Genomic DNA, 122,113 nt, shown 5'->3' on the forward strand with positions numbered 1-122,113 from the left:
GCAGCTGGAGGAGCAAGTTGAGATGGGATATTGGGAAAGAATTCCTCCCTCTGAGGGTGGGCAGGCCCTGGCACAGGGTGCCCAGAGCAGCTGTGGCTGCCCCGGATCCCTGGCAGTGTCCAAGGCCAGGTTGGACAGGGCTTGGAGCAGCCTGGGATAGGGGAAGGTGTCCCTGCCTGTGGGATCCTGTGGGGATCAGAGCCCTGCCCCTGCCCAGCCCCACAAATCCCGGTGATCTTCTCCAAGCAGGAGGGTCACAGCTGCTGTAAAAGCAGGGCCCAGGAGCTGAGCAGCTTTTTCCTGGGCTGCCGTTGAAGCTGCCTCAATCTGGGTGCTGAAATTGCTCCTGCTGCTCTGACACCAGATGCAGGGCAGAGAGGCACCCACTTGTGGTGGTCAGGGGGTCCTGGCACCTCGAGGAGGGTCTGAGCTGTGTCCTCACCTGCCTCCCCCCTTCTTGATTCCCTCAGAAGGTGATGCCACAGCAGCTCCCGAGGATGCTCTAACAGGGGCTGAACAGCCCCCAGCCCTCCGTGGCACCGCGTTTTGGGTCCCCAAGGTGGTGCCAGGGGTCCCCAGGGGCCAGAGCCAAGCCCAGCACCTCGGCTGCGAGCTGGGTGAGAAATTTTGCAAGAGGAAGTGGCCGGGGCTGCGGGGCGAGGGCAGGAAGGGGAGGCGATGCTGCTGCGCCGGCACCCCCGGGAGCGGCGAGCGGAGCGGGAGCGAACTGGGAGCGAACTGGGAGAGAACTGGGAGCTCTGCCCCTTCCATGCTGCCCCAGCGCCGCTGCGCAGGGAGGCGGGAGCAGGAGGCGAGGGAAGGGAAGGGTTACCCGGCACGGCTGCCTGTTAAGGAGGAATAGCTCGGCAGGATGAGCAGAAGGAGCTGCCGCAGATAAGCGGCGAGCCGGGGATGTGAGCGCGGGGCTCGCCGGAGCCGCAGCGGGGACCCCGATGGTCGCCGGCCCCCCGAGCCCCCCGGCTCGCCCGCAGCCCCTCGCCTCTGCCCGGCTCCCATGACCATCGGCAGCAGCATGAGCAGCGGCTACTGCAGCTTGGATGAAGACCTCGAGGATTGCTTTTTCACGGCCAAAACCTCGTTCTTCCGCAGCGCGCAGAGCAAGGTCCCCGCCAAGGTAACGCAACTCGCGCGCAGGGCTGGCGGATGCCGGGGCTCCCGCACGTTCGGCTGCGGGTGCTGCCAAAAATGAGCTTGTGCGGGAGCCAGGGCAGAGCTGCCGGCGGGGAGGGGGCTCTGCCCTCTCCTCTGCGGGGTCTGCACCGCTGCGGGTTTTTCTCAGCCCTGGCCACGCCGGGTTTCCCCGTTCCCCGGGGATTCACGCCGGAGGAGCCGGCTCTCGGTGCGTTTTTTCAGCATGAGGTGAAATCCTTTAGCAGCCTTTAGCCAGCTGTCAGCCACGGGTCAGGCTCCCCGGCGGGGACCTGTGGTTTGGCCTTGCAGAATCTGCACCATGAGTGAAAATTGCACCTGTGGGGTGGATGGGAAAGTTCAGGGCAGAATTAATCTGTGAACTGATTAACGCGATGATGAACGTGGTCCTTTTTGGGGAGCCTGGGGCTGTGTGTGCCTGCCTTGGAGAAGGACGGAGGTTTGGCTGGGCAGTGTTTCACCCAGCATGAGATTTGTGTCTCAGCAACATTGCCAAGGCTGCTTCACAGTTTTTAAATGTCTATTTAAAAAAAATAATAATAAAATAAAAATCGCTCTCATGAACTTTGGAGCCCCAACCAGAGCTGAGCATAAAAGGAGAAGGCGCTGCTGCAGAAGTGGGAGTTTCACACGGGAACGAGAGCCCTGCAGCACCCAGAGATCAAACCTGGCCCGGGGAGCAGCTTTTTCACTGAAAATCCTCCCATAAACCACCAGCACCGACGTGCTCCTGCTCAGCCTCTGCTGTGTTTGCACCTGAGGCTGCAGAGCCGCAATCCTCAGCAGGTGCTTTGGGGTTCAGCTCCCTGCAGCAGGTCCAAGGGCTCCCCTTGGCTAAGGGGGGGCTGTTTTGGAGAGAGAGCTTCAGTCAGCTGGGAATTTTATTGAATTTCTCTGAAGAAAATGTTTAAGATGGGATCTTCCCCGCTAGCCAGCAGCTCCCTCTCGTTATGATTAACCGACACGTACTGCTGGTTTTTAAATGTCATTTGATGATTCATTTGTGTAGGAAATGGAGGAGATTGGGGTGCTGGTGCAGCCAGAGCTGCTCTGCTTGAGCCAGGGCACTGCAGATCCTCGGGGACCTCTGGAAATCAGCCTGGTGCTGTCGCTGTTTGGGATTTCTCCCTCACAGGGGGGTCAGGAGCTGCCGCAGCCCCTTTTTCTCCAGCTCCTCACCTGGACATGACCGGCGTGGGTGGCAGAGCTCAGGCTGCCAGAGAAGATGGAGCCTTTCAGGGGGTTGGTGTTGTGGGGAGGAAATGGTTCCTGTGCATGAAAAACACCCCCCCCCTCCCCCCGCTAAACTGAACCCAACTGGTGTTGTGTAATGGGTCTGTGTGTGGAGGTGGATTCTCACAGAGCAACCATGCTCAGGCCTTGGTGGAAGAAGGTTTTTGGGGGGTTCATGGCTTGTTTGGGGTTGGTGGTGGTGGTGCAGGTCCTGCAGGAGCAAAGGCAGGGAGGAAGAGGAGGTGGTGGACACTGAGGAGGTGGTGGACATCTCCCTTGGGTTTTGATCCACTCCCTGTCCTCTCTTTTTACCTACAAGGGCTGTGTGTGACAACGACTCTGTTTTTCACCACCTGCTCCTAGCCATGGGCAGAAAACATCAGCTCAGACCCCCGAGTGAGCTGACCTGGTGGATGTGTTTGGGAATGGTGGGGGTTGTCCATCCTGGGATGCCCAGGAGTGATTCCTGAGCCCAGGACAGTGGGCAGGGCCTGCTCTGGGCAGGAGGAAGCTCAGTACAGAAAACTTAGGGATGCATGTCCTGAAAGACACAGGAAACATCTCTGTGGAGGAAGTGTGTTGTGGGTGGGTGGGAGGGGACACACAGGCCACTGCACAGCACTTAACAGAGTGGGATTTGATCTGTAGGATTACAGGAACAATTTTTCTGATTGAAACAACTGTATTAGTCTGAAGAGCCTCTTTCTAGGAATGCTGTAATTCCTTTTTATTCTCAGAACCATCAGCAAAATCAGTCTTCATTAGCAAAGAGCTGGTTGAGATCTCAGATGTGACCTCGTCCCTGGAGATCCATTTCTTTGCATTTTCGGGCCTCTCCAGCTGAATGGCTTCAGTGGCTTCTGCCTGAAGCCTGATTGCTCAAAACTCTGCAAAATTGCTCTTGGAGTCCTACATCAGTGGCTGATGGGAGAGCTGCCTCAGAGAGGGAAGGGGGAAAGGGAATGTCCAGGGATGGGAAGCACAGGAGGGGCAGAACCCAGACAGGGGCTGGATGAGGGGATCTCCAAGATCCTGTCCGGCCTTGCCCCATAATCCCAGGGCTGGCTGGTGCTCAGGGCAGGTTTGTGGGGTGCAGGGAAGCAGCTGGGGCTGGGGGGGCAATGTGGGCATGGCCAGCCTGGTGCAATGCAGAGGAGCTCCAGCCTGGACACCCCTGAGATGCAGCTCCCTGTGAGGACCTTGTCAGCTCTCACTGCTGAGCTGAGCTGTGGCAGGAAAATCGGTTTCTAAGTGAAATCTCCATGGCAATCAAAACACTGAGCCCGTCTTCACTTGCTCTAACCTCTCTGAGATACAGCAGCCATCCCTCTCCCCTGCTCTGGAGAGGCACAGCTCTCCTGTCTTCTGCCTTTTCCTCTGAGCCCCAAAGGAAACCACAGCATCTCATCTGAATTTCTCAAAGGGAGGGAACTGTTGGGGGTATTTAAGGTTTTTTGGGGATTTTTTTGGTCCAGATCTCTTGTGTGATTCTCGCCTTGCCTGTCTGTGCTGGAGCAGTGGATCCTTTCCCAATATAGTGCTGTGAACCCTGGCAGTGGGTGTTGAAGGGGAAGTGTTGGGGAAGTGCAGGGATGGAGAGCTCTGTGAGAGCAGAGATGTCCCAGCTCTGGTGACAGCCCTGTCCCCAATGTCCCTGAGCTGCCACCACTCCCTGCTGCAGCAGGATTTACAGATCTGAGCTGTTGGTTCTCGTGTTTCTGAATCCAATTTGAAGCACTCACATTTCCTCCCAGTCCTTTGTGCCGGACTGTGTTTGTGGTCCCAGGCGATGCCGCTCTGAACTGCGGCTCCACAGCCAGGGCCACTCGGATGTGCTTCTCCAGGCTTTGTTTTCTGGTGCTTTAAGACAAATCTTTCCTTAATAAGCGGGAAAAATGAGGATTGATGCCCCAGGCCATAAAATCCCTTCAGAGGAGATCTCTGAAGTGCTCCTGCAGTCTGAACAAGGAGCCAAAGGGAGAGCTTGGGCCGCAGGTTTGGGAATGCGAGTTGTCACAGCCTGGCTGATGGAAATGGTGATGGAGCTGTGCCCGAGCACACCAGGGAGGACTTGGCCACTCCTGCCTCGAGATAAGACTGCCAAGAATGTGGTGATGCTGGGCCAGATCCATCCCCACTGCTCTGCTCTTCAGATTCATTAACGAAATAGCTGGTGAGGAAAGCTGGCTGGGAGCGAGGGGCAGGGACGGTGTCCCTGTGGGGGCAGGGATGGTGTCCCTGGGGCTGCAGGGAGGTGGCCCTGGCTCCAAGGAGTGGCCACACTCAGACCTTCTGCCTCTGCTGCTTTTCCGTGTCTGCTTTGAACCACAGTTCCTGAGCTGCTGCTCTTCCAGCCTGTGAGCTGAGCATCCAGGCTGTGACCACACACCAGCTCCTGTGGTGGGACAGCTCCTGGGTCCCACCTGGAGCTGTTATTCCCCAAAACAGGGGCCCAGCATGGTGCAGAGCTGCTGCCTTGGGTGCTTTTAAAAGGTTTTTAAGTTGGGGCTTGACTTGAGAAGGTGAGAGGCTGTAGGGACGGTGCTCTTTGAATGTGGGGTTGTGTTTCTCCTGGCATCCTTGCAAACTGATAAATGGAAATATCTGTCACTTAGAACTCTTTTGAGAGCTGTCACCATCATCTCGATGGCCCCTGCGTTGTCCATAAAAGCCTGGCAGGAGTTTACAGCTCATTAGCTGAGTGCTGGCTTGCACAGAGGGGGCCGGGGGCGGTGAACTCTGCCCAGCCCCGGGCCATGGGCTTTGTGTGCCACGGTCCTGCCCCTTCCCAGAGCTCATCCCGGGCAGCCTTTGTCCCGTGGAGCATTAGCCCAAGTGCCAGCTGAGGCTCCAGCCACTCCTTACAATCGGTATTTCTTACAGCTGAGCAATAATGTGGGTTGTGGAGGCAGGGGCAGGGCACGGGCGGGTCCTGCGCTGCTCTGGATGTCCCAAATCACCGTCTCCAGACTCTGTCCTGGCAGCCCGTGGGTCCCTGCGCCACTGCGGCCACCACTGCCTGTGAGCTGTTTTATGGCAGTGCCACAGGGCTGGCAAAGCCCTCAGCTGCCCAGTCTGAGCGATTCCAGCGCGCTGCCAGCATGTTTAACCATGGCCATGCGATGCTGTGCAGCAGGTTTTCCATGGAGCAGGCGTGGAGCCCTCCTGGCAGCTCCAGGCTTCCCGTGGTTTTCCTGCCGGTGGCCCAGGAGGGTGGCACGGTGGCCCAGGAGGGTGGCACGGGGCAATGTGCCGGTTCCTCTGCTGCCACACTGATGTCGTGTTCCGGGGCCACGAGGCCAGGTGATGGCCAAGGATGGCTGAGCTGGCTCTTCCCTGTTTTCCATGCGGGAAAGCTGCAGGCCCAGCAGTGCCCGCGAGGGTGTAGGTGCAGATCAGAGACGTGGTTTTGTTCACAGCTCGTCTCATCCTGTCCCGGTACAACAGGAAATGTGGCAACGGTTTATGGTTAAAGCTTCTGTTTTTCTCCCTTTAGCCAGAATTGCAGATTCTGCACCAGAAACTTTGCACAACCGGAGGTTGGGGTTGATTTGTGAGGAGCAAGAAGTGGCTGATCTGATCAGGCACTGAGGGGGAGCAGCACTTCTCTTCCCAGGCTGTGGCTGCTCCTCCGGGGGCTCCTGCACCATGGGGCTGGTGCTGCTGGGCTGGTTTGGGTCTGGAAGACAGAAAAGCAGAATATTTAGGTGTGCAGGCTTGGGATGGGTGGGTGGTCCTTGCTTGGGGGGCTCGTGGTGCAGCCGGGCCTGAGCATCACTTGAATGGCGAGAAGAGCTGAAGGGCTGAGCCCTTGGATCCCCAGTGCCCTTATGGGCTCCCCCAGCCCTAAATAGCTCATGCAGCTGGGGTGGCCCCACTCTGGATCCTCTGGCACAGCTGGCTGGAGTTCGCCTTAATTTTTCTCCCGTGACCTTATTGTGTGTCCCCAGGTTTCATCCAGACACTGTCCTGTCACCGAGCCCGTGGTGGGATGGATGCAGGCAAAGAGATTATGAAAACTTTCTTTCCCTGCAGCGGGAGGGTGTGGGAGGAAGGCTGGCAGGGGGCTGAGCAGGCTGCAGGTGCCCCTGACCTGCCCGCTGTGGGGAAGGGAGGATGCCGCAGCCGGGCAGCGCTGCGGTGACATCGGTGACATCGTGTGACAGCGGTGACGTGCTCCTGAGCCAGGCCCCTCCTGCCGCGAGTGGTTTGGGTTTCTTGGAACCCGAAGCCATCCTTGTCTGCCGTGTGCCTGCTGCGAGGCGCTGGGGCACCGCTCCAGGCTCCTGCGGCCCTGCTGTGCCGTGTTCCTCCATGGAAACCGAGCCGCTCCACGGCTCTTAATTGCTGGCACGAGCTGTGGCCCAGGGCTGGGAACATCGCAGGAGGGAGGGACCTGCCCTGCTGGGGACAGGCAAACTGCAGGGACAGGGACAGGGACAGGCAGAGCTGCCGTGTTTGCTTTTGCCATGCGTATCTGGGTGCCTGGGTGGATGGATGTGTGGATGCTGTCTCTGCTGGGCTGTGTTTGTGCCATGGATGATGTGTGGTGCCCTCAGCTCTGCAGCTCCAACTCTCTGCTTGCAGGAGGGGATGGTCCTGGGGGTCCCCTGCCCTCCCTTGCTTGTGGTTGGTGAGGGGCAGCCCAGCTGTGGCTGTGTCAGTGCAGTGACATGGGTGATGTGAGGAAGTGCAGGGTTTCTGAGAGTTCATCTTCTGTTAACTTATAGGGAAGGGTTTTTTTGTTTGTTTTTCCTTTTTTTTCTTTTCCTTTGTGCTACTTTCAAAATCTCAGCCCTCGGCATGACTTCTAAAGATGATTTTTAAAGACTCCCCTGCCACGCACGGCCTTGGCCTGCGTGTGGCCAAGGCTTTGTGCAGTGGATAGATTGAGGTGCAGCATGAGCCAAAGGACTCTGACAGATTGGGGAGTTCTGATAAATGGATATTTATGTGCAATTCTCAAATAACCCAGGAAAGCTTTGCTTTTATTGTCATAGAGTGCTTTGGGTTGGAAGGGACCTTGAAGATCATCCAGTGCCACCCCTGCCATGGGCAGGGACACCTTCCACTGTCCCAGGGTGCTCCAACCTGGCCTTGAACATTTCCATGGATGGGGCAGCCACAGCTTCTCTGGGCACCCTGTGCCAGGGCCTCCCCACCCTCACAGGGAAGGATTTCTGACCAGTATTCCATCTAAATCTCCTCTCTTTTTGTTTAAGCCATCACCCCCTTCCTGTCACTCCAGGCCCTGGTCTAAAGCCCCTCTCCCTCTCTTGGAGCCCCAAGGAAGGCAGTGACCAAGGAGGCTGAAGTTGTCCCCTGGGTGCCTGCTCCACGTGGGTGTCTCGAGCTGTCTGCTGCTCTGGGGCAGAAATTGTGAAATGGTGAACTGTCACTGGGGAATCACTGCCGTGAGTCCCAGCACTGCAGCTGCCTTGCCAGATTGCAGCCAGGGTTTCAGTTTGTCCTCTGCTTGATTCTCCTCCTGAAAGAAATACCATGGGTAGCCTTGGGCAGTATTGGCTTATTTACAGCTTGCTGTGTCCTTGTTGTGTGTGCTCTGGGGCTGTCTGGGAAGGGACAAGCTTTGCTCCCCAAGCTGCCTTTTTTCCCTTTTTTTCCCTTCTCAGAGGTTACAGTTTTCATTCTGAGCCTTCCCAGCCTTGATGGCACATCCCTTCATGCTTTCTGCTCCCTGCTAATGCCAACTTCTGAGCAAGCCCACATAAAATGTGAGAGCGCTGCGCACAGTTCCAGGCAGAGCTGGCAAAATGCGTTCCCAGGCTGTCTCCAGGGAAGGTGGTGAGTTATGGGAAGGCAGCAGAGCTCTAAGCTGGGGGATCCAGCCCGCTGAGCATTGCCCAGACACACAGAGGCTTGTTTGCTGCAGATCCAGCAGATAGAGCAGGCAGTGCTGTGGAGACCTGCCCTCCTGGCTGGAGGGGAGCCAGGGGAGGTTTAGATTGGATGGTAGGGAAAAATTCTTCATGAAAGAGTGGTCAAGCATTGGAACAGGCTGCCCAGGGAAGCGGTGGAATCACCATCCCTGGAATTGTTCAAAAGGCCCATGGATGTGACCCTTGGGGACGTGGTTTAGTGGTGCTGTATTGACAGCTGGACTCAAGCTCAGAGATCTTTTCCGACCTTAATGATTCTGTGGTTATTCATTAGTGACATTTCCATGGGTGGCCTTCAGGTAGAGCCCACCTACAGGTCAAATCTGCTGGTTTTGGAGGAAATTCCCCCAAAGCTGGGCGAGCAGCAGCCTCTGTCCCCCTGTGGGTGAGCCCACGCAGGCACTGAGCAGTTTTTGACACAGGCTGGGATGCCTGGACTGGCCCTGCAGTGCCTGATTTATTATTAGTCACACAGCCAGCCTGCTGCTCGTGTGCTTTTATTGCTCTGAGCTATAATTTCCCAAGCTTTGGACAAGAGCAGCAAGAGATTTAACTCCAGGTTCTGCCTGGGTGAACCCACTGGAAGCTGCTCGAGTTTTGGGGAGTCAGAGCTATGAATAATAGGATGGGGTTTTTTTTCTTGCATTGCCAGAAGTAAATAAATGCTCACAGGTGCAGGTGGCTTTGCTTTCAAAGTGGGTTTTAAGGGCTGGATATGTTGTCCTGGTTTGCACTGGGATGTTTAACTGCTCCGTGCCACCAACTGGTGCATTTTGTGTTGCCCTGCACTGCCTGTCAGCGGTGTCAGAGGTGGTTTGGGGTTGGGATGTGGCATCCTGCACATTCAGCCTCCTGGCTGCAGGGACCGTCCCCGCCTGCATCATCACTGCTCGGGATCTGCACAGGATCCGCTCCTGCCTTCCCAAGAAAACGTGGAGCGGAACAGATGGAGCCTTACCCAACACACAAAGCAGCTAAAGCCCGGCTCTTCTGATTCCAGAATGTAACACAAACGGTAGAAGAAGAAAAACCCGAGCCTCCGACCGTCCAGGAGATCAAACAGAAGATTGAAAAGTACAATGCAAAGGTCACCAACTGCCTGTTGATGAAACTGGTGCGTACTGGGCTGGTTTTCCCTCACACACAGACACTGCTGCTGGTTTCTGTGGGCTCTGAACGGGGCCAGCCTGTGGGGAAGGTGTCATGTGGTGAGAGGGCTGGTGGCTGTCACGCTGCTTCTCCTCCTGCTTGGCTTTCCAGTGTCACTGACACTCCAGGTAACCCTTCCCTGCCTCCATCCCTCCCTCCTGGCACTGATCTCTGGCAACGAGTTGCCACAAAGACTTGCCCCAAATGGATGAGCCCCCGTTGTTGCAGTGGGGATGAGTCACGGTGGAACTGGGGCAGTTCAGCAGCTGTTGGAAGTGGATTTAGAAACCCAAAACCTTTCTAGAGATGCTCTGCCCTCACTGCTGCCAGGCTTCCTGGGTGGGCTGTGCAGAACCAGGCTTTTCTCCTGATTCCTGTATTTTTGCAGAGCTCAGGGTGGGGTAAGAGACCTGTGGTGGGATCAGCTGATCGCCAGTGATGATTTGTTACATGGAGATGTGAGAATCCCTTAAATGGGGAGTAAAACTTAAGGAATAAGGTTGGGAGGTCCTGCTGAACCAGGGGTTTCAAATCCAAATTAAGTGCAACTACAAATTCCATGTAATGGAATTTCCATAACTGCCTTTGTAGCAGGCCTGGCTTGAAATAAAACAAGATCCCACAGATGAGAGGAAGGGATGAGTCACTGCCAAGAGAAAATCAGTAGTGACTGTCCCGGAATTATGGGGTATTTTTGACATGATTAATAAGAAACCCTGGAACTCCCAGAGCGGGGGCAGGTCCTGCTGTCACCCCACGCTGCAGACCAGCCTCTTGTGGTGGAAAAGGGACTGGAAAAGCTCCCTGGAGCCTGATCCCTGTGTGCTTTGCTGCAGAACGACGATGGGACGTACACAGGGTTCATCAAGGTGCACCTGAAGCTGCGCCGCCCCGTGACGGTGCCGGCCGGCATCCGGCCCCAGTCCATCTACGATGCCCTCAAGGAGGTGAACCTGGCTGAGATGACGGACAAGAGGACTTCCTTCTACCTGCCCCTGGATGCCATCAAGCAGCTCCACATCAGCAGCACGACCACGGTGAGCGAGGTGATCCAGGGGCTCCTGAAGAAGTTCATGGTGGTGGATAACCCCCAGAAGTTTGCACTTTTCAAGGAGATGCGGAAAGATGGGCAAGGTGAGTTAGTTCAGGGCCTGGCACCCGCCAGCTCTCCCTGGAGTGGTGAATTTGGCTTCTGTTCGGTGTGCTGTGGGACTCACTGGGGTGTCAGGTGGGCAAAGTCTAAATCCAGGTGATTTAGACCACCACAGGAGGTGATGCTGCTTAAGTTAGTGGGGAATTACGGTTTCAGAAGGGGCTGAAACCCCCTGAGAGCTTAAAGAGATTGTTATGAATCTGTGCTAGAGACTCAGCCCCCTCCCCTGTGATCCTGAGCATCCTTTCCCATGCTGCAGCTGACCTCCTGAGCTTCCCTCTGCCCCAGCAGCCCCGATCTCACTGTGGCTGTTTGCTGTCCCCTTGCAGTGCTCTTCCAGAAGCTCCCTCTCACCGAGTACCCCCTGTACCTGCGGCTGCTGGCGGGCCCTGACACGGATGTGCTGAGCTTTGTGCTGAAGGAGAACGAAACTGGGGAAGTTGAGGTACCTTGGTGACTCTTTTCCTCGTTTTTCACATGAATGTGGAGCACGTGGCAGGGCTGGGAGATGTGTGGCAGAGGTGGCACAAAAAGGGCTGTTTCCCTCTGATGGGGCTGGGTTGGTCTTTTATTGCTCCTGAATGCTCTGGGTTTTTAAAACAATTCAAACTTGAGCTGTGAAAATGCTGAGGCCAGTTTTGATGGCCACTCCGTAATCTGTTTATGGAACCCAGCAGTGCCACCCCAGGGTTAATCGTCGCTAATTAGATTAGCTGAACAGTGTTAGAAGTAATCCACTAATTGAAGTAAAAGCCAGGGACACTCAGGTAATAAATTCACAGCCAGATTTTGGTTGAAATCGTGCTCCCCACCACAATGAAGCAAATGCTGGGAGCTGCTGCATCCTGCAGGATTCTGCTTCCTGTGCTGTGCGGGGGGAGGATTGGGATGGTCCTTCACGCTGTAGCCCCTTACCCCTTCTCCCTCACAACATGAGATTAAAATCCCTGGAGATCAGATACGTTTAGATGTATTTTATTGCTCCTTCTCACAGATTCAGAGGTAAGAACCCACAAACCCCGTCAGGTGTGTGCTCACTTCCCCTGTGTTTCTGCTGGTGTTGCAGTGGGACGCCTTCTCCATCCCAGAGCTGCAGAACTTCCTGATGATCCTGGACAAAGAAGAGAAGGACAAAATCCAGCAAGTGCACAGGAAGTATGAGAGGTTCAAACAGAGACTGCAACAGACCTTGAAAGAAGCCAGAGGCAAACCTGGATAACCTTCAGGAGGCCTTGGGCATCAGACTAAGCTAGAGACTGTTTTTAAATGAAAAGACTTCTCAGGACACCTTAGTCGTCATTCTCCCTCTTCGACCTTCCATGAGGACTGGCTCCCAGCACCCCTAAAATGATCCTACTGCATTTTCTTCTTCTGAAACCTCTTCTCCCAGGACCAGAGCCAGTCCAAGAACGGGAAGCCTGTTTCTGAAACAGCTTCAACAAAGCAAACACAGCTGCTGGTTGGCTTTCCAGCCGTGCCATCCGCTGGAGAGGCTCCGTGGAAGACTCTCGGTGTGACACCCAACAGGACCCATCTGCTGGCTGAAGTTTCGAGCAGGGCAACTCTTGCTGCTCCTGCTCCTCCCAGCGAGTTGCTTGTTCCTGTTTGGAGGTGCTGTGGCCCACAGTGCCCTCGTGGCCCAGTTCTGGTTTCGTAAGGAGAGCACAGGAAGCAGCAGCAGAAGGGGAGGAGGTTGTTGCACCGAACCACGTGGGTGTTGCAGCTGTAACCAGCGCTGGATGGACTTGTTCAGGGCTAAGGCAGCCAGGGAAATGTCAGGTTATGACACCAAGGCAGCTGCAACACCCCAACAGTCTCTTAGTAAATATTATTGCAACTTGGTAATAGTAACTCCCAGGGAAATCATTCATTTTGATTCTATTTGACTTCTGATTTTGAAAAGAGCTGAATTACAGTAAATACCCCTGATGCTAAGTTAGCCAGTGTTCCACCAGTTCTCTACTCTGTAGGAATTGGGACCTAGTTTCCAGAAATTCTGTTTGAAAAGTGTGAAGGTGATGGTTGGGGCATGGGCTGAGGGCTCAGTGTTGAAGATTTAGCAATACGTGTCTGTCAGAAGAACCCAGGAAAGCTCAAAGCCCCTTCACAAATCAGATTTTCAGCTGTGAATGTGTCTGGCCCTGAGGGAGAGAAGCCCCAACCAGGGCTGGGGTGTGGAGGTGGCACCAGGTAAGGGAATTATTGTCCTTGGATGCTTTCTGCTCACCCCCCCTGTGCTTCCTCCTGCTCCCCCTCCTCGCAGTGCTGTCCCAGCCCTGCTGTCCCTGTCACACCCTCCCTGTGCCCTGTTCTCCTTCCCCACTCTCAACTGGTGCTCTCCTGCACGTCCAGGAAGCTTCCCAGGATTTGCTCTCTCCATGGAGTTAGGAGAGGACAGCAAGTCCCTCTCTGCCTGTCTCAGGGCTCCCACCACGCCGAGCATCCCTCAGAAAAGTGCTCGAGCTGCAGGCTCGGTCCCTGCCCTTGCTCCATGGTGCTGATGCCATGCAGGGATCACTGCCGGGCTGGGAATGCTCCAGGGATCCCGGTGGGGGAGGATGGGCCCCGTGTTTACCCTCAGTGCTTCGTCCCGAGCACGCTGCACACAGCCAGGGCCAGCCCTCCCTCTGTTTACACCACAGCAGGGCGCAGAGAGCAGGGAACGTCAATGCTGGGTTGGGATGGGGCAGGGAAAGGGGATTGTGTGGGCTCAATGAACAGCTGCCCCTTGGAGCTCGCTGTGGCTGCTGGGATCCCACCTGCACCCAGTGCGAGCGGAGGCGACAGGGTTTTGGGGAACGTGGAGGAGTCTAAAATTTACCTCAGTGCCTTTTTCTTCCCTTAAGTGTGAAAACTTTGCATTTGGACTAAGGAGGAAGCTGTGCAGAGGCCTCGTCCCTCCTGTCCCCCCGTGTCCCCCGCACCGTTGTGGGATGAGGAGGGATGAGGAACTGGTTTGCTTCTTTCTGCAAGGTGACTGCTTGGGATTTTTTTTTCCAGATTTTGAGTATGTTTGTTTCTAAACCACATGAGAGTAACTGCATCACTCCGAGCCCTCGGTTTGTGTGAAAGCCACTTTCTGCCAAGCTCAGTTGCAGCTCCTGTTCTGGTCAGCAGTGAGGGTTTGCTCACAGGGCTCTGGTGCAGAAGAGCCTCCAGCTGTACTGTACTCTACACCCAATGACCTTTAACAACTGCTGGCAGCCACAGAGCAGCACTTTCCATGCTCTGGGGCTGTTTGTCCAGCTACAAGCAGACTTAGTACTTCACTAGTCACTTGTGAAGTCATTTAAATACCATTTATCTGGTGCTTTGAGCCTTGACAGCACCGTATAAATACTTCAGTTCCACCGGGGAAGAACGCTGTAAAAACTGCCAGTGGTTCTGAGAGGGAAGAGCCACACGCTTGGTTTGAAATCCCTTTTCTTTCTGGCTAAAAGTTGTGCAGGTTTCCTTTTTTTTCTCTTTTGGTGAGTTTTGGTGAGTGTCCCCTCTCCCCTCCTGGCCCCAGCATGTCTTTGACAGTTTGTAGAAGGCATGGCTTCGTATGCAATCACTGTGGATGCTGCTGAAAACCTCCTGCCCCTAGAGGGCTCTTTCTTTTGGTTTTTTCAAGACGAGGGGCATCTGAAGAGCTGGTGGGTGTTGAAACTCAAATTCTCATGGGTCAGTTGAGCTGTTTTTAGAAGTATTTGCCCCTTCTTTAAGCGCAAAATCCTGTTGGCAGTGCCTTTGGTTAGCAATTGTCTTGCCTAGGTCGTGTGAGTTTATTTTCCATGGCTACTGTAAAACCTGTAAAATAATGTGTATAGGATGGAATAGTAGAGCTTCTATGGCAAAGTGAAATGCATTTTTGCAATGCTGTAATTTATTTTTACTACTCCCTAGCGATTCTATGGCATTTTTACAAAATGTCTCACTCTCAGCTTTTTCTGAAGGTTCTGGAACTTTGTTCATATGCAGACAGTGTAAGAGACAATGATAATAAAACTGTCAGTAATTAAAGAAATCTCTTGGCCTTCTTTTTCTGGTGCCCTGCTATGGAACTTCCATGGATTAAGTCTAAAGGGAAATACAGGAATCCTGCCTAGAGGTGAATTTAAATTTCCTAACCTACTGTTAAAGAGCTAAAGAACATCCACCCCTGTAAGACCTGACCAAAGTGTTCCATTAATCTTCTAGCTGGGGCTGACAGAGCTGTTACCTGTAATAAATTACAGCTCATGACACACATTAAAACGTATTTTTATATGTACAAATAACATAAACTACAAAAGCCCAGCTAATTCTCAGTGCTGAAGTGTCTGATTTCAATACCTGGAAATGTTTAAGAGGATAAAATCTAAACCCAAGTGGGTTTTACTTCTGACAATCTGTGGCACAACACACTGGACTGTCCCAGGATTGTGCTGGAATGTATTTTTCTCGTATTTCAGTGGAGGTTTATTCCACACCCTTCATCAAAGATGCAAAGCAAGAATGTTAAAGTACCCAAAAGCCACTGTAGCATCCAGTGCTTCAATACCAACTTCCAGAAACCACCACAACAGGATAATGCCAGGGGGTTTATTCAGCTTTTTATTTTTATGAAAAATGAACACCTGGAGCAGTATTATTATTTGGGTGAATTCCAGACCTTGTAAACATCCAGGACTCATTTTGGAATGAGCAGGGCCTGTACATGATCCTTGATGTGCTGGCAGAGAACACTTCTATAAATAATGAGGTCTGAGCAATCCTCAGAGTAGATTCTTCTCCTACTTCTTCCGGCCAAGCTTTGGAGCCTTCTCCAGGCCTTGGATGTATTTCCGAGGTAGCTGGTATTCTTCTGCAACACAACCAAGAGCTCACTTCAGGAAAGGAAGTAAATAAGAATTAAAATCTCAGTTTTGCTGTAAAGAGCTCCAGAATCTTCTTACCGAGCAGCATCTTGGCCAGATGATGGATTTGGTTGCCTTGGATCTGGACCTGGACTCTGTCCTTTGCTCCTGGTGCTGGGGTGATGGTGGCACTGGCTTGGACCTTCTGTTGGAGAGTGTTGGCCACACACTGGGGGTCCAGACCATACAGCTCAAGGTTCTTGATAATTGTCACCTGTGGGGTTTAACAGAGATTGGGAACATCACTGCTGAGGGTTTAACAGTGACTGCCAAAGCTGCCCTCAGGATCTGGGCATCTCATCTGCTCACCCCTCCTCATTGTAGCTGTCGTGTTTTACCTTCTTGTTTGATGATCTCTGTGCTATGCTGATGTCGATGGGCTCAATGTTTCCTTTCCTCACCACGGGTTCTTGTCCAAAAAATGTCACCTGGTGTAAGGGCTGCAGTCGTTCAAGGCACCTGAACAGTGCAATGAATCTGTGTCATTCTGAGAGAACAAGCACCTGCTCAGCCCATTTATGGTGTGAGATCTCATCTTGTTCCCATTTATCTCCAGAAAATCACAGATCAGGCAGCTCCCACCACGGGGCTTTGAGTTGCAGGCAAGAAATCTGTGCAGTTCTGGGAAGGGATACTGAGAGAACAATCACCTGCTCAAGAGTTCATCCCATTTAAGGTGCGAGATCTCATCCTGCTCTGACTTATCCAACAGGCAGTCACACAGAATGGCATTCACCTTTACAAAGCTACAAAACAAAAGCACACACAAGGAGCAAACCAGGTCACTCTTTTTTCTCTAATTTCAGCCTCTCCTGTGGAAGCAGGGCAGGAAAACTCCCACCTGAACCTACTTTTTGTTTGTTTCATCAACCAACTCGTTACTCTTCACGTAGTTAATGATGATGTTTCTCACCTCACTGCTTGAGAGGATGCTGCCTTTTCTGAAGAGAAAGAGAATTTTTAACTCAAGTATTTGGGTGTGGGGTTCTGGCACTAAGAGGGAAACAGCATCTGCAGTTTTGTTGGTCTCTCTCTTCCTTTTTTTTTTTTTGCTTACCTGTGTCCAGATTCCTGGAAGAGTGGGATCATTTTTGTGGACACCCCGTAAAGGGGAATGATTTCAGGAGCATGGTACACTTGTTCTCTGTCTTCACTCTTGCTGTCTTGGGCAGCAGAGGCTGAGGAAAATCCTTCAGGCACTGCAAATGCTTTAATGCTGCAACAAGAATGGTTTGGTGTGAGTAAAAGGGATGGAAACAGCTGGAAATAGCAGATTCCACTCCCTTCTTTCACAGACTCCCAACTCTTTTAAAGATGGCTGTGATATTCTACGTACTCTGGGTGTTTCCAGTCCACTTCCACGATGCTCTCCACACCTTTGCTCAGCTCCTTCACTTGTAAGATCTTCTGGTGCTGCATGCACTGCAGGAATTTTGAGAACTGAAGGAAGCAACAATCAGAAATGTGGAGTCAAGCATTTTAAACAGCTGCTCTTGTGTTTCAAACCTTTTCTCTCCTTCTGGTTCTTATTAAAATGAATCCAAAAAATAGCCCCCCAAAACCAACAGAAAAATCTCACCTTCTTATAGCTTGATTTCTTTATGTCCAGTTGTTTTCCAGCAGGGCTATAAATGGATTTTTTAAAAGTTCTTTAGTTATAAGTCACCCTTCATTTCTTCTTAAATCTTGCTACTTATGCTAGAAGTTTCTTAACAGTGGGAATATAAATCACACAGAAAAAGAATTACTTCAAAGAAGCTGATAAATAGAATGTGATGAGTGAAATTAGTGCTGATGTTCTTGTGGGCAGGCAAGTAACCACTCAGATGACTAAACCATGCTGAAACCAATGTCAGCCAAGTCAAGCTGGCTCCCAAGTGCAAATCCAAGTCTGGACAATCCTTACACGCAAGTATTTGAGGTTAGGATTGTATTTGATCAAAGTATTTGATGGCAGAAGTGAGCATAACTTCGATAACAACTGGGTTTTATTTTTTAGTCAAAACCATCTTCCTAAATATCCCACTCCATCTCCACGTTTTAAAGACCAAATCCCAGCATGCAAATCCCAACTCCATCTCCTTCCCACGTACCAGCAGGAGAACATGTGGCTGCCTAGAAATGTGCTGGTGAGCAGAGGGAGATCTGACTTCTTTACTTTGCATTTTAAGGCATGGAAAAAGCACTGATTAAATAATGCATCCATTTGCTCTGCAGGGGAAGAAAAGGACAGGTAGGCAGTGAGTTGTCTGTGGGCTTCAGCAACCCAAAGGGAAATGCTTTGGTTTCACTGGGATCCAAAAATACCTTGTGGGGTCCTGCTGTCCTCAGCCTCCTGCTGATCCTCTGTGCTGGCATCCTCAGCTGGTTCTGCAGCTCTGTTCTCACGGAGCTCCTCCTGTCCCAGCAGCTCTGCAAAAGGCTCTCTGTCCCTCAGGCTCAAATCCCTGATGTCCACGTGCTGCTCTGGCTCAGGGGAGCAGCTGCTGACAGGCTCCTTCCCCTGCAGCTCTTCCTCATCTCCAGCGCTCTCCTTTGCAGCAGATTCTGTTACCAAGGGAGCTAAGGTAGGAGGAGAAGATTTGTCACCATATTCCCTACAAAAGGAAGAAAAAGCAGAATACAGCTTTCCTTTTGCTGCTTTGAAACCACAGGACAAGGAACAGATGTCACCCTGAAAAAAGGCACTGGCAGCTGCACTGGTGTTTTTCTGTAATCTCTAAACGATAAAATTTACTTTGAACTCATCTTCCTCCATAAATTCTGAATAAAGGTCCTATCTAAGCTGTACCCAAATAACTCAGTAAGTTGGCCTGACAGGCTAAACTTACTGGGGCACAGATTTGGATTTCAGTAAACACATGAGAGCTGTTGCACATTTTACCCAAGGCCTGGCAGTTACCCACCAGAGGTGATCCAGGTGAGTGTGCAGCACAGCAAAGCCCTTCCCTTTCATTCCAGTAGCCAGCATCTCCTCCGTGGACATGGTGGCAACTCCAACTGCCACGGGAGCTCTGGGAAAAGAAGGGAATGTTGGAGCAGGACAACACAAACACGCTGTGCTACTGCACACAGGCTGTGCCACTGGGATAGACTGAACTGCTTCTACAACGTCCTTGTTCTCTACAAGCTGGTTTTTGTTTAAAGCAGCTACATATTTCCTGGTTATCCTTCTGGGATGTGAAGTTTTCCAAAGAATCCCAAGGATAAGTGGAGCTGGGATGAAGTGAAGGTTGTGCAGTGACACATTCTTGCTTTTAATAAATTACCAGAAGCACGTGCACTGCCAGAAGAGACCAGCAGTGAGAGAAAACCAACAGCTCTAGCACTCCCTCACTCAGAACTTCCACATAGACACAAAAACAATTGTGCAGAATAGAATTTTTTACTAAAAATATTGGTCCACACAGATCCAAAAAAAAAACCCCAATTTACAAAGCTTCCCACCTCAGCTCAAACATACCCTAACCCAGAAAATTAAGTGGACTTTTTTCCTGCTGTATTTTCCACTGCTTAGCTCCACAGTGCATCAAATGCACGACAACACTTCTGCTCTGCTTTCCTCAAACCCCTTCATTTCATTTTTAATTTCTGGACAGGTTCTGAATTGGAGAATCCTCTGTACCTGTTTCCCAGGAGGGTGACAGCGCAGAGCGTGCCCCGCTGCACTTGAGGGAGGCCAGAAGATGGCACCACAACTCCTGGCAGCATCAGGTCTGCGGAAAGAATGAAGCGCATCCATTTCTCAATGAAACGCTGGGGCACCGCCTCCTCCGCCCCCCTCCCTCCCGTTACTCAGCAAAAACACGAGCTGAGCACACGCCGGAGAGAACAGGATTCTCTATTTCTCCTCCTAAGGCAGCGCTTTTTCCTCGTGGAGTGCGGGATCCAATTCATAAGGGTGCTGGGCACATCCCAAAAAACTGTCAGACCTCAGGGACTGTTTTTAACGAGCTCCCAGCACCACTCTTCATTAATGGCGTGGAAAGGGAAAGGAACAAGGGGAAGTGTCAGGAATTACCCTTTTAGCCTCCCCTGTCCCAAGGGAAGGTGATCCCAGCAGGTTCTAGCCCCCCATTCATTGTCACAACTGTTTTTATAAGGTCTAGAATGAACTCTGCAACTGCCACCAAAGCTCCACATGGCTGGGGACAGAAATCACATAAAGGCCTTAATGTGACCAGGTAAGCAGCATTAAATTATGTAAATTACCAGGGCAGACAGCAGGTATTTGAATTCATGGAAGAGATATCCCAAAACACTGCTGCTCTTTGGAACGGAATGCTTCCTAAATCTCCTCCAGCCTGCAGCACTGGAGAGCCTGAAGCCTTTCCTCTCCTTTCTGAGAAGTGGCTCTACCTCTCCCCCTGCCTTTGTGGCCATTGTCTCCTGGCCAGCTCCTTATCTTTGGATCCTGCACAGAGGTAGCCTGGTTGCCAGGGGCGATGAATGACCTGCAGGCCTCTTTCATCAATGTCCTTCCCCATTAGCAAGTCTTTTTCCCCAGAAACTGGGTCATTACAAGTCAGCAGCGAGGCTTGCTCAGATGCCTATCACAGCTACACACTCGAGCACTTTATTTTCCCCAAAAGCAAACAAAGCACAGAGACCCGAGCTCCACTTTAGATACTGTGTCATGGAAAAAGACATCCCTTCCTACGTGAGCACTTCCAGGTACAGACCAAGGCTGCAGCAGCTGCAATTTAATCTTTTTCTGCTTCAGCAGCTCAGCAATTTAAAGTTCATAATGCCCCGATTCTCCTGAGTCTGAACTGCATCCAAAGCAGGTTCCAGAAAACAGACTCCTTTCCTGTTAGTCCTGATCCATAATGAGGTGGTAGAGCCAGTAACCCAGGAATTCAGCTCCAACCTCACCTGCACAATCCACAATTTAGCTGACAGTGACTGCACTCTAGGTTCCAAAATAAATTCCCTTCTTATCCACAGGATAAACTTGTTCACCTGGGGGCTGACAGGAAGCAGGGTGGCAGCAAAGGAACTTTCAAAAGGGACAGATCAATGGCACAGGCCCTTCTGTGTCCCAGTTCAGCTGCTCATCACCCTGAGAAAGTATTTCAAACTCTGAGCCTCCCACATGGAACAGGTAACTGCATTTAAACAGCTTCACCTACTTTGTTTCCTTCACAGATTCTTTCTACAGCTGATTTATTTCCTTTCTAGGACACCACCACGAATTATTTTTGAGTACTCGTTCTTTCTACTTGGTTCAGGTACATTTTTGCCACTGCTGAAAGCAAACACCTAAAAAGCCCTGAAGGCAACTCCTTTTTGCAGTGTGAAGTGACAAAGTTCTGGTGCTCTTACCTGCTCCTCCTGCAAGTTTCTGTAGCACTGGGGGCCATGTTGCAAAGGCAGGGAGAAGGTCTGGGTAGACCCACAGAGTGTACACTGTCCCAAAAGAGAAGTACATTTTAAAATGCATCATAAAGAACATTTCTAGCAGTTGTTTCTTCCCATCTTTAAGACTAAACACTCCTTGGATAATCAAGGAGATTAAACTTAATTGGATAACAAAAATCCTAATTGGGTAATAAAGAAACGTGAAATCGAAACAGTGCCACAATAATTAACTGGGAAGGAAAGCAAAGAGGGGGGATTATTCCAGTCCCTTCTCCCTACCTGTTGGATACAGAACTTTCTCAGCTTCAAAGAGTATTGGGTTCCTGTGGTTCATGTAAACAGTGATGGCCTCCCCTTTGTGAGAGTATATTTTGATGACATTGAGTTCTTCCTTGTTTGGAATCAACTCAGCCAGTTGTTCAGTGCTCAGGGTGGGAAAAGCTGCTGCAACATCACTTCGTAGCTTCCTCCTGCAATGGTAAAATCCCATATGTGTTACAAAGCTGTCTAGGCCGTCCCTCAAAATAATTCCTACATCTGCTGTTACTGTTTTGTTGGCTGTTCCTGAAATTCCCACCTTTTCACAGGAAATAACTTGAAGCATTTGTGTCTGGGTTTACAAATGGTGTAAGAGGAATACCGGGAAAAGGCCAAATATACTTGCCCTGCTCATATCTTCCTTAAACATCTGCTTTCAGCTTCTGTTTGCTGCCCGTGCCTCTGTTTTGTGCTGTGATTTCAACCTGGGAGTGTCACACTCGCTCAGCCCAGCCTGTCACCCACAGCTGGATGGGGAGCAGGGCACAGCCAGATTTCCCTGTCCCCCAGTTTTAATTGAAGTTTAAGCCCCAGTGACCAGCACAGGGGGGGCTTTGTGGTCATTCACAGCAGTGTCCAGTGAACCTGAACCATCAGGAGGTCAGCCCAGCATCACTGCTCAGGAACATAAAGAACGAGAGAAGTACAGATGGTTTGGGTTAAAAGGGACTTTAAATCCGATCCAGTGCCACCCCCTGCCATGGGCAGGGACACCTTCCACTGTCCCAGGTTGCTCCAAGCCCCAATGTCCAGCCTGGCCTGGGACACTGCCAGGGATCCAGGGGCAATCACAGCTGCTCTGGGCACTCTGTGCCAGGGCCTGCCCACCCTCACAGGGAAGAATTTCTTCCCAATATCCAATATAAACCTATCCTCCAGTTTAAAGCCATTCCCCCTCGTCCTGTCACTCTACGTGCTTATCCAAAGCCCCTCTCCAGCTCACTCACAGCCGCATTAGGCACTGAAAGCTGCTATAAATAAAGCACGCAAGGCTCATCCAGGCCTCGGCATAACATTTCAATTAAACCTGGTTTAATTACGGCAGCACCTTCCAGCGAAACGCACATTCCGTGCTCAGGCCGGGGGCGTGCCACAAGCAGGCGGTGAAAGCAGCCCGCGACCGCGTCCCCCCGGCCCGGCGGGGGTCCCCGCGGGGTCCCGGCGCGGCACTCACCGGTCCGAGCCCTTGATGTTGGTGTTGGCCCTCACACGGAACGCCCTGGCGAACATGCTGGGCCCGCGCCGTCCCCTCAGCCCGCGGCGGCCGCCATGGCGCCGTCCGCGCCCATAAAGCGTCCGGCTGGAAACGGCGCCCGGCCCCGCCGATCCCCCGCGACCCCCGGCCCCGCCGCGCCCCGCGACCCCCGGCCCCGCCGCCCTCAGCAGCCCCCGCCCCGCCGATCCCCCGCGACCCCCGGCCCCGCCGAGCCCCGCGACCCCCGGCCCCGCCGCCCTCAGCAGCCCCCGCCCCGCCGATCCCCCGCGACCCCCGGCCCCGCCGAGCCCCGCGACCCCCGGCCCCGCCGCCCTCAGGGGTCCCGGTCCCCCTCGCCCGCGGTGGGGACCCTCGCCCCAGCTCCTTGAGGGGGTCCCAGTCCCCCCGCCCCGGCTCCCTGCCGGGCTCCCGCTCCTCCCCGCTCAGGTCCGGGGTCTCCCCCCCGGCGCCCCCCGGGCTCCTCCATACGAGGGGTTCTCAGAAATTTTGTTTGGTGCTGAAACTTCCGAGCTGTTTGCTGGTTAACGTGCCCTGGCAGTTAGGCATTCTTTCATTTGTTTGAGTGCTCCTGATCGAGTTTGCGGATCCATCTCGAGATTGAGGAGTTTGGAGCGGGTTGGAGCATTATTACAGGAGTGCTGTAGTAATGCAGCCTTCGCAGGATGGCAGAGTTATTGAGGTTGGAAAAGACCTCCCAGACCATCGATTCCAAGCTGTGCCCGATCCCCACCTTGTCCCTAGCCCAGAGCACCGAGTGCCACGTCCATCCTCCCTTGGACACCGCCAGGGATGGGGACTCCAAACCTCCCTGGGCAGCCCCTGCCAAGGCCTGACCACCCTTTCCCTGAGGAAATTCCTCAGGGAACTTCCACCCTGAGCCTCCCCTGGCCCAGCCTGAGGCCGTTCCCTCTCCTCCTGTCCCTGTTCCCTGCGATAAGATCCCAAATCCCACCCCCCCCCGGCTGCCCCCTCCTGTCAGGGACCTGTGCAGAGCCACAGGGGCACAGACACCACTTGATTTTTATTTTTCTATTAATTCAATGAAGGGAATAAATACACCTCCTCCATGCCACCAGAGAGCCCTCGTGTTCTGAAATGCCACCGATGCCGCTCAGCTTTGTAACTGCCCCTGTACCAGGTGAAATCCAAGGCTCCTTGTGAAGAGCTGAACGTTGTCCTGGACGTTTTATTCCAAACCAGCAGAGGGGCTGGCAGGCTCAGGCAGCCCCCACACAGCACTCAGGCTTTTATCTGCCTCGCTGCAACCACGCTACCACTGAGGGCTCCTTACACGCCTCAGCGTGCCGAGCCTCCTCCCCTGCAGGCCGAGCGCTCCGCGGTGCGCGGGGGTCCCACGGAGCGCCTTTGGAGCGAGAAGCCCCCGCAGCTCCGGGCGGGCTCGGAACCCGCCCCGGCGGCGCTGCGCAGGCGCGGGCGGGCGGGCGGCGGGCGGGGGCCGTTCCCGGGGCAACGGCCGGGCCGGGCCGGGGCCGAGCGGCCGCGCTGGGCAGCGGCACCGCCGGGCATGGGGCCCGCGCCGGGGCCCCCCCGACACGATGCTGCTGGGCAGGAAGCCGGACGGGCCCCTCGCAGCGGGTGAGGAGGAGGAGGAGGAGGAGGAGGAGGAGGAGGCGGCCGGGGGTCCCGCGGGGCTGGGGGGGAAGGGGGAGATGCGGTTTGGGTCAGGGGCCGCCGAGCCCCCCGCGTGGTCCCAGCCGTTCGTCGGCTCTGTCGCGATAGGCGTTGCGATTTTAAGTTCTTGAGCGTGGCCGACAGCGAGAGACGCCGCCTTTTTTTTTTTTTTTTTTCTTCTTCTTCCCCCGTTTTTGCAGCCAGTTGTAATTCCCACATCTCATTTTTAAGGGATAACCTGCTTTAAAGGATAGTCCTATCAAGTGTTTAAGTGTTTGCTCGTTTTCAGCTCATTTGGGATTATCCCGATTAAGGGGGAGGCGGGGAGAATGGTGGTTAATGTTTCTTAGGGATGTGTTTTTTGCAGTGCAGAAGTTGATTAACAAAAAAGAACCTCTAAATTAAAAGTATCTCGAATTAAGATTCCCCAGAAGCATCGCACTCTTGTGGTATGAAAATATAGTTAAGTACTGAAGATCATTTAATGATTGAAGGAGAATCAATGATTTCACAGGTTAAAATGTGCTAAGGGTGCTGCATTTTAGCATTTGGCTCTCTCTGTCAATGTGAGTTGTTGTGAATAACTGGTTTGTATGTGGGACCTTTCCAGCCAGGATTGGAGATGGATTATATGACTCCTATATGAGGATAGATGAGTGTAGATACCCAGAGCCTACAAATGAAGAACAGAGCCCTTCAGGACTTCCTTGCCTTTCAAGACCTCATGTGAGTATTTTGAAGTCTTCTGTGTCTTAACGCTGTGTTGTGTGGCAGTGAGAACTATCCAGGGGTCTCACACCTCCCTACAGAGAATAAATTTTAAAAGAGGGATTTTGCAGCTTTGTAGTGGCTTCTTAACGTTATTGTTTTTCCTGAACATGAAAATGATGTGCTGTGTTCACAGCAGAACTTGCTGGCAGCCTCGGGAATCCCATCTTACTGCCCTCAGCTCATGTTTTAATCAAAAAAAGTTGCTTTACAAAGGGCTGAAGCGTTCTACCGTGTCACCTTGTACTCTGATAAGTAAATCCGCACACGCTTTGCTCTGCCTCCTCCTGCACGTTTCCATTTTGGTTTCCCTCATGAAAATTCTGACGGATAAGTGCATAGGAGCAGCAGAAGGAGCAGTGTGAGTCTGTGTGGCTGCCAAACGTCTCACAAAAGTATCTTTCTGCTCTGAAAACTTGGGCATTATCTGTCACTTCTTTTGCTACCAAAATAGCTCCTTATGAGAGGAAGGTGTTGCCAGGCTTTTTCACCAGGACTCTCTTCCCTCAGCAGATGTGGAGCTGGGAGATTTTTTTTCCTTTAATTGGTTCCGTAGTGGTCATGTTCAGCTGTACTTTCTTCGTACCCTGCTCTGTCCTTTAGATGGGTTTGAAATGTGTTCTGGCTCTTGTTGAGTTCTGGCAGAAGGGAAGGAGCTTAAGCTTAAAAAAAACCCTCTCACTCTCTAAAAAGTGAAAATAGACATTGCCCTGAGTAAGATGCATTTGAAAGTCACCACCTTGTGGGATTTTGTTGTAACAGATTTGGTCTGTGCAAACTCAGGGGTGTAAGTCTGTTTTATTTTCCGTTTTTGGCAATGTTGACGGGGAGCAGAAGGAATTTGAAGAGTAGTGGGCTGGGGTTATTTTGTTTGCAGGAATATGGGAACATTTCAGCTGCAGCGTTTTAAGCTGTAGTGTGACAAGTCAGTAGAGTGGAACTATCCAGTGAAATACAAATATAAATCCGTGAATATTTTGTTTGACTTGTCTGTTTTATCCCTGAAGCCTTAAGTTAACTTCTTAGGGCAAGATTAAGGATTGCCCAGTTTACATGGTGATGTATCAATAAAATCCAGCCTCAGTGGTATCAGGCAAGCAGGAGCTGAGGCTGAAAATGATGCTGCTCACTTTTAATGGGAAAATACCTGGATTTTCAGTTTCCTTCTTGCAATGTTTTTTATTACGATGTAATACACTTACAATGAGAATTGAGGAGTCCTGGTGACTGCAGCTGCCCATTCCTTCATCTGAGCCTGCAAGAGAACAGAAAGTCTCCCTCCTTTGGAATACAGGGGTGGAATTCAGTCTGTTTCATTCAGCGTTCAGAAAACCTCTGAAAAACAGTTGTGTAGGAATTGCATTAACTGTTTCCTTGTCAATGAAAATGAAGTTTTGTAAGTGAGAGTTTTCAGCAGGGTGCCACTGGTGTTGTCAGCCTCATTTCTTGCCTGCTGGTAGCACTTCAGCAATAAAACCCAAGACCTGGGGAGCCTGTGATTTGTAAAATAAAGCTGTTGAAAGAAAGCTGGTGTTACCCAGGAGTCATCTGACTTTGAGTGCAGCTCTTCTGAGTTCAAGTGAAGATGGAGCTATATTTGTGTCTCACCATCATGTGGCAACTGATTTTGGGAGTCCTCTAAGAATGAAAATTGAGACCTTACTACCGTTGAGTCAGGTTTGAAATCCAAAGCCATAATTCCTTCATTAAGAAATCGTTCCAGGATAAATGGAATCATGAATTCCTTGTTTATTTAGGGATTCAAAGGTACAAAATGTTTGGTATGAACTGCAGCACGAGCAGAGCTGCTACTGCTCTTGCGTAGAGAGTATTTAAACAAGTGTGACCCTAGTTCTGTGTTTACATCCTCTGTTTGTTTGTAAACTTTCTGTTTGAGTCTGCTGGACTGAAGAGTCTTTGAGCCAGCTCTGAAGAAATGTCATTCTTATCTCGGGGGTTCAGCCAGGCTCCAAGAAAAAGGCGTTTATTCTGAGTTCCCAGGGCTGGGCTCTGTTGTTTTTATTTAAGACTCTGGCAAGGCGTGTCCCTCCCAGTACACTGCATTTTGGGGTTGATAGGAGGAGTGGGACTTGGTAGGATCTATCCATGTTGATAAGGACTGACTTCTGTAGGAAATGCCCGTTTCTTGGGGCTTGGGAGCAAGAATAGCGTTTCAGGGCAGCACCAACAAACAGCCTCTTTTATGAGCTGTGTGTAGTTGGCTTTGGCGAGAACATTCACTTCCCTGATTTGCTGACCGTGCCGAGATGTTGGACTGGATGTAACTAAAAAGGAATTTGGTTTTATTGCTGTGGGGCTGCAGGTTTATTTATATTTTTTGTTTGATTCCTGTGTAGTTATTTTGGTTTTCAGGGATTCGGTTTGGCATGTGTCTGAGATCTTTATTTTTAGATTAAAGGATAAAATGGAAAACAGATGTTTCTCCTTCAGTCAGGGCTTCTTCAGTTCTGCTTGGGCTGGGACAACACCTCTGCTGCCTCTCAGCAAGGAGTGCCAGCAAGCAGAAAAGGGACTAACTGCTGTGCTAGTGGGGAGCTGACCTCTAGGGAGTTCAGCATTTCCTAAATTGTAAAATTGACAAGCTTGGAAAATTTCACAGTGTTTTTCTCACCTTGTATGGCTTTGTTTCAGATGTAAATATTTCAGCACATGGTGGTAAGAGGGAGTGCTTGCAGACTGCTCTCAGCTGAGTTGGAGTGGGAGGTGTTCTTGATTATTCAAAGCTTCCAGGTCTGTGTTCAGGGAGTTGTGCAGCTCTCTCTTCCCTCTGTGGCCAGTGACAGGACCCAAGAGAATGGCTGGAGCTGTGTCAGCGAGGTTTAGGTTGGACAAAAGTTCTTCTTCCTCCAGAGGTTGGTGGGGGCACTGCCCAGGCTCCCCAGGGAATAGGCACAGTCCCAAGGCTGCCAGAGCTCCAGGACACCACTCTCAGGCACAGGGTGGGATTTTGGGGTGTCCTGTGCAGGGCCAGGAGCTGGACTGGATGGCTTTTGTGGGTCCCTTCCAGCCCACAGTATTCTATAATTCCACCATGATTTCAGAGGGAGTTTTGGATATAATGATGTTTTCCTCTTGAAATTAAAACCCCACAATTATTTTTTTTTTAAAGGATGGTTTACCTTGCCTTGCCCTGCCATCCTTCTGCTCCTGGTGCAGCTGGCTCACACCAGCCATATGTCACCTGCTGGTGCTGCTTTGTCTTCCTTTGGCAGCCTGGCTGTGCAATATTCCTGCCCCTTCTCTGCACGTCCACGTTCCATTCCATGCTCCAGACAGGTGCAGGTTGCATCTGTCGATGGTTGTGCTGCTGCACCCACGTTTGAAGCTAAACATAGCTGTTCCCTGGCTCTTTGCAGACTAGAGATAGGTATTTTGTGGTGGTTTGAGTCTTTGTCTAAGGTTTCCCCTTCTGGATTTAAAAGCACAAGTGCTGTTTCAGTGAGTTGCTTTCTCTTTGTGTACCCTTCTATAATTGTGCTTGTAATTGAATTTAGTCCAGCACTTTATATGTGTTCCTAATAAATGCCAAACTCATTGGTGTTACTCATTTTGCGCTGGTAGTGATTTTATTTTTAATCTGTGCTTTAAAAGATAAACTAAACTCCTTCTTTTTTCTCTCTAGGTTTCTATCAGCAAACTCATGATGAAGGATCACTCTCTGACTGGAAATCAGGTCAAAGTGGAGCAGCTATTTGAGGACTCTGGCAACAGAAGAAGCAGCACTCTTCAGTCTGCAGGCCTTACTCCAGAAAGAGCTCTCCCTTCCTTGACAAAAGAGAAAACCCTAGAGACCCTGGGTCCTAGAGGCAATGGAAACTCCTTGAAAGCACATAAAGCCGTTTCCCAAGCTCCAGAGCAAGCTGTCAAACAGTTCAAACATCAGCTGTCAGCCTATGAGCAGCAGGAGATCTTTAATTTCTCCGAGATTTACTTTGTGGGGCCATCTGCCAAAAAGAGGCAGGGGGTCATCGGCGGCCCCAACAACAGCGGCTACGACGATGACCAAGGCAGCTACATCCACGTGCCCCACGACCACCTGGCTTACAGGTATGAAGTGCTCAAAATCATTGGCAAGGGCAGTTTTGGACAGGTTGCCAAAGTCTATGATCACAAACTCCACCAACACCTGGCCTTAAAGATGGTTCGCAATGAGAAGAGGTTCCATCGCCAAGCCGCCGAAGAGATCAGGATCCTGGAGCACCTGAAGAAGCAGGATAAAACAGGCAGCATGAATGTGATCCACATGCTGGAGAGCTTCACCTTCCGGAACCACATCTGCATGACCTTTGAACTGTTGAGTATGAACCTGTATGAGCTGATCAAAAGGAATAAGTTTCAGGGCTTCAGCCTCCAGCTGGTTCGGAAGTTCGCTCACTCCATCCTGCAGTGTTTGGATGCCCTTTACAGAAACAAAATCATCCACTGTGACTTGAAGCCAGAAAATATCCTCCTCAAACAGCAAGGGAGGAGTGGAATCAAGGTTATTGATTTTGGGTCCAGCTGTTTTGAGCACCAAAGAGTCTACACATACATCCAGTCCCGGTTTTATCGGGCGCCAGAGGTGATCCTGGGAAGCCGCTATGGGATGCCCATAGACATGTGGAGTTTTGGCTGTATTCTGGTGGAGCTTTTGACTGGCTACCCTCTTTTCCCTGGAGAGGACGAGGCAGACCAGCTGGCCTGTATGATGGAACTTCTCGGAATGCCACCTCAGAAGCTTTTGGATCAATCCAAGCGAGCCAAGAACTTCATCAACTCCAAGGGTCACCCCCGTTACTGCACGGTGCTGACGCAGCCGGACGGGAAGGTGACCCTGGGCGGGAGCCGCTCGCGCCGGGGCAAGGTCCGGGGTGCCCCGGGGAACAAGGACTGGGTGACAGCTCTGAAGGGCTGTGACGATCCCTTGTTCATTGGCTTCCTGAAGGAATGCCTCAGCTGGGATCCTTCTGCACGCATGATTCCCAGCCAGGCCCTGCGGCACCCCTGGATCTGCAAACGGGTGCCCAAAGCAGCCGGCTTGGAGAAAAGCTCCAGCAGACGGATTTCGAGCTATTCAGGTTCCTTCCAAGGAATTGCCAACAAGCTGCCTCCTGTGGCTGGGATCCCCAACAAGCTGAGGGCCAATCTGGCCAGTGATGCCAGTGGCAACATCCCCCTGTGTACTGTGCTCCCCAAACTGGTCAGCTAGTGGGGAGTGATGGGTTCCCAGGATATACCCCTCGTGTGTTAACTGTCTGTTCATGCTGTGGGAGGAAATTAAATGCAGAGGGTTTTAATGGATTTACTTTTTGTTAGAGGCTCAGTCTGGAGTACTGGAAGATCAGTCAAAAATGTACACATTCAAGGGCTAACTTCTATCCAGTTGCTCCACACACCTGGTGCATATTCCACTGCTGAGGGTTCAGCTCAGCTGGGGGCTGCAGGGACAGTTTGGCAGATGTGCTGTTGAAAAATGAAATCAAACCATTTCTTATCATGGTTTAACAGGTTCTTTAGCTTAAGACAGGCAAGGAACTTGATTTAAACTACATGTTTCCAGTTATCTCCAGCTGAACTCTTTTTGTTCTGGGGGAAAGTTTTTAAATCTCGTGTCAAAAGCACAAATGCATTCATGTAATGCATTAGGAACTTACTTGCAAATTGCTTAAGTTTGAAGAATTTTATTTCTCTGCATTGCTTTTCCCTTATCTATCCTGGGATTTTAAAAAATGTGATGGGATGTAGACACCAAAGGAATTTATTCTTGGAAAAGAAAATACTCAGATGATAAAATTGCGAAGGAGCATAGAACTGCCATGAAACACAGGATATATCTAAATGAAACTACTAATTTCTGTAACACTTGCTATTTCCCCCTAAAAATCTATGGAAAGCTTGTAGGGGAATTTGGGATCAGGCCTGGTCCATCACAAGTGTGAGCCAGTTTGTTCAGGTAATGGTTGAATTACCTGTTTCTTTGGAGCTCAGATTTCCATCAGCAGTTCTGCCAGGTGTGTGTGTCTTTGTTTTTCCTGTGTTTCTAAAACAAAAATGTTGGACTTCAAGAGCTGGTTTATATCCATGTTTGAGATTCTGGTAATTGCAAAATATTATCTCTTTGTGTAGAGTGAATTCCATTGGATTACATGAAGCTCTTTTAATAAAAATACAAACATGCCACCCCCTGTCAGACAAGTAAGACTTTTTCAGGCCCAGGGCTGTGACTAGAAAATGAGGGAGGGGGGAACACACATTAACAATTGGGAGTGTGCTCTGAAATCTCAGCAGAATGTCTGGAAACACAACCAGGAAAGACCGAAAAGGTGCAAGAACTGGCGGATCTAAATGGAAATATTTTATGGGAAGAGTTGCTTTGTTTCTAATTGCCTTCCTTCAGGCCTTTGGGTGCCTACGTTTTCTCACTCTTGAACTACATGAGCTTGTATTTCCTCTTCCTTTATCTTCCCAGAACATGCCAGGGTGGTGTGACCTGTCACAACCACAGCTTGTTGGGGTTGTTCCTTCTTGGAGCCTCATGGCCCGAGTCCATCTCCAAAACCATCTGATCCCTTGCCAGGTACCTGAGCAGGACTTTAAATGCAATTTAGAGCTTTTATGAACAGAAGGTTTTAAATGTAATTACTTTCTCTGCAGCAGGTTTTGAATGCTAAAGGAAGGAGACTTTCAGTATGCAAACAAAGGAGTTACCGGGGTGATTTTAAAGATAAGGTGAGCAAATGTTGAGTAGGAGACCCTTCCCCTGAGGAGATGGGGCTGCTCTGGCTTCTCTGGGTCATTACAACACTGGGCGGAGGCCTGCAGAAAACCTCAAAAAGACACAGCCAAAGCTCCAAAGGACTTTAAACTGAGGTTCCCAGGAGTTTAAATGGAGGTTCTTGTGTGTGGAGCTTTTCTGAGCTGCTTTGTTTTACAAGTGTCAACTCAATTAGCTTAGTAATGATATTAAAATAACAGTCTGGCCTTTATCCGTGCAGCAACCAGCATGGATGGGCTGCTCATGGGTCACTTGCAACAACACAGGGCTGGCATTTTTTATTTTGCTTGGCTGAGTGAAGTTTTATTTGAATGAAGAACCAGGGAAGTGGATTCTGGAGGGAAGTGGCAGAAGATACCACTGATTTTAGTAGAATCTCTAATAGATTTGGCATGTTTTCAGAAGCCAGAGATGATCTTCTTCCTTTTCTGCCCTTTACATTTCTTTTACCAAAATACACCAGGTGAGTGAGGAGAAAGGAACCTTTCAGGAGCAAAAGCTTGGTAGGAAAGATGCATGGAGAAGTATTTTACAGAGAGAATATGAGGTGATGCTGGTGCTGGAGCCTGGCAGGAGGAGTGGTCTTGGTGTGCTGGGAGCTGTACAAACAGGGCTCAGGACACACTGCAGGGTCCTGGTTCTAAAACCATTTTGTCTCTAAAGTGCCAAGTGTAGAATAATAAATTCTGTGACTTGTGGGAAGAAGTGAGTGTGAGGGAATGCCTCCTGTGGCAGCTCTGGTGCAGAACTCAGTAGTTTTGCTTAAGGCTGGGGCTGTGAAACTGCAGATAAAGCAATTAACTGGCAAAACCGTGGTTTTTCATCTAGGAAAAGTGTTCAGCATGCCCTGACTGCAGGAGGTGTTTGTTTAAGACTGGATCTTACTTACTTGGGACTGCCATATTTAAAAATCAAATATGTAGTTAAGTGAATTGCTAATTTGGGTGAAAAAGAAAAGGAAGCAGCCTCAGCAGATATTTACTGGGTTGGAAACATCTTCCTAGCCCGGGAAACATAGCTGAGAACATTGGGGTCTTGTTTCCAATCACTAATCCCAAATTTCTTTAGAAAACGTTTGCTGTTGGTGAATTGTTTGATGCAGAATTCCCAAACTGGGAGAGCCCTCCAGGTGAGGCAATAAATATCCTCTGAGAAACCATCCCTGCAAAACCTAGACTTGTTGAGTTCCCTGTGAATTGGAGCAGGAGTTTTCCAGCCCCACGTGGTGGGTTGGACCGTGGGCTGTGTCATTTATCAGGGGCGGTCACAGTCTCTGTGTGAGACAGTCTCTGTGCTCACCAGATATGGCCAAGCCTCAAAGCCACACTTGTTTTTGGGAAAGCCAAACACTGGTGGGGCCTGAAATCACCAGAGTCCATCACTGTCATCAGTTGTGCTACTGCTGAGAATGTTGAAAGTATCCCAAAACTAAAAATGTCTGAATAGATTAAGAGCCCTTTTTATTTTCGTGGTAGCTTTGCTTTGTTGATCCGCCAGCACTGGCACCTGAGACGTTCTCCTCAGGAGTTACCACAGAACACATGCAAAACACTTCTGTTTGCAGAAAATCAGGCATTGCATTCCTAAAAGTCACCCAAACTTGTTTTAAAATGCTGCTTTATAATGTTTTATTGCCCTGTGAGAGGTGCAAATAACTGTCTGCAGTTTCACCTGTTTGGCTCAGCAGTATTTTTATATAAATCAGTGACAATGCAGGAGCAGCACATCTGAAAGACCCAAGCCCAAATCTAGAGATCTTCTGGGTACCACAGACCCTCCTCACTGGTGTTTTTTATTCTCCCAGCTGACTGGAATGGGAATCCTGGCTGACCAGTGACCTAAGAATTCCCAGCAAATTAATTAGGCAGATTTAACACAACCTTTGCGGGAGAATAATGAGTGTGTTGCTTACAATCTTTTTTACCTGCTAGGATTTTCATGCGGTTGAAATCTTTTTAAGCAGCTGTAGAACTTCTTTGCAGTGATCTTCTTCAAAACTACCTCTCAAACAAGCACAGGGTCCTTTTTAAAAGGCTGCTCACTGCAGGCTGCAGCTCTCCTGGGTTTTTTTCTTGTTTAATACCAATAGCTATCCTGGCTGTGAAACATATATATGATGATCTCAGCAATGTCTTGCTAATCCCGGGCACACAAGCAAAAGGCTGATGCTGCACCCAGAGATCTCTGCTGAAATGATACAAATCCCCTGCCTGCCAAAGTTTAATTCCGTTGTGGAAGTGGAGAGCCAAAATAATATGGAAAGATCTGCGGGACTTGTGTGCAGCACCAGCTGAGACTGAAAACAAACTGTGCTCAAAGACTTTAATGAAAAATCCTGTGGCTTCTGCAGGTGCTGGGTGCTCGAAGCTGTGGGTTCCTGGCAGGTTTGGGAGCTGCATGGTGTGAGTTTGTATTTGGTGCTTCACAGGATCCTGGAATCGCTGAGGCTGGAAAAGCCCTCCAGGATCATCAATTCCAAGCTGTGCCTGATCCCCACCTCGTCACCCAGACCAATGTCCAGTCATTGGACACCTCCAGGGATGGGCACTCCAAACCTCCCTGGGCAGCCCCTGCCAAGGCCTGACCACCCTTTCCATGAGGAAATTCCTACTGAAATTCCACCCTGAGCCTCCCCTGGCCCAGCCTGAGGCCGTTCCCTCTCCTCCTGTCCCTGTTCCCTGCGATAAGATCCCAAATCCCCCCTGGCTGCCCCCTCCTGTCAGGGACCTGTGCAGAGCCACAAGGGCACAGACACCACTTGATTTTTATTTTTCTATTAATTCAATGAAGGGAATAAATACACCTCCTCCATGCCACCAGAGAGCCCTCGTGTTCTGAAATGCCACCGATGCCGCTCAGCTTTGTAACTGCCCCTGTACCAGGTGAAATCCAAGGCTCCTTGTGAAGAGCTGAACGTTGTCCTGGACGTTTTATTCCAAACCAGCAGAGGGGCTGGCAGGCTCAGGCAGCCCCCACACAGCACTCAGGCTTTTACCAGCCTCCATCTGCCTCGCTGCAACCAAGTTCCTGTTCAGGGGTTCTGACACATTGCAGATGTTCAAACTGAATGTCAGCATCCTCAGAATCTGCACAATATTTATTATAAATATTGTGATGAGGTGTAATAGGGTGGGGAATGTGGAAAACTTTGGAAGTGCACGTGGATATCACTGTGGAGGAACCCTCTGGAAATCAGTCAGTCTCAAACTATGTATCTAAATGTAATGAGCAGATTTCTTAAAGTTGTACTTTGGGTCATTTTTAAAAGAAAATAAATGCATAATTTTCTTTAGCAATCGAGTGTGCAGATTCCTCAAAGTCCTTGATTAAAAAGGAAAACAAGAAAAAAAGTAATAATTTTTTCCAGATGGTGGAACTTACCTTGTGCTGGCAGGCACCACCTCCTGTGGCATCTGCCTAGAGAGGAGAGAAAATTGTCACTGTGTGAGTGGGAGGTTTCTGTGTCTGTGCTAAACGTGATGAAGCTCTGCTCTGACAAATGTTCCTCTCGTTAACAGTGCTGTAATTAGAACACACCAGAGTTTTGCCATGACATTCTTCAGTGTCACTTTCTTATTCAGCTCACTAGAGAGCTTTTTAAAGCCCAGAATCCTGCTTATCCCCAGGCTGAAAGGAGAAATCCAGTAATAGCCACTTAGGGAAGATTTGCTTTTATTAGAAACCTATAAATGGGTAACTTACTGTACACAAGTGGATATTGGGATGGTTTGAAGATGAAATCATGCTGCAATAAAAGGTCTCCAGCTACAACCTGTGTGACTAAACCACGTGTGTTACACACACAGAGTGTGCAGACAACACTGAGGGATTTTTTGCCTCATTTTAATGTGGGTGAATGGCAAATATCTGATTTTTTTAAAGTTTGCAAGCTGAAAACAGTAAAAACAAAATATATGGTGAGATTTAGATGTCTTTGTGGAACATGTATATAAATATGTGTAGCTCTGTGTCCAGTCTGCCGTGAGTCCATGGGACACTCTCTGAGAGGGGCTGAGTGTCATTTTCTCAAACACAGCACCTCAGATTAAAAAACTAATCTTATCTGCCCTGCTTAGTGCTTGTTGATGTAACATGATAAGGTATTGTCTCCCAAATTCTGCTGTCTGAGCTGCGCCGGGCGCTGGGAGGGGAAATAATGTTTGGTGCCAGCGGAGGAGCTGGGGAATCCCACACCAAAGCTGCGTCCACCTCTTTCTGCCTGACAAAATCGTGCTGAGGGATGTTGGTAAAAACCTGAATCTGCACAAAGATGGGGAGCAGAAGCCTGGAGTTCATCAGTCGTGTGGTGTATTCCAATTATTATTAATTATTGTAGTGTCAGGACAGGAGGGAAGAGCGTCAAACTGGAAGAGAGCAGGGTTAGATTGGATATTGGGGAAAAACTTCACCGGGGGTGGCGAGGCCCTGGCACAGCTGTGGCTGCCCCTGAATCCTTGGAAGTGTCCCAGGCCAGGCTGGACAGGGCTTGGAGTAGTGGAAGGTGTCCCTGCTCATGGAAGGGGCTGTGTGAACCAAAGAGGAGGATTTTGCCCCTAATTAGGTTTTCTTGAAGCATCAGCGAGCAAGCTCGGAGTGCTGGTGCTGGGGTGGTTCAATCCGATGGTTTTTGTAAGCTCAGCTCCTCGTGGCAGCTTCGGGGCTGTTTTCTTTCCTCTTCTCACGTTAGCCTAATGGGCTTTGCAAACACTTTTTGGGACAGCCACGTGCGCAGATGCTCAGAAGCGCCTTTCCCTCTGAGGATCGCTCTCTTCCCTTGGATTTTGGATGTAAAACCCAGGAACAAACCACATGTTCTTGACCGGATTTTTTCCTGTGGTCCCATCCCTCTCTCCCCAGTGTTTATGGGGGAATGATAAACGGGATCTACCGGGTGCAGATGCAGACAGCCGTGCCCTGAGACATCTGGGGAAAGCTGAACTTATAAGGAGTCGAAGGAGAGTTTGGGATGTGGCTCTGGGGAGCCGCAGGGAGAGGGGATTGTTGGCACGAGCAGCTTCCCCCCCCCTCGCCTCTTGCAGACAGGGGGATTTAAATAATTGCTCCTTAAGTGTGCTCCGGCTTGTTTCCTTTGTCTGCGGGGATGGAATAGCTGCCCGAATTAAGTCTGTCCATTCTTAAGCGCTGAGAGGAGCTTTCTACAGCCGAGGGAGAGGCAGCCCCAGCCTCTGGCAGAGGAGCGGAGCCATGTAAGGGTTTGCATTCCTCCCGCCGGCTCGGAAGCTCTGGAATTCGGCATTACAAGCGCAGCAGTATCGCCGAGGATTGTTCTGCTGGGCTGGTGGGTTGTAGGTAGGAAGGCAGAGACCGTGATTACAATAATTAAGTGTAATTAAGCATAGCCGAGAAGGGATTGAGAGCAATAAAGCACATGCCTGATTAGCCCACAGAAGGGACTGTTGGAGGCGGTTTTACAGACCAGAGCCACAAACCGGGCTGGGTTTAGTAGGAATTCCTTCACAGTTGGAGTTGCAGTGAGAGAACACCTCAGCTGCAGTGTGTCAGGCAGGGGGGATGTGAGCAAGGGGCTCTCCGGATGAGAAATGACTCAGCCAGGTCTTGCCCTGGGTGGTGTTCTGGCTGCGAGGCAGCTGCTGAGGACATGGAAATGCAAGAAATCATAACCAAGAAGCTGCTGGGAGAGTGGAGTTTGGCTGCTGTGGCCTTCAAGGGCTTTGTGGTGGGCATCCACATGAGGATGATCTTGTAGGGCAGGGAAAGGAACTGAAAAAATGCTGTTCACCCTGGCACACTCAGCAGGAGCCTCAGAGCTCGTTCTGACACGGGTAAGCAAGGAGGAAAGGACAAAAGGATTTTACTCAATCCTATCCCAGGTCTGACAGAGAATGCCCAGGGTCCTTGGCTGTGTCCTGCACTGCCCGGGGCTGCGCAGGGCAGTGACCCTGTGTGCCCAGCCTGTGTCCTGCCACTGCCACAGCCCCCGGCGACAGCAGCACCAACGACAGGAGCTGCCAGGCTCTCCAGCAGGTGCTAATGATGGATGGCATAAATGAAATTATATTTGAGGTGTGAGCAGCCAGCTGTAAAGTCATCAAACAGGAAAGGTCGTGCAAGTAATTTACACCAGAACTCCTCTGCTCCCAAAGCCATGAGCACGAATTAATACAGGCAAGCAAGCAGAGAGGGATAATTTTTTTTGTCTGAAGCTGACTCTCTGAGGCAGGAGCTGTAGATCCCCTGTAGATCCCCTGCACAATTCCCTTCATTGCTGTTTCCCTGTGTGGAGCTCAGCCCTCGGCATAGTTTGGTCTGGATGCTGCTGACTCCTGTTGGGCCCAGGACAGAAAGAGGCTGGAGCTGGGCAGCCCCTGCAGCTCCTCAGACTTCTGAAGGAGCCTGAAGAAATGTGCTGCCCACCTTTTTATGCTCTGTTTCTTCTTTAGATGAGATAGAAGTGGAAACAGTGGGGGTGGTTTGAGATGATTTTCCTCCTTGCTGGAGGTGCCCTGCAGCCCCTCACAACGTCCTCACAGGACCCTGGGCACTGGGAGGGGGGAGCTGTGTTTTCCAACACTTTTCTGACATTTACAGCCTGGTGAGCTTCAAAAATGCCCCTTCAATGTGGTCACTTGTGGGGCACGGAGAGCACGAGGTCGGACACGCCAGCTGGACGTTGAGTGCTGGGGAAGCTGGGGGTGTGTGCAGTTGGAGGGGGTGAGGACAGGGAAGCTGCTGGTTATTTTGGGAGGTGCAAGAGGGGAGCAAACAGCCCAGCTTTCCTTTTCCAGCCAGCTGGTGCTGATTCAGGAGGTTTTAGCAGCACCAGTTGCGTGGAGCTGAGCTGACAAGGCCTTGGTGACATGGCCTGGCTGCAGCGTTTCACCTCCCTCGTCATCTCATTTCTCATTTCTCAGCCTGTGCTTCCAGGAGGAGAAATAAGGTGACAGGAAAGGTAAGAGAGAGCCAGAATGTCCAAGCTGGGTTTTCTTCTTCTTTTCCCCTGTCTAATGGATCACATGCTCTGCTATAACTATTTCCAGGCCCTTCTTCAGCACTTGCAGGACTAAGCGTGATCCTTTGACACATCCCCACGTGATGGGAAATGCACCAGAATGACACAAACTCTTCTAAATATTCTTTGATGACTTTTTTTTCCCTATTAAACTAAACCCAGAGCTTCATGCATCACCCACACTGCTGGGTCTAGTTACACACCGTGGGGAAATTGGCCTTTATGAGCTGCTTTCTCAGGCTCTGGTCTCGTTCCATGGCCCTTCCTGGCAGCGTTACAGAAAGATGTTTTACCTTCCCACAGGGCACAACAAATGCAGCTTTTGGTGGGCCCAGTTTCAGTCCTTTCCCTGTCTCCAGCCTCCCTGATGCCGTTTGCAGAGCTCTTCCCACATGGCACTGCCAGGGGATTAAGCACCACCAGCAGCAGGGGTGGGAGGTGGGAGCTTTGTTGCTGCTCTGTCCCAGCCACAGGGTGACCTTGTGCTCTGCCCTGTGCTTGCAGGAAGGTTATTTTATAGAAAACTGCTTTGGACACTTTAATCAGACCATCTTTCCTATTTTCTGTCTGCTGACCTCAGAGCTTGCTCTGTCCTCCTGGATCCTGCCACTGCAGGGCTGTGTGGCCACAATCCTGGGTCCTCCAGGATTATGAGCCCATCTGAAGAAGTCCAGATCATTCCTGACTCCCTTTCCCTGTCCACAAGGTGCAGTAACAGCTGGAAAGGGACTGGAATGCAGCACTGTCAGTGATGTCCCCCAAATCTTGGGATACACCTGGTCCAGCCTGTCCCTGCATCCTGCTGGCTCCGCTCTGTGCTGTATCCAGCCTTTCTCCACACACCCCAGCATCCTAAAGCCTGTGGTACAGGAAAGGGCAATGAAGATGCTGCTGGGAGTCCCAGACCTCCATGGAGATACCCTGCTGCCACTTGCAGGCTGTGGATGCTCCGGGGACCTCTCATCCCAAGCAAAAACCTCTTCACAACAAATCTCTCCCACCCAAAGAAAGAAATATTTCTGGCCTCCCAAAAAAATAACCCGAACAAAAACCCAGAAAAGAGAGTCCCACCTCACCTCGCTGCCGTTGCTGTGTTTCCAGTTGCTACACAAACAGGTTTATTTCTGGCTGCTCCACATGCCAGCTCCAGGCTGTGCAATGCAATCCCGCCGGCTCGGGCTCAGCACGCCGGGGCGGCTCCGGCCCTTTCTGAGCTCGGCCCTTCCAGCACGGCCCCGGCAGCTGCTCGCCCTGACCCCGGCCACTTTTAGCCTCTCGCTCGGTGGCCCAAGTGTTTTTCTACTCTAGGCAGAAACCCCGATGAAGCCCTGCCAGCCCCGCTGCCGGCAGCACCTGTGCAGGGCAGGAGGGCTGTGCTGGCAGCGTGGGGTCATTGCCACCTCTCGGATTGTCCCCCAGCCCCTGACCCAGCGTGGCCATCGCGCTGCAGGGGCTGGGCTGAGCTGAGAGGATCTGTGGGTGCCCACCCTGACACGGGGACATGGGTGACAATCTTGTTCCCATCTCCCGCGGGGCCTTCGGGACAGCCAGGGCAGCAGCAGCAGCGCATGGGCTGCATATGTCCCTCTGGATTAGGGCCAGCCCAGGAGCTGCTTATGCTAATGGGGCTAATCTCCATAATCTTGTCACACAAATGCCTCCTCTGTGCTGGCAGAGCAGCGGGGATTTGGGTTATATGTGGATGCCAGCAGACAGAAGTGGTCTGGGAGGTGGCACGGAGAGAAGGCACATTTAGGGCTCATGGGGGTTGTGCCAGGTTGAGTTGGAGCTGGTGTGAAGATCCTCCTCCTGCTCCAGGGTCTTACCTTGTCATCCCTCTGCAGCCTGGGTGACCTCCCATCCAGGGACAGTGGAGCTCAGGGTGCTGGCCTTAAAACCGGGTCCCTTTGCCCCAGCCTGTGCCTTATGTTTTCCCTGGTGTGGGATCTGTGGGATCCATCGTCAGCTGGGCTCCATCCCTTTTAAAGCCAATTATTTTAGGGCCTGTACATTTCTGAGTGGTGGTTTTTGTGACTGTGACTTAGGGAAGTACATTTGGCATCATCTGGTGGGGAATGAATCGGGATCCAGTTTCCAGGTGGAAAAAAATCCCTGTGTTGAGAAAAGCAGAGTAAGGGGTCAGTGCTGGGGGGGTTTTGGGTGCTTTTAGTGTTCTACTTCCTTGTGCTAAACCCTCCCTGAGATGGGGGGTCACTGCTTGGGGTGGACACTTGTAGGATGCACCCAGGACACGCTGGTTTGTCAGCAGGTCTTGCTGAGTCTGGGGACCGTGGTGTGTCCCCTGCCCTGCGCCGTGTGCCCAGCACCCAGCTGGCTGGGAAAGGGGCAGGAAAATCCTCATCCCCACGAGGCAGACACTCCTAATCCCGAGCAGTATTTCCTGACATGTCTCGCAATCACGGGCTCTGTGTGTCAGCTCGGGAATGTCCAGCGGGAAGGGTCTGGGGAGCCGTCCTGCTCGGGAATGTGAGCAACGCCGGAGCCCAAGGGTGATAATCCCCGGCGGGAATCCCGGCCCTGGAGCTGCTGCCTCTTCCCACCATGTGCCAAGGGGCATCGCTCCATCCCCTGCTGCCGCGGAAGGGTGGTGCCCGTGGCAAATATCCCTGGCAAGGGGCTGATGCTGCCAGGCAGACACATCCCGTGCGCCGGCAGGGCTGGGAGACAGGGTCTCCATAAAAACCCTCTTGCTCAGACTCGTCCTGAGTGGTGCAGTGGAGAAAGTTTGTGGTCGCATTTTTGGGAAATAAATCCGAGTTAGAATAGCTCCTTTCATCCTGAAGGATCCCACAGTGCTTTATAAATAGGTTTGCAAACCATGCACAAGGATCACTTCCAGGCACTGGGATGCAGCCACTTCCTGGGAGCAGCTGCTGGGAGCTGAGCTGGAGCTCCGGGAACGGTGGAAAAAACCTCGGTGCAACTTCCAGTGCTACCTCCTGTCCTTATTTCAATCCTTCCGTTGCTTTACAAGTGGCATTCACAGTTGTAATGGTGATTAACAACATCTTTTCAACTCTATTACTCCTCTCCTAAAAGTACACGGGATTATTTAAAGGAATTACCATTTTTTAAGTGGGATAGTTTTTCACCAGCCTCGTGCTCCCACAAATCCACTCAGCGAGAACAGGATGCACACAGCCTTAATGATCATTACCCTCATCTTCATGGTCTATTTTTTCCTGGTAACTCTGCTCTAATCAAATAACAATCTGGTCCATTACTTGCCATGGAGAGGAGAGCACGTTCATGGATCAGCCACCTCTGTCACGTAGATGCAAAGGCTGAGCCTGCTGCCAGCCAGTGCTTTTTCACTCTGGAAATGGGAGTAGAAGGAGGGAAAAATCAGTTCCCATTCTCATCCGGATGATTTTTCTCCTGGCTGAGGATCGGAGGTCACTGCTGCTGGGTTTGGTGGTCATAGGCGGTTTTTTGAGTTGGTTTGTTTTGTGGTTTTTTTGTGTTTTTTGATAAAAAGCACCCAGATTTGGTGGGTTCTTCCCACGTTGGACCCCGTATGGTGCTTCTCGCTCTGCTGTGGGGTGTGTGGGAAGGGCGGCGGGTGGATGGCAGACCCCACCACCCTGTGGGGGAAGAACCTTCTCCCGATGTGCAGCCTAACCCTGCTCTGACACAACTCCCTGGTGAATGCGTGACGTGGGGCGAACCGGGACGGCTCCCTCTGAGGCTCGGGGAGAGGTGGCACAGCACGGTCCCACCCTGAGCAGGGCTGGGGGCCTCGGCCCCTCGGCGCGGCTCCGGTGCCGCAGCCCCGGGCGGAGCGGGGCTCGGCGGGGCCCGGGGGCCACCTCGTGGCGGTTCGTGGCGATGAGCTCCGAGCCGGGCAGGGAGTCCCCGGCACCCCGGAACGGGGAGCTGGCACCCTCCATCCCGTCTGTAGGACAGATGGGAGCATTATGGAGAAATCTCTATAATTCTGCCTCAGCGAGGCTCCGCTGCCCAGCGAGCTTTCACTGATCAGGTTTGCTATAAGGGGCACAGAATTGCAAATCAAATATTTATGGTCACACTGGGCCATCTGTTGCCTGCTCCTCCGTGGTTATTTCTTTAATAAAATCTTTATTTCTTAATAAATTCACACCGAAGGGCCCATTGCTTCCCATCGACTGCAGCAGAAGATGCTGTCATTGCAATTACCTCGTAAAAGGTGTAATGATGGAAAGAAACATCTGTCCTTGTGACACGGATTTCATGAGAGAAAGCTGAAGTTTATCAACAAGCACGACTTGAAATAGTGCAAGCACAAACTCCCTACAAGCATTAGAAATAGTTAAGAGGTGCTAAGAGGCTTGGTGACAGGACAAGGGGGAACGGTTTTAAATTAAAAGATGGGACATTTAGATTGGGTATTGGGGAGAAATTTTTCACTGTGAGGGTGGGAAGGCCCTGGCACAGGGTGCCCAGAGAAGCTGTGGCTGCCCCTGGATCCCTGGTAGTGCCCAAGGCCAGGCTGGACGGGGCTTGGAGCAGCCTGGGGCAGTGGGAGGTGTCCCTGCCAGGGCAGGGGTGGCACTGGATGAGCTTTAAGCTCCCCTCCAACCCAAACCATTCCATGATTCTATGATTAATTACTGTGGTTTCCTGACCCCCCGGGCCTGAAGGCAGAGGGAAGTGGGGCTCTGATGTCCCAGCTCCAGGGGGCCCAGGCTGTGACGGAGGAGCCAGTGCGGCCCTCGCCTCGGGTGAGTAACCAAGGAGGATTCCATGGGAAACCCAGGACCCGAGGCTCCCAAACTGTGCCTCCTCTGGACTGATGTTTATCTTTGAAATAGTTGAAGGGTCGGGTTACAAAGCAAATATGAATGAAACTAAAGGAAACGGAGCAACGAAATGGGTCAATCATTCTCCTTTGACCAGATTCCTCTGTGGAGAAAAACTTGGCTCAAAAGGCTCCGTTCCCCAGACGTGCTGAGGCGAGCCCAAGCAAGGGGATGCCAAAGGTGGGAAAACCCCGCAGAGCAGCAGCTTTGAAGCAGCTTTGATCTGTTGTTACACTGTCTATTGGATTTAACTCCCACCCCACAAAGCCCCTTGGGGTGAAGGATGCAGGATTAAATTCTGGGAGATGCTGCGAGTCCCAGAATGAATCCGTTTTCCAAGTGGGAAATGTTCTTGCAGCCAACGCTTAGCTGGGAGCAGGAGGAGGCCTCTGCTGCTCTCCACGTTTCTCAGGGAAACTCAGGACTCAGTGAGATGCACTGGGAGCTCGACAAGTTTTATTTATAAAGCTGCCAGCGCCTGGTGTAGGTTTACTCACTCTCCCATCTGGTGACTGTCACTGCCACCTCCTGACAGATGCTCAGTCTCTTGCTGCTAATGACATACTTTGATTAGCTGGATCCACTGCTTCACCCCGCTATTGATCAGCCACGGGGTAAGAACTGCCTGTGTAAAACCGGGAGCAGTTTTATTGCTTTGATTAAAAAAAAACCTGAGAAGATTTTATTGATCTCAGAAGGTGCTGAGGTGGCAGAGCAGATGCCTCCTGCTCCGGGGTGGCCTTGCCTGCGTGTAGGGACACACAGAGGCCACAGCTTGCCCTTCCCTGTCCTGACCTTCACTGTCCTGTCCCTTTTTAGGACCTGGATTCTTCTTTCTTGTGGTGGCAGCTGCTTGTGGAGGACATGGTGTAGATCCTGTGTACCATGATGTTCCTTCATCCCTTCCCCAGGGTACACTCCCTGCCTTTTGCGGTAGAGCTGGGTAAGAGGGGTGGATGTCAAAAACCACATGTTCTGTACTTAGAAAACAGGGACTATCAGTGTGCTTTTTGTATCCATAAATGAAATATCTTGATTTCCTGTGGCGCTCTAGCAGAAGCAATGTTCATTGGATTTTACTGGATGTCAGGCAGCTCAAGGGCAGGTTGCACTTTGGAGCGGATCTCTTCTCTTTTAGCCTCATCTCTGTTGGATTCTGGGATGAACATGGAAATAGGGGTTAATTTGTTATCATCAGGACAGGATTTACTCTTTTTGGACTGGATTCCCATCCCCTGATGCTCTGTGTGCTGTGGTGTTGGTTCCCTCTCTTGTCTCCCTGGGCAGTGGTTGTAGATGGAGCGGTGGTGGGTGAGGTGCTGGACACCAGCGCTCACCCAGTGCTCAGAGCAGCCCTTTGTCACCTGGGGATGCTCTCGGGACAGCGAGGAGATTCCAGGTGTAGGGGGGACACTGGTACTGCTTGAATCATACAAACATAGAATGGTTTGGGTTGGAAGAGGACTTTGAAGATCACCTCATTCCACCCCTTGCCATGGGCAGGGACACCTTCCACTATCCCAGGTTGCTCCAAGCCCCGTCCAACCTGGCCTTGGACACTGCCAGGGATGGGACATCCACAGCTTCTCCGAGTACCCTGTGCCAGGGCCTCATCACCCTCACAGCGAAGAATTTTTTTCTTAATATCCAACCTAAACCTTCTCTCTTTGAACGTGAGCCCACTCCCCCTTGTCCTGTCGCTCCACGCGCTTGTGAACAGTCTTTCCTGTTGTCACTGGGGGGTCACCGGCAACGCTGCGACCTGTTGCCATCCCACCGCCGGCTCCAGGGGAGCGGAGACGCGCTCGCTGGCAGGGCCGGGGGTCACCCGTACCCCCGGGGCACCATCCCCCCCCGGCGCCCCTCGGGCAGCGGCGGGGCCGGTCCGGCGGGCGCAGGCTCAGCCCCGGGGCCGCCCCGCCCCGTCCCTCCCCCGGCGGCCGGGGCGCTGACATCAGAGCCGGGCCGGCGGGAGGAGAAGGAGGAGGAGCCGCCGCCGCACCGGAGCCATCGCTCTTGTCGGGGCCGGGGCGCACCGGCGGGGGGCGGCGGCGGCGGCGCTGCTGCTTCACCCCCCGCACCCCCGGCCCATCCCGCGCGGCCCGCGGGGCTCCGCCGCCCTCCCGCCCGCCCGGAGCCCGCCCGGAGCCCTCCCCGAGCCCTCCCGGAGCCCGCCCGGTGCCCGCCATGCTCTCCGGGGCGCCGCCGCCGCCCGCCGGCTTCCCCAGCCCGCCGCCGCCGCAGCCGCCGCCGCCGCCGCCGCCCGCCGCTCCCCCGCACGGGCCGCCGCCGTTCCCGGGGAAGGGCGGCCTGCAGATCCGGAAGAATGCCATCACGGACGACTACAAGGTCACCACGCAAGTGCTGGGGCTCGGCATCAACGGGAAAGTTTTGGAGATCTTCAGTAAGAAGAGCGGCGAGAAGTTCGCGCTCAAGGTGCGCGGGGACCCCCGCGCCGGGGACCGGGGGGGACGCGGGGATCGCGCGGGCGCTCGGCCGGAGGCGGCCGGGAGGGGCCGGGGAGCGGCAGCGGCGCTGCTGACAGTGATGGAAGGTGTCTGCTGCGGGGGGAAGGGGGTCCCGGCGGGGCCAGCGGCGGCAGCGGGGCCGGCCGGACAATGAGCTGCCGCCCGCCCCTCCGGCCGCGCTTTAATCTCGTCTTTTTCCCCCCCATCAAGAGCAGCGAGACGCGGCTTTCCCGCTTTGTAGTAGGAAACGAAGCGAAATGACATCTTGGTAGCCCGAGGGGGGGTGGTCAGGAGTGGAGAAGAGACCGTGGCCTGGCTGGGATCCCCCTGGGGGATGCACATCTCGGAATGCCGGGGTCTCCATCCCCGAGTGTGGGGGCCACATCGCGGAACGTGGGGTTCCCTCCGTGGGCTGCTCGTGGTGTGTGGTGTAAGCACCGGCAGCTGCTCACTGTCCCCGTTCCATGTCCCCTCCCGGCTGTAACACCGAGCGACTGTCTTCCCCCGCTTCCCACAGGGAATATTTCAGCGTTACGATGTTACCCCCTTGTCCCTAACTTGCTTCTCTTTGACAGGCGTAGATAAACAGTGGCTACAAGGTGTATTTGACCTCGCACTAGGTGATAGAATCCTTCTCCTTGTTTCCAAATGAGGTTTTTGAGCAAAGAGGGGAGCGTGTCTCCCCGCCAGCGAGGCTTGGGGAAGTTTGAATGGATTCCTGGCACGCCGGGTGACGCGGGAGCAAGGCTGTCTGCTTGGTGGGAGCGCCGTGTTCTCCAGCATCCGTGCAATTTGCGCCCACACATGAGCTGTTCCAGTCCTTGGCGTTACCTCGAGAACTGGGGAGGCTAAAAACACCCCACCTAAACCCGTAACCCCCCCACCTAAACCTGTAACTCCCACCCAAACCCATAACCCCACTTCCTTTGTGTTTAGAGTTGCCCCTCTGTTGGTGTCTGGGGTTCCTAACCTGAGTGAGGGAACAAACACGGGGCTTTGGGGGCACAAGCTGTGCTGCAGAGGTGGTGGGCTGGGCAAGGTACTGAATGTCTGTGGTTAGGGAAGGGGGGTCAGTTAGGTGAGAAAAGTTTGGCTTTTCCTTCAGAAACACCAAAGACGTTGCTCGTGAGTACATCACCCGCGTTGTACTCCAGGGCGACATTGTATTGTCATCTCTTTGGGTTGAAAATTAGCGAAATCCTCTTCTGTTTTGACAGACGGGCTCCTCCTCGCCTCTGAAGTTGAGTCATGTATTTAAAGCACAGATCCCAGCACTTCCTTTTCGCAGCCCTGAAAGGGGAAGGATGGAGGAGGAGAGCGAGGCCGGAGGTCCCTGTGCCCGCCGTGGCTGGGGCACGGGACTGGTGCTGTCACCCTGCCCGTGCCAGAGCGAGGGGTCAGGGTTTGCTGTCACGTGTCCCACGGGTTCCTTGGCTTGTTGGAAAGCCTCCTGGAGTGCAGGACTCCGAGCTGGGATGTAAGAGGGTGACACAGAGCGTCTGTGTGGCTCTTGCGGGGTGAGGTATATCTGACACTGAATCTCTTTTAGGAAGAGAGATTGTCTTGCCTGTCCCCTGTCCTGGCCTCTTCTGGCATCCCTGACAGGGAGGGACGAGTTCAGCTGAGTGGTTGGACGTGTCCCTGGCTTCTCAAAGAGCAGCACAGCTGCTACTGTAAGTGATTCCCTCCAGCACCTTCAAAACTGCTACGCTGGGAGTTTGGGCTCTGGGATGAGCCCGTGGGTACCCGTCCTGCCCTTGTGAGTGTGAGCTACAGGCTTGGCTTATTCCATTGGGGTATTTGGACCGAGCTGCCGAGCCCAAACTTGGTGTGGGTGACTGCCCTAGACATGATGCGTGCTGACTTCATTCTCTCCTCGGGTACGCAGCCGGGCTGACGTCTCTGCTAGAGACCTGTGGAGAGGTATTTGGGTCCAAATTACTCATGGGCTTCATCAGAGTGGAAAGATGACCTAAAGCAGGATCCACAGAAGTGATTGCATCGAGTTGTCATGTTTCAGATGATGCTTAAAAGAATCCTGATGGCCCATTGCCAGGAGCCACAGCTGAAATCTGTCTGCTGCCTGCTTTGGTTGTGCAGTGAACCTTTCCATTTGGAGCCTCATTCTTTAGGGTTGCTCTTCCAAAATCTTGTATAACAATGCAATCCTTCACTGGAGGGTGAGACGCAGTTGTGTCTCTCCCTGATGGGAATGGTGTCTTCTGGTCAGGTTGTGCTTCCTCTTGGGAAGTCGTGAGCAACTTTTGTGTTGCTAAAGCTCTTTCTCCCAAATCAAGAGATGGATTTAGGTAAGAGTTTTGCTGAGAGTCACTTTGCTGAAGAGAACTTTTCAGTGCTCCAGGAGAGTTTCAGCTTGGAGACAGTGTTCTAGCAGCAGTGAAAACATTAAGGCCAATTTTCGCCTCCTTCCAGAGCAATAGTCCATGGCAGAGACACATCATTAAATGAGATGATGCTGTGTGTGAGGCGATGGATGGTAGTTCTGCTTGCTGTGTAGTACCTGGGTGAAAACAAGAGATTCCTCTGCTTTTCTTATAGATTCTTCTTCATCTTTCTGTGCTGTAATTTTACTGTAATTTTTGGTACCTGAAGCGTGGCATCCCTGAATTATCTGGTGTGAAGCAGCCACGGATGGTTCCAGTCACCCATGACCTGACCCTGTTTGAAGCACGATGATCTGCTGCAGGGTGGGAACAGAAAGCCCAGGGAGAGGTGATGAATGGCGCTGAACTGCCTGGTTCCTTACCCCTTTCTTCCTTGTACCTTGGTGTGATTTATTATTAGGCAAAATTAGGCTTGTAATTTCTGTGGAGGCTGCTGTATGTAGGTCACTGCTGGCCTGACTTGGCAGGGTTTGCTGTGGTCAGGCTGCAGTGGTGGGGCTGGGAGCGAGGGCTCTTTGCCTACTGCAAATTCCATTTTTAAGACTAATCTTTGGGCTGGCTGCCTTAATTCCACGAGGAAATGGCAGCTAAGCCAGGCTGGAGAGTGGGGACTGGTAATGGCAGGTGATGAGTTTTTCTCTGTTGTACACATCGCTCGACGGAGCTCTTTGTGGAGCAGGTTTGCTTTAAAACAAATGAACAAACCTCGCTGCTGACTTTGGCTTCAAAGCAGGAGATCCTCACCTGGCTCAGTGAGTTTTGGAAGGGCTGGAGGAGCTCAGGGCCGTGGAGGCTGCTCGTGGATTTGCCCCTGTTTCTGGAGCATCCTTGGTGCTTTGGGGCGTGGTTGCAAAACACTCTCGGTCTCACTCTTGGTCTCCTCAGATAATCTGTGAGTGATGGTTCCCCTGATGGAGAAGGAGGAAGGAGGATGGTGCTTATGGTTCAGTGTTCTGGGAAGTGCCTATCGTGGAGTTAGGGCAGGCAGCTCGGAGCTGAGAACGGAGCAGCTCTGTGGACGAGTGAGTTCGGGTGGCCAAAGCACCCTGCGTCCCACAGCTTCGTTTGAGATCAACTGCTGTGTCCCTCCAAAAATCCATCTGGAAAAATATCCCTGGAGTGAGGGAGTAGATGGAGATCCTGGGCTCGTGCTCATGGGAAGCAGCTTGCTCTGTCTGGTGTTCTGCCCCTCTCTCAGTGGAGAGATGTTTTTTTTATTAGCTCTGCCATGTATTTCATGTAATCAGAAATGTCTTCGCTGTGGCCTTCTGTGCAAGCTGTGGTTGAAAAGCCGTGGCAACTGCAGTGACATCACCGGGACTTTTCCAAAGCGGTGGTTTATTATCTCATTGACCAAAGGAGTCTACTGACTTGGGGTTTGAGTTTGTTTAAACAATTTAGGATTTGCCATAGTCTCTTTTAAACACTTCACATGTTCTGAGCAGTCAGAACTAAGACTGTGATGGACTGATAAGACCCGGGAGCAGGGGTTTTCTCTTTGGTACGTGCTCAGGAAGTGGTGGGGCTCTTCCTCTCAATAATAACCCAATGCCATCAGCCATAGGTCTTGCAAAAGACGTTTCCCACGTTTTCCAAGGTGGGGAACTGAGATGCAGTGATTTATTGAACGTCAGAGGCGGCGCCGGGCTGAGGAGCTGCGCTGCCTGTGCCTCGCAGGATGAAAACGCAGCCCCTGGATGTGTGATTTAATAATAGCCAAATACCACCAGGTAAAGTGATGATTTTGTCATTCGTACTGAGCCCTTTGGCAAGATTTGTGCCTTCTGTGCCATCACTTCACACAGACGTTGGGAAAGCCTCGTTGGAGGACAGTGCTGGTTCAGGGGGCTGTGGAGGTGATGGCTCTGCCTCGGCAGGGAGGGATGCCGAGCAGAGGCTGGGCTTTGCCAGACACGTGCTCTGAAACAACCAAAACAGTTTATAAATAATAGCTGAAGCCGTGCAGCCTGAGCCAGGTCTCCTGGCATGTTTTGATCACGATGGGTGGGCACAAGTGCTGAAAACTCCCGGAAGGTTCCTGCTGAGGAAGCCCGAAGGATCAAGTTGGTGACTTCTCTCTTCCCAGAAAGCTCTGGCCGTGCTCTGGTATCTGATGAGATGGATGAGCTCTTGCTGGGTTTCAGGGCGGTGCAGGTACGTGGGAGGCATCTGGAGGAGTGGCCGGGTCGGAAGTGGCCGTTGGGCTGATCCTGTGGCACAGGAGCAGCATCACTCTGGGTTTATGATCTGCCATCTCCTGAGCCCTCCTGGTGGCCTCCTGTGCCCCACACCAGGGTGGTCCGAGGGCTTTGCTCTTTTCTAACCCATCCTTTTGCTGTGGTTTTGCTGTCTGCTGAGAAACTTGAGAGGGAAGAGCCCTCCTTCCTTAAGAAACCCTTTCCTCCTGCTCGGAGCACAAGCGGCCTCCTGACCTGCAGACGGCTCTCGCTGCAGAAGTCAGGCTCCTCTCCAAGCACAACTGGCCCCGCGCGTCTGGCCTCAAGTTGCAGCATTCAGGCAGCATGACCTCACCTCCTGGTTTCCAAGAATAACGTGCTGCCTCCCCTGCGCCACGCCGGGGCTGGCTGTGGGGCCAGGGCGGCTGCCACAGCCCAGCTCCAGGGCTCTGGCTTGTGCTAGGTGCCCCCAGGTAGCCCCGTGCCCACCCCAGGCTGCTCAGCTCCTCTGCCCTTTGTGGGCTGCAGAGGTGAGGCAGCAGCTGGGAAAGGGTCTTCAGGACCTGGCTGATCTTGCAGGCCTATTTTGGAGGAGGGAGAGTTGGAAGCAGAACCAGGGCGATCCCTCCACCAGCTCCAGAGGCTGGCATGGGAACTCAGCTTGGCCTGACCACTCCCCAAAAAACCAGTTTGGAGCCCGGGCAGTCACTCTGAGTCAGCATCGTGGTCATATCTGGGGGGACAGTGTTGGATTTTAACAGCCCCTGAGAGCTGTATCCCACTGGAAGTGGGTCCCGTCTTCATTGCTGCAAGATGAGAAACCAACCTGGTCTGGTGGAAGGTGTCCGTGCCCATGGCAGGGGGGTTGGAACGAGGTGACCCTCAAGGTCCCTTCCAACCAAACCACTCGGTGATTCTCTTGCTCTCTGAAAACATCTCCTTTCAGCTCTGGCTGGCATGAGGGCTGTGAGCGTGACTGGTGCCTGCAGGTTCCTTTTGGGGAGGACTCTCAGCTCTGGGGCTGGTTCCCCACAGGAGATGGATGGGGAGCAGCGCGGGGGTTGGAGCAGGGCACGCAAGAGCAGGTCTGAATGCAGAGAGCTGTAGCAGCCTTTTAAACTGTTGTTCCTTTGTACCCCGTGGCTGACTCATTTCAAAGATTTCAGCCTTTTAAGATTTTACCAATTTGAGGTGGGGATTGCAGCGGCTGGCAGGTTTAATGGTTGCATTAACTCACTGCTCCTTTGTGGCCTGGGGTGGGGACTAACGGCCCTGAGTGCTGGTGGAACTGAGATGACCTGAAACAAAAAGTTCTGCTGGAGATGCTGTGAGCCACAAAAATATCACTTAGAAAGTGTCACTGGGAGGGGGACGCAGGATCTACTCTGAGCACTCTGGGAGCTCTCCTGTGGCTCCATTGTCCCTCTGGTGCTGCCAAGGAGGATGGTGGCATCTTCTTGTGGATAAGGGCACTGCTGTGCCAAAGTGCCCTGTCCCAGTGGGGAGGGCAGGTGAGTGCTCTGGCTCAGGAGGTCTGCAGCTGGCACAGCCTTTGCCGTCATATGTAATGAGATTATTCAGGCCGTTGGCGTCAGGGCCGCACGTGGTTCTGTGCCTGGCTGCCCTGCAGGCTGTAGCCTAAACCAGAGATAAAGTCCAAAATACAAACGCAGATCTGAATGTTCCTGGGGCGCCCAGCCAGGCTGGGACTTTGCTGCTCTGCTCTTGGTGTCCTTATCCGGTTTGGCCTATAGATTTGGGATCAGGGGAGGGATGGATTAATTTCCTTTGTCACCATAATTGAGTTTGCTGCCTCGTGTTGTGCTCTTGGCTGCACGTGGGTGCCCCACTTGAACTCAACCTCTCCAGGTCTTCTGGCCCCAGAAGATGGGGGTCAGGCAGGTTTGGGGTCACTGCTGTGTGCCTCACACTCTGGATCAGGCTGAACCTGTGTAACAGCAGGCTGGGACTCTGTGCTGTCCCTTTCCCAAGGGCTGCAGCACCTCCTGGCTTGGGAGCATCTTCTGGTGAGCACTCGGGATCGGAGCAGCCGCTCTTGCTCTCCTCCCGCGTCCTCTGGCCCTGGTGCGCGGCACCGAGCTGGGGCAGCCTCTCCAAAGGCTCCTTGCATGTCCTGCCAAGTGTGTGTTTTCAGGGAAATGTGGCTGGAATACAAGCCGGGGCTGCTGTGGAAATTTGGCAGCGCGTCTCCGTCAGGCTGCAATTCCAGTAGCGGCAGCTCATCCCGTAGGTGCGGGCGGGAGCCGGCTCCAAGGGGTGTTGCTTGGAAATGGGGTTGGAATCCTGGGTATCTCGGCCGGGCTGGGGGAAAAGCAGATGCAGTCAGGTCCAAACAAACCCGAAAGTATGCATGTTATCCTCGGCTTAGTCTAACAAAAGCAGTAAATAAAATAAAGAGCAGGGGAGGTGTCTGGAGCAGGGATGTGCTTTGAATTCCAGCGGCAGTGAGCCTTATGGCAGCTCCCAGCTCAGTGCTAGGAACAACTTAAACTTGTTCTATTCCCACTTGTTTAGTGAACGGGCAGGGGCCACCGTGGGTGTCACTGAGCTGTCACCGTGGTGCGCTGCCTCCCACAGCCCTGCAGCTCCCCGAGCCAGGCTGCAGGAGCCATTGTCACCTGTCCCAGCCTCCTCCGGCCAGCCCGGTCCCCTCGGGGCTCTGCTGTGACTCTCTTCCTCTCGGGCCATTTCACAACCTGGCTGCCCGTTGTTCTGGGCAGATTTGCTGAGAGAAAGAGCCCCGGGCAGGCGGCTCTTGCGCAAGCGGCTCTGCCGGTGCTGGGAAGGGCGGGCTTACCAGAAAGTTTAAACTCAGGTTATCTCCTGGAAGTCATCAGAGCTGTGAATTTGGCATTTTCGGCCGGGTACCTCCCGTGCCTCCGGCAGAGCAGCGCTGGCACGGGGACAGGGCTGTTTTGGGGAGCCTGGAGGTGTTGCAGCCCTTGCTGGATGCCTGCTCAGGCTCCTGGAGAGAGAACATCTTCCCCCTTGCTGGCCCAGGAGCTTGGAGGAGGCTTGGGAAGCCCTTCACTTTTGTCCTCAGTGTCTCCCACAAGGAATGACCCTGCTCCTGGTGTGAGGGGCTGTGCAGCTCTGTTGGAGCAGCACACTGACATCTCCCTGTCCATCCCTCCCACCCTGCTTGTTCCTCGTCGGAGTTCAGACTCCCAGTGTCTCTTGATGTAAGGAAGAGTTGCTGTAGAGAACAACTCTGCCAGGACATGAGATGCTCTGTGGACAGTGGGATTCAGCAGGGAAGTGCTCCATGTCCTCTGGGATTTTTGGAAGCGTCTTGGTGGTCCCATTCCCCAGTTCCTTGCTGCTGGAGGAGACAGCCAGCTCTGCGTGTCAGTGCTGGGCTGATGAAGCCTGGGTGAGGAAGATACTGAGGGGATTCTGAACGGGTTAAAATGTGGTCATTGGGTGCTGCTGAGCTGCAGCTTGGGTGGGTGCTGGGTGGGAGCCAGAGCTGCTTCCCGGGAGCTTCAGAGCGGGTCTGAGACTTCTCCCTCTGCCACAGCCTAGGGGAGCTCGTGGAAGATGATGTTTGTCTGCCTCAGTGCAGTGCTTTGGGGTGATATTCCCATTTCTGGGCCTTGCCTGGAGGAGCTGCAGGGCAGGGAGGGATCTGGCCCTGTGGGTCCAGTTAATGAGAGCAAGGAGAGGGTTTAGGCAGCTCTGTGTGTCCCGTTAGCTCAGTTTTGCCAGGCTCTGGCAGTAAGGGCAGCGTGTTCTTAGCAGGTCAAGCACCTCTGGCCTTAACCAAAGCATTCCTTTCATGTTTCCTTCTCCTCAAAGATTGCCCTGAAGCAACCATGCAAATGTCACTGAAGGAAGGTTGGCCTGGGACGGGTGCTGAGGCTTCAAGGGTTTTAGTGACTTAACTCCTGCCCAGCACTGGACATCTGGATCTTGTAGCCACCTCGAATCCAATCCCCCCAGCAGCCCTGGACCCTTCCCTGTGTGAGAGACCGGGGTAGCGCAGTGTGGCTGCCGTTCACAGGGGCTGCTCAAGGCTTCATTTCTCCCTCTCACTCAGGAGACGAGGCTCTGCTCACTGGAGGCTCCATGGGGCTGCAGGGGCCGTGCCAGCCCCGCTGCTCCCCGCAGTGCCCCAGGCTCTGCTGCCGGGGTTGCGTGGGGAGACGCGGGGGCTGCCCGAGCCCTGGGGTGGGCGGCCGAGCCACACAAAGGCTGCCCTGTCTGCTCTTTGGCTTCCCCCAGCCCTAAGCTCTTCTTGTGAATAAGTGGGATTGAAAAAGCTTAAATTCATACAAAGCAGGGCCCAGGAGCCCCTGGCCGACCCGGAGGGAACAGCTGCCCCCTGCTCACCCCGTGCCCTGGGGCTGCCCCCGCACCCCGGGGTCCCGGATAACGCTGCCCCGGGATGAGGGTGTGTGTAAGGCTGGCTGAGGGGAGAGGTTTCTTTTTAAAAGCTGGGTATGGGAATGCCCAAGAAGACCAGGCTGTTTGCCAAGCAAGCAGCAGTAGCTGCAGGAGGAGATTTTTCTGTTGGTTTGTTTAAATATCCGTGCGTTTATCCTTTTATCCCCTCTCCGTTTTAATCTAGTGGGCAAAATGAGTCCAAACCACTTGCTGCCTGTGGTATTTGGTAGGAAATCAAGCAGCCTGCTGGTAAACACTGTCAAGCAGTGGGGTACTGAGCATCCATGGGAGGATCAGTGGCTCTTTCCCGTGCCTTTTCCACACGGTTTTTGCTGTGTATTGAAAAGATGCAAGAGCACAAAACCTCTGCTGTCAAGCCAGGCTGGATCAGGTTTGATGGAGCTCTGAGCAACCTGGTCTAGTGGAAGGTGTCCCTGCCCATGGCAGGGAGTTGGAATGAGATGATCTTTAAGGGTTCCTTTTAACCCAAGCCACTCCATGATTCAACAACTCCTTGCTCTGTGTTGAGCCCAGCTTTGGTAATGCCAACAGGGGGGAGATTTCCCATCTGGTGTTTTTGGCAGTTTGTGCTCCCCAGGCACTTCATGGTGAGTTTTGCACACTTGTTGGCAGAGGTGTTTTGAGGTGATGGTGCTGACTGGGACGCTGCTGCTCCGGGCTCTGTCCCAGCTTCACCAAACCTCCCCAGCGCCAGGGCAGCGCGGCTGCTGCCAACAGGTGCCGTGGAGGCTCCTGGGGCTGCCAAAAGCCTGCAGGGAGCTAAGAATAGCCACCGTGTCCTGAGAGCTTTAATGTGGTGCCAGCAGGATGCAGAGAAGGGCTTTTTTTAAAATAGAAACACAACTGTGTTTTCCTGCTGGCTGAAGGAGTCTCGGGATGGCTGCTGGAGGAGGAGTGCCCTGCTTGGCTCCTGAGGTGGCAGGAGGCTCTCAGGTTTTCACTGCATTTCTTCAGAGCCCAGGATTTCCCCTAAAATACTGGCTGCTGTGGGTAAGGTGGAAATGCATGACCTTAGGTAGTGCTGGGTCTCGAGTCTGGGGTGTTGTTTGGCTCTTCACCCACGGGGGTTTCCACCAGCTCTTCTGCAGGTCCTGTTGGGTGCTGGGGTTGTACAACCTCTGTGTGATGGGAGAAGGAGGGGGAGAGTGGCCTGTGGGGCAAGGAGAGCCTGGGAGGCTTCAGTGAGAGCTTTGGGGGTGTTTGGGGAGATGGCGAAGGGGACGTGTGCCCCTGACCAGCTCTGGATCACTCAGTGGGGTGCAATCCCCTCGTGTCCCTCTGCCACTTCATTGCCATCCCCTCTGCTGGCACACATTGCTGCCTCTCTCCCTGCCCCAGGCATCCCAGGGTGGGTTCGTGCGTGGGAGCTGGTGGTGACAGAGGTTCGTGTCTGCTGTGCCATGTGAGAGGAGCAGGAGGAGGAGCAGGAGGAGCAGGAGGAAGAAGAGGGCTGTTGGTGGCCGCGGGGTCCCTTCCTCGCTGAGCACCTGCGCAGACAGAGCCCTGTTATGAAACCCCTGAGCTGCTCCCAGCCTGGCCTTTCCCTGCTCCAAACAAACCCACAGCGGCCAGCCAGCACGGGAGCTGTGTGTGCCACGCCGGGAAGAGCCACAGTCCTGTTCCCAACACACTGGCAGCCTCCAGGCTGCTGTGGGCATCGTGCTTGGTGCAGGTTCTCTGTGATTCCAGCCCCTCTGGCACTGCTCGGGGGCTGCCAAGGTGGGTGGTGGTGCCAGCAGCCGGGGGGATGCTCCGCTCTGGATCCCTGCGGAGCTGGGCTGCACAGCCCGGGCTTATCTCAGCAAGGTGTTTGCTGTGCCCTGGTGTTGGCAAAGCCCGTGACAGGGGTGAAACCGTATTAAATAAACAGCTGAGGAAGGACAGAATGATGCAAAACGGTGCTGGCGTCACCGAGCTTCGGGGGTGCGTAAATGAAACCCTCCCCAGGCTTGGCACTGGTGGAGGAAACACATCCCGAGGCCGTCCTGCTCCCAGTGCCAGGAACGAGTGGTGCTTCAGGAGGGGTTGGCCTTGATGCAGCTTTGTGTTTCAGTTTGGTTTTTTTCCCTTCTTTAAGTACATATGTATGTATTTATTTATGCTGCTCTGTGTTGAAAGGCCGCAGGCAGGATCCCTGTGCTGGGGGGGGGTGGGTGGCAGCCTCTCCTCTGTCCCGTGGGGGGCCCTGCCCATGGGCTGAGCCCTGAGAAATTTCGTTTTTGGGCAGAGCTCGAGGCTGGGAGCTGCTGGGAAGCTGTGGGTGTTGTGGGGCTTCTTCTGGCAGGGCTTCACGGCTGCTCCGCTTGCAGGCGTGGGTCTGGGCCTCTCCCCAAAAATCACTTCCAGCTGAAACATTAAGGGAACGGGTGAACACGTCCAAAAATAAAAGCAGTTCTGGGATGTAGCTGTGGGGAATCCAGAGCTGTCCCAGGGGTCCGAGGTAGCGGTGGGGTCAGGCAGGGCTGTCTCCAGGGTCGGGGTGAGGCTGGTGGAGCAAGGGATGCTCCGAGTGCTGTGTGGTCTCTCTGACACTGAGGAGAAGCCCCTGGCTGTGGGGTACAGGGCTGGAGGAGGCAGCACCGTGCAGTGCTGGTGATAAGGGGTTTTTTCAAGCTTTGCCTGTGGGAGGGAAGCACAAAGGACATAGGTCAGCCCTGAGTTAATGGTTTACATCAGTGTTTACTTCAAGATTAATCACACCTGCAAATATCAACCACTTCCTACCATAAAAGCACATGTGTGCTTTTCCGTTCGCGGCGTTGTCAGCTCCGATAGCAAATCTGGCAAGGAGAGGGGTTGGGAGGAGGAGCTGACCCCGGCCCTCAGCTCTGCAAAGAGGTGGAAAGTGAAGGTGGTGTGTGTGGAGCAGACCCTGCTGGCTGTGGCTGAGAAGATCTCCACCCTTCCAGTGGCTCCTTATTTTCCTTTCACTTTGTGTTGTGTGGATAAAAGGCCCCGGCAGAGGCAGCAGAGGCATGTGGGATCAGGGGTCTGGTTTGCAGAGAGCATCTGAGCATCCCCGCCCAGAATGGCTCCGCTCAGAGCTGGGCTGTGGCTTCCTCTGGCCCCAGGACAGTCAGTCCCTGCCCTGCTGAAACCCAGTGCTGTGGTGGCTCCTGGTGGGCAGTGACATCGGGGATGTCTTTAGAAATGGATGGGATGGGATGGGATGGGATGGGATGGGATGGGATGGGATGGGATGGGATGGGTTGGAGCATTTTGGCCGTTGTGACCCCTTTGTCCCTGTGGGATCCATGGCGAGGTCCTGGCAGGGTGCTGCCTCCATCACTCTGGCCAGATGTGCTCCCTGGGACCTGTGGCACAGCAGGACATGGGACCCTGTGACCATGGCTCGTGCCTGGGCTGCTCCTGGCTCCTCACCCGCTGCCTCCTGGAGAGATGAGCCTCGGGTGAGTCAGCAAAACCCAGCGATGCTGCTGAGGGCTGGAAGGAAGAGGAGGATCCCAAAACAAAAACGTGGGACTGAATAGGCCCCTAATTTTGTTTTTCTCAGATAAATGAAGCCAAAACTCTTTATTTCTCTTCTTTAAACACCAGCCCCAGCCTGTTGCTGGGTGTGAGTCAGCGGGGATGCTTCGTGCTGCTGCCTTGTTGCCATTTACCTGCTCTGACTTCTTCTTGTGAGTTTCGCAGCCCCTTCCCGCCCACCTCCATCTCCTCCCTCCACCCTCATCCCCAATGCCTCCACCACGCTGCTACCCTCCCCTCAGCATCCAGGGTGCTACTCCTGGGTACCCACTTGGGCGCCTCATTTCCAGGATGCGCCAAGAACATTTTTGCTGGTGGGAAATGGGCTGTGCAGTGTGGGGCTGGCTGGGGGCAGCGCCCCGCTCGCACGGGGGGCACGGGCCTCTGGCAGGTGGCTCTTATTTAAGCCCAGGCCTCTCTTCTGCTCCTCGCCTTTGTGTGCCTCGAGAGGCTTTTGTTGCCGCCTGAAAAGGCTGAATGGCTGCTGCATCTGTCGCAGGGGGAGAGCGGGCAAGGAAATGCTCAGCAGATGCCCCGGGCACAGGGGGCTGCGGGGCGGGGGGTCCCGAGCATCCCCCACCGGGCACGGACCCCCGTGGGAGCCACGGGCAGGGCAGCTGAGAGCTCAGGGGACCCGGGGTTGTGCAACGCTGGCGGGCGAGCGAGGCCTCTTGTGAAAGCACCGTGTAAGAGCTGCCTCTTCCCTCGCCCCATCGCCATCCTCCGCCCCGTTGCAACATCGCCCGCAGGAGCAGGGCCGGGCGCGCTGCGACATCTGCCCCCGCCGCGACATCTGCCTCCTCCGCGCGCCGGCTGCTCCTGGCAGGGTTTTTAGCTTTCCCCTCGCTCACGCTGCCTCTTCATGCCTGGCTGGCTGCTCGTCTCGGGCCGTGCAGTGGGGAAGCTCTCCCTGAGCTCGCCATGGTGGCTCCAGGTCTTCCTCGGAGCGCTGCAATCATTCAGGCTGGGAGAATGTGGCCGAGCAGCTCGAGCGTGTGTGTGTCAGCTCGCGTTTGCTCGGCCTCGCTTGCCTCTCCTGTGTTGCTCCTCTGTTCGTAGCTCTTTCTAATCTAAATAATTCTCCCTTGCTGGGATCCTTTCTCCAACCTTTCCATTTTCCCTGAGGCGAGAGAACGTGGAGGTTGGAGCTGGCCACGCTCGTGTTGGTCAAAGCCTCAGCACCCACCCGGCTCTGGTGGCACTGGCCCCTGTGCCTCTGGAAGGTGGGTAGCTGATGCCTGGTGCTGTCCTGCCATGCAAACCGCCTTGGATGAAGCCACCTCCATCAGGGAGCAGAGCCACCCCTCCAAACAGTCATCCTGGGATGGCAGGACGGGGCACGCTGCGGGCAGGATGCTGCCGGACCCACGCGCAGCTCCTCCTCCTCCTCCGGACGCGTCACCTCTGCTCTCTGGCTTTCCCCGGGCAAAACAAATGTGAGGATGAGGCTTCCGCCTGTTGTGTTGGGGCTTCAATCTGTGGCTCTTTGGACGTGGGCAGAGCCGAAATGAAGCCCAGCTTGGGAAAGTCCCGTCACCAGGGCAGCCAGGCAGGTTGTGGTGGGTGTAAGCAGCGGGGACGGGGTTAATGTAAAGGTTTATGTAAGAGCCACGATGATGTGGGGGAGGTTTCCTGAGCTGCACCTTTAATTGTTATGGCCTTGTGGTTCAACCATGAATTTCCCTCTGTTTGGTAACACAGTTCCTCTTAGGGGCTCTGGGACTCGTGATTTTATTTCTCTTTCATAGTTCATGAACACCAAAAGCGGAACCAGCTTTGCTGCTTCCATGTCCTTCTGCTGCCCTCTCCCTCCCAGCTGTGTCTGGCAGGGGCTGGGACAGCTTTGGGTTCATTACCTGTGGGCTCCCCAAATATTCTGGCATTACAGGCTCAGTTCAATCCAGGCAGAGGTGGGAACAGCCTGTGTGAAGCTTCCAGCACCGGCCCTACAAATGTGTAAAGCAGCTGGCGCCAGTTGGCAGTGAGTTTGCAGGGGAAGATTAGAAGAGGAAAATCCTTTGAAGAGAAACCCTTTTGCTTTATTAGGAAAAAATGCTCCTTGCCCTGTGCTAGCCGGGTCAGGGGAATCCAAAGCCTGTGTGTGTGATCCAGGCAGGGGCAAGCTCTGCTTTGCTTCCCTGCTGATAATTTGGGGGATGACAGCCTGCCTCTCTTCGCTGTAGTTTATTCTTACTGCAACTCAAGAAGAGTTTATTTTAACCCCTGTGGTGCAGACAGGTCCCGAGGGGAGCTCCTGGGTACACTCCTGCAGGCCCTGGTGGAGGGGTGGGTGCTGCATGGCCTGTGCTGTTCCGCTGGGCACTGAGGAGAATCGGGTGGGATCAAAATACACACGGAAATAAAACCACCCTGCCTGCAAGAGCAGCTGGAGCGCCCGGGGTGAGCGTGGGGCAGCCCTGGAAAATGGACAGCTCAACATCCCAGTGTGAGCCTGATCCTCACTTTCCATGGAAATTGCCCGTGGGAGGTGAGTTTTTCCTGGGCAAGCTCTTGCACAGGGATATCCTGCCCATCTGAGTGTTCCTGGGGCAGCAGGGGCAGCAGCGTTTGGGGCTGTGGTGGCACCCACAGCGAGGAGGGACAGTGGGACAGTGTCCTCGGCCACCTCCTGCCGTGCCAGGGGAGGAGGGAGCTTCCTGTCGTGACTCATGGAACATCATCCCAGGAGGACTGAAGAGACTGAATCAGTGGTGCCTGAGGACACACTCGGAGAGGGAACGTGAGCGTGGGCAGCTCCAGCCCCCTGCTCTGCTCCAGAGCTTTCCTTCCTTCCTTCCTTGTGCCCATCCACCTTTGCTGTGCTTGTCCTGAGGTGATGGGTGGGAAATTCAGCTCCATGTGATGCTGAGCTCTTCCTTGGAGCTGAAGCTTTTTTTTGATGCCTGCAGGCCCAGGCTGGAGCCTGGACTTGGGTTTGGGTTTGCTAAGACGGTGCTGTCCTGCAGAAACCCTGATGAGCTGTTTTGTTTTCAAGAGCTGCTTCCAGGGTTTGTCTTTCCAAGGTGGGGAAAAGCCCAGAGCTGCTGCAGGAGCTCCTGAGGAGCCTTTGCTGCTCTCAGGGTCCTGGACATGTCGGGCTGGGCTGGGCTGGGCTGGGCTGTGCCATCCGCTGATGGGAGCAGTGCAGGAGCCCTCAGCTGGAGGGCTCTAATGAAGCTAATGAGGGTGTTTAGCTGGGCACAGAACTAATTTCTCTCGTGGCATATAAAGGCTCCTGGGGGAGCTGGGCTGAGCCAAGGCACAGGATGGCAGCAAACACCATCTGCCCGAATGTTGGAGGTGTCAAGCTGCTGAGAGGGGAGTTGGAATGCAGCTGAAAGCTGAATTTCCTCCCTAATTGCCAGGGGGGTGGAGTGGCTCTTTCCCTGCTTTCCCTCCTTTCCTGCAGGGAGGTGCCCTAGTGGGAAGCGGAGATGGGATGGGGCAGAGCTCTGGGCTGGCACAGCTGTCCTGGCTGTCCCCTGTGATGTTGAAGGGACGCAGGGATGCTCTGTGACGATGAGCTGATGTTTAGAGATGTGCAGTGGCTGCAAATCTGAGCACCTAAAGCACCCAACAGCTGTAATGGGGAAGGGATGCAGCTCCTCCATGTCTGAATCCTGTCTGGATTTGCTCCGAGGTGGTGGCAGAGCTTCCTCTGCAGCGCTGCCCTTGTGCCCTGTCCCGGGGACACTTGTGTAACTCAGGGATCCGGTTACTGCCCGGCTCAGCTGCCCGAACCCTCCTCTCCAGCAGGAGCAGGCAGGCAGTGCAGCATTTTGCGTCTGAAATAATGAAGGCTTTGATCTCCAAGGAGCCCTCCTTTGGAAGGGAAACAGGAGATAAGAGCTGGAAAAGCTGAACTCAGAGCAGCTGTCGGGAGTTCCAGGAGCTTGTCCTGGCTGCTCCCATTGAAGGGTTAACCCTGGTTGTGTTCTGGATTACTGGGTTGCAAAATCAGCTGGGGTGGGATGGGGGCAGTTACGAGGTGATTTTCCCATCCCAGCCTCCTCGTTGGGAGCCAAGGAGCATAAATCTCGCTACGGTCACAGGCTGCCCTGGGCACCGGAGCTGCATCAGGGCTGTGGGCAGTGTTGCCAACTCCCAAATATGCTGGATGTGGAGTTCCTGTGAGCAGAGCAGTGCCAGGACATCACCCACCAGAGGTTTCACTGCTGGCTGGGGCTGGGGAATGGGAGGGAAGGTTGGAGCTGTGGGAGCTGCTGGTTCCCACCTAAAGAGGACGAACTGGTGGAAGCGCTGCTCTTGCCCCACCACTGCATCATGCTCGGCATGTTCCCGGCATCCCAGGGCACAGGGAGCCGGTGCCTGTGCTGAGGGCAGGAGGTTTTGGGGTGCAGCAGGTGATGCTGGGCCTGTGGGCTGCCTCTGCCATGGCTTGGCCGTGCCCACGTCCCTCCTGCAGCAGCAATGGCCTTCCCCATGCAGCCTCTGCATCTGGCCTTCAACTCCCCCCTCATGCTGCTGCCACTGGGAACATTTCCTAAATTAACCAAATCATTCCCTTAACGAGGCTTAATCTAAGCCTCTCCATCACCTCTCCATGCCCAGCCAGCAGGAGAGCAGAGGGAGTAGCTGGATCACAGCTGGGTGTTCCGAGAGCTCCGGGGCAGCTGTTTGCTCCCGGAGGTTGTCTGGGTACAAAAGCAAATATCAGGGCTGTGCTGGTGCAGGTAATGGAGGCTGCTGCCTCCTACTTCATTAGAAATCCAATTAATCTCCTATAAAAGCACTCGGAGTGACCTCTAAAAATGGGATGTATTTTGCTGTACCTCTGCTGTTTGTCTTGTGCAGAATGATGTTAACTAGCTGCTTCCTGCTGGTCCATTTTCCCAGCACATAATTGCAAATTGTTTTGTTTTTTCTATTCTCTTCAGCTTCCTGGCTCTCCACGCCAAGCCCTTCTGAGTGGGGCTGCAAATAGCCAGGCTTTTCTCCAGGCCCTTTGCATGGCTCCTCGGGGGGCTGGTGTTACTCCTGCTTATGGTTTTGGCTTCTGCAGGATCCAGTTTTTAGGGTAATTAAGCAATAGAGGAGCAAGGAGGGCCTGTCCAACCTCCTGCCCTGTCTTCCTTTTGCCCCGGGGCCGTCAGTGCCTCGGTAAAGGAGTTGTGCAAAGCTTGGCTGCTTTGGTCCTGCTGAGCTTCCGATGGTTTGGTGCCAGCAGCCTCCCTACCCCACATCTAGCGCAGGTTCCCACAGGTTTCCTCTGCCTCGGGAAGCAGGAGAGCTGAGGAGGTGGGAGAGGTGTGACCCAACCCCGGGGATGGTGTTTGGGGTGGGTGGCTGAAGGGCACATCCTGTCTGTGCCTTTCCCTGTGGCGAAGGACGAGCGCAGTTCCAGGCAGGGGTGCAGATCACTGTTCCTCTGCCAGGGCAGCACCACCAGCGAGTGTTTAATCTGTCAATGGGAAGCGTGTGGTTTTTGGGGGTTAAACCTTGTTCCTGTGAAATCCCCGCTGCGCTGGGCACCACCCTGGGTCCTGCAGAGCATCCCAGGGCTGATGCTCCTCCTCTCCTGGAGTGTGTCTGGGAGAGGTCAGCGGGGTCAGAAACGCTTTTCTGTCTAAATCTTGGTAAAATGACCAAAGCTGCTGTTTCCTGCAGGGTGGGGGTGTGTTTCCACATCCCCACTGCTGCTCCGATGTGCAGAGCTGCTCCGGAGCAGCACCCTGTGAGCCCGGCCCCGAAGGCTGCCCGAGACAGGAAGGAAAATGAACTGCGCTCAAGATAGAAATGTTTGTTGTTCTATATTTAGGAGCACAATAATTAAGGCTGGTTGTTTGTCCTGACAAACATCGTAATTAATAGTCCATGGCAGACAAGCAAATCCTTCCATCACCTGGGAACTATGAGTTGTCTTTGGGAAGGGCAGGGGGCTCATTGAAGAGCTGCTGTTTAGGGAACATCTGGATGTTTGCTTTGCCTGCTCCCCAGGCACGGGTGCTGCTGGGCTCTGAATCTGTGGTGAGGGAGCTTTTGTGGTCAGGAGGGCTCCATGGAGCAGCAGGCTGATGGATGGGAAATAACGGGGGACAGCAAAGGGGAGAGCGAGGATGCTTGGTGGCACCCAAGGGTGCAGCGGTGGAGGTATCAAGGTGCAGAAATTGGCTCGTAAATGCAGTAGATCTTGCTGGTGGGGCACAGGGAGGTGAGAAGTGGCCGGAATAAGCTTTTACCAGCCTTGGGAGGAAGGACAAAATGCTGAGGGCAATCGTCTTCTCAGTGTTCCCGCTAGATGGGGATGGAGGCATTGTCAGAGCGCTCTCGCCGCGCCCGCGGGGAGCGCCCGGCCCTCTCCCCCGCGTCCTCTCGGGTGGCCACGGTGCCAGCCGGGGGTCATGACCCAGCTCCCCGGGGTGGCTCAGGGCTGACGGGGTCTCTCTTCTCCCACAGATGCTGCAGGACTGCCCCAAAGCCCGCAGGGAAGTGGAGCTGCACTGGCGAGCGTCGCAGTGCGCGCACATCGTCCGCATCATGGACGTCTACGAGAACCTCTACCAGGGCAGGAAGTGCCTGCTCATCGTCATGGAGTGGTGAGTGCCCACCGAGGAGCACCCGGCCCTGCAGGGCGGTGAGGTGGTGCCAAAAGAGGGGTGGGCATCTTCCAGCACTGGGGATGCCAGGGGGATGCAGCCCGTGAGCCGCAGCGATGCCGACCCGGGCAGAGGAGCTGGCGTTGGAGGGACGGGGACACGGCAGGGGCTGCGCCGGCTCTGAGTCATTCTGAAAACGCGCTCGGCTCTGCAGGGCTCAGGGCCTGTGGTTCTCACGGGTGGGTCATAACCAAACTGGCTTTGGCCATCGAAAGCTGGGGTAGGCAGCGGGTTCCTGGCAGCCCAACAGCCTGCGGGGGATGCGTGGGGCGGCAGCCAAGCCGAGCCGGCACCTCTGGTACTGCCTTGGCACCTCCTGCAGCGGCAGCTGAGCGGCTCTGGTTTGGGTAGGTGCTTGGTATTAACCTGGGGACGAGGAGGAGGAATGAAGGGGAAAGTATTGAAACCACATCCCAACCGCAGCTGTGATTTAATGCAGCTTCCTTGCCAAAACCTCTCCTCTGGCAAGCTGGTAGATCGCCTGGGGGGGCGGCGGGTGCAGGAGCACCACGAGCAGCGCTGGGGCAGGCGGCACAGCAGCCCCCAGAGCAGCTCCTGTGGGGGAACAGGCACCTGAGAACCGCCCTGGGCAGCCAGGGATGGGAAAGGGCTGTGGGGTGGGGAAAGAAAGAGTGGCTGAGGGGTAGGAGGAGGGCCCCCTGTGACCGAGGGATGCTCTGGGGTAACGCCCGTCACAAGGCAGGGTTTGAGTTCCAGCAGGAGCAGGGTGTGTCTCCATCCTCACAGGCTCTGGATCCATCCTGACGGGCTCTGTGCAGCCCAGGGCCCCGGGGGCTGCAGGATATTGCTGTTGCAGATGTTGAGTGAATGTCAAGGAGATGCTATCGAGTGAATGTCAAGGAGATGCTATCGGGCCTGGGAAAGCCAAACTGTTTCTGCTTGAGTCAGATAAGGCAGGGGCAGGAAGTGCCCTTATCCCCGCTCTCATGGAGAATTCTCCCGGATCTCAGTCCTGATCTCTCTGGGAGCTGCATTTTCCCTGAGGGTACCTGGGGAGGAACCCCACCAATGGTTCCTCACATGGGACCTTGCTGTGCTGCAGTGGGGCCCAGCGTCTGCCTCCCCCAGCCTGGGGAGCCCATTGTGACACTGCTGATGTCTCACTCCTCCCCTGAGCTTTGCTCAGCACTTCTGTGCTGGGTTATGGTGCTGCCGAGGGACTTGGCTTGTGAGCAGAAGGAGGCCACGTGTGCTGGGAGTGCTCTCACCAACTTTGAGCCACGTTTGCTGCCTTTACTGTAAATGTGTTTCTGTGGGCTGCTGGGGTGACCACGTCCGCCCGCGCCTCTGCCAGCACAGAGCCGCTGCCCTGCTCGTTTCGGGAAGGAGGAGGCTCTGAAACGCCTCAGAAGCAGCAGCCCAAGGACTTGGATAAGGGGATTGTTTCCTGCTGAGCTCGTGCAGCTCCTGGCTGAGCAGCAGAGGGTTTGGGGCAGCTTGTGGCAGTGTGAGATGGACCCGCAGCGTGTAACACTGCACGTTTCTTTTCCAGCTTGGATGGCGGGGAGCTCTTCAGCCGGATTCAGGACAGGGGAGACCAGGCCTTCACAGAGCGGGGTATGGAGCCCATGTCCTGCTGGGGTTTCAGTCCAGCCCATCCCCTCAATGCCCTTTTTAATTCCCAGCAGAGTTTTGCACTGAGGAATGAGGGATGTGGGTGCTTTTCATGTGCACTTGAGAGCAAGGTTAGGAGCTGTTCCACACCCTGTCCATCCCACTCAGAAACACCCACCTCCCTCAAAAAATGAAGTCCACTGGCTGTGGTTCTTGTGGATCTTGTGGATCATTCCTTCTACTTCTCTGGCCAGGAAAAGCAACCACACACCCCAAACTCTGAGCCTGTTGCCCCCTTGACTTCCCATCCTAAGGGGAAGCCTTTCCCAGCTGGATTCCTTGCTGATTGGGTGTCCTAAATGGTGCAAGCCCCTCCTTGGTATTAGGGTCAGGGGCTGGACTCTGCCCCATCCCTTCCCCTGGGGCTTGCTAGGAGTTGCAGGCTCCTTACCCAGAGATGGAGAGTGGCAGAGGCTCCATGGCAAGGGGGACTTCAAGGAGAGAAAACCCCTTCGACCTCAGCCAGGTTCTTTGACTCCTGGTTAGTGGAGTTACCCAGGGAGTGGTGCCCTTTTTTTACTTGGTTGTGAAGGCTTCTGATGGTTTCTTTGCTCCTTCAGAGGCTTCAGAGATCATGAAGAGCATTGGGGAAGCCATCCAGTACCTGCACTCGATCAACATCGCGCACCGGGACGTGAAGGTACCACCCTGGGCCCCCCTCGGCCGTGCCAGGGCCAGGCTGCCCCAGCCCTGCTGCTCACTCCTCCTTCCCTGTGTGTTCCCAGCCGGAAAACCTCCTGTACACCTCCAAGAGGCCCAACGCTGTGCTGAAACTCACTGACTTTGGCTTCGCCAAGGAAACCACCACGCACAACTCCCTGGCCACCCCGTGCTACACGCCCTACTACGTGGGTGAGTGCCTGGGGGTCTGGGCTCGGGGGTTTGCAGGGCTGGGTGGGGTTTGGAGGGTGCCACGTCCATCCCATCACCTCTGCATCCAGCCTGGAGCCTGAGCTGCCGCAGGGAGCTGGGGACAACACTGCACTGCTCCAGGCAGCGCTTCCCAGAGTGCCCGGAGCTGCGGGCGGCTCTTGGTGTCTCCGTGGGACGTCAGAGCCCTCTCACCCAGTGCTGCCACTTGGATTTAGGATTTTCTTTCTGTCTTCACCAGCCCCAGAGGTGCTGGGCCCAGAGAAGTATGACAAGTCCTGTGACATGTGGTCCCTCGGTGTCATCATGTACATTCTGTAAGTCTGAGGGTTCCTCTCCCTCCTGCCGGGCTCAGCTCCTGGCACTGCCTTGTGCCATGCAGGTGCTCCTGGGGAGGGTTTTGGGGTGGTACATTGACTCTGTTCCCTCTCCTGGTGCAGGCTGTGTGGGTACCCCCCCTTCTACTCCAACCACGGCCTGGCCATCTCTCCTGGCATGAAGAAGCGAATCCGAATGGGCCAGTACGAGTTCCCCAATCCTGAATGGTCCGAAGTGTCAGAGGAAGGTAAATGTGCTCCCTGCGGTGGCTGTCCCCAGGCTGAGGTCTCCTTCTGAAGGCTGGGGGGAGCCTGGGTGTGTTGGGGTCACCTCTCAGGACTGCAGCATCGTCACCTCTGCTGGAGAGGCTTTTGCTGCAGGCTTTGTGCAGGGTCAGGTGTGTGGCACACAGGAGGGGTGTGCAGGGGTTTTGGGGCTGGGGTTGGAGCTCCGGAGAGCCCTCTGGGAGCTGCTGGCTCCTGACCCTGCCCAAACCCTTGCAGTGAAGCAGCTGATCCGCAACCTGCTGAAGACAGACCCGACCCAGCGCATGACGATAACGGAGTTCATGAACCACCCCTGGATCATGGTGAGTGCGGGGATGGAGTGGGGAGGGATGGGATGGGATGGGATGGGATGGGATGGGATGGGATGGGATGGGATGGGATGGGATGGGATGGATGCCTGGGGCTCCCAGCTGACGCTTCTCCCCTCTCCTGGCAGCAATCCATGCAGGTGCCCCAGACCCCGCTGCACACCAGCCGTGTGCTGAAGGAGGAGAAGGACCTGTGGGAGGATGTGAAGGTAAAGCCTCGCTCTGTCCCTGTCCGCAGCGCTCTGCACCCGGCTGTCACCTGGGCACTGTCCTCTCCTGTCTTACTGCAAACATTCACTGTCCCTGGAAGTGTTAGAAACTGTGCAGATATGGCACTTGGGGACAGGATTTAGTGGTGGAGTGGCCGTGTTGGGTTAACCATGGAATCAGAGAATGGTTTGGGTTAGAAGGGACCTCAAATGCCACGGGCAGGGACACCTTCCACTGTCCCAGGCTGCTCCAAGCCCTGTCCAGCCTGGCCTGGGACACTGCCAGGGATCCAGGGGCAGCCACAGCTGCTCTGGGAATTCTGTCCCAGCCTCTCCCCACCCTCAGAGGGCAGAACATGGTTGGGCTCAATCATCTTGGAGGGCTTTTCCAACCTGATCACTTCCACGATTCCGGTTTGGTGTGAGCGTGCTGGCTCTGGGGCAGAGCTGTGCTTGGGAGGGAGCTGGAAAATTTGGCAGTGGGACACTCAGGCTCTGGGGACCCTGGGGGGAGCTTTGCTGATGGCTCTGTGCCCGCTGCCTGCAGGAGGAGATGACCAGTGCCCTGGCCACCATGCGAGTGGACTACGAACAAATCAAGATCAAGAAAATCGAGGATTCCTCGAACCCGTTGCTGATGAAGAGGAGGAAGAAAGCCAACCCCCCCGAGCCCGCCGCGCTCCCCCACTGAGGGCCCCCGCGCCCGCCGGCCCTCGAGAAAGCAATAACTATATATATATATTTTTTAAGAAAAAAAAAGACAAAAAGAAACAGACTGTTCTATCGAGCGCATGGAATTCAGACATTTATACCAGACTAGTTATTTTTAGCTACTCACCTGTGTTTCTGACCTTTCTGGAGCAGGTGGTAAGAGCCCCCCTGAGATCCACACCTGCAGCCAGGGATTTTTGTCCTGTAGGTGAACGCCGCCAATAATTGGATTTTTATTTTTCTTTTGTGAAACAGTTTTGATTTATATATATATATTTTTTTTTTCTCCTTCCTTCCAAAGACATGGAAACTCCTGTGGTGACCTTTTTAGGGTATATAACGTATAAATATTTTTTAAAAACTACTGTAGAGCTGAAGCCCAGACAGTGTTCCCTGTGTGGATGCTGGCTAGAGATGGGCTCCAGGCTTGGGAGCGGGGCAGGGAAGGAGAGCTGCCCTCCCCCCTGTCCTGCTGGCATGAGGGGGGTTCCCTGTGGCCACCAGAACTGCTGCTGTTAAAGCACAGGAGCCAAAAAGCAGCGCCCCACCCCTCCCTGAGCCGAGCTGGAGCCTGGATCTGCCTGGCAGCACCGTCCGTCTGTCCGTGCGTGGGGTGTGTGTCGTGTCCCTGAGCCTGGAGCTGCTCGTGGCTCCCCCTCCGTGGCCTGGACCTGTGCCTGGAACACAGCTCTGACCTCAGGGGTGGGCTGGGGGTGGGCAGGAGCTCCTGCAGCCCCAGCCCTGCAGGGATGTGTTACAGGCGTGTCCCCCCTGACCCCATGCCCAGCCCCGGGGAGGTGCTGCCCTGGGGACAAGTGGGTGGCAGGGGAGGGGTGGAGGTGGCACAGCTTGAGCCAGGATGGCAGCGCTGACCCCTCCCTGGCTGGGGCTGGGGGTGCTGCTGCCCCCCCAGTGTGGCTCCTGCTGGGAGCAGGGTGGCTGCTCTGAAGTCTTTAGTCCATGAATTATTATTATTATTATTATTTGTCACGATGTTTCACTTCGTTAAATGTGTTTGAATGGGGAAAAACAACTTTTTAAGGCGATGTTTAGTTTTTAGGCGATCTTTTAGACACTGTATGGAATTTTAATTTGTTTTGAAAACCGGTTTTTATCCCTTTTTTTTTTCCCTTTTTTTTTTAATTATTTTTGTCTGTTGGCTTATACTAATCTTCCCGGTCTGCTCTTCGGTCCTTTGGATTAAAGACACTTCAAGCGTCACCCAGTCTCTCCTCCTTGCTTGTGTGGCTGTGAAGAGTCCCCCCAGTGCTCCTGCTGCTCTCCCCGTGTCCTAAAATTGCTCTTTTTTCCCCCAGAGAGGCTGAGCTCCACAGGGTGTTCTCCAGGGGCACAACATCCCTTTGCCTGGGGACAGCTGCTCGAGCTTTGGTGGCTGCTGCAGAGCGAGTTCCCTCCCCAGCGTGTGTCACCCGCCCTGGGCTGGGGCTCTGGGGCTCTGGGACGGTGTGGGGTGATGGTGTGGGACGGTGTGGGATGGTGTGGGGTGATGGTGTGGGATGATGTGGGACGGTGTGGGACGGTGTGGGGTGATGGTGTGGGATGATGCAGGATGATGCAGGATGGTGTGGGATGATGTGGGGTGGTGTGGGATGATGTGGCATGATGTAGGATGGTGTGGGGTGGTGTGGGGTGGTGGTGTGGAATGGTGTGAGACGGTGTGGGATGATGTGGGATTATGTGGGGTGGTGTGGGATGATGGTGTGGGATAATGTGGGATGATGTAGGATGGTGTGGGATGATGTGGGATGATGTAGGATGGTGTGGGATGATGTAGGACAGTGTGGGGTGGTGTGGGGTGGTGTGGGATGATGGTGTGGGGTGGTGTGGGACGATGTAGGATGGTGTGGGATGATGTGGGGCAGTGTGGGGTGGTGTGGGGCGGTGTAGGATGATGGTGTGGGACACTCGGGACACGTGGCCGTGGGTGCTGCGCCCAGGTGCCGGCAGGGGACACTGCACGTCCGGTGTCGGGGGTGCTGCGGCTGCCAGCGGCTGTGCCCGGTCCCCGCTGTCACCTCGGGGGCTGCGGGAGCTGCTGCCCGTGCCGGTGCTGGCTGCGGGAGAGGAGGAAGTGGTGAGGTCCCCACGTGCCTTCCTCACCCTCATCATCTCCTGCTGGGGAGGAAGTGGGATGGATGGTCTTGCCACGGCTCGCTGGGCTCTCTGGTGCATCCCTGCTTTGTTTGCCAGAGCAAGAGGGAATGGCTTCAGGCTGGGAGAGAGCAGGTTTAGGCTGGACATCAGGAAGAAATCCTTCCCTGGGAGGGTGGGCAGGCCCTGGCACAGGGTGCCCAGAGAAGCTGTGGCTGCCCCTGGATCCCTGGCAGTGCCCAAGGCCAGGCTGGACGGGCTTGGAGCAGCCTGGGATAGTGGGAGGTGTGGCAGGGGTGGCACTGGGTGTCTTTAAGCTCCCTTCCCACCCAAACCAGACTGTGACTGTGTTTCTAAGCAGCAGAGGGGCTGCAGGGGGATCAAATCCCACAAAGATGCTGCGAGAGGGGAGCTGGGAACAGCCACGAGGAGCTTCAGCCACCTCCTCCAGCCTCCGCTGCGAACCTGAGCCGGGAGGAGCCTCTTGGGCTGCCCAGCTCCGCAGCAGTGAGTCCCTCCCTGGCACTGGCCCAGGCCTGGTGCTCGATGCCTGCTCTCCTCGGGAGAGGAAACGTGGCTGCTGCACACACACCCAGCAGGCAGAGTGTGGGGCACGGGCAGGGTGTGGGGCACGGGCAGGGTGTGAGGTATGGGCAGAGTGTGAGGCACAGGCAGAGTGTGAGGCACAGGCAGAGTGTGAGGCACGGGCAGAGTGTGAGGCACTGGCAGAGTGTGGGGCACGGGCAGGGTGTGGGGCACGGGCAGGGTGTGAGGTATGGGCAGAGTGTGAGGCACAGGCAGAGTGTGGGGCACGGGCAGAGTGTGGGGCACGGGCAGGGTGTGGGGCACAGGCAGGGTGTGAGGCACGGGCAGGGTGTGAGGCACTGGCAGAGTGTGAGGCACAGGCAGAGTGTGAGGCACAGGCAGAGTGTGAGGCACTGGCAGAGTGTGAGGTATGGGCAGAGTGTGAGGTATGGGCAGGGTGTGAGGTATGGGCAGAGTGTGAGGCACGGGCAGAGTGTGAGGCACGGGCAGGGTGTGAGGCACGGGCAGGGTGTGGGGCACGGGCAGGGTGTGAGGCACGGGCAGGGTGTGGGGCACGGGCAGAGTGTGAGGCACGGGCAGGATTTTCCATCCCACAGTGCCCGCAAGGTCTCGCAGGCTTGCGCAGGTTCAACGTTTTGGAAAAAAACCCTGAAGATTGTCTAAACAAACGTAATCCTGGTAATGAACCCCGAGGCTGTGTCAGGGGGATGAGGTTCAGGTTTCTTCTATTTCTGAGATCCTGTTCTGGAAATTACGGTGCTCACTGACACAAATCTCAACTCCGGTGGGAAGATTTGTGGCTTGAAATGTTTTTTGTGTGTGTTTGGGGAGGGAAGAGCAGAGTGGGCACCCATGGCTGATTTTTCCCCTCCGTTCCCCTCAATTTCGCACTGGTATTGAAGCCATCAGTGGAGAGAGGGTCTCCCAGGGTGGTCCTGAAGCTTCCCAGGCTTTCCTGAATGTCCCAACTCCTGGAGAAGAAGGGGTGCACAAGGTGTCACCCCATCCACCCTCCACCTTCCCTCCCTCCCCAGCAGAAATGTCCCTCTGGAGGGGATTTGCCCTCCATGCTGCTGCACCCAGGCTCTCTCTTTCTGTCACTGCTTTCAGTGCCTGGGTGGATAAACCCCAGCTCTGTTTTCTGTAAAGCTGTTGATACTAAAAGGAATAGCAGTGTGGGCGGCTGGTGAGAACGGGCTCACTCACCCAGGGCCGTATCTCGTTGCTTTTAGACTTGAAACCCAAATTTTGGGGCAGATCTGCTCACAAGGCGCTGTAAAGAAATGGGCTGGGGAGCAGCGGAGAGGGCAGAGGAGAGCTGCTGGAGTGCTGTGGGCTCTGTGCCCCCTGGGATCAGGTAAGGGTGGGAAAAGCAGCAGGAAGGAATCCAATTTGGTTTGGGGAAGATGAGATGGACTCACACATCTTGGCAAGGGGCTGAAAGGAGATGAGCTTTAAGGTCCCTTCCAGAAATATTCTGGGGTTCTGTGGTTTGGGAAACACAACCCAGGGGCAGCCAGGATATAAAATCTTGGATTGAGGTGCAGGTCTGGGACCTGTGGGAGGTGATGGCCACAGTTATTTGCAGGAGTCAGCTGCAGTGGGAGCAGAGTATGGAAACCTGTGGGGACCTGCGACCTGCTGACTCCAGAGGAACTTGTGAAAGATTCACTGCAACATTTGAAATTTTTTAGTAGTTAGTAGAAAAATAACCCCTCTCTCCTCACCCCACCTGCTTTATTTTTAGCATCAAGCTTCCTGCTAAGGAAAAAAAAAAACAAAAAACCCTCTATATTTCTCGCTTTTGAGGTGATTTTGATCAAAAGTCTGGCTCTGCTCCAGGCAGATCATCGGTGTTTGCTGCTACCAGAGGGGTGAATCACGAAGATCTTTGTTCTTAGTCTGTCAACACGAGAAGTGTCTGCTGCTCTTGCAAGGATGGAGGTGAAGCCCCTTCCTCCAGTCGTGGTTTGCTGTGCTCCCGTGGTGTTGATCAACTCTGGACAGCCCCAGGAGGACAAAACGTCCTGTGGCTCGTGTGGAGGAGCAGGAGGAAGGCGCGTTGTGCAACGGCACTCGAGGAGCCCTCGGCTGGTTGCTGTTTCACTACTGCCCTTTGTTCTGTGATGATGAGGATTATTTACTATTTATTGCACTTATTTACCACTGAGAGTAGTTGTTTTTCCATGCCTGGGCTCTCAGGACTTGCAGAGCTGCTCTCAGTCTGCTGGCAGCCAGCTGCCACCTTCTGCCAGCCAGGGAGGCTTTGGCTTGGTTGCCTGTCTGCCCTGGGTCGGTTTGTACCTTGGGCATGGCTCCTTGGCAAGCTGGACACCTCAAAAAGGCAAAGATTCAGGGCAAAATCAGTCGATGGCTGTATCTTTCTAAGCATTAGGACCAGGCACATCAGGGGAATGTCAGGATTTCCTGGTGCGAGGCTTGGCATGAGCACGGCTAAATCGCTTAATGCTCAGAAAACGGTGGATTTATAAAAGATCCATTGGCTTGCTCAGACCTGGGGCTGCAGGGATCCTGCTGAGGGCTGGCTGTAAAGTGGCAGGTGCTGATGGAAATCTGGCTGTGAAAGCAAAAGAACGAGATGTGATTTTTGCTCAGAGTAAGGTTCTCTCCAGAAATTGCCCCATCGGGGTAAAACAGGCCCACAGGAATCCTGCTCTAGGCTTTTGCAGCGCCTTTTCCAGCCAGGAAAGGCAAAGCTGTTCCTCAGTGCTCTGAAAATGAGACCCAGCAGGTTGTGGAGAGGCTGTGTGAGATGTGCCAGTCACAGCAGCTGGGCTCAGCATTGCAAAAGAGTCAGGAAACCAAGTTTCAGCTCAGAAAAAAGTAAATCTGGTGCTACTGCCAGGAAAGGAACCTTGTAGTCCAGCTCTGGAGCAAAGAAGATGGTTTGGTTGCTTCAGGGTGTGATGAAATGGTGGAGAGACCCTGCCAAGAGGCCAAAGGCAACAGGTCACAAGGCAGAAGATGAGAACTGGCTGTGTCAAACCTCTGAATCGCCACCCCTGAGCAACACCCTGAGGTGTTCTCCCTGCGCTGTGGGCTGGAATCTCCATCTCCTCTTCCACTGGAAAGCCCAGAGAAGTGCTCTGATTTCAGCACCTGGAGGGTGCAGGGAATCTGGCAGGGATGGGAAGCAGTTCCATCCCTTCCTTCCCCTGCATCGCGACCCAACAGCCCCGGGAGCGTCAGTGCCTGTGTCCCACGCTCTGTCACAGGTCAATGCACCGCTGGCTGGGCTGGCACCAGAAATGCCACAGGGTTGGTGCATCTCTGTGCCCTCACGTTGTCATTGCTGCTTCGTGGACTTTTGATACTTAAAGGAGGCTTTTAAGGAAGGTGGGGATGAACAGCTCAGAAGAGCTCGTTGTGAGACGACAGGGGATAATGGTTTTAATTCGAGTAGATTTAGACTAGATATAGGGGAGGAGCTTTTTAAAACGAAGGTGGTAAAACGCTGAAATAGTCTGCTGAAAGAGGTGGTGGCTGCCCCATCCCTGGAAACACTCAGGGCCAGGCTGGACGGGGCTTGAGCACCCTGGGATGGAAGAGGATGTCCCTGCCCACGGCACGAGGTGGGAACAGGATGATCATTAAGGTCGCTTCCAACCCAAACCGTTCTGTGCTCATGAGCGCCCCTGGGTTCGATTTGTGGTCTGAGCCCTCCCCAGAGCCCCAGGCTGTGTCAGGATCCAGCGGTTCAGCACGGAGGGGAGAGCGAGCGGCGCCTGTTCCTGTGGGTGCTGCTCCCCCAGCCCGCCCGGGCTCTGCTGCTCTCAGGGGAACCAGCCCTGAGTCATTGTGAAACCTCCAGCTCCGGGCTGCCCGGGCTCGCCGGGGGCTCGGCTGCGGCAGGGCCCGGCCCCGTGCGAGCGGAGCTTCGGTGAAACCGGGCACCTTGCTGAGAACCCGCTGCGAACCGGCCCCGCGGTCCCACACAGCCCCTGCTCCGTGCGCCAGCCAGCCTCGAGGATTGTGTGGCTTTGCTTCCGTGTAACCAGCACTTATCGGTTCTCTTTCTGCTCCGAACAGGGTCTGGGAGCAGCGGGGATGGGGCAAGGCTTCCGCCAGGTTGGTGCGTCAGGGTTGGATCCCTTCCCTGCCTCAGATGCATCCTGCTGGGATGCATCCCCGCTAACCGTGGGTAACCCGGGGCTTTTTGGTGATGGGGAACTTGGGGTGCAGTTCCTGGGGAGCTCTGGGTGCAGTCCCAGCGCTGCCCAGCTCCGGCTTCCCCTCGCCAATCCCCCTGGAACAGGAGGTGGGTGACTCCAAAGCTCCCGGCTGGGATGTGGGGTCTGAGAGCGGCTGGCCCTGGGAGATGGAGATGGGCACCAGTGTGGCTGTGGCATCTTCAGCAATCCCCAGCTCTGGTAATTACTCAGCCTCTCACCGCCTGAGGTAAGGAATTGGCAGCTCTGCAATTCCCCACTCCCCTCGGTGATTTACGTTCCCAGCTAGGGCTCGCAGCCCTGCTTTTGCTGCTCCCCCTGGCCTCTTTCATGACAAAAGCCCCAATTTCAGTCACGTGCTGCCAAAATCTAGGACACAGAGAGGCAGGAGCTGCGTGGGCCTGAGTGGTGCAGCCAGTTCGAGTTAAATAACAAGTGTTAACTACAGCCACAACAAAATGAGGAAAGTTCTGAAAGCTTCAATAATTCAAAAGAAGTTATAGCAGACTTTGCTTGTTTAGATTTTGCCCCTTTTGTGCTCAAGGTCCCTCCTATCACCTCAAGACTTGTCCCTGGTCTTCGTGGCACCCTGGGAGGCTGAAGGGTTGTGACAAGGTTTGGTACATGAGGGATGTCTGTCTGTCCTGCTGTGTTCTGGACACACTTCCACCCGGGTGTTCAGCTGGGATTTGCCCTCCTCGTGTTGGCCAACAGGAGATGACAAAGAAGGTTCATTACTTTCCTGACCACAAGCACGGGCTGTCCAGCACCGGGACAGCTTTGAGGAAAGTTTCTAAAGAGACAAAAAGCAAAAGCAGAATCAGCAGCCCCCCCCCCAGGCAGCAGAAGGCTCTGAGGCAGCCCCAGGTCGAGATGCAGAATTTGGGCCGGTGGGAAGCTCAGCCCTGGGGCAGAGCAGGAGCAGCCGAGGTCAGGTCGGGGAGGTGTTTTGGGCTCTCAGGTCTGGGGCTGCTGATCAGGCAGCGCTCTCAGGGCGAGGATACCCAGCAAGGAAACCCAACTTCTGTGGGATAACAAAACCAGAAACCACCACCTTTGATCTCCGCGACGGCTTTGTGCTGTTACTGTAACACCCAGACTGCCACTGAGATTGGCAGGAACTACATCAGCACTAAGCCCTGGGGGATGAGGAGCCGTGCCTTTTGGGGAGGCAGGAGAAGCAAAAGGCTGGGTTTTACTGGTTTTTTTTCCCCCCAAACACTGATATTTTTGGCTTAGTTGATGCTGAGATCTAAGGGATCTGCAGAGCTGCTGCCTGCACCCAATATCAGACAGGGTGCAGCCTGGAGAGACACTGGGTGATTCTGGTGCCAGGGTTCTGGATGGAATCAGGTCACCCGGATGAATTGCCCTGAGTCTCCCAGCTCTTCAAGCTGCCATTTGGGGTTTTCTCTGCTGTTTCTTTAAGCAGTGTGTTCTGGCACTGCTGTGGACAGGGCTCCAGCAATGGGAAAACGCTGCTGGAGGACACGGTGTGGATGATTCACGGTGCTGCTCCTCCCCTGGAAATGTCAGTTCTCCCCACACATGCTGCCTTTGCTTTCCCAGATGGTTTCTTCTGGGATTTCCAGAACACCCTCCTAAAACTTCTGGGATATGATGCATGTGTTTAGTCAGAGAGATCTTTGCGTGCTTTTGCCCACCAGAGCTGCACCGTGACAGCCCCGTGATTCCGGTGACAAATGCCACAGACGACATTGCATGTGGCTTGCAAGGAATCTACCACAAAAGGTCCCCTGGCTGTGCCCTGTGCTGGGAGCCCTGCAGCAGCTCCCCATGGTCCTTGCAGCTTCCCAGCCCAGTGTCAGTGATGCCTTAAGAGGCCTCCTAGAAACAGAGACCAGACAGCAGTAAAGGTTAAAAGAGGTATTTATTTGAAAGGCCTTCAAAGGTACCCCCTGGGGACCCTGAAGCCACTCTCAAAAATGGACCCAAAATGGACCCCAGGTCACGAGTTCTTCACTCTTTTATAGGTTAGGTTCATTTGCTTAGCAGGGTTCATTCTCCAGTTAAAGCTCCATTTTTCCCCTCAGCTTACCCCTCTTTGCAGGTTTTTGGTTTATACTTTTGGCCTAGGACAGTCTGGGTGTCATTGGAAAGCAGGGCCGGAGAGGCTTTGTTGTGTCTACCTAGCATGAGAGAGCAGAAATTAACAGGCTACAAGAAACTTCAGAGTCACACACCAAGCAGTGCAGAATTTGAAAAATATAAAGGTTAAAACCTAAGGCATCACCAGAGGGGCTCAGCTGCATTTCTCTGCTGTGCCACCTCCTGTCCCACGCCGATCATCCATCCCAGCCGGAGCGCTGGCTTGTTCTGCCTCCTTTTCCTTCTGGATCAAACAACTCCATCAGGTAACAGGAAACCTTCTCTCTCTGTGCTGCACGAGGATCCCGTCTGCCTCCTTCCTGTGGTTATTGAAGCAGACTGACTGAGCTTTACTGAGAAACTCTCCACAGCTGAGCTGATGTTGCCCTTTTCCTCGGGCCCAGGGTCCTCGATCTCCTGCTGTGAGCTGGTGACAGGGGCTCTGAGAGCTGCTTCCTGCCTCTCTAGGGAAGAAAACTTATGGAAAAGGGATGGAAATAGGTGCAGAGGGGTCAGGGGAGTGTGTGCAGCAGACGTAGAGAGCAGTGCTTTGAGCTGTAAGTGCAGGTTTGGCTGAGAACATCAATGATCTCTTGGGGCAAAGGCAGCGATTCCACTGACCCACATCAGACTGGAGTCTGGGCAGAAGCAGACTTTGAAATTGTTGTATTGAGTGAAAAACTTTGTTCCTAATCCAGTGAGGAAGGAAACTCCGACTGCCATAAGCGCCTGGAGTCTGCTGGACCTGCAAATGAAGGGCTGAGAGAGGGGAAAATGAAAGAGGCTCGAAAGTGAAATAGGAATGTGGCCCTGGCAGGTGCCTGGGCTGTCGGTGAGCAGGAATTTGGAGATGGTTTTGCTGGCTGAGTTCTGGGTTTAGGAAAAACAGAGCTGTAAATTCCCGCTCAGATTTGTCCGGGATGTGCCCATGGATCCACCTGCACAGGTACACAACCCCCAGCCTGCGCGAAACGAGCAGTTCTGGTGTTAATTTGTGTTAGTCTGGTTTTGAGCTGGTATCTACGATCTGATCGGGAATCAAGGTCTGGTCCTGCCCGAGAACAAACGCGGAGTTAAAAACATCCCGGCAGACAAAGGAAGGCAGCGGTGCTCTCTCCTGTAAATCAGGGGAAGCGAGGTGAAAGCCCTGGTGATTATCAGTGATATTTGGGCACGATTTAGAACTTTAAATGCTGCTCTAAAAAGGGCGCTGCCTGAAGCAGTTGCTAATTAGAGGCCGAAGAGCCTGGAGAGACCCGCGAATTACCTGGGGCTGTTTCTCCGCTGTAAGAGATCAGTAACAGGTATTTTGTGAGAAATTTGCTTTTAAATGTGAGGACCTCAGGTTTTCTCACCTCCCTGGTCGTTAACACATGCAATTCCTCCCTGGTGGTCCTTCCCACCTGGATCTGTGCCCGCCGGGCTCTTTCCCAGCGCGGTGACACCGGGCACAGCATCCGCGCACTGGGGCTGATGTACAGCCCCGTTAACAGCTCGCAAGACCAAGGACAGAGGCTTGATTCATCAGGAAGTCTTTATTAGCAAAAATAAAGGATTTCTTTTCATACAGATAAATAGGCGAAAGTTCACGCAGTGACAGAGGCCGTGGGACCCCCCAGGAGAGGAGCCGATGTTGCCCTTGGCTCCAGGGCTGTCCTCGCTTCTCCCGCAACATCGATGTCAAGGTGTTTGGGGGAAAAACAAGCGCAGAATTGGCTCAGTGGGAGCTTAATGTGCCCTGGGAAGAAGCTTAATTTAAGTTTTACAGGCTTTGGCTGCCCTTGAGCCCGTGCTTTCAGCAGGAGGAGCGACCCACGGAGCAGCGTTGCTGCCCTGCTCCGGGATGCCGAGCTCCCGGAGGGGCGGGCGGGCCGCCTCCGTAATGTCCGCAAAGAGTAAATGCGGTATAAAGAACCTCTCCTCAGCCGGGACTTGCACGGCAAACACCAAACTGGCAGTGTTTCATCGGGTGGGGGCCCTTTCACTCCTAAATGTTAGAAGTAAAAGCCTCTCTGGGGTTGTGGTCTTTTCCTCGGGCTCAGTGTCCTCCTGGGGCAGCGCAGCACGCTGGGGTGAGGAGGAAGCTGAGCCCTAAAATCAGCCACTTTTGGGGCACTGGAGCTGCTCCCACTGCTCGTGGGGATTGAAAATCCAATCCCGATATCGGCAGTGCTGGGAGCAGCCTCATGGATTTGAATGCAAATTACCCAAGCCACCTTAAAATGGTGGTTAACTAAAATATCCTCTAAGTTCTACGAGGAGATTAACAACAGTAAAACAGTGAGCAAAACCCAATCAGAGACTGGAAAATAGTAAGGTTAACTTCGGAAAGTGCAGAGTGGCCGACCCAGCAGCTCTGGAAGGCAGATGCTGAGCGATATTTAAGTCAAGTTCTATTAGAACCAAACATTTCATTCCTACTACTAATTTTTAAAATTTAGTCTGGACTAACCTACAGGCTGAAGTCTAAGGTGGAGTTAACCAAGCTGTTGCTGTGGCTTGTTCTCCTCCTAAACATAAAAGCACCTGATTGCATAAATAAACAGAGAGATAGGATAGGAGGAGAGGATCATTTGCTTAAAATTAAATTTTGTTGAACTGAGAGCTGGAATTGCTTCTAATCAGGAGTGGAATTGCACTCAGGATAAGCTCAGCTCATTGTCTGCCCTCCAGAATAATGCTGCTTTGGATGTTTTGAAGCTATGAATAAAATAGCACTATGATAAACAGTATTAAAATATCAAACAATAAATAGTAATTTACAAGCTCATCACTCCTTTCTTCAAAACACATTGTAAACATCAACACTGAGGTATTTGAAGTAATAAATAATAAATTCAATTATTAAAAAAATAACTTTTAAATACAATATTAAGCTGGGAGTTATTAACCTGAACCCTGAGATAACTTCATTTGAGCTCTTGCAGCCTAAAGTGATTTTTGAACAAGTAGCAGGATTTGGTGTGGAAGATGCAGACCCAGGGGTGCTCTCAATTCCTTCTCTTCATCATCAAATATTTTTCGATGTAGTTGATGAAGATGTCAAACTCTCCCATGGCCTTGTAGATTCCGTTCTTGTTCATCTGCAGGGAAAGCCGGGTGTGTTTAGTGTGACTGTCACAGATATGGGATGTACAATGCCTGGACAAGTTCTCCTTCCACGGACACCTCCAGCCTCTCTGCCCGATCCCCTGGGAATTCCCACCCTTCAATCACTGCCCTCTGGATTCCTCTGCTGCAAGAATTTGTGTGGTTAAAGACTTTTTGGGATTCTGTTCTCCACTCTCAGATCTCTGCCCTGCCGTGGCAGCAGGTTCCTCCCACCCCAGCCCAGCCCCTGAGCGTGGCCTTACCTTAGTGAAGGTCTCCTTGATGTGCTTCATGCTCCTGCTCCTGTCCTCGCAGGTGAAGAATCTGTGCTGCAAAGGGACACGAGCAGCGGCCTCAGCCCAGGGGTTCCTCCCCAGGGGTGTGGTGGTGGCTGTCCCGTCCTCCTGTCCCTTGTCACTGCTGCTCCCCACCTTCCCCTTCCCCTGTGGGGCCACGGGGGCAGCAATTCCAGCTGCTTTGCACCGGGCTTTGATGGAAGGAGCCGGAGTGACCCAAGCCTGGACCCTCAGGCCGTTCCCAGCCCTGTGTCCCTGTGTCTGGGACAGGGTTTGTCCCGGCTGACTGCACTGATGGACTCATGGCCGCAGCAGGTGTGATTTTGGGAGCCCCAGCATCGAGGTAAGGGTCAGACCTCCTCCTGCCCTCTCTTTGTCTCTTCAGCCGGGCTCTGACGTGCAGGGCTGGCTGCACGTGGTGCTCCTGCACCATCGTCATTTAACTGATGGTGAGCACAAACCCCATCTTCGAGGGCCCTGCCTGCCTGGATCCCTGCTCCTGCACCTGCCCTGCTCCTGGGGACCCTCTGCCCACCCTGCCCACCCCCGTGCTGCCGAGCCCCACTCACACAGCGCCTCATCGTGGTCCTGAGGCTCAGCAGGAGGTTGCCCAGGTCGCCCACGCTCTGCTGGTGGTGCGTGCTGGTCTTCATTGCGCTGGGCAGCACCTCCTCCATGTAGAACCCCATCATCTCTGACACCGACTGGCAGCCGAGGCTCCCCTGGGGCGACAGGAGAGGGAAGCCTGGTTGGGGATGGCCACCAGCACGGGGTGTGGGCGTTTGTACAAACCAGAGCCGGGCGTGGGAGCCGCGCTGGCTGCGGGGGAAGCAGTGCCAGCCCCGCCGCAGCCACACGTGTCCCTGCAGGGTGGCACAGCCAGCCTGGCGTGACAGCAGCGCGTGCCCCAGTTTCCAGCTGGCTTCCCTTCTTATGAAACGCCGGGGAAGGATGGGGAAGGAGAAGGAACTCGCGAGGGAATGCGATTCTTACCTTGAATTCCTCCAGCAGGTCGGAGCTGAGCAGTTGGATGCTGAGGTCGTCATCTTTCGATTGCTGGGGGAGGATGGAGTTAAAAATGAGTTTTTCAGGCAGGCAGTCAATTCTTTCAATTTGCCCTAACAAATGATCCTTCCCTTGTCTTCATTTAGGGTCTCCCTGCAGCAAAGGCAGAGGGCACCCAGCGCAGGAGCGTGCAGAGCACCGTGACACCAGGCACAGGAGTCACCAATTCTCTGGTCCTCATCCTTGCAGCACCAGGACTGTCAGGTCAGGACAGCAGGAAAATGCAATCACAACCTTTGGTGCCATTGATTTTGTTAACGTCAAACTGCTCCGGCTGAGCTGGAGCCGCTCGCTCGCCTCAGCTGCGCAGGGTGGTGCTGTGTGAGGTGCTGCTGCAGACACCAACGCTCCTCAGAGAGGAGTCAGAGCCGTGGCAGCCCCTGGGAGCCACCCCGACGTCTCTGCCAGGGCAGGAGGGTTTAATCCCCCTGGTTCTGTTACCCCCGTAAGCCTCCAGCTGATGGGGAAAGTGGGAGTTTGTTCCCGAGGCGCCTCTGTCACACCAACTGCGGTAGGGTGGGCAGGCACCACCCAAAGCATCAAAGGCTTCAAAGCTGTCCTGAGAGGTTAAAAATATTCTTTCCCAACATTATCTGGGAGGTTCACAGCAAGCTCTACATCTGAAGTCTTGGCTGTGTTTGTTTGGTAACAAATACAAGCCATGACATCAGCTTGAGATTCAATCTGGAGAATTATCTTGTTTTATTGCTAAAACACACTGACATGGACTAAAACAGCAACAGAGCTGTGACCAGCTGCCTCTATCAGTACTGATGCCATGGCAGATGCTCTGAGTGCACCGAGTGCTGATTGCTCAGCAGCCCTGAGGCTCCTGTGATGCAGAGCAGCGACCTTGCACAGGCACCAAAGCAGGTGCTCAGTTACTGCTCTGCTCCTCCACTCATAAAATACCCAGTGCAGGCTTTTGTGGTTCTTTCAAAGAAAGAATCTGCAGCAAAAGGTTTCCCTTTTCACCTGGCACTGACTTCAGCAGGGCTGGACCTTGGTGCCCTAAAGAAAAGACAATTTCCTTCCTATTAATTCAGTGATTAACTTGGTTTGCAACATTTCTGGGGAAGCCTGGCTAGAAAGATTTGCTAAGGTTCATTATGAAATCTCGAGTTCATTGTAATTAAAACTAGGAAGAAAAGCCTCGCAGATTTTCTCTCAGTGAGCAGTGAAACCGAGCTGCTCTTGCTCACCCGTAACGCAACGCAGCCAAATCATTTCTGCTGGGAGGAAGCTCTTCCCCCTCCTCCAGATCCCAGAACATTGCGAAAAAGGCAGAACGAGGAGAAAGCAGCAGGGTGATACTTACAAAATAATCCTTAATTTCCTCAAACTTGACCCTCAGCTCTCTGAGCTTGGCAGGCAGGAGGTCGGGGAAGTGGAGGCAGGAGGGCTGGGCGCGGGCAGGCGCCGTGCCCAGCAGCAGCAGGAGCAGGATGGGCACGGCTGTGCCCCTGGAGCAGGTCCTCATGCTGTGGGAAAGGGCTGCTTCCCTCTGCTGCAGCTCCCGGAGGGATTCCACGGGAGGGTATAAAGCAGATCTGCAGCTTTCACCTTGATGGAGCCCCTAATTTATACTCTCAAAACATCAGTCTATTTCCTCTCCCCATTTCCTGACGAGCAATATTGGGGTTTTAAGTCATTCATTAAGCCCAAATGTCACTTGGGTTCCCGTCAACTTGGGTTTCCTGTTCTTTGACCCCCCTCCTCTACTCACACCCCATCGATTTTTTGTGCTTAGACTCTGCATTTTTTTTTTTACATTACTTGTTTCTTGTAAATTTAGCTGTGGCTGAGGAGGAAAGCTGCAGAGACACGAAGAAGCCAAGGTGCTGTGTGAGGTTACTTCATTCTAACAGTTCCATTTTTTATTTTTAGATGAATGCTATATGGTTAGGGGAAAAAAAAAAGTGTTGTTGCTTTTAAATCTCAGTATCAAACCTGCAGAGAGCATCACTCAGCAGAACTGCTTTTCACGAACTGTACAAATTCTCTGTCTCTTCTTTGGCATTCTAATCTGCAAATGCACATAATCATCTGAAATCTTCATTTTTAATTAATTTTGATTTTCTTCCATTAATGCATATTTCTGCTGAAGCCAGTGTGAATTTTCACTGCTCAGCAAGCTCAGTTGGTGCTCCCAAAACTCAGCTGGAAGCTAACAGGATCAGGGGATCCCAGTGGAGGATTCCAGTCCTGCTCTGGTCCCTCGTGGATCCTCCAGGGGAGGAGCAGGGTTTGTGCCATTACTTTTATGCCTGGTGTTAAAGTGCATGAGCAGGTCATAAAAACTCATTTTCCAGGCTTTTAAATCCTATTTTGTTTCCTAGAAATGGACAGCAGCCCCATCCAAGCAGCTGTCTTAACTGGGACTGATTGTCCCAGCTGCGATAAAAATTCTCCTTGTGGAGCCTCAGAGAATTCCTGTGACGTCTCCCCATTTTCCGCTTCCCTCTCTTTTCCACATCTATTTTAGTCCACATCCCCTGCTTCCTTGGGATAAAGATTTCACTTATTTATTCAGGAATTTGGCATCGCAGAAAGTGAGAAGGGAGATAAATTCGACTTTTCTGAAATCACGGGGTTTTCTTTGAAATCCCTCATGCTATTTTAAAAGTGCTCGTTCTTCCCAGTAGGGAAGCCTTCCTCCATTAGGGAACAATCCCTTAAATTCTCATCTCCTTCATGGCACTGATCTTCTTTCAAGTTGAAGTTGTGAACCTATGAGAGGGAATTTATCACCAGAAAAATGCAAAGAATTGTTTGTTCCTGCACACTGAGAGTTTTTCATTTTATTTTTGGGGGCAGGAGAGAGGAATGGTTGGCATGCACACGTGTAAGAGCAAAGGGGATGAAACATCAGCAGCTGGAGTGTCTGAGGCAGGGAAAGTGTGGGATTTTGTGATTTGTTTTCCTTTTTTCTGTTGTGTTACCTCTTCCAGAGGCGATGGGGAAGCTGCTCCCGGGGAACCACTGCAGGGACATCAGTGCAGCTGAATCATGGCCTGGGTCATGTTTTTGGTGGCCCTTTTTTCTTCCCCTGCTCTAACACAGCCATGGGGTTTTTCCCATCAGCAGAATCCATCTGAAAGGAGAAGGGCAGAAAGCTCAGACAGAATCAGTCTTAAGCTCACTTCCCACAGCCAGGATCCCACCTTTCCTTGGGATCCCACACGGGGAGATGCTTTTGCTTCTTTTGCATTAACTTCAACCTGCCAGGGGTCAATAAATCTTCAGTGCCAAGACCTGGATGGCTGCTGAAGCTTCGTCAGGGCATGGAAGTTGATGCATGAGATTGGTTTGTGTGATCCTGGATCCTGTGATCCCCAAATCCCGGAGCTAATCCTGCTCCCTTCAGGGAAGGATGCAGCCCCAGGCACTCCCCTGCAGTGGAAGGGCCAGCTGTGGGTTTAGCTGCTGGTATTTTTACGGGATGCAAGGCAGAGGGGCTTTGGGAGCGTGCCCTGGCACCAGCAGGAGCTGGATCAGCCCGGCAGCTCCAGGAGCCTCCTTCCACCCTGCCCGGGGGCTGAGCGCTCTTTTCCACGCTTCTCTCATTCCGAGCCACCCCGGGCTGTCCGTGAGGTCACGTCTGACATCCCGAGCGCGCCCAGCGCTCCGGCTCTTGTGCAATTCCCTCCTCCCCGTTTTGGAACCCCGGGCTGTGTTTTGGGGCTGGCAGCAGCGTCAGGCACCCGTGCCCGTTCCGCAGAGGAAACTGGCCTGCGCAGGGCGATTCTCTGCTGTGTTTACCTGCGTTTCCTCTGCTTCGTCAGAGATCTTGACGGGGCAGTTTCGCTCTGAGTCAGCCTTGCTGAGCGCTGTGGAAAGGCGGTGACTGCGCTACTACACCGGCGCTCATGAATGAAGAAAGCACCTTTGCCTGAAGAGTGTCCGGGCCGCGTGGGTGTATCTCTGAATCTTTAGGAAACAGCTTTCATCTTTGCCAAGAAGATCATTTCAGGAAGGAGAATGTGTTACTCAAAAGCCGTTCGTGCAGTTTTACCCCACCTCCCACAAACTTCTGAGAGCGGCGAGTTCACAAGAAACAACGGGGCAGCAAACGCTGCTTCTGCACCGAAACAGAGGCCTGGGGGCAAACACTTTCTCCCACAGCGTGCCATGAGGAAAGGATGGTCCTGGACATGGTCCTGGACATGGTCCTGAGTGCAGCTTGGGGTCAGACATCCTCAGGGTCCCATCATTGGAGCAGGGTGGCACCTGGCCCTGATAATTGAAGGGGCTTTTCTTACCTTGGCAAGGTTTAATGTGAGAATTTTTAAACTTTTTTTGCCATCTTGGTCTCTGCCGTTGCTTTTGGACAGAGGAACACTGTGTATCACCATCCCTGGAGGGGTTTCACCATCCCTGGAGGGGTTTCACCATCCCTGGAGGTGTCCAAGGAATGACTGGACATGGCCTTCAGGGCTCTGGTCTGGTGACAAGGTGGGGATCGGTCACAGGTTGGACTCGATGATCTCAGACGTCCTTTCCAACCTCAGTCATCTGTGACTCTGTGATTTTCTGCACTGTCTATTCTAGACATAACTTGGAGGGTCCCCTACATTTCCAGGCTGTCACAGTGGTGCTCTCCGTTCTTTCCTGCTCAGAAATTCCCCATTTCTCATCCCTTCAGATCCGGATGATCTGCTGCCAGTGACGCTCGCCGGGGAAGTAGGGCCTTGGTGGCCTTTCCTTCACCCTGTGTTTGAAGCGATGGCATCTGCTCTCTCAGCAGCCCAGTGCTGATGACTAACAGTTCCTGGTGAAGCATCAAGTGCACTGCTTCATGTTTTTTTCAAGATTTTTTCCAGCTGGTGGGGTGTGACGTTGGACATTTCACATGTGGGAACCTGGTGGGAACTCGCAGCGTGACTCACATCGACCTCAACAGGTAAATCCCAAATTGCTCTTTGGAAATGTAACCAATGTCACCAATTTATCTTGTCCAGAAATAGGTTATTAATCATGAATCAATCATGGCTTTGATGTGATTTCTGATATGACACAGAGAGAGAATTACATAAGAAGTTCTTAGAAGGTCCAGAACTTCCACGTGTTCTAAATTAAGCTGGAACTCTCTGGAACTGGCACATGAAAGAATCAAGGGGTGGAGACTTTCTCCCCTCTGCAGATTCAGTTTTGGTGATGAATTTAATTGAGAAATATTTGCACTTTTTAATTGCCTGCATAAACCTCCCAATATCTGCATTTCTGCTGCAGCCTAAGGCAGAGATTGAATAACATCCCTATTTAATATCCCCCCTGGAATTCCAGGGTGCCCTCTGCCAACCTAGAAGAGCCAGCTGTGCTTTATTCCCAATTTTCCATGAGTTTTGCCATTTTAAGCCCCTCTCTGAGGGGTGTGAGGAGTCATGGGTGAGGTCAGTGATGCTGCCATCACCCACATGAGACTTTCCCCACTCCACAAAGCAAACAGAGGTGTTGTTACATTTTTATCTCTTTTATTTTGCCCTGAAATCAGCTGTTGACAGGAATTTTATGATGCTCACAGCACTGTCCTTAGAGAAACCAATGGGACCTTGGCACTGGAGTCTCAGCAGTGGGGACTGTGTGCTCCAAGTGAGGTTTACTCAGGTGAGTTTCTCCGCAGACAATTAAAAAGTGTAAAAGTATGCAAAAAAAAGCTCCCTGAATATATAATCCATTGCCCAAATATCACTTCCAGTGCCCTTTGGGGGTTTTTTTGAGCCTTCTACAGAAGCAATTTTGAGCAACTCCTGCCCTGAGCAGCTCATTGCATAAGTGCTGCTGTGAGGAGTTTCTTTTTTCTTGTTCTGGTATTACTTGGGGAGAAGATGGGTGGATCTTCTGGAGAATATTGACTTTGTCATGGTTTAGCACCAACACTCTGACCAATAACACAAACCCAGCATATTTATTGTGCTGAGGGGTCACAAGACAGAAACTCCTTGTCACAGTTTGAGAAATCAGGTAAGGCAAAGCCACTGCTCGGAAGCTCCATGTGACCCCAGGGTGAATTTCAGAGCCAGCTCCACTCACTTTCCACAGCAGCACGAGGCCCTGGAGCCAACACTGGCTTGGCAACTCACACCGTGGGGTTTTGGGGTGGTTTTTGTGCAGCGCTCACGCGGAGGGTTTGGAAATCCTGGGTTTTCTTTGCCAGCCCACAAAGTGCGGCTCAGCGCTGGCCGGGGATGGGGATGGTGGCTCATCCTCGGAGCTCGAGGGATGCTGCAGTGTGCTCGGTGCTGCCAGGGGATTTTCCACGTGCTCCCACTGTATCTTTCTGCTCCAAAAGCTTTGCTGTGGTTTTTAGATCAAAACATGATCCACCAGACGAGCTTTTCAGAGGTTTCGGAGGCTTTTGGAAGTCTTCAGATCCCCCTTCTGTTCTCTCTTGTTTTTTTAGGGAGGGAACAGGTAATCCAGCCTCCTTCTCCTGACAGATATCTGCTTATGGAGACCCAAAGAAACTCATGGAATCATGGAGTGGTTTGAGTTGGAATGGACTGCAAAGGTCCTTTGTTTCCAACCCCCTGCCATGGGGGCTGAAATTGAGTTCTGAAAGCAGTGGAGTTCAACCACTGAAAAGCAATTCCTGAAATCCTGCTGCTCCCCATGGGAGCTGGGGTGTCAACTCCACTCCTGCTCAGCACTGCTCTCCTTGAGCCTCTTCACCAATTTCCCTGGGATTTATCTTTCTGTGGAAGTCTGAGGAAGATTTACCTCATTAACAGCATCAGGCATTTGTGTCTGTGTTTTGTTTTTGCTCTCCTCGTCGCTTTTGAGGACTGTAACTGAGAAGTGGAAGATGAAGTTGAATGGTGGAAAACCCCTCACTGAAAATGGTGTTTAAAAATAAGATGAAAAAAAAAAAAAAAGAAGAAGAAGAAACAATGATCTGAAGCAAACTTCCTCTGCTGTCGGGAAAGGAGGGATGGGCCCTTCATCCCCGCGCCTCGGGAGTGTCCGGCAGCGTCTGCGGAAAAGATAAAGTCAAATGAAGACTCAAAATCCTCACCGTGTCCCTGGTTTATATTGATGGCTGAAAGGGGCTGTGCAGTGAGGAAGTGCTTGGCTTTTTCCAGAGCCTTCAGTGCTCCCCCGAGGTCAGGGGACAGAGGGCCGAGCTGGTGCTCCCTGTCAGGCAGAGCTATCCAGGATAACTGGTAAGAGGATGAGCCTCTGGAAAAATTAACCCTGCTTCAGAGCATGATTTTACAAGAATTTACACCTAGAGGCAAACAAAAAGTGCCCAGTTCTCCTGGATTTTCCCCTTCCCACAGGATGTGTTATCAAATAAGGCAGGAATTGTTGGAGCCAAGTGGCTGTGATGTGCCAGCCTTCCCTGCTTGTCCCTTACTGCCCATCTCTCCTTGCCCTGGGGCCAGAGCTGGAGCAGAACTCCCCAAGCTCATGTGCATCCATCCCGAAACCAGCCTTGGCTCGGTGAGGTTGTGAAATTGAGAGGGGCAATATTAACCCAAAACCGAAACCTGGCGCCGGGAGCCGGTTGCGTACAGAATCCACAGCGAATTTACTGAAACACAGCTTTCAGTTTTGGTGAAAGCTGAACCTGAGTGGCTATTGGAGTGATTCATTTGCTCCCTGGATCATTCAAAAACGGGGCTGATATCAGCCAGCTCTCAGTTTCTCCTTTATTAGGTGTCATTTATTGCCTGCAGCGTCAGCACATTTCACCCTCGGGGTAAACCCGGGTGCTGCGTGGGGCTGCCAGATCCATCGGCTGCTCCGGCCTCAGCCAAGCCTGGTTTTCCATCAAAAGCCACTTTTGGGAATATGATTTAAGGGTGGTTATGGGGGTGCTGTGGTTGATTGTTGGACTGGATGATCCTGAAGTCTCTTCCAGCCTCGGTGATTCTGCATTTCTGTGTAATGCCCTGCGTAACTTCTGCTGTCACAGCAGCTTTGAGCTCTCCGAAAATAAGGATGGGAGGAATATGAGAGCTGGGTGATGGGTATGGGGATCCCAGCAAACCCTGGCCCAGGCAATTTAATTCTCCAGTTGTCCCCGAACTGGGCAGAGGTGAGTTGAGCCCTCATGGGCTGGTCCTTGGCATCACACAGAGCATGAACAGCCTGGGTTTGGGCACAGGGCACTTTGGGTGTGCTCACACGGAGACAGAGGTGACAGCTGGAACCTGAGTGCTGGATAGTTGAAAAAAAAAAGCTTTTTGTGCTGTATTATTTGACTCTAAAAGCCTGAAATATGCGTTTCCCTTTGGGGAAGATGCCATTTATGATAACCAAAATACAAGCTCACATTTTGCCAGAGCAGGGGAAACAATTATCTAACCTTCCACGCCCCCCACCCTGGTGACTAAATGAATTTTCTGCAGAACAGTTGTCGATTGTGATCCTCCACCACGCTCTTCCTCTTCCTCAGAGGTGAATCTTCGAGGTGGAAGGAAAAACAGAAAAGCACCTTTTTTTGGTTTTTTTTGCAATTTCTTTCCCCTCTCGGGGTGAAATCCTGTCCTAGCAGCAGCAGCAGCAGTGCCATCGGTGAGTCACGGGGTGAGTGTCACATCTGCTCCGGGCAGGAGGTGGCACAGGAGGTGGCATCGCTGGGACGTGCAGCCCTGCATGGCTGGGATGTGTCCCTGACCTGGCCAAGGACCTCCAGCCAGGACAGGGGGAGCCCAGGGTCACCCCCAGCACTGGGGTGATGCTCCCTGGGGGACGTGGCACTGTCCCCTTCCTGCTGCACCTGGGGACAGCCTGGGCCGGGCTCTTGGTGTCTGACAAGGGCAGGAAGAGCCCCAGAGGGACAACCACGGGCGGTGCCCTAAATCAGGAGGATTCAGGCATTGTCTTGGGGTGAGGGACATTGTCTTGGGGTGAGGGACATATTCCAGGCTCTCCAAAAGTCCCTGAGGCCCCCAGAGCTGAGAAAGGAGCTGCTCTGCCCATCCTAAAGCTGCTGAGAGTCCTGGGCACCGCGAAGCTCTTGGGAAGAATCCTGGAAAGCAGCTGAATTTTGCTCCCTGGGCTTTGGATGCCTCTTGGAGCTTGGCTGAATAAAAAGCGCATTTCCCTGCGCCGAGCCACGCTCAGCCTGTTGCTTCCTACGAGGCAGCACCCAGTGTTTGATTTTCAGAATTATTCAAGTGGTTGTGGCTTGAAACGTGACTGAGGAGAGGGTACACGCTGTACCTCTCCAGCAGTAGCTCCTCACTGAGTGTTTTCTGACTCATTTGGCGAGTTTACTGAGAAAAACAATTTTTTTTTACTTCTGTCAGCAGCACTGCAGGGTGGGTGGGTGAAGGCAGGGCTGGTGCTGGCCCCGGCCAGGCTTTCTGCCCATAACGAGCTGCACTAATTAAGGGAAAGAAGAGCAGTCTGATTTTCAGGGCTGGCATAGGGCGTTGCCATCACGGAGAGCAAACGTCGGTGCCGAGCTCATGGAAAGAGTGACACCAGGGGTGGCACCTGGAGGGTGCTGCTGTCGGCGCCTGCGTTCAGGAGGATCGTGCCAGGTTAGCACTCGTTCAAACGAGGTTTCCGCTCTGGATTGGAGCGGCAGGGATTTCTTCACAATTAAGTCTTGATTTTTGAGGTGCTGAGCACTGCATTTCACCTTGCCATTGACACCCAGCTACGCTGAGGGCAGGGCTGGCTCACAAATCACACCACTGCAAGTGTCCAAGAAATTACTCCAGTGCGTAAAAACCAAGTGGAAACATTTCCTTCTGCCGCTGGAATCACAGTTCTTTGACAGGGGTTTTGGTGAGCTACAGCATTATCAGGGCACTGTAACACCCTGCAATCATTTCTGTTTCACGTGGCTGAGTTGGTTTTTGCAGCTCTTTTCCTGAAGGAGATCAGGAAGGTTCTTGAGCCCAGATATTGCTGCTGGATGCTGTTATCAAGGCTCAATTCTTCCTTTATTAAAATTTCTGGGAGCATTTCTCTCACTCAGGTTCTCCGGCTCTGGGGACCTGAGAAAAACCATTATCAGCCTCATATCTGAAATGATGGTTTACCTAAAGCTGCTGTGAAATAGGGGAGATGACAAAGAATGTCAAACCAAGGCTGGGCTGTCGAGTGTTATCAGTACTTCTAAGAGCACAAAAAGTGCATTGAAAGGCACTATTGAAACTGGTGCCTTATCACCCTGAAACGCTTTACTGGAAACCTGATGTTGAACGTGATCTAGGACCAGTGCTCGAGAGCGGGGCGCCTTCAGATCAGAACAGCTCGACGACAATTTTTTTAAGGATTTTTAGAAATTTTTTTTTTTAGGATGGAATGAATTCTTTGAAATGAATTCTTGGGAACGAATTGAGTTGGGCGAGGGCAGGATCAGGACTGCAGTGACCCCCAGCAACACCAGTGGGGTGCACAGGGGATGGATGGAGCAGGGCTGGGAGCTGAGTTTCCCCGCGTAACCGGCCGGGGCTGAGTCAGTGTCGCGTCCCTGTCACGCCCCCGGGCTCTCCAGGATCGCCTCCTGGGTTCGTCACTCCCCCGAGCCCTTCGTCTGCAGCAGCCCGGTGCTTTCTGCTGCCCCGGAGATGTTTTGGCAGCAGAGCAGTGACGCTGCTCGGTGGCAGCGGTGCTTGGCGGGGCTGAGCATCGTCCCCGCGGCGCTGGGAGCTGTGCGGACACAGCGGGGTCCCAGAGGCTCCTTCCCCTGAGTGTTACTTTCCAGCCGCACTGGGGATATTCCCTCTGCTCCCGGCTCAGCCCCTTGGTGCCTGTGTGATGTGGGACTGCGCTGCTCACCACGGCCTTCGCAGAGGTGATTTCTCAGATAAGTTAGTGATGCCCAGGGCTGAGCTTTAATTCCTGAGCACGAGGGCAGCTGGCTCACAACCCTCTCTGCTGCCTTGGCTTGTTATTTGGGTCGTAACTGCTCTTAGGGTGCCCTGTCACAACGTGCCTGCCATAAAATCCCGAGGGAGGAGCCCTCCCCCGTTAGCTGGGGGCAGCCTGGAAGTGTTCCCGGGGAGAGGAGCGCTCTCCCTGCCCCATTCCCAGCATGCGGTGCCCGAAGGGTTTAACTGTTCCGAGAGTGCCTGAGGGAATCACTTCCCATTGTACTGAGCTCATCTGCAGCGTCACAATGCTGAGTTTCAGAAATCCCTCTTTCTTCTTTCCCTCTTCCTTCCCAGAGCAAAAGAGGGATGATTTGCTGTTTTATTGAGGGTATTTTCATGCTGCTGTAGCTGGCAGGTTGATGACAGCCTGGGGAAAGCCAAGCTGGGGTGATTTGCTTCCATCTGGGTTTGGTCCAACGTGCTGATGGCTTTAAACTGGCAGAGGGCAGGGATAGATGGGATTCTGGGAAGGAATTCTTCCCTCTGAGGGTGGGCAGGCCCTGGCACAGGGTGCCCAGAGCAGCTGTGGCTGCCCCTGGATCCCTGGCAGTGCCCAAGGCCAGGCTGGACATTGGGGCTTGGAGCAGCCTGGGACAGTGGGAGGTGTCCCTGCCCATGGAACACGAGATGGTCTGTGAGATCCCTCCCAACCCAAACCATTCTGGGAACCCTGCTGGTTCCACCCCATCTGCTCTGAAATGAGAGGCTTTTGGACATCCCCCACATCCAGCACTTGGGGTGCCCCATCACCACCATTTCACAGACAGTAAAACCCAAAAATGAAAATCTCTCTGGGTTGTCCCCCACCCCGATGGGGTTTTCCTCCTTCTTGCCCTTGTGGTGAGGGTCCTGCTGTTTCCTCTGCTTTGCAAAAGGTCGGTGACAGGACAGAGAGGCCGAGGGACACAGCCAGCACCATGTAGAGATCTGTACAAGGCCCTGGACCCCGATAATACATTTCCCTCGTGTTCCTGTATCTTCCCAGCATCTCTCCTCCACTTCCCCCACAGCCTTTAATCCACACCTCTTTCTTGCCTTCTGGCACTTGGCTGACCCATCCTGGGCGTCAGTTCGGTTACCAAAAGGAAAAAACCGAAAAGCAAGAAATCCTTTCATGTCATCTGCCATTTACATAATGAAGTAAGAACTCACTGCCTCTTCCCTTGTTTCCTCACCGGGCTGGGTGTGCACCAGGCTCCTGGGAATGCTGCCACTTCCTCTGCTCCCAGCGAAACTTTTGCTGCAATTCCAGGCAGCAGCTGGGAAATAGGGGAGGAAGGCAGGGATTGACAGGCCTGTGCTGCCCCAGATCCCTCCAACACCTCAGCCAGGGCAAGTCCAGCCTGCTGCAGCCTGGGCCCTGCCCTTAGGCTGCCCTACAGCGGGTTGAGGGAGGCATGGTGGGCGCTTTTGGGGCAGTTTCAGCAATCCCATGTGCAATACCCTGACTAGCCTGGGCAGAAAATCCATTTGCCTAGTCCTCCCCTGGTGACAGATCTGTGCTCAAGACTGAGCTTGGTTATCAATAAATAAATTAGTCACCAGCAGATCTGTGCAGGACAGCCCTGGCCCACAGGCACGAGATACACCTGCATTGCAACAGGGGCTGCTGCTCCCAGCAGGAACCCGCTCCAGAGGCTGCCTCTGGGGTTAGAGGGGCGACTTTGCCACCCCAGTGCCCTCTAAGTCCAGCTGGCCATCCCTCCCAGCCCCAGGAACTCCAAGGAGTTTGTTCAGCTGCACATTTTTGTTTGTAGACTGAACAAAGCTCCCTCCAAAGGCGCTACAGGAACAACCAAACCATCCTTGGAACCAACAGCGCAGGGATCCGGGGTTTGCACCAGCACTGCCACATCTGTGTGACAGTGTGCCCAGCTGGCAAACCCTGGTTCCCTGGGCACAGCCTGGAGCTGAAATGCTGGGAACAGAATGTGCCTGCTCTGCTTGAGGATCTGGGCTGCATCAGCAATTAAAGCTGGTGGTGGGATGATCGCGGGTGTCACTGTGCCACGGGGCTGGGGGACTTTGGAAAGTGTCAGTGACATTTCTGTCCTGCAGGGTGACAGCTTTGGACTGTGAATAATGATCACCTAAATCACCTGTGACCCTGGAAACAGCTTCTCCTGCCAGCAGGGTGGGACTGTGGCCTCCAAAATCCCTGACCTCGTGTTTCTTTGCGTCTCCGACACTGGGGACACGGGATGGAGAAGTGTCCAGCCACTGAGGAGACTGGGACCAGGATTCCCTGAACCTGGGGGAAAGATTTCTTGGATTTGGGACCAGGATTCCCTGAAAGTGGCAGGGGAAGGCCACTTGTGCCAGGACATTGATGGAGAAAAGCCCTGGACTTGGTTTTGGTTTCACCACTTCTACCAGGTCCATTGCCAGAGGCCCTGGGGTGCTGGGACCACCGGCACCCTGTGGGGTGATGCCTCTGAGCTCCCCCCATCCCAACACCTCTGTGGTGAGCTGGGAACAGCCCCTCTCCACGGGGATTGTCAGCATTGTTCCACACTGGGGAGTTTTGGGGATGTGACCCCCAGGATTGTCCCTCCTTTGGTCACATCCCTCTTCCCAAAAGAAAACCCACGCAGTGATGCCAAGAGTTCCCGCCTCCGCAGGTGAGGGAAACACCTGTGGGAGAGGGAGCTGGTCCCTTGCACGAGCTCATTAATTCAGCAAATTACAAAGGGAAATACATGCCAGGAAAAGCAAGAAAAATCCCAAAAGTTAATCCAAGAGTTATTTCCTCCTGGTACCGGGATAAAAACGGGTCCTTCGGAGCCTTCCAGGTCAGACAGCGGTGAGAGAGGTGAACCCACACCGAAGAACAAGGTGAGATCCTGAATTTATCCCTTTGCTCTTTGTCCTTCTGGGTATTTCCTTGCATTCCTATAATGTAATATTCCTATAATTTCTCTGAAGTTTTTTTTCATTAATAACCTTAATTTTCAATGCTAACAAAAGTTGTGTTTGACTTCTGCTCTTCCAGAGGGAAAACACTTTATTTTGGGATCAGACTTTGGGGTCTGCTCCTTTCAGCACCTCCTGCTGCTTCTGTGTCAGTAGACTTCTAAAAATTGAATTTCACTGTATTTATTTTTCTGATAATGTTTTTTCAGAAGAACTCTGTTTATTTAGATGCATTTTCAACTGATGTTTTATTTAATTTTCCTCTGCTTTTTGAGTTCTTCTGTTCAATATTTGACTTCATTTGATTTTTTTCTCTTGCTCAGGGGGAGCAAAAAAGAAATGGGTAAGAGACCCTAATGAGCATGGGGTTTTTAATACAGATGTACAAGTTTTACATAAAATGTGTCTATTTTCATATGGATCACAGTTGTGTTATTTGGGAAAATAATGAGGAATATTCTCTTCCTTGGGCCGGTCTCCCAGGCAGCTGACATGAGAGGATCCCCCTTGTTCCTCTGCCTCTTCTCCATGTCCTGCTGGGTGAATCTGATGCCGACAGCTGGGGACAAAATCTTCCACTTCGGAGCCTGCAGGGTTTCCATGAGCATGACAGAGATCAGGGCTGGCTTCACAGCAATTAAAGCCAATATTGTGAGTATTCCCCAGGGTCCTGGGGAGTTGGGGGAGCCCTTGGCAGCTCCTGGAGCCCCTCTGGAGCCAGCAGGTCCATGCCCACCTCTGTCCTCTCTGCAGCAATCCAGAGACCCCATCCGGACCCTGAGCATCCTGTCCCACCCACAGTCCCTACACAAGGTTAAGGTAGGTGGCCCTGGCTGGGGAGCCCTTAAAGGATCCAAAAGCAGGTGAATGTGACCTTGGGAAGTGCAATCTATCAGAGATCAGTATTCTTCAGCTTTCTCACACCCCAAAGCACAAGACAAGGGCCACTGCTCCAGGTCTCAGCCTCTGATACCCAGCTGCAAAATCAGCTGTTTTTATTTCGTGAGAATTGCTGAGGATGGGTCTCCTGGAAAACCAGCCTAAAATGATTTCCCATATATTTTATCAGCTTCAATCAAGCACCACTGAAGAAGCTTTGTTTGAGTCAGACTGTCCTGCTGTGCTCAGCTACAACAGGCTTCCTGTTAGAGATGCTTTATCCCAGAGAGTCACTGCAGGCTACACCCCTTTGGAAAGCCTTTCAGTCACTAAATCCATTTCTTAAGTCTTCAGACAGATGCTGCATCACTCATCACCTCTTCACCTTCTACGTGGACAAAGTTTTCAAGCACTGCAGGACCGAGGACTCGTTTGTGAACAGGAAAATCAGCAGCATCGCCAACTCCTTCCTCAGCGCGAGGAGGAAGCTCGAGCAGTGTGTAAGTCTTGGGTACTGCTCCAGTGGAGCTTCTTCTGTTACTGTTTCATCTATGAACCAGCCTGAGAGCTCCATAAAGCTGCAAAGTCTCTATTTATAGAAATGGTTTTATTGAGAACACAAAGCAGAGTGATGTGAAGAGCGTTCTGTCCACTGAGAGATTTTTATATCTCACCAGCAAACTCCCCCACTGGTCCCCAGGAGCAATATTTGTCCTGCCCCTGAGTCTGCCGAGTCAGCTGTTGTTAGCTAAAGTCTGATTTAGGGACCTGCAGCCTTTCCCACAGTTCCACAACGTCTCAGTCTATGATGCCCAGCAAAATGAGAAACTGAAATCTCATTTTTAAAAATTAACTGCCCAGACTAATGAATTAATCTTATGTTTCCAGCATGAGCAGAATAATTGTGTGTGTGGGGAGGAATCCACAGAGAAATTCAAGCAAATACTTGCAAACTACGAAGGGGTGAGTTGATGACTGAGCCTGGTAATTAACACCATTTAAATTTATATTTAAATTCTCTTTATGTTGGGTTGTACTGCTGGTCTCTGCTTACAGCTCGATCCTTTATGTCATTGTAGCTGAATGTCACATCTGCAGCCATGAAGTCCCTGGGGGAGCTGGACATCCTCCTGGACTGGATGGAGAAATCTCGTTAGTGGGCGGCGTTAATGACCCACGGCCGGGGCTGAGGAGCTGCAGGGGCTTTGCACACAGCAGAGATGAGAGGGACAGTAAATCACTGGATCAGCGCAGCTCCTCAGCAGTTCCAGCTGCATCCAGGCTAACATGGAGAGCTTTGCCAGCCAGGGACAGTGGCAGAATCTTCATTAAGACGGAAATAACGAGTTTGATTAAATCAGCATCGCCCTCGATGACTGCTACCAAAGGATGCTCCAAGGGAAAACCTAGCAGGGTTTCTCTTGCTGGCAGACATAAGCTGTGATCATGCCATAAAATTATTGTTTAAATAATAGATTTTTTTGTCTAGGGAATGTGGGGAATGAGCACTGAGTGCTGGCTGGGAGGACTCTGGTGCAGCTGATGTTGCATAAACCTTGGTCTCAGGGCTGCTGCCACTGATGGATCTGGCTGAAATGAGGAGTACAGTGTGAGAAATGGTTTCAAGAATAGGTCCCAGCAGGTATGTCAGGCCTCAGAAATCCGTGTTTCCTTTTGAGGTGATATTTTCTGCCTTACCAGTAAAGAAACTTCTGTGCAAGATACGGAGTTGCTGAATAGAAAAAGATTCTTGAGTGTATTGTGCAATTTACTGACAGCCAGTAGTGAGTCTTGTGGAAATCGTTGCCATGACTGTAAATAAACCCCACTTGAAACTGTGCTGAGTCTGTTTGTCAAAATTCTGAGGAATTACATGATTCTTGTTGGTGAAACTTTCTGAATTCTCTGTGGTGTCCTTACACAGCAGATGCTGTCACTCCGGCATCCCAGGGCTGATGTGTCCTTCTGGGCACGCCAGAAACACCAAACTCAGACCTCAGTGCTGCTAAATCCCCCCAGTTTGTCCCCAAGATCATTTTTACTGGGCATTGTTTATAGCTCTGGTCTGTTCTCTCCCTCTTTGGATGTTGCTGGTGCCACCCTCAATCCCGGCTGGGGGACAGCACCAGCATTTCCCTACAGCACGTGTGTCACGCCGAGTGACGTTTGGTCGTTCATTTTCAGACAAAAGATCTCTTACTGCTCACTGTCCTCCCTCAAATATTGGCTTATGCCAAAGGGGAGCTTCTCAGGGCTTTGATTCTGTTAATCTGCTTTCTCTTGGGTTTCATTTGTCCAGGTGTCAGGGCACGAACAGGTGAATTCATCTCCCCATGCTCTGGCAGTGCTCGGGAGAGGTGCTTTTTCAGCTCCATCACTCTTTTAGGAAAGACAGACACCTGGGATTTTCCACAACTCTCCGTTGAAGAACAACCACCGGGAATGATGCTGGGATGCAGTGAGGGACTGCAGGGAAGGACCACGGCTCGTCCCTGACCGCAGGAAATCAGTCGACACCTGGTGACACAGGGGCTGCCGGGTGAGTTCCTCATGGATCTTTTTGGGCTCTGGATCACAGCTTGAGGGTTCTGTTCCAAACCTTCAGCTTATGTTGGAGCCATCACAGTTCATCCTATCCATTGATCACACCCCGTGTGTTGCACGCCTCAGTCCATGCCGGGCTCTCTGCTTTCACCTCAACCAGGGATTTTACACTTCTGTACCCACTGCAGGGCACAGCAGCAGCCCAGGGCCATTCCCCTTCGGAAACGGGATGCCAGCTGGCGATGCCAGCAGTGGGAAGGAGCGGGGGTCGCAGCAGGCAGCTGCCAGGGCTGAGGGGTGCAGGAGGGCTGCGGGATGCTCAGCCCCTGCTCCTCTCCCGGAGTTCAGCTGATCCCGGCCGCTCCCGGGCAGTGAGGGAGGAGCGGAGCTGAGCAGAGGACGCCGTCGGGCAGGCTGAGGAGGAAGAGGATTTGCAAAGGGAGAGCAAAAGGGGTTTTCTCCTCTCAGAAATTTCCAAACCCGAGCGTTCTGCTGTCGCTGCTGCCCCCCCCCGGGACGCTTTCCAGGCTCTCGCCTTTCCTGTTGCACCAGAGTCAGACATTCCCTCCCTTCCAGCAGCTCCGGGCGGGTGCGGACGTGTCCCGGCCCCTCCACCCCTTTCCCGATTCCAAACCCCTTCCCACAGGGATGCAGCCCTGGGGACGGGGCAGGTGAGCCCTCAGCTCCCTTTGGGGGCTGGCAGGGAGGTGCTGACCGGGGCAATGTGGGTGTGAGGACCGCTGAGCGCGGGGAGCTGCTGCCCCGCTCATCCCAGCACTGCAAGTCCACAGTTCAGGAATAATTTGTGTTTTATCCGCAGTGAAACTCAGTGTCTGTCAGCGAACCCAGCCCGCCGTGGTCACCTCTTGGTCATTACAGCTTCCTACACTGCTTTATCTGTGGAATATTCAGCTTTTCCCACCCTTTCTGTGCCTCTCTGGGTGGGCTCTCCTGTGATACCCCACAGACCATGAGTTCCCCAGTCTGCTGAAAGCCACTGGATTCTTTATTGCTCGTGCATACAAAAAACTCCAGACCGTGTCTGGCCTGCAGGTGCTGCCCACAGGTCGCAAAAGCTTAGAGGAATCAAAAGCGTCAGATGCTGTTCTGAAGGGTTTTCCAGCTGCCTTTAAAACAAAATGGGGTTTTTTTCTTTTCTTCTTTTTTTTTTTTTTTTTTTCCCAATGCTCCTTCTGGCCCGTGAGACCTCAGTGCTGGGACTGGAGCTGCTGGTGGGATGAGCCACTCGAGTTCCTGCTGCTCCCCAGCCCAACCTCGTCACTCAGTCCTGCACTTCCAGCCCAGCCCCCTCTGGCATCAAACGAATCCTCCTAAATCACCGCTTGAAGCTGAATTTAAGCAAAAAGAGGTCAAGCTATAGCAAGTTGTGGCAGCAATGAAGAGTGTTGCTGGCTGACATCGTGATCCTCAAGGCAGAGCCGGTCCCAGGCGCTGCCACCTCCCCCTCAGACCTGGTCCTGCTTGGGGGACGTGTCCAGGACAGCGCTGTCCCCCCTGGAGCTGCCCTGGGCGATGCTGTCGGAGGTGACGAGGAAGGAGGAGTAGGCGAGGTCAGCATCCTCCTTGGAGCTCTGGGAAGGACAGGAGGATGCAGTCAGGGGATGGGGATGGGCAGCAGGGGAGAGGGCAGCATTTTGGGGGTATCTCAGGATAACAGGGGGACACTGGATGAGTGGGACAATCCAGCGGGTCACACTGGTGCCAGTGTGAGCATCACCCCTGGGAAGACCCCAAATGTTTTTAGATTTGGGAATGCGTGGCAAGCCTGTCCCTGGGTGTTGGCATCCAGCTCCCCTGTCCTACACCTGCTGGGCTTTACTGGTTCCCTGAACTTCCTTTATTGCTCCAGTTCATCTCCTGGCACTTACAACACCCACACCTCACCTGTTGGTAGGGACTTTGAAAAACACAGGCTTGATTCTGGCACCTTCAGCCACTGCCAAGTGGTGCCACTGGACCATGATCTTACCTGAGGGGAGGAGAGGCAGGAGAGGGCAGGGAGAGGCAGAGAAAATTAGGGGAAGGCAGGGATCTGAGGAGCAGCCCTTGCAATGGCAGAGCCCTCCCTGTGCCCTCTGTACCACTGAAAAGTGGGATGTGCTCTGGTTTCCAGCCATCTGCTTATCCCAATGTTTCCCATTTCTGGTAACAATCCCAACCTTCCTGACACTGCCTGGGGCTGCTCTGGTTTATTTCTTGAAGCAAAGTGACTGCTGCAATTGTGCTGAAACAGGGAGTCAGGACAGGGGTGAGACCACCCACGGGGGCTGGTCCACAGCAGGTGCTGGATCGGGGTAAAATGGAGAGCACCTGGGTGTAAATAAAGCCCCTGGGAGGAGACACCCTGTTGCACAGACTGCAGGGCTGTGGCCACATCTCCCGGGTCCGTGGCCTCTCTCCTGCCTCCTCTTACCCTTTTTGTCTTCTTTGTGTCAGCAGCGCTTTCCAGAGTGTCCGTGGTGGTGATGAACTCTGCAGGCAGAGAAAGGGAGGTGTTGGGGAGGGGGCAGGGGCTGGCAGGTGTTTCTGTGGCTTTTGTGGGGTATTTCAGCAAGGAAGGGCCGAGCCCGGGGCAGAGCTGGGGTCAGCCACTCACCGTCCTGCCCCATGGGGGTCTCCTGGCTGTCCTTCACGCAAGCGCTGTTGCTGGCGCTGTAGTCCCTGACGCTTTCAAAGTCTGACATGCTGATGTTCGTCCTGTAGCTCCCCACGGACACCAGGTCTGGTGAGAGGGAGGAGAAAATCCCTCAGGTCTCGCTCAGACTGGGTGGGAGCACGTTCAGACCCAAACGCTCTGTGCCAGGTGATGCCGTGTGGCACAATGGGCAAAGCCCAGGGAGGGCTGGGCTCTGTCTCAGCCTGGGCGCTCTGGGAGTTGGAGCCCTGTGGATGGGGTCAGTGGGAGGAGCAGGGAGCTGGAGCTCTCTGGATGGGGTCATTGGAGAAGCAGGGACCTCCCCTGCCCGTCCTGGTGTGGCACCAGGAGAGCAGCTGAGGCCAGCACGTGGGTATTGATTTAACTTAGTGCTGCTGCAGTTTCTTGGGAGCCCAGAAAGGCAGGGACTCACCAGATGTCTTCATCTGCCTGTATTTGACAATGGCAAAAGCTGTCACGACGATCAGGATCAGCCCAGCAAGAGGGCCCAGCACCAAGGCAAGAGTGTTGGAGCCGTGGCTTTCATCAGAGCTGGAACAGAGGGAAGGAGATCTCACTGAGGATGATACATGTGAAAATCCAGCAGGCTGAATCTGGGTAGGATGGTAATTCTGAGTGAGCGTGATGCATTTCCATCAATGAACTGGATCCTAGCACATATAATTAATAAAAACCAAATAAAAATATAGGCTAGAGGTTGTGCTGAAACAGCTCCATCAGCAGCTTGGTCATAAATACGTGAAGGAAAATTATCTAATATTAACAAAAGTACTTTCAAATAGCTGTTTTGTACCTGGAATTTCTAATAATTTCCTTCTGATACTATTTGCTTGAAGTAGAGATTAATTGTGAGTCATCTTGCCCTTTGCTGTCATTTTTTATCTTCTCTGACATTTAGAGTAAAGTTCTTTGTGGATAAGACAATTTCTGTGTTGCTAAACAACACAGCCAGGGTGCACAAACACAGCAACCACAACGGGTCCATCCAAACCCCACAAAAATGATAAATGGCAGGGGAGGGAGAGAACCAACCTTTCTGGGGCAGCTCCTTTTCGCACCTCGGCATCGCTGTAGGCTCCTCCCGGGGGAACAGCTCCGGACTCGGGGCTGGAATCACCAACATCCAGGAGCTCTGGGCTGTGCCTGGCATCATTCCCTGTGTGCCCCGGGGAAGGAGGGTGGTCAGTGAGCAGCAGCATGAGAATTGGACACAAAAACTATTTGGATGTGTTTCGCGGACGTGGAGCTGCTGTGGGTTTTGGCTTTCCATGAGAGCCTCTTCAAAATGGGGGTTTGAGATCTGAAACGATCTCACATCAAATAATTTACTGTGAAAATCTCAAGCAGGCTCTCTCTGCCTGTGAACTTTTGAAGGTCTTGCATTTCTAAGTAAAAAGGCTCAAATTTCTAAGTTCTGCCTCTAATATGTCCAGATCAAACTTTGCATCCTTGCTTTGCTTTTACTCCTGGCTCCTTGCCCATCAAAAGCAGTGAAATAAGGTTGTTTCTTTCTCTTTTCACTTTGGCCATCACCCACTTAGGGTGGCTAAATATGGGATACCCAGAGCTCTTCTCTTTCTCTGCTTCTAACAATGTTCCTCCCCCAAAACCATTTCAATTCCAAGATATTCCACCAAAGCTGAGACCAAGCCCCTTGCTGTTGGTGTCAGCTTTTCCTGCTCCTTACTGGTTTCCTGGTTTTTATTAAGACAAGAAGTTCCCTGGAGCGAGATCCCTGCACTGGATCAGCTCTTCACCTGAAAGGTGCCAGATGTTGCCTAAACTCAATGATGGTACAAACTGAATAGCAATAATTCGGAGGTTAAAAGTAAAACGTGTGTGGAAAGAAGTGAGTTTTAGACTGGATGTTTTGATGCCATGAAGATTTTTGCCTTTTCTTTTATACCCCTGTTATACCTTTTTACAACTTCTGTACTCCTAGTGCTTTTTGCCTACGTTCTTAGACTTGTTTATCAAGCTAAGAGACTCAACATTTTAGAAGCTTCGTAGCCAGGGATCAGTGTGCCCCAGAGCCCAAGGTCCTCTCCAGAACACATTCTGTAAACCAAGACAGAACCATCCAGGGGAAGGTTCCTTGGGGAGGGGGGCTCACTCGAGCCTCTCATTGGGGAATCTTTGATAGGTATGCTAATTAGTAAAATCTATAATGTTATACCCAATGTTGGGGATGCAGAGACAGAGATAGACTCGGTGGGTGCATCTCGATGCATATGACCTGGACGTGTACGCCTAAGGATCCTTAAAATAAACACCAAGGTAAAATCCCTTTTCCCCTTCTAACCGTGTATGACTCTTGATTTTAAGACCAGGAAAAGGCATCAGTTTCATGACTGGGAAGTCAAAACGGAGCGGATGAAAGCACCGAAGGCAGATGGTGCAAAGCAGGGCGCTGCTGGCACCTCCGGGAGATGCTGGGCGGCAGCGCTTCTGTTTTGCGGTGCTGCAGCCTAGCGGTGATGGAGAGACCTCCCCGGGCAGAAGGGAGCGCGGTCAGAGCCGGGACAGCGGAGCAGCCCTGCCCGGGGCTCACCTGCGGCCACCCGCAGCTGCACGGCCATGACTTCCCCGAAGAGCCCGTTGCGCTTCACCCCGCACCAGTACCAGCCTTCATCTTCCTCCGTCACCGGGTCAAAGCTCAGCACGACCGTCTTGTTGGACGTGCTACAGGTGGCACTTGGCCCCGGCAGCCCCTGGTCCTGCGCTGGCAGCACGGGGCAGCCGGTGTAGTTCCACTTGCACCAGTACTTCTCGTAGGAGTAGTACTTGCAGGGGTAGGAGCAGGTCAAACCCAGCCGGGAGCCCACTGGTGCCTCCACTTCCTTCTTGCCAGTCAGCCCAGGCTCTCCTGCAAGGGCAAACGGGACATCAGGGCTGCTGTGAGTGGTTTCGGTGGTGGGGGTGGCTGCCAGCAGGTGACGGTGCTGCTGGGGATGGAGCTCCGAGGGAAAGTGCTCCTGGCGTTGCTAAATTAAGGCTAAAGAGGGTGTTTATGGTTCTTGTCTTGCAAGGCTTAAGAAACACTTAAATGAGAATTTTCTGTGAAAATTCCCACAAAACGGAACCTTTCTGTCTCAGTTGTAAAGCTGCTGGGGTGAGTTCAGGCTTGGAGCTCACGTCTCTTCCCAAAACGCCAGATTGCTCACTTGGGGTGCTCAGGAGGTGGTTTTGTACCTCCTGAGCAGGCAGAGAACCACCAGTGCACAGCTCTTACCGTCTACAACCTTCAGCTCCGTTGATGATTGCTGCTCCTTCAGCTCATTTGACATGCACCAGTAAAAGCCTTGGTCCTTGGCCTCCAGCTGGTTCAGGACGATGGTGACGGTTTTGTTTCCGGGGTTCTCGAACATGGCCACTCTTCCCTCGTACGAGTACTTCACGTACCCAGTGTTGTCGATGATCTTGTCACATCCCTGGACTCTCCACTTGCACCAGATCCTCGTGGTGGATTTCTTTAGAGGATCATAGAGGCACTCGAAAGTTGCCGAACTTCCTTTTGTCCCGGTTACCGTGGTCTTTAACTGAGGGAAGTTTTTGTCTGTTGGTGAGAATGAAATGAGCAGTTACAAACGCCTCACTTGTGTCCATGGGGCACTCTCCCAAGAAAATCAACATTGTCAGATCAAACAAAGCTGCTGTGGGTAAAGCAAGGCCAGGCAAAGCTCAGGGGGGCAGCCAGCAGGAGACTGTCCTGGCACTGGTGGGAATTGATCCTGAAGGGTCAACCAGGCCTTGCTTTTCCCCAAATTCTCTGGGTGTTTGTTGGCTTTGTGGACAGACATTCCAAAGCTTTTTTCCCTTTGCTAGAGGGAGCATCTACATCTGTCAGTTTGGGATTTAAGGAAGTAGGGGCTTGAAGAGACAGCTTGCTTGCCTCTGACTGGGGGGTGGAATTTGTCTCCTGGAGTTTTGGGCTGGGGAACAGAGCTACCCACTGCTGGGAAGGCGAAGTCTGGATACAAGCTTTATATAGCGATGGTTTAGTACATTACAGGTGGTTAAATGAACAGAAAGAAGTATTTAGATGAGAGAATAGGGTAATAGCAAAGAGAAATTTGAGTTCTTGCTAAATAAAGTGAGACTGCTGGTGATGCTCCAGAAGAGAAGGAAAGAGGAAGGGGAAAACACACTGGGAACAGCTCACCCTCGTAGATAAACACGTCCAGTTCCTTCGATTTTCCTCCGCTCCCATATTCGCCGGTCCCACAGTAGTACAAGCCTGCGTCTTCCCAGTCCATCTGGGTCATCGTGACACTGAATGAGCCTAGAGGCTCCTCAAAAGTCAGCAGAGCTCTGCCTTTGAAGGCATCATCAATTTCCTGATAGCTGTTGACGATGGTCCGGCAGCCCTCCTTGTCCTTCTTGCACAGGTATCTCTTCATGTCGGCAGTCTCCGGCCCAAAGCTGCAGGACACGGTCCAGGTGCTGCGGAGCTTCACGTAGAAGAGCTCAGCCGCCTCAGGAACAGGTGGGGCTGTGCACAGAGACACAGGCAGGGGCTGAAATGAAACTTTCCTGAGAGCACCGAGCACCTGCAGCTCTCAGACACCGGGCAGGCCGTCGGTGGAGCCTTGTTTAAAAGGGAGAGGGGGGAAAACTAAAAGAAAATGGTATTTTAGGGAGTCTGTGATTACCTTCAGCAACAGTGAGAGTGACTCTGTAGGAGAGCCCTCTGCCATTGACCCCAAGACCACACTGGTAGGAGCCGGAGTCCTCCAGCCGCAGCGCCGAGATGTTGATCTGGAAGTTCTCTGCCTCGGGGTGGTCAGTGAGGGACACTCTGTCCTGGTAGCTCGGAGCGACGTAGTTCGTGGACACCATGGTCACACACTTGGAGCCCGACTCCTTGCACCAGTACTTCCTGTCGTGTCTGTTCACCGAGGTGGCCGGGTAGAAGCATTTCACGGTGACCGAGCCGCCCAGCACGCCATGGACCTGCCGCGGGCCGAACACGGGGCTGGAGACTGCGGGGGGAGGACAGGCCGGGTGTGAGTGCCCCACGAGCCACGCTGGCCACGTGTCCCAGGGCAGCGGGGCGGCCCCAGGGCTGGGCAGCAGCAGGTGCCCGCGGGGTCCCGTGGCACCGAGGGGCACCCGTGAGATAAAGATGCTCTCCGGACCCTCCTCCTCCCTTCCCAATGTCACCTCCTGTCCCTGGCCACCCCAAGACCTGTGCCCTGGGCAGGTGACACTCACTGCTTGCTTTGGGGGGGTGTCTGCTCTTTGCAGATCCCGCTGGGAGCAAGGCGAGCAGGAACAGCAACGCCAGCAGAGTCATTTTTCTTGCATTCCCTGGAAAAGATGCGGAAGAATGCGGTGAATAATCACACTTGCAACATGTTAACCATCTAATAGTCTTCGTGCTTTGAGGATATGAGGGTCGTGGCTACTTGAAGTTGGGAGAAATGCGGTTTTTAATTGCTCCTATCAAGGAATTGAATAGGAGAGAGGGAGTTGGTAACTCTGTTCTTGCAGTGATGCTGCATGGCAACAGGACTGCCCATGGATCTCATCCCCACACTCCAATATTCCCTCTGTCACAGAATTCCTGCCTGAAGCCTGTATTTGGTGGCTGCTCTTTGTTTCCCTGCTCTGTCCAAGGACACACAAAAGAGGAAAAATGGTGATATTTTCACCTCTATTTTTTTTTCTTTCCCCAGCTGCTGAGGAACTGAGTGAGCTGCAGGGATTTGCCTCAGCTCTGCTCCTCCAAAAATCAGATTTTATGGGCATTTCCTGAGCACAGCTCCTGACCCACCTGCCCATTCCAAGTTCACGGAAGGCACCCACAGGAGCTGATGAGAGGTGCCAAGGAAAACCCTTATAAAAAAGTGGAGGAATTTGATTTCATGACATGGAGTGAAAATTTTATTAAGGGTAATTCCCAGCAGAAGGGAAAAGCTTTTATTTCCCTGTTAAGATCAAAGGTGTTCTGTTGTGCCTCTTCCTTGTATTGTGATTTCTCCTTGCTCAATGGCCACTGGTAGGTGGCTAATAATTAACTCACTGAGCATGAAAAATTCTCTTTCAAACACATCCCAGAAGTAGCCAGCAAGGCAAACATAACAAATTCTGCAGAAAGTAAACAACGTGGCACAAAGAGGGCCTTGATATTTGCTCTGGGCTCACAGCTGCTCTGCTGGCTGATGGTCACCTCAGTGCCCCCCAGCCCTCACTCTGTGGTGCAAGCAGGACCCCAGTTCAGCCTTGCCCATTTTGGCAAAGTTGAAATAATCTGTTATTCTGATTTCTTCAAAAAATTCAACTGTTTTTGGGATACAGACCACGTTGTTTTGTGGGGTAGGGAAGGGCATTTCCAGGACAACCTGGTTGGGACCATCCCCTTCCTCTCCAGTGCTATTTTATGCCTAAATTTTGATATTTTCCAGGTTTCCAGCAGCAAATGCTCTCTGGCCAGGCTGGCTCTTCCAAATCTCATCCATTACAGGACTTTCCTCGCATTTCTGTTGTGCTTTTGGGATTCTGTCAGCCCTAGGAAGAATTACCTTCAGATTTATGATGATTTGGAAGAGACCAGGACTGAGCCCTGACTTGGGCAAACCTGAGCCAGCAGCTGCTCTGGGTGTGGAACACCAGAGCACCAAATTCTGCTGAATTCCTGCTGTGGGGATTTCCAGGAGTCAGCCCAGTCTGGCCCATTAGATATTAACTATTGCTCCTAACGACAACCCGTGTCAAGGTTGTGCCATGGGCCCAGCAAAACCCCAGGGTTTGGTTGTGACATTTGTCATTCCAGCCCGGGAGCCCTTCTGGAATGTTTGCTGCTATTCAAATAGTTGAGAAATAATAACACAGAGGTAATATATTCTATACTGAGGTGATATATTCTATATATTTTATATATTGGAAATATTTTCCCACTCAAATCCCTTTGACCCGTGGGGAAGCTGTGCAGGTGCAAATGGTTGTAGGGAGAGCTGTGCTGTGAGGAGGTGCTGGAGGCTTCTGTGCCCAGAAAAAGGGCAGAGCAACAAATTTCATCCTGCACAGGACTGGGTTTTCCACATCTTCAACTGCCCATCAAGGTCACTGCTTACCTTGCCTTGCCATGAGTTTTATTTGGGGGGAGTGGAATGGGGAAAAGCCCCCAATCCACCCCATTTTCACAGGGTTCAGAATGAGCAATCAACTTCCAGATAGAAGATCAAGCTGACCCAACACATGCAGAAAATGAACGTTTCCAGTTCCAAACAGAGACCCCCTTTACAATGAGGAGAGAATGAATGGAAGGGGCTCGTTTTGTGATGCTGTGAGCAGAAACACCCAGGCAGAGTTTACTGAAGATTATCAGGATTTACCAAGAAATCAGCAGTTTTTAGGAATGCCTGCAGTGCTTAGGACGCTCTGAACTAAGAATGTTTGTGTCAGTTAAACACGTGAGCAACAAACTCCAGAAAAGAAATGAAATACAATAAACAGGCAGCTCTCACAGCGGTGACTGAAATCCCAGCTGGGACTGTGCTGCTGGCCCAGTTCTGTGTTCCTTTCAGCTGTTGGATCCACTCTACACTAACCTGAGACCTAATTTTATGTTCCTTTAAGCTGTTGGATCCCCCACACACCAACTTGCTGCTTTCCAGATCAGACCTTCATGGTTCATCTGTTTCTTGGGCTGGAAAGTGAAACCAGCTCCAGCACTACTAAATAATTTTGGTTTAATTCTCCTCTTCCTGCAAGGAGCAGGAACATTCCATGGCCCAAGAGCACTTGCTCAGCTCAGCCTGGAGGGATTGATGGTGCCAGGGTGGATTCATTAACAGTTGCAATTAGGGGATGTTTATCTGTACCTCAGAAATGTATTGAATCTATAGGAATGCTCCCTTTGCAGAGTAGGAATTCAGGTGTGCAGGAGCCCACACCTCCCCTGGCCTGGATGGGACAGGGCTCTGCCAGGCTTCTCTGATTTCACTTTTAGGATGTCCGGCCCATTCACTCAAGCTCCAGTTTCTGTTTATCTTCCTGTTAACTGAACGAGCTTCTCAGGGAGCTTCTGAAGCAGCTCCTTTCGGACAGAACTGCACCAATTCTCTTCTGAAATTTCAAAATCTGCCTGCTGGCATTCAAAAGTCTGTAATGACCTCAGGCTGAGTGGCAAAATTTAGATTATTACAGTAATATTTACTAACTTTTAATTCCTGTGTTAAAACTTAATGCAAATATTGTAATGATAATTAATAACTTTCCCCCCCCAAGAAATTAAATATTAAAAATCTACTGCAGAGAAGAAACCATAACTGCCATAAGCCTGTTCCTATGGCTCTTTCAGGAGAAATCAGCCTCCCATCAGTGAGCCCTGAACATGAAATGGTTCCAAACCGCAGCTTCCCTCCCGTGTGAGGAAGGGTCCTCGAAAGCGGCCCAAGACTTGTGTTCTTCTCCTTCCCCATCCCAACATGGTCCTACAAGAGGTTTTGCATTCCCAAAGATGACGAGGCAGCGTTACTTACACTCAGGGCTCCTCCTGCAGTGTTGGGCACTTCTTGCTTTCCCTCTCAGGCTGACCCTGGACCTGCTGTGAGTGAGCAGTGTCCCGGTCCCCGTGGGGCTCTGGCACTGCCAGCCTGGTTTAAATACTCGCTGCACTTTCAGCCCTGCATTTCCACCTGTTGTGCCTTAAAGGAACAACATCCAGCAGCGCTGCCAGGTGAGCCCCAGCCCACGGCAGGGCCGGGCAGCCAATGCCCAGCCCAGCTCTGCTGTCCCTGCAGGGTGCCCTCTCTTGTCACCCTCCTGATCACAGCCACCCCAAGGGCAGGGGGCTCTCACGAAAGGTCCAGGGCACCTCTGCCTCCTTTGGGAAGCAGCCTGGTGGCTCTGTGGGGTCAAGTCCATGGAGGGTCCTTTGGGTACCCCGCACCAGCTTTTTGCTTGGGCAGCTGTGATTCCTTGCTTTGCCTTGTTTTAAAGATGCAAAAGCAGGAATTCCTTCTAACTGGGGGGGGTCACATGCAGCTTTTCTCATCCATTCAGGGAAAACTGATGAGTTTGGACGGGATGGCAGCTCCAGGCATTCCTGCCGTGTCTGGGAGCAGCAAGATCCTGACCCAGAATTGGGATCTTTGACAGATTTGCCAGATCTTAAAGCCAGCCTTGGAAGTATCTTTTGTTTAGCTGAGGGTGTTGAGCTCTTTTCTTTCCATGAATGCACAGCTTTTGGGGTGAGCAAGGAGCTTTTGGCTGTTGCTGTGCTTGGTGGGGATCTTGGACCAGGAGAACAGCCACCACCACCTCTCCTGGATGGGAGCAAACCCCGATCCCCTCCAAGCTTCCCACCAGTGCTGCTTCCCTGGGCATTCCAAACATTCCCCAGGTAATGCTGGCATTACTTTTTTGCCTCGTGGCCACGGAGTTGTGCTGGCTGGACCACAGTGGACTCAGCTGTGTTTGCTCTCCTGGAGCTCCCACTCTGCCAGGCCAGATCCCTCGGGATCAGCTTCCCTGCTGGATCCTGCAGAGGGATGGAAATGTGTATTTAAGACCTTGCAGAGGAAGGTGGGATGGCCATGGGCAGAGGAAATCCTGGCAGAAGCACTGGAACCTGTAACTGCTGGTGCATCTCAAGAAGGAAAAATTAATCCAAGGCGAACAAACAGTTTTTTTTTAACCAATCCTCCCCTTTCACCCTCAAGGTTTCCAGTAAAACCAATCTGTTGCCTCATGCAAATATATTTGAAAAGTATTTCCTTGCTTTAGCACACGAGGAAGCGTTTTCCTGCCAAGTCCCAGGTTCCAAAGCATTTTGGCATCTCCAGAAAACAAACAACCTTCGGATTGCTTTTATTTGGGGAGTGCAGATTGCAGCATGAACCATGATCTGAGTGTAAAACCCACGCTGCTGCTCGGGGCTGGGCTGTGCTTGGGCTGAAGCTGATCTGGTTTTGAAGCTGTGGATACCCCTGCAGAAGAGGTGAAGGAAAAATAGCACTTGGGAATGTGGGTGTCTGAGAAACTGAAATCAGACGTGGTTTATGTGTTGGAAAATGACTCCATGGATCAGAATCAAAAAAAACAAACCAGAAAATTCTCATTTTTTGAGCAACCTGGTCCCTTCCTCTCCCACCACCTCTCCCACCTTCCTCTCCTTCCTGGTCCCTCTCCTCCAACCCAAACTACTCCATGATTCTCTGATATTTTGCCTCCCACTGAGCAACCCTGAAGCCACAAAGATCCTTCCCTCCCCACCCCTCCCCAGCTTTACCTTTCCCTCAGGGAAATATCCCCCAAATAGCCGGTTCAGGTGCATAATTTTATTCTCTCTTGTGCAAAACACGGAGCAATTTGGGCAGTCTGGGGGTTCAGCTCTCAGTTAAGGGGATTTGGGTGCTGAGCAGAGCAATGGGAGCTGTTGGGGGCTTGGCATTTTATAGCTCTGCCCTGGCTTTCCATAGGGAAAATTCCCAGCTCGGGTACATGGGGCTTTCATAGAAGGTTCTGGCTCCAGTCTTCATCAGGCACCTCGAAAAGTAACTTTTCCCCATAGGGCAGCTGTAAAATAATGAAACAGAAGAGAAGCTGTGACCTGGCACTGCCTCTCTGTGGTATTTGCAGAAGTGGTTCCACAGGGGTTTCTGGGTTTATGCCAAACGGTATTTTAAGTGATATTTTAGGGGGTTCTGAGAACAGAAAGCTGGAGAAACCCGGGTCAGAGGGGACTTCTGGAGTCACCCTCCTGCTCAGCTTAAGAGAATTCTCCCAGGCTTTACCCCAACCCAGACATCTGCGAGCAAAAGGCACAAATAATTTCTGTGTTTCATTCTCATTTTTAGGAGTTTTTCACGGAACACTAAGAGTTTATTTTCAAGGTTTTAGGGGGGACACACTTTTTCCTTTCCAGTCTTTATATTTAGGACCAGAAGGCCTCTTTTGGCTCTGAGTGCATCATAACGAGAATGTGAAATCACCAAATTTCTGAGCCACTATTCCACTATTTTTTTTTTTCCAGTGGAGTCCTTTTCACTGATATGAATTCCTACGGGTTAGATACACTTTCAAATATTTGCTCAGATGATTTTTGCAGGAGATTTTCTCTGAAAAGCATCAACAGTCTGAGACAGACTCTTACACAGAAGCTGGTCATCCTGATATTCCCAAGGATAGCAGAGATTGTCCTGCGCAATAAAACAAAAAAGAATGACATGGTTGCAACACAGTGAATAATAATTTCTTCTGTGTAATACTGAGAAAGGTGATAAGCAATCAGAATTTACTGAAATAGGCAGGAAGAGCGATAACAGCTTTAGTGCTTGCAATCAAAAATTATAATCAGCCCTACAATAAATATATAAACTTTATACAGGATTTAATCCAAGTCTTTTGAAATCCATGGCTTAACTTTTCTTGGTAAGGAGTAAAGGCAAGAGTTTGGCAGCAGAATGGGATTCTTGGACTGTGGATTGTCTTTCCTGGACTGCAAACCTGGTGCTTCTCCTGTGGAGAGCCACGAATTCCCCGCTTAAAATTTGGGTTTCTTCTCTCCTACCAAGGGAGACGACACTTGCAGTGCCAGCCCCAGCAAACACCCACCTACATTTGCCAGAGCCCATCCTGAACTCCTGCACTTCTCCTGGGCTCGGGTTCTCCTCCATCCTTTCCTCCCTTCCAGGACTCAGCCCAGCACGGGCCGAAGCTGGCTCCAGGCTCCCCGTGGTGCTTCCTGCTTCTCCTTTAAAACAAAACACACGGATGCACCGCAGGGAACACCCCCACTCGCTCCTCTTTAAGTATTCCAGCCTGCCAGACCCCAAATTAGGCCATTATTTCACAGTTTCCTTCTTGTGAAAAATGTGTTTCCCCTCACCGCTGTCATCGCTGAAGGTTTTTTGTCCCTAAATTTATTTCTATGGGTATAATATGGTCTGGATTAAGATAGGTGCACGTATCTTTGCAGATCAGTCATTAGAAGGGATTTTTTGGGCCTGTCTTTGTCAGCTCTGCACTGAATGAGCTGGATTTGGCCCCAGAAGCTGCCCAGAGTGAAGCCACTCGCACCACACAGGTCCCTCCCTTCAGGATTTTCTATCACTCACGGGGCCATCAATCTTCCACACACAAAACCCAGCCTTGCTTTCAGCAGGGCTCCAGGATTCCCATTTCCTTCATTTGTTTTGTGTTTGAGCACATTTAAGACAAAACCAAACAACTTCTCAAGGACTTTGCTTGCAGGTCCAGCCACGCTGTCGGGCTGCAGAGCGGACACGTGTCTGAGAGATGGAAATATTCCATGGGTCAGATTCCAGCCCTCGCAAAACAACCACTGCAGTCCCAAAAGGTGTTGCCTGGCCAGCTTACCTGGCTTCTTTAGAAGCTTGATTTTGGCCAGGGTGAGGATGGTGATGGCGACACAAATCAGCAAAAGCAGAGCTGGTAACACAACTGGGAGCAGCCGTGATTCCCCCGAGGAGCTGGGGAGATGAACCACCAGGATTAAACTGGGTTTGGATTCACCTTCGTGGTTCATGCAGGTGGTTGTTGTCACACTAAAGGGTATTCAAAGAATTTTTAACTCTGTCTGAATCAAAGAAAAGTCAACAGAGTCAAGGAGAGCTGAAATCATTCAATCTGGAGTTTGGCTTATGAGGGAGTGATTCCTGCAGCTGCTGTGTGGGGTTAGTGCTGCCAGCTGAATTAGCCCCTCCAGAGGAAAATGAGCTGTTTGCACAATACAAATTCACAAGAGATACGTCCTTTTGGTGAGTTGTTACAACCCTCACGTTTTTGGAAGGTGTCTTCCCTCCTCCTTCTGTCAGGATGGCAGGGAAATGTGGCTTGGGGGAAGCTGGGGATGGGGAGGATGGGGCTTCCCATGCTGGGGCTCAAGGGGGTGGATGCAAATCCGAGGTGCCCATCTCAATATTGAACTGGATTTGTGGGCTTTGCCCAGGTTGGGTCTGGCTGATCCTGCAGTACCTGGTGCATCTGCACCAGATCCCCTCAGCAGGGCTGGCTGGTGGCCACAGCGGGGGGAGAAGGGCTGGACCTGCTCACAGGGAGCACAGGAGGCAAATCCACTGGGAAACCATCTGCACTGGGGTGAGACACAGCCACCGGTGTGGAGAACAACCTGGAATGACTCCTGGCCAAAACGCTCCCAGCTTTTTGAGGGACCTTGCCCAAAGCTCAGTCCTGACACAGCGGCGAGCACCCAGCACTGCCCGTGGCTGCTGCGGGGCTGGGGAAGGTGCGCTGAGCTCTGCAGCAGCTGCACATTCACCAGGGCTATTGCTCAAGCTCAGCAACGCTTCCCAAGGTCCTGTCTCCGTCCTGAGCACAGGGAACCAGGCAGGAGCACAGCTGTTGACTCTGGCACCTGCTCCACAGGCGGGTTGGAGGCAAGTTCAAAGTGTGCATGGACATGAGGCAACCTCACCTTCTCCGGCTTCTCGTGTCTCCTGGAGGTGTTTTCAGCTGTGCACAGCTTCCACAGGGCTCCGGGGAATGGGGCACAGGTTGTAAAACACCAAGGATGTGGCTGAGGACTCACCTCTCCTGGAAGGTTTCACCTGGGGAGGTTGCAGAGGTGCCCAGGGTGGCAGTGGGCAGCAGGGTGCTGCTGCTCTTGGGGACAGTGCCCATCGTGGTGCCCTTGGGGACGGTGCCCATCAGGTCTGTGATGCTCCCATGCCTGGGTGTGCTGTGGGCAGCAGGACTTGCTGACGAGGGTCTCACAGGAGGGGCTGTTCCTGGGTCTCGTGAGGAGCAGATTTCTGCACAGAACATTATTTTGAGGCTTTAATACCCACCTTCTTGCAGAGGCAATGGGTTTGTTAGATTTACTGAAGATTTACACATTTCGCCTTGCATCTCGTGTGAAAAAACACCAGACTCAGGCATTTCTGTGTTCCTTGGAGTCCTACAGAAAGCAGCCTGGGAGTTCTAATGAAAACCTTAATACCTGGCAACCATTCCTGCTTTAACCCCGCTCTTTCTGCCGTTGCCAGAGGAGCAGTTCCATGGACCTGTGTATTTACACTCTGCAGTTTCTCAAACTGCAAGATAACCTTCAGCTTATCTCCAGAGCCAAACACGTCTCTGTGCTGCACGTGCCAGGACCAGGATGTCAGATCCCAGGGTGTTTGCATCATAAACAATCGATAATATAATCCAAACCCATCAGATTTCCTCCGAAAGCTCAGCTCTCACACTCCTGATAACCTTCACCATCACCTCAGCTGCTCTCTAATAACTGAGGGGAAATGTGGAGCTGCTGCTTTCTCCTGGTGTGGAATGGTTTGGGGATCACCCAGGCCCTGCCACCACCTACCCTTGTGGATGAGCAGCTTCAGGGAGGCCGTGAGCTCTTCGTGCCCACTCCTGGCCCCACACCAGTACCACCCTGCGTCCTCCTCCCCCAGCTGCCTCAGCACCACCGTGTAGGTCCCGCGCTCGGGGTCACTGCTGGAGATTTGTATCCGCCCTTTGTGGGACTCCAGCACGAATCCCTCGTCGTCCAGCAGCACCGGGCAGCTCCCTCCCTTCCACCTGCACAGATACTTCTTCTCGTAGGTCCCCTTGGGGTCGTGGTGGCACTGGAAGGACAGCGAGCCCCCGACTGTGCCGCTGAAGAATTTGGGTCTCCTGGGAATGGTGGAGGCTGCAGGGGAGGGACAGAATTAGCATTTCACGCCCCTCACCCAGCGCTGTGAGCCCCCCATGCCCCGTCCTACCTGTGGCCACCTGCAGAACCACCTCCTGTGGGCTCTCCTGACCCCTCAGTCCTTGTGTCCCACACAGGTACAGCCCCGAGTCTTCCTTCTTTAGGTCATTCATCAGGACTTTGAAAGCCCCAGAGCTCTCCTGAGGGGTGATAAGGATTCGGCCTTGGTACCTCCTGTCCACGTAGCCATCGGAGCTGGCGATGAGACCGCAGCTGCTTCTGCCCACTTTGCACCAGAACCTCTTCTTGTCACCTCGGGTGTCCCCAGAGGGGCACAGGACAGTGACAGAGCCACGGAGCTCCCCTCGGATGAGCTGGGTTGGCCTCGCCACCGTGGCATCTGTAGGGAGAGAGCAGGACAGGGACTGTCAGCTCGCAGAACCCCCAAAAACCTGCCCCATCCTTTTGGCTCTACAAATTCTCTCAGGCCATGTTCCTGAGCTCTGCTCCAGGATAATAAAGATTCATCTTTTTAGCTTATAATAACTGAAAAATATCCACACACACATACCTCACACCCTAAAAGCCCATCAGTTATTTCCTTTACTTCTCCAAAACCCGTTCACTCAGACATTTCCTCTGTGCCCTTCCCCAGAATCTCCAAACCTGGGTTTCCAACAGCCAGGAGAGGGTTTCCTTCCACATTTACATACCTTTTGCCCAATCTGGGTGCTTTTACACCCCACAATTACAAACATCTGGTTAAGAGAAAAAGCTGAGGCGCCTGCTGTGTGTTGATGACCCCAAACCTCTCTCAGGAGAGAATCCTACCTGCCAGAACCGTCAGGTTGAGGCTGACGTAGAGCCCGTTGTTGGTGATGCCAATGCCACACCTGTAGGTGCCCGCGTCGCTGCTCCTCAGCCCTGTCATGGTCACGGTGAAGGTGCCGTTCTGGGGGGTGTCCCCCAGGGCCACCCTGCCCCGGTACTCGCTCGAGGTGTAGCTGCTGGAGGAGATGATGGTGTAGCAGACCCCGGTCGCTGCCATTTTGCACCAAAATTTCCGCTCGTATTTGTTGGCTGGGGTGGGGGAGTAGAAGCACCGGTGGGTGATGGAGCCTCCGAGCCCTCCTGTCAAAAACCTGGAGCCGTAGAGGCTGCTGGAAACGGGCTCTTCTGGGGACAGAAACAGAAGGTTTTGGTTACTCAGAGACAACCAGGAGGACCCAGCATTGCTCCTTCGAGGCAGGGCTGTGGTTCTGAGTGGCACCAGGGGACATCTGGCTCAGGAAATCTACTTTGGATGTGCTGTGTTACCCACCCCGAGTGCCACTTTACCCACCTGAGGGGCACTGGTGTCACAGAGCCACTGGCACAGAGGGGGGACCCTCGATGCTCCTTACAGGACACTCTAGACCCCTCCCAGCCCTGGAGTTAAAGGCCAAGGGCAGAAATTAATGGGAAAAACCTCTGGCATTTGCAAACTCTGCCTGATCTGGCAACATCCTTCTTCCTGTGGATGCTGCAGGAGAGCTGGGATTCTTCTCCCAGCACTTTCCACAATCTGCTGGCTCTCTGCAGATTTGGACTGGGCAGCGAGGTGTCTGGACTGGTTTGCACGCTGCAGGTGGAGGTGTTTGGTGTCCAAGGCAGGATTTAGCCAGAAGAGCACAGCCTGTGTCCCCGGTTCCAGCTTTACCTGCTCTTATCAGGGGCTGAGGACGTGGTGACTCACCTTGCAGCAGAGCTGCTAAAAGGAAGAGAAGCACCATGTCCAGCCCTCCCGAGTGTTCCCTCGGCCAACTTCACAAATCTCACGTTGGGGACGGGATTTTGCTGATTTCTGCGTTATCAAACAAAAGAGAGAGATTGTGGCAGCCACTGGATTGCTCTGATGGCTGCTCAGGCCAGGGCGGTGGCTCCGAGACTCTGACCTGTCCTAGGCCAAAAATAAGGGAATTTTAAAAGGAGAAAAGGTGCTAATGGTGCTCTGCATATCTCTCCCTCCTGCTTTGAACCCTGTGGGGATGGGGTGGTTGCTAAAGGCATCGCTGGCAATGAGGGGGCAGTGACGGCCAAAAGATGTGTGAGGGACCTGCCGTGGCACCGAGCCTTCCCTTCTCCCTTCTCCCTTCTCCCTTCTCCCTTCTCCCTTCTCCCTTCTCCCTTCTCCCTTCTCTTTTTTTTCATCCCAAGAAACAGGAGGAGAAGCTGCAGATCTCAGGGATGCCAACACCCTTAAACATCTCCTGTCCCCCCCTCCAATCATCCCCCTTTTTAATTTTCATTCCCTGCCATTTATCTTTGCACAGATTGCTGTTGCCCCTTTCCAGATCCGAACACAAACAGTGCCTGGCTGTTCCTGTTGCAGACAGGGATGACTTCCTTGTTTGAATTAAAAACTTTGGCTCACTGCAGCGTTTGCTCTGGAATTCTTTGTCTGAGGTTTGCCTCATCCCCAGCGCTGCCCAAACCTCGGCGAGTGCAAACCCCGTGGTTTATTTCACACTTGTTCAAGCGTTGGGAGCTCTTCAAAGCACTCAGGGAACGTGAACAAGGAAACTCGTAAAGCCATAAGGAGCCTCATTCCTGCTGGGCTGAGTCCTGGGCTGGATGCCCACAAACCCCACTGCTCGTGGGCTGCAGAGGGTGGGAGACGAGCCAGCCTCGCACCAGTGCCACGGCTCAGCCCAAACCAGCACAACCAGTCCCTTGCACAGCCCGTGCTGGAGACACTGGGCACCTCCCCAGCTTGCAGACACCCAGCTCTGCCTCCCCTCTGCTGAGGGAAGTGTGGGGCAGGGCTGCAGAAATGCCCCTTTCCCTGCTGGGCACAGCCTGCGGGGTCCTGTTGGCCCAGGATCCTCCCCGGGCGCTTCCCCCCAGGTTTCTCCTGTTTCTGGGGCAGGGGAGGCAGCTCAGGGGCCCCCAGCTCTGCTCACCTGGGGCAGAGGGCTCAGCAGAGCCCCAGCAGCTCCCTCGCTGCAGCCCACAGTGGGGTGGCTTGAAAAACGGGGATTTTCACTCAATGTCATAAATTCCCACCAGACCGGAGGACTTGAAGCAAGGAGGAGCTAACAAGAATGCCCTGGGAGAGCTGAATGGCCTTTTTTTTTTCATCAAGAAATCAGTAAAAATATGATCCCTATGCTTATTTAATCTTTTCTGATGTCCAGCAGTGCACTCCCTCTTTTCCTCACTTGGGGTCTGCAGGACAGAACCCTCAGCTCCATCTTAATCTCATTTAATGCTAGTTTTCAGGCAAGGAGGTGTTTTTTAACGTTTTTAACCAGCAAATAGGCATTAAATATAAAGCAGAAAGCGACAAGAAAGAGCTGGAGAAATCCCAGGAGTAAACCACGCATGGTTGGTTTTTTCCTGTCTTTATTTCAGTCTTACATTGTGAAAATGTTTATAGGATCTGATTAAACCATTATCCTGCCACCACCCATAACTGGGATGCATTTTACCTTGTCCACATAATTTTTTTGGGTGTTCTTGGCCAAAAAGGACAGTAATTTAATTTATAGCTTTAAAAAGAAAAAAAATAATAAAGCCACAGATCTTAAATCACTACCTTTATTTTTTATAGAAATAATTATGTTAAATTTCAGAACTGTTACATTCTATGGTGAAATCTCTCAAGCTATCTCCTATAATCACTCTACAACAGCACTGTTCTCCAAAACCCAGTGTTTTTGGGCAAATTGAGGCTCACCTACCTTAGATTGTGATGCTTCTGGTGCCGGGAATTTTCTCCTCCTCTGCCTGCAGTTTGAATTGAGTTTAATAAAGTTGTTTTTGCAGCTGGCAGCTCAGTCTGCCTTTGCTTTTCTCTTGATGTTTAATTCTTTTTTTCATATATTGATGTGCAGAGTTTAAAATGGGTGCACTAAAAATCTTCTGAGGTCTTGATGTGCATTGCTGAGCAAGCTGGAGATGGACAAAATGCTCAGGGGAGTAGCAGAGGTGCCACCAATGTAGTGAGGATGGGACCCAAAAATGGTCTTTTTTAGCTATATAGGGATGTGGTGACATCACAGAAGGGGGAAAAAAGGGGTCAGGAGCAGAAACCGCAGAGTTTGAGAGGAATTCCCCTGCTCTGCAGACAGAATGCTTTAATATGGAGCACCTGTCCCCAAAGAGCTGTAGTGAAACGGTGTTTGCCACTTCCAGGCAGAACTTCACATCAAGAACTTTGTGAAAGTTTCCTCAAACATCTGTGGTTTGAATGGACCTTCACTGAGCTCATGTCTGTGTTTTGATCCTGTTTTAGGGTCAAAACGATGGTTTCTGCTTCAATTTTTGTCACAAACCAGGCCCCGAAATGTGAACGAGGTGGGTTCAGCTCACAGGGTCTGAAGATGGAACATAAACACAATTCCTCTTCTGCATGACCCCAGTAACTGAGAGAAGTGTGGATGTGCTGATAGCTTCAAACCATGGAGGCAGGTCAATTATTGCCAGGGGCTTTGGTCTGCTTTGCCTTCAATTAAAAATGATGGGCTGCAAGCAAAAACCCACCTGTGGCACTCGTGGGCTGGCTCCAGCACCCCCTGTGTCCCAGGATCTGCAGGACAACATTCCCTGTGTGAGGAGTGTGACGGGTTCAGAGGGAGATTTAGAGGAACCACTTTGTTCTCAAGTCCAAGGTCTTGATTTTCCCCTCTTGGGTCAGCCAGGGTGTGAAGAGCAGGTTGTTTTCTGTGTTAACACAATCATTGGAGCACTTTGGAATCTCCCTGGCTGAAGATAAATCTCCATCGAGCAGTTTTGTGCCGTTAATCATGATATGATTGCTTCTGTTGCAGCAATTGTTGTGCTTCCTACCAAACCTGCCCCATAAATTCCCCACTCTTGGCTGGGCTCCGGCAGAACTGCTCTGTCTGAGGGCATTTATTGCCATGCCAGCAGCAAAGCAACAGGACTGGCCTTGTGTGAGCAAGAAATTG

At 52.8% G+C, this 122,113-nt stretch overlaps 7 protein-coding genes across 8 annotated transcripts; 4 read left to right on the forward strand and 3 right to left on the reverse strand.

The window, feature by feature from the left end:
- Positions 1–1,015: 1,015 nt before the first annotated feature.
- On the forward strand, positions 1,016–12,312 carry RASSF5 (Ras association domain family member 5; the record flags this gene model as incomplete). The annotated part of the gene is made up of 5 exons (XM_082296158.1): positions 1,016–1,135; positions 9,304–9,417; positions 10,289–10,586; positions 10,935–11,050; positions 11,672–12,312. 5 exons carry the CDS (start codon positions 1,016–1,018, stop codon positions 11,822–11,824), a joined length of 801 nt encoding a protein of 266 aa, XP_082152284.1. The 3' UTR covers positions 11,825–12,312.
- Positions 12,313–15,169: 2,857 nt separating this feature from the next.
- EIF2D (eukaryotic translation initiation factor 2D) lies at positions 15,170–22,471 on the reverse strand. Its single transcript, XM_082296148.1, has 15 exons — positions 22,339–22,471; positions 21,126–21,316; positions 20,811–20,894; positions 19,111–19,201; positions 18,392–18,499; positions 17,793–18,082; positions 17,579–17,696; positions 17,065–17,110; positions 16,822–16,925; positions 16,543–16,701; positions 16,337–16,426; positions 16,136–16,231; positions 15,824–15,944; positions 15,525–15,699; positions 15,170–15,433 (listed from the first exon to the last, which is right to left on the reverse strand). Exons 1-15 carry the CDS (start codon positions 22,392–22,394, stop codon positions 15,363–15,365), a joined length of 1,800 nt encoding a protein of 599 aa, XP_082152274.1. The 5' UTR covers positions 22,395–22,471; the 3' UTR covers positions 15,170–15,362.
- Positions 22,472–23,850: 1,379 nt separating this feature from the next.
- On the forward strand, positions 23,851–32,714 carry DYRK3 (dual specificity tyrosine phosphorylation regulated kinase 3). The gene is made up of 3 exons (XM_082296149.1): positions 23,851–23,976; positions 24,623–24,738; positions 28,424–32,714. The coding sequence occupies exons 1-3, from the start codon at positions 23,937–23,939 to the stop codon at positions 29,987–29,989; spliced, it is 1,722 nt and encodes a 573-aa protein (XP_082152275.1). The 5' UTR covers positions 23,851–23,936; the 3' UTR covers positions 29,990–32,714.
- Positions 32,715–45,322: 12,608 nt separating this feature from the next.
- Positions 45,323–70,491, forward strand: MAPKAPK2 (MAPK activated protein kinase 2). 2 transcript variants are annotated; one of them, XM_082296027.1, is made up of 10 exons: positions 45,323–45,784; positions 64,733–64,872; positions 66,446–66,510; positions 67,128–67,207; positions 67,293–67,419; positions 67,679–67,754; positions 67,878–68,002; positions 68,259–68,344; positions 68,479–68,559; positions 69,107–70,491. In XM_082296027.1, exons 1-10 carry the CDS (start codon positions 45,536–45,538, stop codon positions 69,248–69,250), a joined length of 1,173 nt encoding a protein of 390 aa, XP_082152153.1. In that variant the 5' UTR covers positions 45,323–45,535; the 3' UTR covers positions 69,251–70,491. The 2 variants fall into 2 exon arrangements, with proteins under 2 accessions (XP_082152153.1, XP_082152154.1); XM_082296028.1 differs by lacking the exon at positions 45,323–45,784 and adding an exon at positions 55,695–55,816.
- A 10,726-nt stretch (positions 70,492–81,217) lies between these two features.
- Positions 81,218–84,158, reverse strand: IL10 (interleukin 10; the record flags this gene model as incomplete). Its single annotated transcript, XM_082296118.1, has 5 exons — positions 81,218–81,310; positions 81,581–81,646; positions 82,183–82,335; positions 82,607–82,669; positions 83,997–84,158. The coding sequence occupies 5 exons, from the start codon at positions 84,156–84,158 to the stop codon at positions 81,218–81,220; spliced, it is 537 nt and encodes a 178-aa protein (XP_082152244.1).
- A 12,763-nt stretch (positions 84,159–96,921) lies between these two features.
- Positions 96,922–98,465, forward strand: LOC309581495 (interleukin-20-like; the record flags this gene model as incomplete). The annotated part of the gene is made up of 5 exons (XM_082296119.1): positions 96,922–97,080; positions 97,183–97,248; positions 97,656–97,808; positions 98,197–98,271; positions 98,388–98,465. The coding sequence occupies 5 exons, from the start codon at positions 96,922–96,924 to the stop codon at positions 98,463–98,465; spliced, it is 531 nt and encodes a 176-aa protein (XP_082152245.1).
- A 2,853-nt stretch (positions 98,466–101,318) lies between these two features.
- On the reverse strand, positions 101,319–107,825 carry PIGR (polymeric immunoglobulin receptor; the record flags this gene model as incomplete). The annotated part of the gene is made up of 10 exons (XM_082296120.1): positions 101,319–101,444; positions 102,287–102,345; positions 102,470–102,595; positions 102,942–103,060; positions 103,562–103,685; positions 105,081–105,395; positions 105,762–106,085; positions 106,692–107,021; positions 107,182–107,511; positions 107,744–107,825. The coding sequence occupies 10 exons, from the start codon at positions 107,823–107,825 to the stop codon at positions 101,319–101,321; spliced, it is 1,935 nt and encodes a 644-aa protein (XP_082152246.1).
- Positions 107,826–122,113: the final 14,288 nt, after the last annotated feature.

Source organism: Coloeus monedula (assembly GCF_965178545.1).
Source record: "Coloeus monedula genome assembly, chromosome: 23".
Lineage (NCBI taxonomy): Eukaryota > Metazoa > Chordata > Aves > Passeriformes > Corvidae > Coloeus > Coloeus monedula.

Bases quoted from the DNA above. Each gene is read 5' to 3' on its own strand.
- MAPKAPK2 (XM_082296027.1), top strand. From the start codon at position 45,536: ATGCTCTCCGGGGCGCCGCCGCCGCCCGCCGGCTTCCCCAGCCCGCCG. The intron at 68,003-68,258 runs GTAAATGTGCTC...AAACCCTTGCAG, and splicing joins GTCCGAAGTGTCAGAGGAAG to TGAAGCAGCTGATCCGCAAC. The intron at 68,560-69,106 runs GTAAAGCCTCGC...CGCTGCCTGCAG, and splicing joins ACCTGTGGGAGGATGTGAAG to GAGGAGATGACCAGTGCCCT.
- EIF2D (XM_082296148.1), bottom strand. From the start codon at position 22,394: ATGTTCGCCAGGGCGTTCCGTGTGAGGGCCAACACCAACATCAAGGGC. The intron at 17,111-17,578 runs GTACGTGGGAAG...ATCCATTTATAG, and splicing joins AGCCACATGTTCTCCTGCTG to CCCTGCTGGAAAACAACTGG. The intron at 16,232-16,336 runs GTAGGTTCAGGT...TTTGTTTTGTAG, and splicing joins GTTGATGAAACAAACAAAAA to CTTTGTAAAGGTGAATGCCA.
- DYRK3 (XM_082296149.1), top strand. From the start codon at position 23,937: ATGCTGCTGGGCAGGAAGCCGGACGGGCCCCTCGCAGCGG. The intron at 23,977-24,622 runs GTGAGGAGGAGG...GGACCTTTCCAG, and splicing joins GGACGGGCCCCTCGCAGCGG to CCAGGATTGGAGATGGATTA. The intron at 24,739-28,423 runs GTGAGTATTTTG...TTTTCTCTCTAG, and splicing joins CTTGCCTTTCAAGACCTCAT to GTTTCTATCAGCAAACTCAT.